At 38.9% G+C, this 128,992-nt stretch overlaps 1 protein-coding gene and 1 long non-coding RNA gene across 4 annotated transcripts; one reads left to right on the top strand and one right to left on the bottom strand.

Moving 5' to 3' along the window:
- Nucleotides 1–14,534: 14,534 nt before the first annotated feature.
- pde3a (phosphodiesterase 3A, cGMP-inhibited) lies at nt 14,535–80,434 on the bottom strand. 3 transcript variants are annotated; one of them, XM_086141933.1, is made up of 16 exons: nt 79,882–80,434; nt 37,554–37,799; nt 32,540–32,685; nt 32,370–32,464; nt 31,979–32,222; nt 31,441–31,517; nt 30,785–30,981; nt 29,668–29,805; nt 27,793–27,904; nt 26,427–26,534; nt 26,040–26,060; nt 25,370–25,569; nt 23,671–23,874; nt 23,188–23,349; nt 17,901–18,165; nt 14,535–15,102 (listed from the first exon to the last, which is right to left on the bottom strand). In XM_086141933.1, the coding sequence occupies exons 1-16, from the start codon at nt 79,951–79,953 to the stop codon at nt 14,789–14,791; spliced, it is 2,601 nt and encodes an 866-aa protein (XP_085998059.1). In that variant the 5' UTR covers nt 79,954–80,434; the 3' UTR covers nt 14,535–14,788. The 3 variants fall into 3 exon arrangements, with proteins under 3 accessions (XP_085998059.1, XP_085998078.1, XP_085998069.1); XM_086141952.1 differs by lacking the exon at nt 79,882–80,434 and adding an exon at nt 44,606–44,744; XM_086141943.1 differs by lacking the exon at nt 26,040–26,060 and having other exon boundaries at nt 79,882–80,072.
- A 33,197-nt stretch (nt 80,435–113,631) lies between these two features.
- On the top strand, nt 113,632–117,824 carry LOC147235264 (uncharacterized). Its single transcript, XR_015109180.1, has 2 exons — nt 113,632–114,186; nt 116,660–117,824. It is a non-coding gene; the product is annotated as an uncharacterized LOC147235264 (long non-coding RNA).
- The last annotated feature ends 11,168 nt before the right edge of the window (nt 117,825–128,992 follow it).

The raw sequence follows: 128,992 nt of genomic DNA, 5'->3' as shown, positions 1-128,992 counted from the left end.
GATCGGGCCGTGACGTTGCGTCTCAGTTGTCTTCTAAAAAATAAAGATGTCGGCCGATGATGTAACCTTCCTCCAGCATCCCGGACATACTTGTGTTTGCACCGCAGCGCTCTTGTTTCCGTTCCTGTCATTACCTTATTGTCACTCTGTGAGTCTTCAACACTCGTAGACTCCAGAGGTCTTTCTCTTGTGTGTTCCTTGTTGTTATGGCAGGTGTTTCAAGCATGTTGCATGTATGCAAGGGCAATTTCCGAACGGGGAACTCGCCCACGACCGTCCCGGAGTGGTCTTTCCCTCCTTCCGGCTGCCTCTCCTTCTGCTGTCGGCTGATCTTTCCCTGCAGTCTGAATCTCCAGATTCAGTAAATACAGCACAAGGTGTTTTAATCCTTAGTTTCCAACACATACAGGAGATGATGATTATAACAAACCTGACTTTGGGAGCACGTCTTTAGCAGGGGATCCATCCTGAGTGTCAAGGTTCTGTCGGCTCTGCTCTCAGCTGTTGGTCAATACTGGACTCACGACTGCGGCTCATTTTCAGGCAAGAAGTGCAAACTTAAAGAATTTGCCTGAGCACCCACTGGTTTCCCGGTGGTCCTTTTTGTCTATTTCTTGGTGTTGCAGTTTGACCCAAACCCACGCCCGTCCCACTGAGCTTGCCTCTTATGCCCGACTGTGCAGGGGAGTTTCCTTATAAAAATATTCTCAGAGACAAGATTCTGTCAGAGACCGAGAGTTGGGCTCGGTCAATCGGCTGAAATTGGCGCTGAATTGGAAACTGCGTTCACGGCCAATAAAATGCAAATCATCCGATCGCGGTTGAATGATTGAAAAATGTACCAACTCAACGGCAACTTTTTAACAGACTGGGAATAAAAATATACTGCCGGCACGATCCAAGTCTCAGCTACCACGTATGACTTGGAAAGACTTTGACAATGTCATACGATGAGCCAAGAGATCCTTTGTAGCGGCTGAGCTTCAATAATTTACAGCTGAGCACCAGTCAGATGAGAGAATGAGAATTGTTCTATGGAATTCTAATGTTGGGACCCAACTTTCTCCCTTTAATTTTTTCTTCCAGGTACGTAGCATTGCCATGACATTAACATTTAGCACGATCCGCTTACTATTGTAAATCGATTCGCTTTTACACCAGCGTCTTGTCATTACATGCATTCACCCATTCACTGGCACGCTCACACACCGATGTTATCCAGACCAATTGTGACCGACTGGGGGTTTCGGTGTCTTGTATTTGGATACTTCAGCATGCAGACGGGAGGAGCTGGAAATCTAACTTAATAGCGACGGAGCGACGCCTGCACCAGCTGAGTCGGCAACCTTTAACACCCAAAGAGCCATTTGGACCCAGTTTCCATGGAAAAGAAAACACTGGGAGCCGCAAATAATTTTTGACGTCTAAAATAAAGGTACCCCTGTGTATATTACTTTTTATTACCTTTACACTTTGTTTAAACAAGTGTATAGTGTGTTGCTTATGAAATCCACAAAGTGCTACAGAGAATATTAAATTTCATTTATGGAATGAACACATTTTGAACATTTTGTGCTTTGAGCGTAGCCTCGACCTAAATTTTCAAAATGAATTGTGAAAAAAATCACTGTGTTAGTAAACAATAAAAAATTTAAAAAAGTATTTGGGAAATATCTTCATAGATATTTATTTTATCTGGTTAATGGGACTTCTGCTCCTAAACTTCTACGCACAGCATCTGCATCCGCCAGTTATACCGGCTTCCGTGAGTGTGACGTTTATTTTGAACGGCAAAAAATAATAAATATAATTTTATCTTAATGTTTCAAGATCACAATAATCTTCCAACTTAGAACTAAAGACTTGGAATTAAAAAAAAGGAACTTACACAAATAAAATATACTTCAATTAAATATTTAGAATTTATCATATATATAAATATATAGAATTTACTCAAAGTCGGACCCCTTTCCCAGCTGAATGAGTCATGATTCTTTGGTTACACTTGGGAATGAAAATGCTGATCCAGGATGATGTGTTGGTGGAAGTTTAATGAATCAAGATAGCTATAAGTGTAAGGTATAAGTGGTCGACTTGGAAAATTAAATCAAATTGCCGGTAAAGATGATTGTTATCGGAGTGAAAGGGTGCACGGTAAGCATGTTGGCGATGCCAGTAACGAAGGAATTTTCTGATTGACTATGGCTTTTGATAATCGCACAAAAAGCAGCTCATATTTTTTCTCTGTAAATCCAAAATTAAAGTTTAGAGACCAAACTCATTCATAATGCCCACACAGTCTTGTGATATTAGGCAAGCTGAAATAAAACATATGACAAAAAAACAAAGGTGGTAATTTTAAGCACAAAGCATGATGCTTATACCAAAATGCAGAGTTGCAGTTGATATTTCACAGAAATAATGACACTACAGTGATTCAAACAGGCAGTGGTGTGACATGTCCAATGATAGGTTGATATGATTCACTCCAAAAATGTGTTTTGGAAGAAATGGTGGAGTATCTACTCTTGATATGTCTGCTGTTGGCTGCATCAGGCTTTACAGAGTGGAATAGTGGAAGATGAACCAGATTTCCTGAAATTGAAGCTGTAGCTCCAATGATCCATCTGCAGAGTCATTAGAACCATGATACATAAAATTATTTTATTTTATTTTATTTTATTTTATTTTATTTTATTTTATTTTATTTTATTTTATTTTATTTTCAATGTATCCCATTGTGCATGAAAACACCTAAAAGTAATTAAAGCACCTATGATTCATAATATATGCCCATGGATGTGTTATAGATGCTTCCGATCACATAATCTAATGCAGTAGCTTGAAATTCCAGAACTTTGCAGTTTCTGCCCGACGTGGCTTTTCATATTGTTTATATGAAAACAAGTACTGGCAGGATCTTCGTCGGCCGCTGCTATCAATTAATCCGAACCAGTTCACCATCTATTTGTTTCTTTGCAGTGCAACGTATGTCATCAATTGGGTCAGAGTGGTTACATGTGTGATCTCATGCATTAAGCTCAGTTTGCCTTTTGGTCATTTTAAAATAGCAAATATACAACAGGGTACAGGGAGTGTTGACCCATTTATTGTGGTGTTGTGTTCTGAGCACATACGTAAGCAAGACAGCTCTTTCTCTCTCTAACACACACATACGTTTGTTAAACATCTTCTTATTTCTGATAATATATCTAATTTATATTTCATAGTGAAGGCAATGAAGAGTTCATATCAAAGCAAATTTAATTAAATCGGATTTATTTATCCCAGTGACCAAAGCTAAACAACAGCCTCTGATTTTGAAGGGAGAACTATGTAAATATTCTATAGAGCTAATGCAATTAGAAACATAATAGATGTGTATGTTGCATGTTTCTCTGTTGCCATGGTGACATGTGGTTCATGAAGGGTTTGCATAACGACAGGCCTGTGTGTTGAATATCACCATGTCAGACAGTGTTGTACTAATGCAGCACTCTTTATCTGAAAAAAAATGTGATCATCATTGATTTACACTGGTAAAACCAAAACATTCCTTTATGCTGCGTTATGAATGACAGTGTATTGTTCAGGCAAGGAAGGCAGTTTTATTTTAATGCAGGTTTTATATGGAGGGTAAAAAGCAGAAAGATTAAAACACACACAAAACAAAGTAAAAAGTAAAAGTCAAATCAAAGACGGTGTGATAAGAGAGAGTAAGAAGTTACAGGGTAAAGCTTACATTTAAACATACATTTATTTTTTTTATTTTCATTATAAGGAAAGTACACAAAATATATTATTATTATTATTATCATTATTATTATTATTATTATTATTATTACTATTGTCATTATTTTCATTATTAGTATTATTATCATATTATTATCATGATTAATATTTTTATCATTACCCCCATGTTTAGCCTTTTCTTTAATTTCACAAGTTATTTGGAGGTGGGAGGGACGACTGTTTAAAAGAATGCAAGGAAATCGTCCAAGGATGATATGTTGCTCAACTCACATTGTCGGAACCCTCCAAATGTATTTCTATTCCTGCACCCCAATATTTTTTCTTTCTCTAATAGTATGAAAATTGAGGTGACGTCGGTTAAGGTATTAAGGTAAATGCTGAAGACGTGTCCTTTGGCTCAATTCTCATTTCAGAAAAAGCAAGCTTTCAGAGCTTCACCCTGGTAAGGTTTACCCCTTGTTGGAGTTTAAAAAGGTCACTGTATGTAGATTTCTCATAAAGATGTAACAGTCACTGGGTATTTTTCTGAATTTCATTGAACATGATACAAGGAGTTTTGTTTCTTACACTGTGTCTGTCATGCAAGAATTCATCTGTTTAGGAAAATCCCAGTTGAAACAACACATCTCATGTTCTACGCTATGTGTTACACATGTTCCGGAAAGAGTCAATGTGATTTTCCTGAGTTGCCGTCACAGTTCCCCTGAGGAATTCTGGTGTGTGACCATGACATTGGCCTGCATAAGCACCAATGTCATGAGATTACGGCTAATTCGCAATATCATATGACAAACAGATCTAGTGCACATTCGTGTAAAAGTTATTGTTGGGACAAAGGTTACAGTGTGCAGTGCAAATCCATACATTATTATTGAATCTACACAACTCGCATTCATTTTTCTGAATGTGGGACAAATGATTTGACCAGTTTTTGTTCAGGGTATACACTCCTAATTTCTCAAAAAAATTAAATGAAGTCTGCACTGTGTATATTTTTTTAAATTCTTGATTCTCTGTATACAAAGCACTTGAAAAGTCTTTCAAAGCCTCCAAACATCTTGGTGAGGTGAAAGCACATCAACTGATCTGCAAAGTGGACCTTTCAGAACAATTTTTGCCCACTCAAATATACATTTTATAAGACTACCATGGTTGTTAAAACGATTATATTATGCATTTTGATGTCTGAACAGTTGTTATGTCTTCTATTACTGTAACTGTATTCTTTTCTTACCACAATATTCATCTAGATCAGACTTGGGCATTTTACGGCCCGCCAAAATATTTTCTTTGAATATTTTAATAAAGTATTTTCAATCCATATTGAATTTAGAAGCCCCTATTTATTTATTTTTTTTATTTTGTATGGATGATTGTATATGAAATCATGTTGGTTCGGTTATATGGTAATGAATTATTTTAAAGTTGAAATTAAACGCCCCAAAATTCAAATATTTCAATTTTAATTTTTTCCAATATACATGATAACTTGTTGACCTGTGCATAAAAATTAAATGAGAAATGTGGCCCGCCAGTCAAAATAATTAGCCACCCCTGATCTAGAGTATAGTGGTAGTAGTAATCGACTGCAAACTTTTGTTAAAAACAACACGAGCAGCCCGCGGTCTGTTAAAACTACAAAAGAAACCCGGAAAATGAATAATTAATGGTTAATTGAATTTGTATTTTTCTTAGATTACATCAAAAGTCATGGTGTTCAAAGCGTTCTTCAACAACAGCGAGATATTTGCTACTCAGAACCATAGAAACAAAAAAAGAAAAGCTTTTGTGAATCGCTGCCCGCGGAGGATAAAGTTAGGACTCGTGGCCTGTTCGACCGGGATTCTACCGACCTCTCGGCTCAGGGAAGCGGCGACCGACAACACCTGACGGACCTTGAAGTGGAACCCTGAGAGGAAAAGGAAAGGAAGCCGCCCTCAGAACAGTTGGAAGAGCCGGACTTCCTTCGGACCAAATCTGTGGCCGCATTCCGAGGAGGAGACGCCGACACAAGTCAAGAAAGCCTGGGTTATTTTCAACAATAAAATGGTTTAGCCTTTATCTATCTATCTATCTATCTATCTATCTATCTATCTATCTATCTATCTATCTATCTATCTATCTATCTATCTATCTATACCCACACATATGTATATACACACATGAATATCTGTCTATACACACACACACACAAACACACACACACACACACACACACACACACAAATACATATCTATCCATCTATCTATCTATCTATCTATACACACACATATGTATATACACACACGAATATCTGTCTATACACACACACACACACACACACACACACACACACAAACACACACACACAAATACATATCTATCTATCTATCTTTCTATCTATCTATCTATCTATCTATCTATCTATCTATCTATCTATCTATCTATCTATCTATCTATCTATCTATCTATCTATCTATCTATCTATCTATCTATACCCACACATATGTATATACACACATGAATATCTGTCTATACACACACACACACACACACACACACACACACACACACACACAATACATATCTATCCATCTATCTATCTATCTATCTATCTATCTATACACACACATATGTATATACACACACGAATATCTGTCTATACACACACACACACACACACACACACACACACACACACAAACACACACACAAATACATATCTATCTATCTATCTATCTATCTATCTATCTATCTATCTATCTATCTATCTATCTATCTATCTATCTATCTATCTATCTATCTATCACTCAGACCGACAAACACAACTTATTTATCTTATTCAATGAAAGGCGTGGTTGATATGCAACTTTGTCGGAGTAACAGTAACTGGTGCTGCTTAGGAGTTTTTGTAGATCCGACTAACAAAGAAAATATGGTTGGCAGTGCCTGTAATTTGATATCCACTCCAAGCCAAGGATTTTCTCTTTTTTTTCCCTTCCCTTTTTTTTTCTTCTGGAAAGGGCTCATGTGATAAGTGTGTGACAAATCAGGGAGGGACATATTATTAAAACTAAGTGACTTAATCAGGAGGCCAAATTCACTGACTACTATGTCTGTGTTGCAATGTAATAACCAGAGATTTTGAACTTAGACTTTGCAAAGATCCTTGTTTTAAAGTGGTAGAGATTCATGTTAATAGTAGACAAGATATTATGAATGCAGGTAAAAATCACAAAATCACCCATAACATTAATGATTTTTGATTGTGACATTGTCTTTTTTCCTTGCATGATCTTTTTTTTTTACAGTGACAGTGCAAATAAATTATGCATGCTAAAGGTAAAGGCTCCTATTTAGCCTATGATGCCATTTTCATTATTGCAAACCAGACATTTTTATTTGTAGAAAGACAATCCCTCTCAGATTGTTCGATGAGACAAGTGCTGGTTTTCCTGTCCGTCCTTTTTTTCTCAATAACTGTAAATGTAATTAAATACAATATCAATATGAATAAATGTCAAAGACAGACGATGATGTGTTTTTAAATTTGCTTAGGCAGCTTTAAACATGACCTAAATGCAAGGGTAGAGAAGGCATATGTGTCTGGTGGTAAATCTCCTAATTTACATATTATATTGTTGTTAAGACCCTTCTAAAGTTTTATTATATAGCTGGAGTGCAAATGTAAAGTTTGTACCGAGTCCAGTGCCATCATCTAATTCAACCTTAACGGCACTTAAAATATGGAGGCCCATCTAGTGTCATAAAATCAGTGTTTAAGGGAATTTTGCGATGGCTGGACTTGTAATATTACTATGAAATGATCAGAAAAATTAAAAAAATGAAAGAATCCATAAATAATAAATGAATAACAAACTGCTTCTTTTGACTGCAAAGGACATTTGTCAAAATAATCTAATTTCAAGAGACCTTATCAAGTAAAATGGATTCATTTAAAGAATAAATTTTCAGAGTTTCATTTTTCGCGTATCTTTGTAAGAACCTTCTTGCCAAGTATTTCTGCCCGATGTCGGTTGTCATGTGTACCTATTCAGTTCTTATCAAACGACACATAAATTGCTTTATTGGCTCAACTTTACACAATGTGGAAAAACAAATGAAGGGAGAAGCCAGATGTGGAAGAATTCATTGCAACACGCACAGATACTCATGTATCCTGACCATACACTACCCGAAAAAGTACACAAAAATTCTTTAGCATTCCAGCAAAGTTCGGCTGAATAATGTGTATTTGTGAAATATGCATAATTATAGTTAACTATTGTGATGTTAGAAGGCAGTTGTTCAGCTGAAGAGTTGCGTATGGTTCTCTTAAGTACATTGAAATATACTATAACCTTCAGCCCATACTTTGATTTTTTTTTTTTATTGCTCCTGTGCAAGAATGCAAAAATACATCTAGAGAGATGCATTTGTGGCCTTTTTACTCAGAGCAGCATTTGGCCAATTTCTGATGGATTTGGATTTTTTTTTTTTTTTTTGTGGTTTCTGACATATTTAATTGTGAACATATCTTTCACCCACTTTAATTACATGGTCAAAGGCTGTACTTTGGTATCTTTCAGGAGGAACAATTTAATGGAGTGTACGTTATCATAGATTGATGATGTGGAAAAATGGGGATGGTGGATGAATGATGGGTGGGTGGATGGATGGATTGATGGAGATTGATAATGTCTTAATGTAATTATCATAATATGTGGCCTGTTTCATAAAATGATGCAGGGCCAGAAACATTAGCAGACATTTGCAATAGTGCAAGAATTAATTTCTTGAATAAGGAATTGATAAAAAAAACAAAGATTTAATGGCTCAATACAAAAAACAAAAATAAAATGGGGCTGAATTTTGATTAGCCTCCACTTTAAAAAAAAATGCTAATTTTGACGCAGATTAAATCCCTAATTTTCATTTTTTTACTAATATGAATATGTTTTGCTCAGTAATAATAGTAGTTGCCAGAGTCCCAGCGAAGACCAACGTGCCGATGGAATGGAAAAAAAAAGAAAGCGACAGACACTATGCAGGTTTATAAATCTTATTATTCGACAATATTCACATGACAACAACAACACTGCTCTGCTAGTGACAGGTTCTAATGATCCCAATATATTGTATAGTTACCTTTTTGTAATACATTATCAAGAGGCACTTCCTGTAAATCTGGCAATAGAGGAGCTACAGTATTGTGTCTAAATTACAAAACAGTAAAAATAAATATTTTTTTTTCTAAAACATTTTTGTCATAATATACTTTTGAATCTGTACAGTATATATTTTTTATACAAAGTCAAACAATAGCAAGAAATAAAATGTCATAATCCACTTTAACAAATACTGGTGAATCACACAACTTCCCCATCCTGTAGGTATTGCTACATGTGTTAAGTGCAAGATACTGGAGAGAAGGAGAGAAACGAGTCTGTGAAGTGCCCACTATATTAGATAATAAAAAAAAAGAAGATATAATAAAAAAATGCAAGTCTTCTTTGTCTTGTTTTAAATGTGATGGGGGGGAAAATGTTTTTTTTTTTTTTTTTTTTTTTGTGAAAAAAAAATAATAAAGCAAAACAATGAAAGCTTATCAATGTTGCATTCAAACAATGAATAGATATGAAACTGGTTATGGCACAGGAGCTACGCGACCCCCCCCCCCCCCCGCCCCCCGTTTTAAATGGCTGTAACAACAAACACAAGAAAAAGGAATGTTTTTGGTTCGAAACATGAAAAGAAAGAACGAGGCGTTCGTTCTGAGAACGGAAACCTTTGTCACTTCCATTGTGGTGTGACCGCTGCCGGTCGACAAAAAAAAAAAAAAGTGTGTTTTTTTTTTTGTTTTTCCACTGAAAAGCTACTGAACAGGTTATGCATATTCAGATGACCTCGTCGGTTTCCGGATGAGAAGATGCGACATATGCGCTGTTTTTTATTTATTTATTTTTTTTTTTCTTTCTTTAGGGGGTTCATTTTTGTGCGGATCACAAACAAACCACGGAGTTCAAAAAAAGTTTCTTTGGTTTGCACAAGGTGATCCATCGTGCAGCGTTCCCCGTCTTCTCGTTATTGGAAAGAAAACCCCTGACTTTTAATAATAAATGACACAGTTTTGTTGAAGACCCTGCATTTTGGCTTTTGTTTTGGCCCGGTATACAAAAGGAGAGAGTTTGAATATCAGACTCATGACAATCTGGTCGCCCAACACAAAATATTTCAATGACCGTCAGGAATTTTCCTTATATTCAAACTAAAATCACATTTCGGGCGCTTTCAATCAAAGAGCAGATAGTTGCTGTTGTCTGGAGCTGAAGAGAGAGGAGACAAATGGATATCAAGAACTTAAGACTGATTGACCAGAGGACTTTTTAAAGGATATTCTGTAATTTTTAAAAAAGCTTAAAACAGAAACATACAAAGTTATTAGAACGTATGTAACCATTTACTTCAATAGTTATAATGAAAAAAAAATGGATTTCTTGTGAAACTCTTTAACTGGTTTTTAGGGCCAAGCCCCTTTTTGGGAACGGTACCGAGCAGTTAGTATCTACTTTGATTTGCGAGTATTCATTCATTCATTGGTTTTTATCTTCTTGCTACAAACACAAAAAAAACCTTGCGTTCCCCTTGGTTATCGGCGCACTGTGACATAATAGCTGGGTGCAGCGACCATCTGTTATGATGAATGCTATTGTACTCTCGGCCAGAAAGAGCTGTGACACATTGCTGAACCAGAGCTGAGGTAGAATTCAACAGGCCCGTTCCGGTACTGGTGCCAAACGCGGTGTTCGGGAGCGTCTTGTTAACGGCCGCTGTGTGTTTTTGATGGTTCCCCAATGTTCCTTTGACACATAAAGCTGTTTTGAAGAGCACAGCTGGAAAAGAGCATCGAGGCTCTTGGCTCGGGACCATTTTTGTACAAATGAGCTGCTCTGTCCGGGAATTTGCGTATACGGCGTCTCCTTTTCGGGGGATACAGGGTTTTCCACTCAATTCTGCGTGCCATTGAAAAAAAAAAAAAAACACACCAACATTAAACCAAACTTTTCATAACTAGATCAACAGCTCACAGTAACACTTCATGCCACTCTTTATGTGACAAGGTAAAAGTTTCACCGATCACTGGGAAGAAATCCACATGTGGATTGAGGGTTCATCTCGAAAATCCATTGGTTACAATGGAACAGTGACAACAAAACAGTCTCATCGACGGCCGATCGATTTCTAAATTGGAGACGTGGATGGAACCGCCAACAGCATTTGGATCTCCAGCATTCCCTTATTGACCTGCATGTCGACATTTGGATTGTTTATGACAAGAATGTGACCAAAACTAAGGACGTGGTCATCATGTTCTCCAGCAGGCAGAGGCAACTGGCAGAGGCAATCGCCACCACACACAAGGGGAGCCAGTAGAAACGTTGAAGGAGTACAGATACCTCGGCACCGTCCTCGACGACCTCCTGAGGTTCCCCTCGAACACCGAGGAGATCATCAGGATATGTCCTTGGTCTGCTCCTTGGCCACCACCTCAGACCTCTCTCCCGCTTCCACGACAGACAAATGTTAAAAACAGCCAAAATCTTACACATCTTACACCCGGCCTTCCGGTGACTCCCAAAACCCAGAGGAAAAAGGCAACCCTGCGAACCCCTCATCGCCATACCAGCCCCACTCATGATATATTCATCATATAAATGCAGGGCGCAGCTTACCTCTCAGTCTCTCACCAACGGTACAATTTGCACGATTCAATTCTGTCATTTATTATAGTTTATTTTGATGTTCATAATTTGATACAGCTTCCCCATGATTACCCCCCCCCCCCCCCCCCCCCAATTACCCCTCAGGGGCAAATAAAGTTTATTCTGAGTCTGGTTCTGAAGATCTGAGCTCAAATCAGAGCTCCTTATGACATCGCTTTGGTCGCCCAGTCTTTGATGCAAAGGATGGGATTTTGCCGATCACATTGGATTACAGTGAATTTATTCAAAAGGAATTAATTGTTGAAAATCTCAAAGTTAGAGGCGGATTAAGGTAGTGCGAGGTTGAGGTGAAATTTCCATTGCAATACAATTCACACGGTGAATTGCAAGAAAAAAATTGCGAGAAAATTGAAATACTGTACGGTGAGCGGGGTATATACAGTGTAGACATAGTCTTTTGTCTGTTTACAAAAAGTAGTTTTTTGGAACAAGCAGTGCTTGGTGTAAAAAATATTAAAAGTGTGCGTTTAACGGTCTGCAGTAGCCAAACGACATTGCTAGATTTGTGTTTAATCTGGTTGCATGAAGAGATTAAATCTTCCAGGGCTGCCTGTATTTCTGACATGCATTGTGCTCTACATATTTCTTTCAATTTCAAAACAGCATTTTTTTCTCTCCGAAATCCAAGTAGATCAGTTTCATTCTGTGTGGCATCAAACTGCACTACAGCGGTTTTCTTCGTAGGGGAACTATAAGAAGATTGTTTATTGGATTATAATGGTCTCAGTTTTTCTTTGTACTACTTGAACAAATCAAATAAGAATAAATGGAACAAAGCAAACATAAATCAAGGTAGATCTCTGTCAGTCATCTTCGTAAAACACGCACAATTGACAACGGCAGAAAAATAAGAGCGACTCTATCTGAGAACTTCTTTCGTCCCATCTTTACTCCGTTGAGCTGCTACTTCAGCTACTGCTACAATTACTTTCTTTCATTTGTATTCCTATAAGCTGTATTTCTGTTTTGGTAATTTACAATGAAATTCTGCTACAGATCAGTAAATTAAAACAAAAAATTATTTGGTTTTTAAATCTATAAAAGACACCAAAAGCATCCGTAATTATTTGGTTTTTAAATCGATTAAATTCATCTGCTACTTTTTCACTGTTGCATTAATAGTTATTCCTGTATTGCGGTTGACTGTCTTTGGCAAAATATTATTGAAAGATACTGAATTCAACCAAAATGCTACATTTTCATACAGTGGGCACCAATAATAAAACAATAAAAATAAATCTAACGCAATATGAAAAACTAAACAAATAAAATAAAAAAAAGAAAAAAAAAGAAAAAACATTCAAAGTCTAATAGCCTAGCACCCATTTTGCCCAACAACATTTATTTTCAAAACCCCCAAACTAAGCTTCAAATTCCATGTAGCCTTGACCCATTGGTCTGGTTAATTTTAACTTAACAACAACAAAACATTTGGAAGATTCGATCTTACTTGTCTTATGAGCCAACGACCCAACTCTTAGACAATCTTTAGACACTCCTGACTAAACAAACAGACCGCTGAAAAAAGTTCGGCTAGGTCTACCAGCATGAAAGTTCATTCCACACGTCCCTCCACCATTTCATAGTTACCACTGCTATCAGATCAGATTGATGTTTGCTCACAAAACAGCAACAACTATTTCACTGGATTCTCTTCTGCCTCCAGCAATGCGGCTGAAAAACACCTGGCAACTCCGCGAAAGCCCCCCCCAAAAAAAGTAACAAAGACCATATTCACTCGGACCTGCACAGTTAAGCCTGAATATTCAACAGAAGACCAAAAAGCTGGCTCTTGCATAAACATCTCCACGTCCAAAAATTTGGAAAAAAAGTGTATATATGAATATATATAACAATGTGCTACAGTGCATGCCCTCCTCATATATGATGCAAAACTTAACTTAATGGCAGTCAGCTGAGTTTCCAAGACTACACACTTGCTTGTACTACATGAACTAGATAAGCTTTGGTTCCAAAAAAAAAAAAAAAAAAAAGCCTCTTAATTAAATTGCATTCATATTCCAAAATGTGTATAATGTTCCTTTCAAAATAAACCTGATAGTTGCATCCCTGTGTGGAGAAACTCTGGCATAATTTGGAGTTACGAGTCAACTCCTTGACAACTATGGGTATGATACCCTGCTTGCGTCACTTAAACTTTAACTACATACATGGCAATAAATTATAAAACGCACTTCTTTGACAAATTAATATTGCAAAGTTTTAGAGAAAGATCTTGTGGACATACATCCTCTAGTTCTGTGTCTTGTAAATTAACAGGCTCTTTCACCAATTGAATTGTCGTGCAGAAACCGCAGGGAACACGACATGAAATCACTTTTTATAGAAAATATACTGTGATCAATAACCTGTTTTTTTTTTTTACTTACAGAGAACAGGATATTTTGAAGGGACGTTAAGAAATCACCGGCATTTCAAACAGCACACAAATACAACCGAGGCGGTTGAAACCAAAAGGACAATAGACAACGCGAGTCCTTTTTTTTCTGCCTTCCTGAGCTGTGTGGTCTGGATCTATGTTGGTGTTCTGGGCCAATGAAGTAGTACCGGGGAGAAACTATGCAACTAAAGACAATCATTGTTCCACGCAAACAAAACATTGCTTTGTATGTTTTTCCTTGAGCGAGAATAAAGCTTTTAGAGCAACAGGGTTCTTTGCCAAACTTCCTATTTTGTTCCGTGAATGGAATGTGTTCACATTTTATGTGTATATGGGAGGCCTACGCGGGTTCATGTTTATGCGTGCAATGAGCTACATCTGGCCTTTACTTCCTTTTGAAAAGCTCCCGGCAGAGGCTCCGCAGACACGGGCCTTTCCCTCGGATTTCAAGGAGAAAGGACTTGTGACATGTGACAGTGTCATACAACACACCTGTGGAGGAGATCTGTGAATCGGCGTGATTGTGCCCACACAGTGAATGGGCGGTCGGATCCGGACTTCTTAGTATATCGATTAAATCAAATTAAAAAAAAAAAAGAAAAAAAAAAAGCCCCCCTTTTTTTTTTTTTTTTTTCATCAGCTCCTTCTTATTAACCGTTGTTTATCCCGCCCTGCTAGATGCGAGTGGGTGTACATCATCCCCATCCTTAAACCCTGGTTTTATTAGGCACATTTTACCCCCAAAACATCTCCTACAGTGTAGTGTCAAAGTGATGTGCTGGCTACCATATTGGGAGTTTAGAAAATAATATTTTTTTTTTTTTCTAGACAACGTTCTGCTTCTTTGAGAAGACCTCAATGTCCGTACGATCACTCCGGCTCCTCTTTTTCCCCCAAAGTATCTGACCGCAGAACAACCTCTTCCTCCTCTATAGACGGCACGTCCTGCCTCTCGTCCAGGCAGTCAGTCAACTCTTCCTCTTTGCTTGCCTGCTCCTCCTCCTCCTCATGGATAGCTGTGATCGGATCGCCGGGGCTGCCGACGTGGGCGGCGTCATCTTTTTGGGCCTCTTCCTGAGCTTCGGTATCAATGACTCTTTTCCACATTTCATGGTTCTCCACGAGATGTTGCGTGATCTGGCAGAGTACTTTCCTCCCGCTCTCCTTCACTATGCTCAGCCTCTCTGTAAGACATCAAGCCAGAAAAGATGCCATTGATAAAGTGGGAGTGGGAATGACACATGGGAGATACTCCAGAATGTATCGCTTGGTTTTATTACACCTTTGCAAATACGATTTGCTAAACGACGCACTGATGTGAAACGATAGAAGGTGTCGCCTAATGTATGCATGACCGATACAACTAAAACAGTGGTCCCCAACCTTTTTATCTTTTATGGGGGGGTACACATGTAGATTGTTTATATTGCTACTATAATAATAAACGTGAATCTACTGTGTACTCGTATGCAACTTTATTAGCAGCTTCCTCGTAACATTACACCAACTACATAACATGAGTAGGTTTCATTGCCTCATTGGTCCACGGGAATCACCTGTTACGATAAATCCCGCATTTCAAGTAGAACTCCTGGTGTTGTCTGTTAAAATCTTTCTTTATCTTGGAAGTTTTAGGCTCTTCTTCTGTCTCTTCACTAGACCTTTTCCCTTTCGGAAAGAAACTTTCCGTCTGATGTCTGTTTTTTACTCGTTTTGTAACCCAGAGATTCGGGTCATTTTTCTAAATGAAATATTTTTCAAAATAAAGATTGTTCAGACTCAGATAATAAATACAACGGAAATAATTGATTATTTCTTGGGCAATTGATCCACGGACCGGTACTGGCCCGCAACCTGGGGGTTTGGGACCACTGAACTAAAAGATGGCACCTACGATCAACAAATATACAAATAAATTGATTGCAATTAATTCCAGTCTCTGTCATTTTAAAATCACATAATCACATTGAAAATCAATACTGTCTCACTTAACCAGCGGCACATATCAAAAACGTACATTTTGGTAAAATGGTAAAAATGGTAAAATGGTAAAAAGGAGTAAAGCACAAGTTAGTGTTTCATTTTTCACGTGAAGTATTCATTTTTTTTTAAGTAAATAATTTATTCACACCTCAAAAAAATGTATTATTTACTCTGAGTCCCTACATGTGATTTTTTTTTTAAGTATCTTTCAATTCAGATCAAAGGGGATACAGGAAAAGGACAAACATGATACAATGTTACTTTGATTTGTAAATAACTGCAAATAATTTTTAAACAATAAACTACTTTTCAATGTACTCAAAGCCAGATTAGTGTAGTATCATTGCGCATCAATGGCCATACCTGATGGATAACAAGCAAGATTTTGGTGTGTTGCACTTTCAAAACTGTGGGATCAGCAGAATGCAACTCAACTGTGACACAACTTTGAAATGAAACAACTGAATTTTGAAGCAAGGAAGTTGAACGTGTTTCAAATCAACTGAAAAAAATTGATTGCAATCAGATATTTTAACTGCTTGTGTGTATCGCGGTGTGCTTGTGCTCCCATGCTAATTCAAAATATATTAAAAAAAATATATAAAAAAAAATGTCTGACATTAATTCCTTTTGCTTTTGAGGAAATATCATAGGCGGTTAAAATTATTGGAAAAAATATAAAAAAAAATGTCTGATATTAATTTCCTCTTGCTTTTGAGGTTCCTCAATAAATATCATGTGCGGTTAAAATTATTGGAATTCTGCTAGTGCCTAACAGCAGTGTCACAAGTTACTTTCAAATGATATAGGGGAAGCAGCACAATGTACACTCCTTATGAGAGAGTCAGTGTGACCTAAAATAGAAAATAAAATGATCAGCTGAAAATATTGCTGGTGTGATTTATGAACTGGAATCGAATCAGCGCGCTGAGATGATTTAATCGAATCTAGCGAAGCGTTGTGACGCGAGCACCTGGGAGAAGGATGACTGTTTTACTCATTATCAGCGTCGTTGAAACTTGCTTTTTGTTATATTCAGATGTAGGTGGTGTTCACCCTCTGTCTTGTAAAGATGAACATTTGAAAACCACTTTGCTGGGAGCTGCTATAGATGGGATACATGGTGTTGCTGAATTCCTATTTTTTTCCGGTGATATAGAAAAAAATGCACAAATGCAAACATACTTTCAAAAGAAACCAGCAACGGCCCAATGAATAAAAAGTGCAAAATAAACACCAAAGTCAGGCGAAGTAGAGTAGCTTCTGTTTATAACGAGACAGTCATGTTTGCTCACTACGCTATGGTTTCTGTCGGTGCTTCGGGAGGTGTGTTGAGCCGCATTTTGTAACAACAGTGCATTTTGTAAAAAACGTCCAAAATGTAATAACTTTTTCATTTCATTTTGTAATAAAGCCGCATTTTGTAATAAACTGCCCCAACGCATTTTGTAATAAATTTTGCCGCATTATGTAATAAGTTATTACATATTGAGAAGATAATTACAAAATGCACTTGCAACTTTTTTATTTTCTAGGAAATGTAATAACATGGTGCATTATGTAATAACAATTCTAAAGCATAAGTTTGTTAATTGTATTTTATTTTACTTAAAAGTATTTGTAAAAGCTAGGCCTATTATTAGTATCACTGTATTAGCCTAGTAGCAGTACTTGGCAATTACTATCAGTACACTATTCAAAGGTTGCATTAACAGAGAATATTCTATAAATTCCATGTTATTACATTTCCCAGAGAATAACAAAGTTGCAAGTGCATTTTGTAATAATCTCCTCAAAATGTAATAACTTATTACATAATGCGGCAAAATTTATTACAAAATGCGTCGGGGCAGTTTATTACAAAATGTGGCAGTTTATTACAAAATGCGGCTTTATTACAAAATGAAATGAAAAAGTTATTACATTTTGGACCTTTATTACAAAATGCACTGTTATTACAAAATGCGGCTCAACAAGGTGTGTGAGATGTTTTACATACGGGAGGTTTCATAACTTGTGGAAGCGTCTTCTATCAAATCGTCGTCCACCTCTTCTATATCCTGAACCTCCTTTCCCTCCTCGGGCTCCTCTTGTCCCTCGGGGAGGTTCACCCAGTGTCCGGGCATCAGACCCGCAGAGTCGTATGACGAGCACAGAGGTCCCACTATATGAGTGATGAAGGACTCCTGTAGTTTAGCCAGCTGTGGAGCAGATCTGTCCATGAATGGGCTGATGGGAAGACCCAGGCTCGCCTCCTCATCGCCCTGGGAGGATGCACACATAACACACGCTTCAGGTCACACACACACACACAACAGACTAGATTTAAATGTCAAAGGAAAATGTCACTATGACGCTTTGACAGATTAACTTCTTTACGTGGTTTAGATTTCTATTCGATTATTCAAATCACATTTGTTTATTCTATTATGATGGTGGTCAAAATATCAATGTCATTTGACCTTATTTAGTTATTTATTTATTTATTTATTTTTTCTATTTATTTTATTTTACTCATCTTTAAATCTGCACAATTGTACGTTTACATGTTAGGTCACATTTTGAATCATATCTGCGAAAAAAAAAAAGTGTTATTTATGTGGACATTTCCCGCTAACATCTGCTCGGATATAACAAGACCACATCACATCCAAAGGTCAAAGATCAACTTCATCTTTAATCATAATGTCCAGCTGAAACGTTTTTATAACCATTATGCAATTCTTTCAAAATCACATCAAATCCATTGGATCAGAGGAGATACAAAAGTGTGATTTTTCATTGTATCATTCTTTTCAATATTTCAATCTAACATGTTTAATCGCATTGCTGTCGACTAATTTAGATTAATCAAGATTAATAATAATTCATTATTTATTCTATTTCATTTTGTGGTGGCAAAAAGACTCATGATAGCAGGCTATGCGCGTATAAATGCGGTCAACATGTATTTTTTTTCAACTAAAGGACTGTCAAAGTGCAGTCCAGATTACAAAATAAAGAGAGATTTAATGAAACAACTGCAGTTTATTTACCTTTATTTACCTATTGACCAGTATTTACCTTTTTTTTTTCCTCAGTTTTTTTTCAATCAAAAACAAATTTCCATATTAATGTAGCCCTATTTCAGCCATCTGCTGCAACGGACCAATTTGTTTACATTATCTGAGGCTCAAACATTCATCGAGGATTCGTAGCAAGCCGTGGTTTGTGGTGGCAATGTATTTGCAGAGGGTTGCCCGACATAATTGTATGTTTGGCATTGATAAAAACAAAAGGTTAAGGTGCTCCATGAAATAGAATATTCTTCAGACTGTGCAAACTACATTCTGTCATCCATTGTCCCATACTGTTTATTCCGTACATAAACTTCACATTCGTTTGGGTACAAATACATTTAAAAAAAACATAGAAAAATGTGCAAAATTACTCTTTCGGTTACTGTTAAAAAATATAATGTATAGAGCGAGGTGCAATTTTTTTTAATATCACAGCACAAAATCTTTCACTTTTTAAAGCACAAGAAATATGTGAAAACAGTTTGCCTCTGCTAACGTTTATTGTTTTGTTTTGTATGATTATTACAGCGATGATTTACCATGGTAGGACTCAAACTTTATGAAAAATTGAGATGGATTAGATCTGCTCTTGCCAGGGTCACTGCAGCTGCAGTTTTCATAAAAATTAGGTCAACCCGCCCACCCAAAAATAAAAATCTAAATATTTACAGAAAACATTAACAAATTTAAAATAATAAAAATGCCTCAATCAATATTAACTACAGAAGACTGCTTTTTCTGACGAGCAGATAAAAACAAAATATATGCAAATACTATATACTAAATTATGGATCTATAGTTATACAGACAGTCGTCATGATGTAATGTATTACTGACACTTTACGTAACAGCTTTTCTTGTGAGGGATTTTCCATGACTAATTTAATACTACTACTTCAACTTCAACTTCTACTACTGCATTAGTTGGCTTTTGCTTTCTTATCAATATCAGATATTTGTTATAATTGTCGTTGAAGGAACTGTTTGTACTGTATAACACTGGAAATGAGGCCAGCTGAAGACGAGCCAAAGCGGAGCCAAGCTGTTCCTTCCTTATCCATGGGAAGATTGTTATTCACGCTTTTCCAATTTTTCTATTTCTGTTCACAAAGGCAAAGCTATGAGGGAGGCGAACGCGACTGAGTCTCCCGTTCTGATAGCTATACTGTTTATCACACCAACTGAAACCGCTGGTGGCAAATCCACCGACTCTCTGCCGGCTCTGTCTGTAAACACCGATGGAACAATCGTGTTTGTTTCGATATCGTTTGGCCGAAGCTCAACCTAGCTTAACAGCAATATAGTAAAAACAAAAATCAAGAAAACAATACTCAACTAGCTCAACTTTGTCATTTTGAGCCCAGTGTGCTCTTCTGAATGCGCTTGACGGTTCCTGCAATGTCTGATTTGGCACATACGGCCAGATTTCTGATTTAATTTATTCCCTAAGTTTATTAAAAATCACCATATCAATACATTAGTAACAGTGATAATTCCTACAGGTATTTTTTTGTCCAACTGCTAAAACACATTTTTGTAAACTAGGTTGGTTGTTAACAAAACACTTTCACAAATTCACACAGCCAACCTGTAAAATACTGCATTTGTCCTGCAAAATGAAGCGCTGCAACCCAAACTACATACAGAATTATCAACTTTTGGACCAAATGCCAAACATTGCATTCATACTATAGAATTTTTGTCTTACCAAGAGAATTTTTCAGATTTTTCACAAGCACAGAATATATTTGCACACACATACTATTGAAACCGTTCCTTTTTTTGTTTTTCAACAAGTCAGTGCAGCAAACTGTCAAGCAGCATTTCATTCTTAATGTAAAATTAATGCCTTTTTTGGACAATAATTAATTTTTTCACAGTTATTGTAAACAAACCCTTGGTCTCCTGTGGACTTTTCGTGCTTACTTCCTGATGAAAGCGTGTAAGCAATTGAAAAAACAAAACAAAAGTGTACTTCAGACTTTACTGAAATATATATAATATATATATCTCATTTCAGCCGTATAGACTCTCTCACACTTGCATCACAAGTATCCAAGGTGTTCCTTGTTTCCATGGTAACCCGGGGATGACGTGACGTGTATGCTGGTGATGGAACAAGGTGTTCTGAATGGATGGTGACAAAGGAAGTTCTCTCAACCAGCCACATCTCGCCGACAAGGAACGACACCGTCGACGCCATCGGGTCACCCAAACCCCGACCCCAACCGTCTCCCGTTCACTGTGTATCTTTGTAAAGTCATACAGAACTCTAGTGGCTTGAATTGATTTATTTTTTGAATAATTGTCGATGCTATCTGGATACTTCTGAGTTGATCACTGCTTTATAAAGAAAGCGGTCTGTCGGAAATGGCGGCAGACAAGGTAGTGGATGGGGAAGAGAATTGTCAATCAAAAAGTGAGCCAATGACAAACATCTTCCAGTGATGCGTTTCCTGTTACTTAACTCTTTGGGGCGTTTTGAAATATCTTTATTTTCCTTTGCTACCGGGTGTTACACATGGGAATCGAGGCGTGAGGGACACCATCACTATGACAACCTGATTGCACTTCACCACTTCACTATTTCATGTGATTGCTCCGTGTGTGTGTGAGGGAAGGGGGGGGTGTATTGATTTGCAAAGAGAATGTAGTTGTTTCATACTACCAGACACACTAATTCCAATATTGAAGCCCACTGTGATCCCAACATTGAGGCGTGTATGTGTGTGTGTTTGTGTGTGTGTGTGTGTGGGTCTGTGGGTCTGTGTTAATTCCCTTGTTCTGATGTGAATGAGGATAATATTCAATGTTCCATTGTACAATTGTGAAGGTTGTCGTGAGCGATAGCATGACTATGGTGTCAGATTATATTCTCAAGAGGAGCAAATAAACATCCCTCTCGCTCTCTCTCAACCGCCGCGGTCGCCGAGGCTACGGACCCTGATCGACATGCATAATTTGCAGCAATGAAGATATGAATTAAATACAAGAATAGTAAGAATCATTTAAAAAGAGAGAGAGAGAGCATTCCCGAAGCATTGGCACGGCAATTAGTTCCTCCTACATAATGTTCTGAATCGCGGCCTCGATACAATTAACGATAAGATAAAACACATTTTTGCCGAGAACATAAATGACCACAGTTGGAGCTAATACTAAATCCGTGAATCAAATACAACAATCTCTCAGATACAAAGTCTCACATTATTGGTTTTTCTCTTACAACCTGTTGTTGCTAGGCAAGTAATCTCAGGCTTTCCAGATTTCATCTGGGTTACCCGAGCTGACAAATCAGAGGCGTTGGTGGTTAGCGGTGGGATTTGTTGCCAGACATCAGTCTACCGTTTCCTTACATATATTGATGTACGGGTAAGTGGGTCTCCTCATCATTGTCTTTCCGTTTCAACGTAAATATTCAATTTAAAAAAAAAAGCTTTGCTTAATATATAATGAAATGTAATAATTTCACTCAATTGCATTGTTTCCTTATAGACTTCATCAGATGGTCTTATTGTGTATTTAAGCCATGCACCATTTAGTCATATATGTGAAAAAAACTCTTGTTGTCTATTAATTCTGCATTTTCATAATTTCAGTTTTGTAATTCTGTGTCACATTAACTGTGCTATTAACTGTATTTTCCCCTTTTGTTTCCAAGGAGTGTCTTTGTTTGACATTCCCTTCTGCAAAATTGCTAGATTTACTTGCTCCACCATATCATGGAGTTAGGGGCTTTCATACGGAAATAACATTATTTCTCAAAAAGCGCCAGCCAAGATTTGACGTAAAAAGCAAATAAAAAAAAAATCTGGAAAGCTTTCAACAACTATGATTCCCCGAAGCCAAATCTCAGTCTTTCTGGGTAGAAAAAAAAACAACCGAAAAACCCAAACAATTAGAATTTGAATTAATGCCACAGTAAAATATTTTCAAAACTTTTAAAATTTAATGATTTCCAAAACACAAACTATTTATGTGAAAATAAAATAAAATAAAATAAAATAAAATAAAATAAAATAAAATAAAATAAAATAACTATGTGTAGAGATTTCTTTTTCTTTACATTTCTAATTCACATATTGCTCACTACACTCCTTTAGCTGTATGGGAGAGTGTATGATGTGTGTATTTGATAATTGAATAAACAAAATGGATTTGAATGATCTTTCATTTCTATGCGTCAAAATGGTCAAAATGAAAATAAGGTAGAAGTTTACGACGTACTTGTTCGTAGAACTCGTTGACAATTCCCTCAGTCCACTGCAGGTGTAGTTCCTTACACTTAAGGGGTCCATTGACATCAGCCAGTTTAATGCACATCTGACACACCAGCAATCGGTCGTTTTCATTGGTCCAATCGATACCAGCCATTCCTTCATCACCCACCTGGGAAAACGTGCAAAAGGTGGTTGGAGCGGAAAAACAAATCGGACATGAACAACGAAAAAAGTCGTTCCATGCAAGAGTAGTTGCGCGCTTAGGGAGCCAATTCCTATAACGATATAATAATATAGAGGAGGAAATTGAGGTTAGGTGTTGATGTTTTAGACATGGTACTGTACAGCAGATAGATAGATAGGTAGATAGATGAGCGACATTGCAAGTAGACATTAAATTGTTGTAAAGATATATACAGTCGATTGTTTTAGAGATTTCTCTTACAGTTCATTAACTTAATGAACAATAAATGTCACTTTTGGATGTTACCTTTGCATTAAACTCAGCCAAGAAGTCAAAATGTTTCTTGAGGTCAGTCGCCAAGATGGCTTCGATGACGAGAAAGCGGAAACGCTTGAACTCCACATGTTCGAGATTAACCAAGAAATTGAACTCAGGACGTGACAACAAGAGATTCCAGGCTGAAGCCGCATGGTGGTTTTCCAAGACGGAACGGTCATTGTATAGAAGAGCCTACAACAGGGGGGTCGAGACGGAAATTGAGATTAAAACATGGCCTTCAGGATGGAGACTGACTTGTTTGTTCATCATTTGCAATGAGCAGAAATCGTAAAATCAAATTAAAACATGACATTTTATGGTAAAACAGTTTGGTTCCAGTGATCACCCTGACCAGAGTGCATTCTTATAATGCGGCTGTCCACGCAATTATCAATAACTTTGTTATTCATTCAGATATAATAAGAATAAGAACAGGAACAACTTTATTTATCCCGAAGGAAATTGTTGTGCCAGAGTTACAAGAAAAACGTAACAATAATAAATAATAGCAGAAAATTGTATAAACAGTAAAAAAAAAAGGGGGGAGAATAAGAAATTAAACTATAAAGTGGCTTGAGTAACAAGTGAAGACTATAAAGTGTCTTAAGGTCTTAAGTACCAAGTGAAAGATAAGGAGTGCATAAGAGTATGAAAAAAATATTGTACATGTAGCTGTTATGAAATGAAATATTGCACAGTTATGAACATATATACAGATAAATCATTACAATTTCCAGTAGGTGGGTGAGATTTTATTTATTTATTTATTTTTTTAAGATTTAAGATTTTAATATTCCCTGCAGCTGAAGGGAGAGGAATTAAAAGGTCTGATAGCCTCAGGTAGGAAAGACCTCCTGTGGCGTTCACTGGAGCTCCTCTGTGGTATCAGTCTATGTATCGTCTATGTTTTATCGTGTAAAGACGTAGTTTGAAGTACTGAAATTTTTCGCTGGTGAGAATATATAAGAAAAAACACAGTTCTGAAAGAAATTAATTTACGTAGCAATCACCTTCTACATCTGTCACACTGTGATTAAACCTAAATGGATGTGCTTTGGCTTCTATTGCATTCTAGCAGCAGCAGAAACCCAGCAAATTAGATATAATTATCATGTAACTTTGTGATAGCTGACAATACATAAAAAAAAAAACAAAAAAAACATAGGGTACGAATTGGCTGACTGAAAAAAGAAAAATTATATGTGTGTGTATGTATTTATACTCACAGACATATGGATATTTTTCACAAAAAAAAAAACAAAAACAAACACTGTCATTTAAAAAGAGGACATAATGAGCTAAGCGTAAATTACCCGAGAATCTGCAAGAAAAGGGGAATTACCCAATAATTACTTTCAAAAACGTAACAGATTACAACCTGGAGATTCTTCTTGACATTTTGAAGACGCTTTTTTCCATCTAATCAGCGCTGTCGGTGATTGATGCTTTTCATTGGGCGAGATGCCGGCCATTTCAATGCATGTTATCATAATGTTTTAACCCTCATATTATGTTAAGGGTCAATTTGACCCATTGGGTCAATGGGTGAAATGGGTCAAATTGACCCTTAACGATATGAGGGTTAAATACATATGAAATGAAACCCCCTACCAGTGCATTTAAGCCACCCCGCTATCAGTTAAGGCCAATAATTCCTCCGCAAATCCATTTCGAAGCAAGGATTTACCTGCGGTGCACTGGTTGCGACGAGAAAGGCATTGGTTCGTCCCGGATGGTCGTAATCGTGCATGGCTGCGGCGACGTACAGAGCCATCAGCTCCAGGCCAGGGATGAGGCCCGACAAGGAGCCGTAGCCCTCCTCCATCGCGGGGTTCATCTTGGACACCAGAAAGCCCGAGACGCCGGGGCTGATGCCGTTCTCCGAGACTACGGGGAAAAAAAAAAAACAAAAAACAGAGCCGATGTTTTCCATTTTCCGTCATCCGGTGCGTCTGTTAATGGGCCGTTTTTGTTGAAAAAAAAAAAAAAAAAATTTTAGCTGTCACCAAGGAACTCGTACTTGGATATTTGTTGGTCTATTGTAATTCAAAAATGATAGATTCGCTCGAAATATCCAAATAGAGAATGATAATTAATAACTGAAAGGCACTACGTAACCTGAGAATAAAATGGAAATGACTTTGAAATCCAATTAAAAACATTGACTGATATGAAACTAAATGTCCCTCACTATAGTTGATGACTTTTTCCTTTTCATTTTGTCATGAGACATGTTTTCTAATACACTTCAATCATTCAATCATCGGACCTCAATAATTTCAGGACAGTTACACAACGGCGCAGACAATAAGGGGGGGGGTCGATTTACTTATCTGCAACAATGGAGCTTCACTTACAAGTGTGGTTTCTTGTCGCCGCTGCGTGAAAATATGAAAAGCATGAAATAAGCTGCAGCGTGATAAATACACACTCCTACTGCATTTATTTGACTGTCAAAGAGCAGATATAGAATACCGAATTACACTGGAAAATAACACAATGCCATACATTCCTCGTCTTTGACTTCATTGCTTGAAGGTATTCTATATTTCTTTGATTCCTTTTGTTGCTAAGCAATTTTATCTTCATGTTTTGCAGTTTAAAATGACAGAAAAGTTCATTTCCACCAAACCGTTGTTACCCACTTTACCCAATAAGGACGGGGAAACAGTCACGTTCAGAAGTCGGGACGGAAAATCCATATTTGTGGACTTGAATCCTCAGTAAGAGGCCGTTACGCTCACCTGGGAGGATACTGTTCTCCGTCAGCAGGACGGGCAGGCCTGGTACGGGCTGTGTGGTGAGGAACCAAACGGCGTGCAGCACATCGGTGGCGTGGATCCGGTTGTGATCTGAGATACGAATATGAAAGTGTAAAACCACAGCACTAGAGGGCAGTAACACAACTCTGTGAATGAAGATACTCAGGCAGCCTCTGTGGAAATCACAAGTGAAAAAAACATCCCTTAAGGAGTCAACAGGGGCAAAAAAAAAAAAAAAATTTTTTTTTTTGTAATCTCTTTTTTTAATGTAATGTCTAAGATATAGCACTGTGTTCTGTTCTGTTTAGTATGTGGCCCCGGGGGTCGGAAGGAAGTATATACCAAGCTTGTTTGTCAATTTATGTGCTGGAGGAGGAACAGCTCTGTCATTTCTTTATGGCAGCTGCACAAATGCCCAGACACACACACACACACACACACACACACACACACACACACACACACAGACAAATATAGTGTACATCATTATAGCTCTATAGAAGTATAACTGCCAAATTAAGAAAAAAAAAAATCACATAACTGAAAGGTCCTTCACATTTACCACGCTGGAGAACCACTATTTGGTTTGAATACCAATATATTATTACTTAAAAACAATAAAAACACAAACATACAGTCTATATAAACACACATACACATATATATGTGATTCTTATATACTGGGGGTGGGCAATTATTTTGGGTGGCTGGACACATTTCTTATTTAATTTTCATGCACGAGCCACCTAAATTGAACAAAATGAAAACTGGGATTTAAATATTTAGATTTTTTTGGCGTTTTATCTCAACTTTAAAATCATTAATGATCATATAAATGTACCGATATTAATTTGCATGTAATCATCCATACAAAATTAAACAAAAAGAAAAAAAATTAGGAGTTTCTTAATTCAATATTGATTGAAAATATTCAAAGAAAATAGTTTGATGGGCCGGATGAAAAAGCAAAATGTAGCCCGTGGGCCGTAAAATGGTGTGTTATATAAGGTAATATATGTTATATATTGCTATATTGCCTCAAAGAGTTTCTACTGTTTTATAAATAAATTCAAGAATGCGTTCATATATTTCATCAATAAATGTTTCTACAATTTCACCTACTTGGCACAGATGCAGATTAATAAGACGCGTATTTAATAGATATATTTGGATTTTTAATGATGAAATGTGGGAAAGGTAGTTGCTTTAAGTCTCTGGCTTCTGAGCGCATGGCATGCTATATCAGTCATTTCTCCACAAAGGCTATACATCCACCTTGTGGCAATCGAAGGCAACGTCTGTATCGCAGTTACTGCATGTACATGTAAGATGTGACAGGTCTGCTCACAGGGGATGTCTCTGTATCCGTTCTCCAAAGCGTGGAAGTAGTTCATGAACTCTTGCACGGGAATCCTGAACGTCTCAAACAGACCCATGTCTTCGAATAGCCTGTGGGACACCTGAGAGATAAGACAACGCCTTAACAACTCATCTAAATGTGGATAACCTTCAATAGCTGGTGTCAACACACCGAACTCTCTTATTGAAACTAACACAGACATCGGTTGAATCAGCATGGCCTCTATTTTATGCAGGCATATTATTATTATTATTATTGTTATTGTTGTTGTTGTTGTTGTTGTTTTTATTATTATTATTATTATTATTATTATTATTATTATTATTATAAGTTGTAATTAAAGTATTAAAGAATATTCAGTAGCTTCAATAGCTGGTCTCAACCAACCAAACTCTCTTATTGACACTAACACAGACATAAGTTAAATCAGTATGTCTTTTTATCATTATCATTATTATTATTATTATTATTATTATTATTATTGTTAGTAGTAGTAGTAGTTGTAGTATTAGTATTATAAGTTGTAATAAGTATTAGGGAGTATTAAAGGGAGCCCCGTTTGAGAGAACTAATTGGCATAAATATGCTTTTATTTGTTTGTTTGTCTCATATTAGAATGTGTTCAAAAGCAAGACTTATTTCTTTTAAAAATTTGCAATTTTTAACATTTTTTAAGGCACAGCCATTGTTTTACTAGCGCAATGCATGCTGGTTTGATGACGTATCGAGGTTGCTCATGTTCATTCTGACTTTCCGCTGGAGTTAATTTGAGCTTGGTATCCTTCGGGACAGACGGTAGTAATGGCACATTGTGCTGTTTTTGGGTGCCATTTCCAGTCCAAAGGGAGCGATGCTAACCTACACAGCTTTCCAAAGGACAAGAAGAGAAAAAAAAGGAACGGGAAATTGCTTGTGGACGCACACAACTTCCTAAGGATCCGTGGCTGTGTTGGTTCCTTCTCTCTGGATACATTTGACGCCTTTATCTGAGCCAAGCTGCTGAAAGAGCTCACCGATGCTGCCAGTTTTAAACGAACAATAAAACCCGACGCCGTGCCTACGGTTTTCTTTCACAAGCATACAAGAGGTTCTTGGGAAATGAAGAAATGCCACAGGCAGGAGGTGCTGGATGTCCTCCTGCGAGGATGTCAGCAACCCACGACTGCAGAGGGAGCATCTGATGACGAAAGATCGGGGACGATCACAGAGGAAACTGAAGACCAGCCATTCAGTCCGTCAGTGCTGCAGTCCTTAAGCCTCCATCGAACAGCCAATGACAACAAGCGAAGCTCCTTACAACAGACGCTCTCTCTGTTAGCATAGCGACGAAGTTGCCACGAACAGATCGGCGATTTTTTTCCGACTCTTGCCTCTTTTTTCGTCTTCGTTATGAAGGTCATTTTGCCTTCTGTCTCCAGTGGTGTCCTCCTCGCTCATGTCTCTTTCGGGTACAAATAGGAAGGGTTGCAGAGATGATATGTTTTTGCAGCTTACGGTAAAATGAATGTGGACCGAGCCCAATTCAACCTTATGACGTCACCACCCAGATAGCATTGCGACGTAAACAACAACGGCAGAATGTTGAGTTTTGGTTTTTTTTTTTACATTTTTTTTAACATTTTTTTACAAAATGTTGAGAGATTTCATTATTGTTTTCAAGTATCTTGCACAAATATTGATCAAAAAGGACAATTATATCTTGGTAATCGGGGATCCCTTGAATGATCATGGCTGGATTGTATCATGGCACAACTTTATAAGGGCAAAAATATAGAAGGATGCATCAAATCCCGCAAATGAGAGCGTTTTGCACGAAGCTGTAACGTGAAGGCCGTTCTTGCCAATAACGTAACATAACATTACCTGGCTGAGAATGCAGCCCGACTTGCCGTGAGTCTTTTCCACGAGCCTGAAAATTGGAAAATTCCAGTTGTTCAATTGACTCATTTGAGGCTCGAGGTCAGGCGTTCCCACGGGCTCCGGGGCCAAAACGGGTTTGTCCTGTGGGTCACAGAGGAAGGTGAAGAAAACGGATTTAGAAAGGACAGATTCTAATCATATTAATAGAACATGCAACAAATTCTACAATGATGCTGTGAAATAAGAGGACTTTGACCATTATTACTGATCTTTATCTATCTAATTATGTATTGAGCAGATTCAAATCAGATGATATCAACATTGAAAATATTCAAGAAACATTTTGGGGAGAGTTTCTGTGTTAAAAATAGACTCAATTTTGACACGTATTTGTGGATTAATGATTTCCTCTCCTATTATTCATCGACCAAGAAAGCTCTGCTGTGCGTTGTTGTTGTTGTTGTTAATCGACACAATTTTGACCGCTGTTATTGGAAAATAAAAATGTGTGCTTAATCTCTCTTCGGATATATCCTTGGAAAAACAAGTGAAAAAAATAATTTGTGCAGGAAATGTGTCATTCTTTTTTTGAACACTTTAATATTTGCATGCCGAAATTCCAAAGTATCCTTAAATTACAAATGTTTTATAGCCGGTCATGTTTTAGATTTCGTTTTTGGACTAGTATGTGTTACTTCTCTTTAAGCATAAAGTGGTGTAGAAATAAAACATTGTTATAAGAACTTAAAATGTGTACTTAAAAACACAATTGAAAAAAAGGTTGCATGAATAAATGCTAATGTTGGTTCATTGTCCAGAGAGATATCGATATTCTGATAACAAATGAAATACACACAAGCTAATATGAAAGAACACACACACACACACACACACCACTCGAAAAAAACATACAAACCAACCAAACAAACGACAATATCTCAAGTCCTTTTTAAATGAAATTTTGTACTTTTCAAGCCTTTTCTTGATGTTTATTCAAATGATGACAGGCTTTGTAGATATGCTGTAGGAGAAAAAAAGTAAAAGATCGTACTCTTCATATCCTCATTTTCATGAGAATGTCCTGAAATAAAAGGTGTAACCGCACGAAAGAGCGCCCGACCTCAGGTGACGGCAGGAGCGGGTGCAAAACAATGCCATCTGCTGGATACTCCACGCAACCTTCCCTGGCTTCGGGCGGCTTCTTGCCTCCTTCCCCCTCTTCTTCATTCTGTGCAAAGTCACTGCTGTCACTGTGGTTGGTCTCATAGGTGCTGTCGTAGGTGCTGTCGTAATCCGATGACGCCACCGCTCGCTCATCTGAGAATGCAAAATGATAGAAAACGTGAAAAAACGGGGTATGGAATGCGCTAAAAAAAAAAAAACAACGGGTAGGACTAGCGGTGAGATGCGTTTTGAGATTTTGAGTTCAGGGTGATATTTTGCCAGGAAGAGACGACCGTTGTATGTTAATGACTTAGCTTTCTAGGAAAAAAAATTTAAATATCGCAAGACTCCTCAACTCCTATCTTGTATCTGAAGGAGTAAATCCAAAATTGAAACTATATCTGGCAACGGGGAGACAAAGTCTTATTGCCGGCCCGGGGGGCTTGCAATTTTGGGCTGAGGCCTCGAGGCTTTTCATAATTGATGGGCTCAGTTTCCGTTTTAAAAGAACCTGATGGAACCCAATTGTTGTCGTACTCCTGGACTGAGGTTATATCAAATATCAAATTTGACGCTGTGATGGTTATTTTTTTTTATTTTATTTTTTTTTACCTGGATGAGGTATTCTATCTCCTTTGTCAACAGATTCTACCCCATGGTTTAGTCGATTGTTGAACGGCCTGCCGCAGCTGGTAGCAAGAAAACAAACACACATTAGAAGCAACTAACTTCATTACGTTCAACACAAATAGTCAAACTTTATTCCACTATCTCTGAATTCACTTCTTATTTTTACAGAATAATAATACAGAATAGATTTTTTTTATCATTTGTTTATACTTGACCGCACATTTTAATGTGCTACATTTAAATATGTTTTCTATAGACATTGACAACAATGAGGTTAGTTCATGACAGTCACACATTTAAAGATGAAAATCAAGAGTAAGTATTGTAGATGTTATATTATAAGAGAAAATTTAATTCACATTAAAATGAAGTCCAGCTTTGAATTAAAAACAAAGAAAACTGGACATTAAAATTTTAATAATGGGACATTGAATAATTACAAGGCACAACATTGTCAATCAATCACATACATGTTCAGTAGCTAACTAATCGAATTCTGATGGCATTGTTTTTTTTTTACCTGCTACAGAAGGACGGGGGTCGCCAGTGCGGGGCGGTGGAACTTGGGGCGCTCTGACTGTGAGTTAAGGCCCTGTGATGGCTCTTCTGGGCCACCGAGGCGGGGGCCCGCTCCGTCAGGGGCCCGGCGAGCTCCGGAAGCTGCACCGAGCACGTCTTGATGGTCGGGCTGGACACGGGCGTCCCTTGGACGGGAGGGGAAGGACATGGAGAGCCCAGAGGTGATATGTTGGACGGGGGGAAACCTGCAGGAGAGATCCACACTGTATCTGTGTAGAAATAACTTAACGTACAGGGAACACGTGGAAATATATAAAGCGGAGTTTACCAGCGAATACTGAATATTAACAGCCGTTGCAAATTTTGACGTCTTTCTCGATTGTTTCACCCACCTGATCTTCCCAGTGGTTTGCTGTAGAGGTGGTTAGAGGCGGACATGGATCGGCTCTTTGAGATGGTCGTCATCACTGAGTTTTTCCACGGTTCGCTGGATTAAAGCGTGTGAAGAATTTGATAAATACACAAACCGTGAGGCGAGACCGTCTGCGAGTCCTGCCGTTACCTGTCTGCGTTGTGTTTGATGCTCGCGGAGCGGTCTCTACGTACAGGGCCGGGCTCCATGGTGGGCAGGCCCGTGGCCGAAGTGGTGGTGGTCCAAGTCGATGAAATCCTCCTCAGCAATCCCGGAGGGAGACTCCGTCTCAGTCGCTGCATATGATAAAAACAAAATGAGCAACGACAACAACAATAATATTCACAAATATACATAGGTCAGTATTTCAGTGTGATTATTTTGAACAGTGAAGCCCCACATGTACAGTGTTTGGATACATATTTCACAGTACAAGTACATTGTTTCCTTCTTCTGTGTGGCAGGACGACTGTATTTTGATGATTTATTTGATGTGCAAATGTTTACTCGATACATGCTTTGTCTCGATTCCGACTCAGGAAGCAGGAAGAGGAGAAACATTTCTAGACTGCTCTTCAAATACTTGCTATACCTTTATATGTACGACTTCATTAATGCCCAACTAAAAATTCTTTCTTACCATAATTGGATGATCATTTTCAGAAACATAACTTTCTTCTCTTTTTTTTGTCAGTTTAGAGGAATTCCAAATAAAATCATTTATATTCTGATATATCCCTTGGTGCCCTGACATACTAACTACTAATGCGGAGCCTTGGTATGCACAGCAGTCATATTCTACTTTTTCCATTTAAATGGTTTGATTATTTTTTGTGCAGTGGTCTGTTAATTGCAGCATACTACTACTAATAATAATAATAAAATTGATAATAATAATAATAATAATAATATGTTAAAGTAATATGATATTAGTATTATACTACTACTACCAATAATAATCATCATAATCAAAACAATCATAGTATATTATATTGTTATGATGATGATGATGATTATTATTATTATTATTATTGTGATTACTATTATGATCATTATATGTTATGGTTGTTAAGGTTATGCTTATGATTATTATTATTAATAATAATAATCACAAATGCGATATCATCTTGGCCACAATTCTGAAGACATAAATAAACCATGCTAAAAAGTAAATTAATCACATGCTGATGGTGGTCTTGGCTCAAAACATTGACTTGAAAATTAATCTTTGAATGCAATTGTTGTGATCATATCCATAGTTTAAAGGGCGAAAAAACGCCCCAATCTGTTTGAAACGCTTTCGCTGACAACTAATTGAATATGTCATCTTTTCACCTCTGTCAAATCAAATAGAAACATCGGATATACATCGGTCATACAGGCTCTTCTAGTTTTTCTTAAACATATGTCAGTTTATGTTTTTTTTGCAGTTGTATTTTCTATCTTCTGCAACCCTGCTTCTCCCCCATCACCTCTCACACATTCGGGATTTATCAATGATTGTGACCATGAAAACTCTTAAACCTCCATATAAGGCACAGGCAGCCCAACCGTGGAAATGTAGTAAAAATCACTAACACTCTGAACGATGTGTGCCTCTACTCCAAAATAGCAACTGTCATCCGAATTATTTTCTTGTGAATCGAAGCAACAGAATAGTTTTCATCTCATTTGAGAGGAGTGAAAAACACACAGACACACTGTGATGCTGAATTTAGGCGAACAATTGAAACTATAAATTTACACTTGCATGCTTTCGTTTTGGACCTTTTTCTTTGCATCTCTTAATAAATCTTCTCCTGTCGATCACTTTTCGCCGGAGCTAGTTTTCAGTTCATGGTGTAAACAAAAAGATTTTGGAAATGTACAACTAACAGGAAGTATATGTTTTATAGCTATATAAATAAATTGAAGATTACGGTATACATATGTGTATATAAAGCATGTACTGACAAAGTTTATTGTAATGTAATATAAATCCAACTATTTTAATACTGCTAAGTTGTGCTTTATAAATACCTGTTATAAAAATAATTTTGAATAATAACACAATGATAAAATGTAGGGATTTTTATATATAACTAGAAAATTAAACATGGATTACTTTTGTTCATGCTCATTGTATTCCCACAGGACTTTTGGTAAGAATTATTGTTGTTCAATTCTGGATTTGGGATTCATTTACCCAAATTCCATCCGATCTTATGCAATCTAAAACACGGGCACTGTGACATGACTAGTTTGTGACCATTGCTAGTTTCCAATGCAGTTGCTATGTTGTTATTCATTGTGTGCACTCATTCATTTGTTTGCTAAGCTAACAAGTTAATTTGAGTGGTGGGACTCGATTCTATTACTCATTTAATTAATCGGGCACTGTGTAATTAAATAATTGCAAATAATCACATTTCAATTGCATTTCAAAACTTGACAGGAGAAAAAAGATGTCTTTTTTTTTTTGTTTTTTTTGTGAAGTCTGCATGAATATGCAAGCTTAAACTACAAAATCCTGTGCATCAGTCTGATCAGTTTACTAAATATGCCAATAGATGAGTGCAAAAAAATCTGTCACTTCATCATGAACTGTTTTACTTCCCGTAAGATGACGTTATTAGCCACACTGTTATTTTCAGCAGCAAAGTTAGCATTACCAACTTGCACATTTGCTGCAAAGTGTTTAGTGTTGATGGTGGTAACAGAGGGTAGAGGTGCTCCGGCGATAAACACGACTCCTTCCCGTACAAATTGCAGAGAACATAATTTTGTTCATACCTCCAGCTGAAAGTTTAATATAAATGTAAATATATAAATATTTAAATTCCCCTTCAAGCGCTGTCGTCCCATCTGTCTTGTCTGCATGCTATCAAAATGTGCCTCGGCGTAATCTGTCCCCTTGGAACTGATGCACTGAGAAAAGTTTTGCGGTGCAAAGTAAAGTGCGATCACAATGAGTTAATTTGATTTATAAATCGAGATTAACGCATTAAGGTCCCAGGCCTGGATAATTTTATGCAGCTTTGTGGCTATTAAGTGTGGCGTGGAAGCCCAATCTTGATGCAGTGCAATATTCATAACAGAAAGCTTGTCTTACATCATATTTCCCTGCTATTAAAAGGTCTCCAATAACGATTCCTCAGCCAAACTACATTCTACCAAAAGCAGTATCCCTCTGCAGCATCCCATGAGAAGTATATAAGCTCTCTACTTTGTGTGGAAATGATAGAAAGTTTATATTTGCAAAGAAAAACCGAACGCTTACTTGGAGATAAAAGAAGCCAAAAGCCAAAGCTTCCAATCTAGATGACTAATTATTTAGGTCATTTGAATGGATAAGAGATATGGACATAACATGGCACTTGGAATGCTAGACGGGTTTAGTCCAATCCCATTAAATTCATGTTATGTTAAGTATTTCCTGACGCAAAATCAAGGTCCTGTAAATTCCTAGTATATACTGGCATTGAGAAACCACTGTGAGAATCTAGTGTAAATACTATAAACAAGAAAACTTAGGAGGTAGGAGGCTTCGGTAAAGATATTATTATCTTAACGTCTTAATAAGTCATCTTAATTCATCCTGACATCCTTAGGTCGGTATGTAGGTAAATATATACAAGCATAAGCGACGTGTTTTTGAACAGCGCAGGCAATCAAGCTGTCTCGATTCACGAATCACGATTCACGATCACGAATGCACATCGCCATTCCAGCACACTCCTTTGAAAATGTTATTTTTGTTCTGGCTTCTAAGCTATAAAACAGGTCAGCGCCAGTGCGCTGAATCGTCGACTTTAAGGCATTGCCGCATGCAGAACCACAAACTCTCAATAAGCTAAAAATGAGGCGCCGTCTTATTCAGTTCCACAACGTGGCTCAAGCATTTGAGTGCACCCAGGCAGTGTTAAACCTGCTGCTCACTCTTCTGGTTGGCGATCCTGCATGGCATCACACGCTTTACTTGGTTTCCTTGCTGCCTTAAGTGCCTGCATACATTTTGAAGCACTGGCCTTGTAAAACATTAAAAAGCCCATTGGAAGCCTGTGCATCATTGTTAGCTACATTACAGCTTCATGTGATACAGACAGAGGGGGCCAAAATAGGATCGGTGCACGCAGGGTGAGGTAAGGCCCGGGTATATGTGCAAGCAATAACGTTAATCCGTCTCCGAGTAGAATTGGTGCTCATACAGAATGGAGATTTTATTTTTGTGCCAGTCTGTTGTGTTACCCATGTTAAATATTTTACATTTGATTTTCAAAGATGCTATCCTTGCATCCTGCAAAGAATCTGTTATTATCTATCCTCTCCTGTCATCCAGATTTCAAAATAATACGCTAAACAAAACATGGCAAAAAGAATAAAATGATACATATCTTAATCTTGCAAATCTTCCACTATGTAAAACCCTATTAACACCAAATATACTTCCCATTTCAAGAATTTTCATATCTGGCATTTTTAGTATGACAGATTGAAAGTGCATTTTATTTTATTTTATTTTATTCTATTTTATTTTATTTTATTTTATTTTATTTTATTTTATTTTATTTTATTTTATTTTATTTTATTTTATTTTATTTTATTTATATAAGCTTTGTGGGACACGGTCTGCATTTCTGCATAATGGAGTTAATCCGTTTTCACCAAATGGCTAAATGGTTTCTCTCCTGACCCTCCGTTTTCAACACTCTCGGGTTGGGGGTGTCCCAGTTCTTCTTGAGATGGAGGCCAATGCCCAACTGACGTTTTTCAGGGTCAGTCTTCGCACTGTGACTCATTCTTTGAGAACCATCTGCACAAAATTGGACGACGAAGAGTTGACTATAAAAGCACCGTATTTAGATATTTCTCTCAGGAATTTAGATTTTAAGTTTGTTCTAAAAGGTGTCATTATGGAGTATATTACACGAATATATCCTGATGTTATGATGAAATAGTTTGTGCTTTGGCACACTTACAAGTGAGGAATATAGAAATAAATTTGATGAGCGGAGAATGTAAGTCATCGGATTTGGTATTAAAATAACCACCCCTTTATTCTTGATATTTCTGGTCATCCTAGTTGTCTGTGCAGGTCTTGTAAAAAAATGTTGTGTTAATTAATTGTTTTGACTTGTCTCGCACTTGCGCAAGAGCGAGGAGAAGCGGGAAAAACACAGTTGACCTTTGGAAGGGCCAGCCTCTCCGCCTTTTCCGGCCCGTCCTCAGAATCAGAGCAGGTGTGCGCCGCCGTCTGGATGTGCGGCCTGTGGAACGGCTGGAGGCTAATCTGGGTGCTGAGGAGGCTGCTGACCGCCTTCAGGGAGCTGCAGGTGTTCGGGGGCAGCGAAGGGTCTGCCAGCAGGTCCGAGATCAAACCGTGGGCTTCGCCCATCACCGCGATGTCCACGACCACGCTGGTGCCGCACGACTGCAGGAGAAGGTAGAAAACAAGAAAAAATTGAAAAGGGGTTAGTTTTTATTTGCTTTTCATGTGAAATTAATGACAGGGTGGCCAATTAAATCACACACTCATCTTCATTGCTAGGGAAATAAGAATAAGAATAAGAATAAGAATAAGAATAAGAATAAGAATAAGAATAAGTAAAACATTCAAGTAAAACATAACAATAATAGATAATAGTAGGAAGGAGGAGAATAAGAAATACAATAAAATATCATCATTATCATCATCAAACCTTTATTCATACTTGTAAGACCACTGAGGTCTCCCTCATTTTCAGGGTCGACAAGTTTACAAGCAAAGCAGAGCACAGCACAACAATAAAATAAGCTCAAATTAAAAAAACAGTAGATAAACTAAAAGCAGGTGAAGATGAGATTAAATTAAAGACAGTACGGAAGCAGTAGATAAAACTCGAAACAAGTAAAAATAAGATCAAATTAAAAAATACAAGGGGGTGGATAAAACTAAAAACAAGTGCAATTGGCTGTACAAATTAAAAAAAACGGTAGATAAACTAAAAACAGGTGCAAATGTGATTAAATTAACGCAAAGTGTCAAAGTCAAGGCTATCAAGAAATGCCAAAAGAAGACGAAGAATATAATAATTTTACAATGTACATTTGGAAATATTATTTAAAACCAATCTAATAGAGGAGGTTACAGAGAAAAGGATTAGATGGAGAAGGTTGATTCGCTGTGGCGACCCCTGAAGGGAAAAGCCGAAAAGACTCATTTTCATCGCTATATCTTTGCAAGAGATTACATTTGTGAACTTGAGAAAGCATAAATGCTACAATATGTGAGCCGTGCATTCTATCAATTTACGATGTTATTTGTAAAATGCAGCGTTGGGTAAAATATTCCTCTCATTATTTACTTGTCGTTATACTACACTGTGAAAGCGTTGTGACTTAAAGGGCAAAAAGAAAAATTTTTCATTGCAGGATAATCTCTCTATCATATCTGATGTATTTTCTATTTGTTTATGCTTAAGTTTAATGGGAGAGCTTACTTCAACACAAAAATGTTTCAATACCAACTGAAATAAAAAGAATCCCTGGAAAGAATAAGGGAATTAAATTGAATTCTATACCTCAAGTAGTAAATACTCCAGCAAATGTAGCAGTTTCCTCTGAAGGTTAGACATATACAGTAACACTTGTACACTTTTCATGAATCAAAGTAACATGTCAAACAACTTTTGAAGGGTCAACCGCGTTCAGCGGCTACTGTGAAAAAGGTCATTTGAAGAATTTCCGCGAGAGACCGTCGATTCGTCTCACACCTAAACTAACCGTCAGTTATCTGTGTCAAAGGTCAAGCATGCGTGGTTTCAATAATGGATCCTGTAAATGTCAACATTGCTAATCATCTCCTCTTTAGCTTCTGATCGCTTTCCTCAAACCCGCACAACACGCTCAGTGCATACACACACACACACACACACACACACACACACTTTGAAACATCCCCTATATCTATGAGCTGTGCAAATCCTATGTAGTATTGTCAAAACACTGAAATACATAAAATTAATTGAGATAAAGTCAAAGAAAGATTGAATCTTTTACTAACTGTAATATTATGACAGATGTAAATGTATATGGACTCGTGAGAAATCACCTCGGATCACAGTTGAATGTTAAGTGAGACCTTCATAGATCCAACAATCAATAAGAAAATGATTCATCTTCTTCAGTGCGGATCATCAGATGTTCATGAAAATGATAATAAACTGGAAAAAAAAAAATATTAATCCATTTGGAAAGTTTGACCTGATTGTAAATCTGAACAGCTGCAGAGAAGGTTTGTGTTTCCTGCTGTACTCCTAAAAAAAAACAAACAACAACAACTACAAAACAACTGTGTCTCCTGTTATATCGCCTTCTGATTTAAATTCAAATATATTGTCTTGCTTTATTGTGCAAACTCCGTCCATTGCATGAAAAAGCAACGTAGGTGTCCAGAGAGCAAAGACAGTCATCCATCAGTGAAATCATTCAGCATAATTTATCCTTCAAAAGGAATTGATCGATCAAAATCAGGAAAACTAAATAGATATGATGCTGAAAAACAGTACTTGAGGAAAACCACAGTATGTGGAGAATATCCATCTAGTCAAACCACCTCTAGCTTAAAATAACGTTTTTTAGAGGCCTCTGAGGATGTAAATGGCTTGTCATCAGAATATATACCTATAAAATATACGAATAGAAAGGGAAAAAAACATTCCTCTTTTCTCACAGGAGGTCTGTGATAGATATTTCGTCTTTCGGATCGAGGGACGCGACGATCTCGGGTGCATTTCAGTTTCCCAGATACGTCTAGACCTCCTCGGTTTCAGTCTGGCTTCCGCTGGCTTTTCCCTCCTGTGCCAGTCACAACTGGTTATCTCATTGAGGGCAGGTTAAGGGCAAGGATTGGCCAATAGCTTCTGAGGAACAGAAGATTTTTTAATTCGTCATCTGGAATTGAGGATTTTCGAGTCCCGATCCTTCTTTGAAAATGTAATACGGTATAGAAAAAAACAAAAACGGTTAGGTTTAAAAATGGCATTTTATAGTTTCGCTTTTAATAGTGCACGCTCGATGACAACCGTTTATTACATGGCGTAATAAACAAACTTGCATTACAATTGGAGCTGATACAACACTGTATCCCGTCTCCAAAACAGTACGGATGGGTCAAATGCAGAGAATGGATTTCCTTGCGCGGATTAATAAATGTGCTTAACAACTTAACAAAATAAGGCCGTAGACAATGGATTTACTGTAAAGACATCAAGCGCTTTCACAGAAGAATGTTGTGTTTCTTCCAACATCACTGGAAAAACCACCTCACGAGAAAATGCTTAATTTCTGTGTTGAAAAACACTGGAAAAGCATTAGAATACTAGATGAGCGCTCGTGGTGTCAAGTATTCATACTCTCCACTTAACTAAAACCATTCATTACACAGTATAAAAAACCTTGAACAAATTAAAAGTCCCTGTCGGTCTCGTAAATTATGCAGGAGGTTTGGATAAACATGTTTGAGGCATTAATGTATACGTTGAATTTTGCTGCCGCAGATGTTACAAGGTAAAAGCTGTTTTTCTTTTTGTATTTGCCTTGGTATAATTGAATCTACAATTCCACAGTTAGGGAGGAAAAATAATATGCAATTGTTGGTTAACAGTAGTTTAGCTAATTCCATGTGAACATTGAACAAAATTCTTTATTAGTGATTGATGAATGAAAAATATAATGTTCCACTGTCAATGACGGATCAAGAGGCTAATTAAAAAATACCAAAACATATTTCCATTATTTCAAAGCAATAATGAACCACCTTATTGCTGACAGAAAAGAATAAATAAATAAAAATATAGTTAGTATATATATATATATATTTATATATATGTGCTATATTTATATATATTCAGTATCTTAAAATGTGTATATATACTTTATTTGTATACATACATGTGTATACATAGATATGTATACAATTCTTTAATTTAATTTTCTATCTATTTATGTATATATATTCGACAGTTATTCTACATGTAGCTTTCGGACAAGTTTTGCGCCCTATGTAGGAATTATATAAACAAATATCATCAAAAAAAATGATATGTGTATGTATACATATATATAATATATAAATACGTATATATATATATACGTGTATATATATACAAATATATGCCGTATTGTTTATGGGAAAAACATCATCCTTGGAAATATAAATAAAAATAATGCAGTGTTGATTGTGGGTAATATAAATGTAATCTGGAGTCGATTCTAACAGCAAGACTTTGATAAAAAATGATTGTAGCCTCATCCTTGTACATTATTTCCTCCACAGGAGCTGCAGACAAAGAAGCCGGATCCTTCCATGGGATTTCGCCCCTCCCGAGGTTGCTATTTTTTTTATTTTTTTATTTTTTTTGTTCCCACTTAGGTACTGATGTTGTTCAAAACTTTTTTGACAAGCGTGTTGCTGTATCGCGCGCTGTCAAAAAACGAAAAGGGGAAAACGAGAAAGACGAGTGGGCGGAAGGAGGGGGGATTACAGGTAACAACGCTTCTGTGTTCAGACGAGGTGACAGACTATTCTTATAATTTGCGTTCTTAAACAGATTGTGTTAGCTCTTCAAACATGTCAGAGCTCAGGGGGTTGTGGGGTGATGCGTAAACAGAAATACACGGAGATTGTTTCCTGGAAGAGCGCCTGTCTTTATGTGTGCGCGTGGGAGTGTGCATGTGTCACCTCAACCTGAACAAAACCCATTAGACCACTCCAGAGCTTTATGACATCCTGCTATTGTGACATTCACCCATTACCTGGCAGTAATGGACTCTGTTCAGCTAATGCCAGGGAGTGGGTGAGATAGAGAGTTTTATTTTGTGTGTGTGTGTGTGTGTGAGTGCGCGTATGAGTGCGCACACACACTTTTGTATTTTTGCGTCAAACAATATTAGCAGCTTTGGAGTGAGGGCATGTGGACGGGATTTTGGTTGAATGTTTCAGGGATAATACTTTGTTTTTACAGCTCATAATTGCTTCAGCTCTATACATTGATGTTTAAAACAACTCCTTAACAAATATAAATAAATACATCCAGCCTAACACGCATGGAAATTGAGCAGATCAACTACTACAGATCACTGTGCCGGTAAAGACATGGCAGTAAGGCAATGGGAGGGAGAAGGTTATTGATTCCTCGCAGCATAAAGGCCCACGGGAGACAATGGGGCGTGGGGGAGGTCGCCAGTCAATGAGAGAATCAACAGCACACACACACACACACACACACACACACACACGTGGGCGCTGATGGGTGTATGCACACAGGCGCGTGTGTAGCAGAAGCTCCCCGGGAGATACGTCTGTTGGGCTTTCAGGGTAATACGGTACATGTTTCTCATAGAATTACGGGTCATAATCCCTGAACAAATGCAGCGCACGGTAACAGAAGACAATGTGAAGGTTCTGACCTGCGATGCTGTACACTGATAAGCAGGTGTGTGCATCAAACTCCTAAAAATAGACGCGCTGATTTAGATCAGCGGTTCGGGCGATTTTGTGAAGCAATGTTAGTTTAGGGTGCGGCTTGAAGGACGTGGTTGAATCAACAGAAATAACAGTGGTTTACAACGATAACAATAAACCCAAACATTAAATTAGCTCGGATATCGTCCCAAAACTGCTTTGTGGATGTCATTACCGGGCTACTGTACTGGATTGGATCATAAATTTTGTTTTCGCCCATCCTGGAACACACAACTGATACCTTACTGCAGGAAATCCCATTAATCATACATATTTATTTCGAATTTCCTTAGACTTTCCAAGTGATCCTCCAAAGCAGGCACCCAGCATAGGGTCACATTTGAAGATGAAACATGTACGCATGCTTGCAAGCACATGCTCATACACACACACACACACTCATTATTGATGCAGGAGAAAACATTTTAATGCAATGCATAATTTCCCTACTTTCTTCTTCCATCAAAAATGTTTTTTTTTTTTTTAAATTTCTTGGATTAATTGATAAAAGTTTCCCGTCTAGTCTAGTCCACAAAAATCTCATGTTTTTATCTGATGCTATGTTTTTAATCTCCAGCGGGGAAGCGGAAGTCAAAAATTCAGTTAGTCACTGAATTGGTTCCCACTGCACTAAATCCAATTTGTCGATAAGGGAACTTTTTCCTCCTCCTCCTCCTCCTCCTCCTCCATGAGGAGGAACTTTTTTTCTGACATCTTGTTTTTTTTATTCCACCTGCCAACATTTAAAAACTAAAAACAGAGGCAGGTGCATTGGTAAGCCACGACTGTCTCAAGTGATTTCATTCAGTTTCTCCAGTATTAGCCTGCTCCTACTTTTTCAGTTATCCTTCATCCCCCTCCTCCCGAGAGACCTCAAGGAGATGTGTAGTCAGATCAGGCATGAAGGCAGATGGTTAGAGCGGAGAAAGATAAAGAAAGAGGGCAAGAGAGAGAGAGAAAGAATGATAGAAAGAGGCGGAGGAAGAGAGGAGATGAGTCCACAGGCAAGCCATGGCCAGTCAAATGAAAACGGGAACTTGCAGGGCCAGCTGAGCTCCTCCAGAGCATGATCCACAATAAAACCCGACAAACGATGCTGCAGTAGAGCGGAGCTGCCTATTTATTCCAGTCCAGAATGCTTCATATTTAAAGACCCCCCCCCTCCTCCTTCCCCTTCCCCCCCACCCCCGCAACCCACTTTAATGCTGAAGGAGGAGGGGACTTGGTTGCATACCGGAGGGCCAAGTTCATGTGCTGGATGCAATGGAAAGACTGCACAGTTGCAGGACAGCAGGGCAGCTGCAGACGATTTTGAGACGACCGATTGTTAGAATTGTATATCGGATCATCAGAAATCATCATGTTTTCATGGCATTTTGAACTCAGTGGATAATGCGGTATCAAAATAACTGTTGAGTTTTGCGATAATGAACTTTCTGTTTCCTTCTATAATTTCGATCTGGTACGTAACGTTCAACCGAGATGAAAAAAACAACGGTGACACTGAAACCTCCGACGGCACAGATGAGCGTTCAGCTCTCCAACCCCATCATTGACCTAAAAACTAGGCTGTATCAAGAACCTTAATTTAGACAAGGCTTCAGGTTGTCCTATTTAAACCAGCTTATCATCACCGATTAAATACCTCCTCTATATAAAGGCGCAGTCACAAAAAAGTCACTTGTACTTGTGCGTGCATACACTGCCCAGACAACATTAACCCCATACCACACCTGAGGTCGTCCCATGATGCTCGCCGAGTGCCTCCTCTGCATCGTCGATGTAACGTCAGAACGCAAGCGGTGGATCTTTTTTAACCCTTACGCGAACGACGCGACTGCCTTTTTCCCCTGGATTTGCCGAGAGGCTCAGTCCTATTCAAGATACATCCAGCAATGTAGCCCACAAACACTTCCCTTCTGCTCGGCTCTTTCATGACCCTCCCTCCGTCCACTCACCCGCCCCCTGCCTCTCTACAGTATCTGCCAATCGCAAGTATTCACTGATGGGTCAGGGATCGGAGGACCCGCAGTATGGACAAATCACATTTATTGAAAATACCTGGTTGCTAGGATACATCGGGACAAAGATCAAATGAATTTTCATTGGACCATAAAATAGTTGAGGGCTCACTTGGTCACTGTTATACTACACCCGCTACTTTGTGTTTCCCGTGATATCGGGTAATGCATGACAACCGAGCACCGAGTGTATTATCAGGACTGGGCTTTCCACGTCAGTAAATGGCAGTGCGTATTGATCATTAAAGGTCTATTAAAATGGAAACATCTTTTTTTTTTTTTTTCAAGCTGGAGCTGCACATTTTTTTAGAAATATGCCGGGGTGATATCGCGATATATACGTGAATATTTTGTGAATATGTCTTTTAATCCCTTCAAAATTATGAACTAATCATGAACTAAATTTAGACTGGGGAAAAAAAATCCCAGACCTTGTCATTTGAAATCAGTAAAAATGAATAATTAGAAAAAAAGACTGCCAAGTGGCTAATAAAACTGTTTACAAAAAACAATGACAAAAACAAGATTATCCCCTAGACATAGAAATACAAATAACTTTGAGATCAAATAAGGTTAGATCTAGGAAAAAGGTGCCTGATCCCTCAAAAAATTACAGATAACAAAAATAAAACATGAAATAGGTGAAATTTAAAAAAGCGTCCAATACGTAGTTTGCAATTGAACACTACTAAATAGAACGCCACATTTTTGGCAGTTCTGTTTACAAGCACACTTAATATTTAAACTATATAAAAGGACAATATTTTAAATCAATTTATCCTTGTTTTTAATGTCATCTTTTCAAAAATGTCTACTCTACCTAAAAGGGTTTGATATTTATAAATAGAATTTTCCGTTGCTGATGTACTTGAACCTACACTGACACTACAAATATTCCACCAAAACATGTCGTAAAACTGTAAACCTAAACATAAATTCAGAATATAAGTTGCGTAGTGTTATTTTCAGTTTTAACTGATTACAGCGTTGACTCGAGTATAACTGATATGTGCCCTAAAAGAAGAGGCGAAGCTGACAAACACATTGCCTTCCTTCCCTCTCAGTGTGCTTCACTTCTTCTCAGACGTCTCCTCAAATCAAATCAAGTCAAAGTCAGTTTTTATTTATACAGCACCAAATCACAATAAAAAACATGTATCATGACACTTTAAGCTACATAAAATGAGTCACAGAAAGCCAATTTTTCAGATTCGAGCTGAATGTGGGCGGCCTTCTGCCTCGACCGGTCACGGCGGACAAAGAAAACGATAAGAGTACGACGATGATCTTTTACTAGATTATTACAATAGCGCTTGACGTTATATGGTCGTATCCCATTTGGAGATGGAGATATTTAAGCTCCAGCCGTGGATGTATATCTACAAACATGGAGGGCAGAGAAGCAAAAAGAGCAGAAAATATTCCTGATGCACCTCCCTGTGCCCAAGACATTACATCTGTGATAAAGTATACATTAATTTTGACCTTCCTGTTGCCAATGTCTGTTTTTTGTATCGTTACGGAGTCAGCTAATCCAGCAAGTGCTGAGTAAATAGCAGACAACTGCTGAAGAGTATGATTCATTGTTTCCTGAGCAGAGAGTGGGCTTTCTACTTATAATCACATCTGACAGCAGAGGTTAATTTAGGATCTGTGGCATCTCAGTTAATTTCAACAGGATTTTCATCTCTGTTGTTTCCTAACTGCTGCATTTGAGTGTACGATTTTTTTTTTTTTTTCGCATATGAATTATGTTGTAATATATCAATATGTTGGTTCAAGTGCATATTTTTATTCCAAGACTTGGAATATGAAAACAAATGTAGCACTGTCTTTGGATCAAATCAAGTTTTACAAAAACAGAACAGTTTGTATATGGAAAATATTGTGTTTTTTTAATTATTTTATTTTATTTTATTTTATTTTATTTTATTTTATCTTTTTTGGTGATTGCATTTAAGATCCCCTTGGGAGAAGGACGTGCATTTTGAATTACTTTATCAGTTATCCAAAAAAGGTGTTAAAAAAAAATTTAAATATGCATTTTGGGAAGGAGACCAAAGTTGAGCTTTTTTTCTTGCTCATTCGGTGAACGAAGGCATATCTGACACATTCAGCAAATTTTTTTATCTTCCGGCATGAAAACAAAAAAATGTAATAAAAAGTGCTCCAGAGATTCACTATAAACTTCCGCCCTTCATCCTGCGCTTTTGTTCAAATGTATCATCCGTGGATTTAAATTACATTTTCAGAAAGTCTATAAAGTTACGACTGCTATGGGATATTATGAGGTGATCCATTAAACCGAGTGCTGAGTGTCTCCTACTCAACCCAACACTCTTTCTGTTCCTCCAACTTGTACCACATAAAACAGAGAGGCTATTTGAAAAGGAGAGTACGATTTTTAGGGTTTAATTTAGGCTTTGAATTGACAGTATTTAAATATTATCTCTTGCCTGCCCTCTGCCAAGGCTTCGAGGGTAATGTCATAGATGACCAAACAGAGCAGTGTCAGTGGCTGGAGATGACTGCATTCTGAATGAGTCTTTTGAATTACTCAGCTTATTTGAGACCCTCAGGATGGGATGATCGTTGAAAAAAAGGAAAAGAAAAAAAGAAAGAAGCTGTGAATCATACACGATTATGTTTCTTTTGCAGGGAAATGTGCACTTTTTAACTATATTTTCTTGTTTGTCTGGCCAAGCAGCTACAGACTTCATTTCTGCAAAGAAAAACAAATGACTCTCTCTACAAGGAACGACACTGTCATTTCCGCTTCCACCATTCAACCAGAACTTCACATCTACTATTGCGTCCTCATGTCTCTATGTGACTTTCATAAGGTGTCAAATACACTTCTCAAGTTGATTTTTTGCGACTGTGTGTGTGTGTGTGTGTGTGTGTGTGTGTGTGTGTGTGGGGTCGGGACAAAAGTGACATATGTTTTTACTAGTATGATCTGGCTTTGACTGTTCCATCATTACTGGCCAAGACCTCCGATATACATGAACCAATTCATTCCATTGTTAAGTTATTAATGTTTATATAAGGAAATTGTGTAGATATAATCACATAAACAGACAATGGGAAAAAGAGGCAAAAATAAAAACCGGCCGAATGTGCATCAGAGGAATGAATGCGTCATGTAAGGAACCCCAGAGAGAAAAGAAAACCAATCGTGCCGCTGGAACAAGGTGATAAATGATAAATAAAATAAAATAAAATAAAATAAAATAAAATGAAATAAAATAAAATAAAATAAAATAAAATAAAATAAAATAAAATAAAATAAAATAAAATTAGGCGTATCCTTTTTTTTATTCAAATTTCGAAAAATCAATGACCCAATTTTCATCCTGGCCATCCCCTCAAGATAGACAGTGGGGTTTGGCAGCATATTGAGACACTTTTAGCTCGTCAACAGCACCCCGAGGTGTTGAACTGAGCGGCAGTGACACATTCAAGAACCACGTCTTCTGACACTGTTCTCTGACTTGGTCTCCTGCTTTGGCTTGCAAGGCTGAACAGGCGACACTCGTCTACAAAAAAGAGATGTGTTCAGTTGAGCACTAGTGATGCATTTTGAGAGCCAGATCAGACAAAGTTGTTGTGTTAGAAAGACTTCCAAGCTCAAGCGGCATTCCACCGTGCAGTCTGGTCCTCTGAACAGGAAGGGGAAAGTTGAAATCGCACTTGGCCAATAAAGTCAATGTACAGCCCAAAAAAGAACAATAACTTCAGCATACACTGTAGTGCAGCTGGTAGCGCCCATAATCTCATTGTTACTATGAGTAACTGTCATGGATGCTGCAATTACATTATTTCATTATTCATTATTTTTTCTCTGGAGGTTCTCAGTCATTCAGGTAATGGTCACTTCTTGTCAAAATCTTAACCAGACTTGATTTTCTTCCCTTGAAGACATTTCACCTCTCATCTGCGAGGCTGCCTCACTTCAGTTGAAGAACTCTCTTTAACAGAAGAAAATCAAGTCCAGTTACAAGAATAACATCATTTTCAATCCAAGGCAACATAACATACTATAATTAGCAATAGGAATCATTCTACATCATAAAAATAATCATGATAATAATCAAAGCTTTTTAATAGAAAGATGGGCCCACCATTTTTTTTTTCCAACACTACAATACTATGGTGGTGAACCTTGAGTGATAAATCTGCTCAACAAAGTGCAGGACAGAAAAGAGGACGTTCCATATTTTTTTTTTTTTTTTCAGTTTCAAAGGTAGTTTTGCAAGAGATTTGATCGTACAAATGAATAAAAGATGATTTAGTGTCATTTGGAGGGTATGAATGCTATTTCACACTGTTACTCCACTCGTATACACACTGAACTTACACAGAGTGACTAAGACACTGCTTCTATTTCCTGGAGAATCTAGAAATTCTGGCTGACCAATTCCCTGATTACTAATATAGGAGGAAAAACAAAATGTCAAAGCAAACCATATGATATCCAAGAAATTTCAGGATAAGGTGGTCCTATTTCATCATCAGGATGAACCAACGCAAGACATTGTCATGTTATGTTCCAAGATAACATTTGTGGACAGGACATTGCCTGGTGTTACCAATATACTGATTTTAAGACAGTATGATTGTTGGCGAAGTTGAATATTCTGTGAAAACAACTGAAAAAATAAAGAGAAACAAATAAATAAAGCTGTTATTTAATGGAAAGTTACATTCCCCTGTTTGCATCCATACTACATTGCTGCACATTATTATATATTATATTGTATTGCTGCGAATGTTGTGAATGGCATGTACACTAATATTTACATGCGCCTAATTTTAACATGATCGTGTCTGTATCGTAATATCTAAAGACAAATGAGTGTAAGATGATATAATATTCAGTGATAAATGGATGTTTTCCTTCCTCATGAAATGCAAATTTAAGATGGCGTTTGACTGAAATGACAGATGGTCCATAATGGATAACAGGGCATCGTGCTGTACACTTATCTGATATTAACAAAGCCCAGGCATGCGTTTTAGGAAGAGGCCAATTACAAACCGAAGCGATGAAGAACTGCAACGCTAGCCGGGTTCTAATTAGTGTTACAGTAATCAGGAACAGACCTTAAAGGAAGTGAGCTGTGAGCGTGTCCTACATTTGTCTCATTACCATTACAAGATGAGTACGTGCTACTGTTTGACCTATATTTTGTATCAACCTGCTTAAAAAATTAAAGGTACAAGTACAATGTATTTAGATTTTCAAATAAGTATTTGTATTGTTTAAAGAGGTATCAGGCTTGCAGGATCTAAAGAGGCAAAAATCCTGGGCAAATGTCTGCAAGCTGATTCATACGCTTACACAGAGGCATGACCACGGACGAATACACACGCACACACACACACACACACACACACACACACGCACACACACACACACACACACACACACACACACACACACACACACACACACACGCACGCACACACTCCTTGTCACGACTCAGACCCTCTCGTACCAAAGAACCCAGCAAGCCAGACTCAAACCCCCGCTGGATAGCAACTGTTCTTAGTGGATCCCAGCTGAGGCGGAGAAAAAAGGGGGAGTGAAAAAAGATAGTAAGAGAATAAACAAATAAAAATAAATACATAGAAAAAGAATATTAAAAAAGTCGTAATTCTCTCGTTATTTCGCGGGGCTGAGCATCAAAAATATCATTATCTTTGCCGAAGATATTGATGCTACTGCAACACTGAGATTTTATAGCACATCATTATTATGTAACTGAAGCCATAAAACGCCCTTAATAAAGCAAAAGGGCACAGTCAGAAAAATAAAGCCGATATTACTGGAAAGCACATTAGTACTGTTCATTGACACTCATAAATAACAAATAAACTTTGCTCAAAAATATTCTCATTTGTAGCATAAAACGATTACTATTACAATGTGCTGCAGTGTTGGCAAAGGATCCACATCATCTGCTCTCACCTGCTGAGATTTTAATGGTTGGGTCTTTTTCCAGAAAAAGTGCTGATTTGGCAGCAAATTTGGTGCAAATTGCACAATAAAAAAAACAAAATTCTGATCCATTCCTGGATATTTTCTTGTGCACTAGTTCAGATAAACAGTAGCACGCACATGCAGAAAGCTAAATGATACTTTTACACCTGAAATAAATGGAGCAATATCAAAACGCCTTAAGTTAATTTTACATGAACTAAAAGTACATAGCCAATGTCTCATGTGTGTCTGTCGGGGTTTGGGTTATCACCATCATGTTAAGTTTAAAATAAGTTTTTGAAAATGTCAATTCTGCATCGGAGAGATGTCGCTTTGCAACTTGCAAATAAAGAACTTGGATGAGGAATGAAAAACAGGTTGATAAAAAAAAAAAAAAAAAAAATTATAGTCAGAAAAAAAACATGATATTGACATCTAAAATTTACAGTGGGATTGTCAGGGTTGGGATCAGGCTCCCTGACCCAGGTTAACGGCAATCACGGAAGGTTTAAAAGGTGCTTTAAGTCTCACTGGATGCTGGGTCGATCGCAAATTTCCCTCTGTCTGCTGCAGCATCACTCACTATTCCTACTTTTTGTGTCTCCGATGCTTCCCTCCCCTTTCGCTCCTTTCCCTTAACATTTTACGCCAGCGCCTCTTGCCTGGCCACCTGCGACGCCACTGGGATTCTGCTTCGTTGGTGTATGCTAGCGCCTTCCATCGAGCCCAGACTTGGGCATTTTACGGCCCCAATTTGCTTTTTTAGCCGTCCCGCCAAACTATTTTCTATCAATATTGAATTTTATTTTTTTTTTCCTTTAATTTCCTTCCAAAATAATGTCAGTTGGTACATTCATATTATTATTAATGATTTTAAAATTGAAATAAAATGCCAAAAAGAAATTGAAATATCTAAATTGCAATTTTCATTTTGTTCACCTAGTTGGCCCGCGCATAAAAATTGGATAAGAAATGTAGCCCACCAGCCAAAATGATTGCCCACCCATGACCTAGACCAGAAGTGGGCAAACTTTTTTATCCGCGGGCCGCATGGAGATAGTATATTAAGACAGCGGGCCGCAATAATCAAAACTTTCGCCTTATACCATACCATTGAAATAAAAAAAAAAACCATTCATTTTTTACTTTAAATTAATTCATTTTGAATCGACAATGTTGCAACACCAAAGAAAATAATATTTTAATGATGAGAATAAAGTGCATAATGAATATTGACTAAGATAAAATTTTGCTGATATTCGTGGTAAGAGCTGGCGGGCCGCACTGGAAACTCGTGAGGGCCGAAATCGGCCCGCGGGCCGTAGTTTGCCCACCCCTGACCTAGACGCTCGTGACCCGACCGGGCTTTCTTCCTAGTCGGTGCATGCTAGCGCCTTTCGCCTAGCCGCCCGTCCCCACCCGAGCCCCCAACTCTCCAGCAGTGAATGCGAGCGTCACCCTGCCTGTTCCCGCCTTGCATTCCCCTTGCAAGTTTTTTCCTCTTCATGTTCACGTGCCTGTTTTCCCCTCCAAGTAACCTTGGTTTCAACCCCTATCAGTTTGGTGCGGAGCGCTGTGTCTGCATATGAGTCCAACCTCCCACCAGTAACAGGGATAAGAGTTTTTGACGTTTGGATTGATCAAACTTTAATTTTTCTTTTTTTATTCCCATAATTGGAATGAGTGCAGCGATTCCTGAGCTTGTAATTACTTGTCTTTTTTGTTCTATTTGTCTGCTAATTCTAACTACCTCTAAGTATTGGTCCATCCGCTCTCTAAACCACTTATCCCACACTCAGGGTCGCGGTCTTCCCAGCTGCCGTTGCCGAAAGGCTTGAGGGTTTGACCTGCACCTGCAGCCCATCAGTCACAGAGCCACATATAGAGACATCCAACCGTTCACCCAGACAGAACGAAAGGCATGCAAACGCAGCGGGGAAGACACGCAAACTCCACACATAAAGGCTTCCTATTGGAATTGGACCAGGAGCCTTGTTGCTATGAGGTGCAGGCGCTAACCGCTACACCAGCACAACGCCCAAAATGTAATGGGAATGACAATATACTGAAATCAAAGACTATACGTTCTCCAATTCTCATGAAAACAAATTCTTCGTGAAATCAATTGTTTTTTTCAATTGAAACCCAGTTGAACATTGGCGGGTTTTCATTTGATGCGACACATATTTGGGGCACTGACCTTACGGTGCCTAATATCAAAACCTATATTTGCCCTGGATCAGCTGAGGGGTGCATAGCTGGTAGTAGTTATTCAGTAAAAAAAAATAAAAAAAATAAAAATAGAGGATTTGGAATAAAGAGATAACCTCGCCTGTTCCCATGACAGAAGCCAACCATATTTCAATGAATGGGTTCGGTTTTGAGAAGTATGGAATTTTGCCTGTTAATTGTTTTTTTTTATGTATTCCCTATACATGAAGTCAATAAGCAAATGACATCATTTTTGTTCTCACATCCTTATTTTTGCAGTACAAGCACATACTGCAGTCCATACATGGTGACCCAAAGCCGTTTAGCTGTGCCAAATGGATTTGGCAAACCTGTGTGTGCATGCATGACTTGCCAGTGTGTGTTCACGGGAGTGTTTGAATCAGAGAGTTGGTACTTCTGGACTGGATAATGATGATGATGACTCACCCACCCACCCACCCCACACACACACACACACAAATTCAGACATGGATCACCGTCATCACTCAAAACCACATTAGTGCTGCTCACTGATGCTAATTGTTCCCAATGAGCGTATCAAGGGGCCTGTCAATGCCCTGTGAAACCAGACCACACCAGTCATTGCTTATTGATATCATTACCTGCTCACATCACTAAGCCAAGCAAATGTGCATCAGATGCAAAGTAAGATGTCAATTGACGGCCTGTGCTACAGCCAGGGTTAAGGGATGAACTCAAAATGGGTTGAAACTGATATTTAAAATTACCTGCTGGACAAATTGTAGACTTATTGGTCAATTTACAGAAATGAGGGTATAAGATCCTGTTAAAAATAATATAAAGTGAAATAAAAATAAACAAACCAACAAAGACACTAAGGTTTCCAATTCATATAATTTTGTCATATCATATCTGGGATATTGTTTTTTTTTGTTAGTTTAACTATTGAAAAGTCTGACAAAAATCCTGTATTTAAACACAGATCAGTGTCTTCTTGGAAACATCTTGATGACGAATTGGCAGTTAGTTACTTTTGACAACCAAAGCAAAATGTTGCCAAAAAAGGATTTAATTATGAAAAACCGGAAATGATTTACGAGTAAAAAAAAAAAAATCAGCTGAGGAATCAGCTGGAAATGTATAACAAGACATTTTAACTTAAATTCCAGGAACAGAAATGACACTTGTAAGTCAAATGGCATATCCACTTTATCATAACAAAATCTTAATGACAATGAGGCTATGTTGTTTTTTTTTTTTCTCTTAATTATTTTATTTTATTTTATTTTATTTCATTTTATTTTAGTTGCCTCAACCAGATAATGCAGGATCCCATGCATCAACTTCATTCCCAGGAGTCACAGTAAGATGACCTGTTTATAGCAACTATGAATAAGTAAAAATGGGCAATGGAGCCAGGGAGATTTTAAAATCCTCACTAAAACTGTCGGCTTTACACGTAACTGTGCCGCGGCGACAACAACTCATTGAAACAACAAAAACCACGGTTTCAGCATTAGTTGAAAATGTGGGGAAGTCACACCATTTTTTTTTTTTTTTTGCTCTACCATTTATATGTGAATCCTTTTGCATCCCCTTTGAATGGACTGTGCTGATGGCAGCCACCAACACAGCCTCAGGCAAGTGGGTGTGTGTTTGTGAGTGAGTGTGTCTCACAGTGGAGTTGCATGACTAAGGCTTTGCATGTACTGTCAAGTAAATGCTGCATGCATCTGCCAGCAATTTTAGATTTGGACATGTCTGTTCTGTAATTTCTTTAGCATGTATGAAAGATAATTGGTTGTACATTATACCGAGTTTGGAAGACTCATTAACATATTGATTGCCAGTTAAATTCAATAATAATGAAGAATAATCATGTAACATGCTCTGTAGCATAGCAACATAGCAAACTGGCTAATGACATGCTCTATTTTTATATCTAATTTAAAAGAAAATTATCAATAATTAATTGATTATTCATCAAACTGAAAATAATACCCCAGAATAGGATTAAATTGAATTATTTTAAAGTAAAATGAACCTGAAAGGGTATCCGATGACCTCGATTTGTTAGTTTTTGATCCTATTTTATCTTCCTATCTTCCCTCGCATGAGGTGACAGTCAAATGGATGATACCGTGAATATCGCTCTGCGGGAAAGATGGATATAGTGGCAGGGATTTGTTCTGATGTTCACACAGGCGCACCGGCGGGGTTGGCAAGTAGGGCGTCCGTCATTTGATGCACGTTATCCCCGATAGATCTCGGTGACAGATTCACACTGAGAAAAAAAGCGGCGGTAAAAAGTGAATACATATTTTTAGTCACAACCCTCCACAAAATGATCAACAGCTCCGATTGGATTAGTTTGGTCTGATAGCATCTTGAATGTTGTGATGAGCCATAAGATCAAATCAATAGTTACTGTTTAATGATGAGGTAATTTTTGGCTTTAACCATCCGCAAAAGGAAGTACCAAGCACGGAAGTACACCAAATTTTTGCGAGTCATGCGACTGTCACAGCTTTTTATAGACACGAATAGAGGCCGACCCTCCGACACCACATTGAGTTGCATCATGCATTCATGTCTGAAATGATGAATAGTAGTTTGTGTTCTCACTGCCCCGATATATCCCAAACGCACATAGTTTCATTGGATATTCATTTATCAGATGGATGGATAGGTGAGTGACAATACATGCAAACACAAATTTCTGGAGTGACGGTTTCTGTTCTTGCATTCCTGGTCTTGCATTTACTTGTCATCTTTACTTCACTAATACGCATCACGGGCTAACACGCCCTCATGCATGTAAAACCTCATTTGAAATTCACACACATCATTTCATCCCGGCCTCTTCGTCCCACCCCGACTTGTCTCTCTCTCTCCCCCTCCAAGGCTACACGGCTAAATGGAGTGCTTTTACCTTGTGTTGTTGTACCCATGTTAGGCCACCGATGCCAGCTTGTCACTCTCTACTCCTATTACTGTGAAAAGGCATGTGCGTCACCGGCCCCCGCGAACCAGTTTGCACTGTCGTCCCTGGTTCTGGCTGATTGACACTGACGTTACCGATAGTTAGCATTTCGGGCTGAAACTGACGGTAACGACACAATGGCACCAACTACGGCGGTCCATTTGGAGCTACATGCGCAAATGGCTTATCTCCCACCTTTAGTCTGCAACTCTAGATTTCTCCTGGAGAGGCTTCTAAACTTTATTTTTTAAAAGAATGACAAATGATAATTGTAATCTCTGATGAGGCAACATTTGTTTCTGTTCATTGACATATGTATCACTGACCTTTCTTAGAAATAGAGGTATTCCTAACAAATTGTTTGTTTCTTTCATGCAAATAGATCCAGTTGCATCGATGGAGCAAAAAGCAAATTTGCCTTGTACCTTCACATCGGCGTTATATTTGGATGTTCTTACAACCCTATTGTTCACATTTCAAGACGTGGAATATAATTGCCTCCTATTGAAGCTGAATGAGCGCGGCAAATATTTACAGTAAATGCCGCTCTCATTCAGCAGGGGTCGCCCTGCTTGAGTTTCCAGGGGTTTCACCCCATATAATAATTCACACCCCCTGAACTGCATTCGGTTACTTAGATTTTATGAGATTACTTAGATTTATGAGATAGATTACAACACACTGCAATCAAAGGTCTATTTATTATCATGTAGAGGACTCAGGTGATTCTAATACACTTGACTATGACAGGAATGTTTTGACATTGAGAGCAGATAAATTCACGATCGGTTCTGCATTAGCGGATGAAAGAGCGAGCGTTATTATTTATTTATTCATTTATTTTTTTTTTTTTTGTTCAGCGGAACATAAGAACAAGGACGAACGGGTGACATCCATTGCTGTGATGACGTGAGAATTGCAGCAGAAATGAGAAGTCTGCACAAGACAACCGGGGAATCGAGACGGAAGAAAACCAGACAATCCGACAGACTGAAAACTGACAATAAAATAAATGAATAAAAGAAATAAAATAAAAGCTGTCTTAATAACAACAATAGACGATTGATCACATGAGGTTTAATAGGAAGCTATTTGGACAGGAGCCACGAGGAGGCGAGCAGGTCTAGGGAGGACTCATTAATTAGCGAGAAAAAAGGAGGGAAAACAAATGAGAAGGAAAAGAGGAAGTAATGAACATCCTGAAATACTGGGAGATAACAATTAAAAAAAAACAAAAAACACATGCGCATAAATGAACAGAAGCAGTAACGCTACCAGATGGAGTGAAAAAGTAACACGAATATAGAGTCAGAATATTGCAATCAGAAAATGCTGTTCGAGCATAATGCAAAATTCTGTATAAAAGCATGTGGAATGTGAGTGTATAAAAAAGTAAATGAATCAAAATAGGAATCTTCTTCTTCTCCCATCAGGGAGCAACCCTCTCCATCTAAGCCTATTCTCTCTATCCAACCTCAGCATCCGTCTACCAATACATTCACTATCCCTCCTCTGTACACGTCCAAATCACCTCAGTCTGGCTTCACTGAGTTTATCTCCAAAACATCTAACACGTGCCGTCCGTGTGTTGGACTCGAACCCCTGCTAGTCACTCCGCAAGAGAACCTCAACATCTTCATCTCTGCTACCTCCAGCTCTGACTTTCCCTCAATGCAAATGTCTCCAAATAATACAGCACCACCGTCTTCTACACCTTTATTTTCATTCTGGTTGGTAGTCTTCTACTGCATACTACCCCTGACACTTTCCCTCACCCATTCCAACCTTTTTTTTTTTTTTTTTTTTAACCCCTTTTCCATGCAATGACTAAATAAAAATAGATAAAAAAATAAATAGATGTATAGATAGATACATACATACACTCTCGACGATGTGTTTCAATATATTTTCTCTTATGCTTGTCAACCTCATCAGACACCTTTATTGGTGATGCAGTCGATTATTCATTCACTATAATCTTGCTGAAATATTAGTTTTTGGCAGAGGTTATTCCACATAAAGATCCAAACACTGACTATAAGGACTCTAAGGAATGTACTTTTAGCATTGTTCAGTTTTAACACACGGAGGATAAATATAGCTAGTCACTTTTTCACTTCTCTGCCTAAAGCATTTGGACCCAGGAGAGCGGCTGCTTCTGCGTGAGTCGGGTATGATGGGAATCGATCAACAAAAAGTGCCTCGGAAAATTTGGATGAAATTTTATTTTATTTCATTTTTGTCTCTCAGCATCAAGGTAGCGTTTTAGCACAAAGACTGGCTCTATCTCGAGTCATGTAAAACGTAAAACTAGGATAAGGGTTAGCTACAGGCACTTAAATTCCGGGTTTTTGTTGTTTTTAAAGCTCAGTCTGGAAAGCGTTTGCATAGCTACAGCGAAACTGAGTGGAACATTTAAAATTGAATTTGTCAAAAATTACTACAGTAATAAAAGCTGTTTATAGACTATCAAACAATGTTTTCTCGGTGTATTATGTAAATATTAGAACCATTTCATTGGAACCCGGTGTTTTGAATAACATGTGATTTTAATATATAATGAATAAAGTGAGGAGCAAAAATATATATTTATAGTTTTTGGGAATTGCTGCCTTTTGCAAAAACCCACAGGAAATCACCATTTGAAGGCTGTTCATCAGAAATGCTTCTCATGGGAAACATTACCCTCTGCATGGGGCTTATGAGTAGCCTTGCCTTGGGGCTGAAACAAACAAACAAACAAACAAAACAAAAAAAAAAAAAACACTTAGCATGTTTCAGACCTGAACAGTTTCATCCAATAAGCGGTTACCAATTGAATTCCATGTTGAAAGTGGCTTGAACCTTCATACAGGAAAACAAAACACAAACACAAACACAAACAACAATAAATGTTGAAGAATGGAACTCATTGATATTAGGACACTGTACTGAAGCTAAAATACCAAGCAGACCTTAGTGTGTGTGAGTGTGTGTGTGTGTGTGTGTGTGTGTGTGGCTTTAAATAGACAGCGAGACAAATGGGCAGTGTGTATGTGTTGTGTGTGACGTTCGCCCAATCCTGTATACACATCATCGCCTCAGGCCAGCTCCTTCATGATGCTTTACCACTAAGAAAAAACAGGGTGCCATTTATAGAATTGATCTAATTATTGTAGAATATATAATAAACTTGTACCTGCAAGCTAAAATCTGCTAGTTTTATACCAGCAGTGATATGGAGTTAAGGGTTGTTATTGGGAATAATTTATTAATCCGTGTTTGCACTCATTGTAAAGTGCCTATTTATAGTCCCATCCAGGTCAAACATAGATTGTTTTTTTTTATGAAGACAGAAAATAAATGCAACACTATAAAGAAAAAAAAAAAACAATTATATATACATCAATAAGATTTGTTTCTATAGAGAACTAAAACATATTTTACTAGAACATTTTTTATGAACCTCAGGTAAACCATCCATGAGAATACAAAAAATATATATATGTATATATGTCCCCTTGAACTGCCACCTAAACATCGTGGAGGAGTTTGTGCATCCCAATGATCCTTGGAGCTAATTTTTTTAATGTCCCCGAAAGGGTCACACAAGGCAAACAGGTCCCAGGTGAGAGACCAGACAAAGCATGGCTCAGGAGATCCTCATGAAGAATAACAGAATTGCACTCAGATTTCCCGGGTCACTGAGCCCTCCCCGGAGCCGGGCCCAAGGGTGGGGTTCGTTGGCGAGCGCCTGGTGGCCGGGCCTGCACCCCTGGGGCTCGGCCGGGCACAGCCCAAAAGGATGACATGGGTACCACTTTCCCTGGGCTCACTACCCATAGGAAGGGCCAAGGAGGTCAGGTGCAGTTTAAACCGGACATTGAGCCGGAGCTGGTCCGACTCTTGGCTGCAGAAGCCGGCTCTTGGGACATGGAATGTCACCCCTCAGGCGGAGAAGGAGCCCAAGCTGTTTTCGGGAAGCTGAGATATTCCGTCTAGATATAGTCGGACTCACCTCAACAAATCTGGCCTCTTGAGAGGGGCTGGACTCTTTTTTACTCTGGAGTTGCCCCTGTGAGAGGCACCAAGCAGTTGTGGGCGTATTGATTGTCCTCTGCCTTGGCACCTCAGCATGTTGGGGTTCGACCCATTGGACGAGAAGGTAGCCTCCCTCCATCTTCAGGTGAGGTGATGGGGTTCTGACTGTTGTTTGCAGCTATGCACCCAACAGAAGTTAAGTTTAACCACCCTTCTTGGGGTCCATGGAGGGCCCGCTAGGGAGCGCTCTTACTGGGGACTCCCTCGTTGGAAGGGCATGATGGGGAGAAACAGCTCCCCTGATTTGAAGCCGAGCAATGTTTTGTTATTGGACTTCTGTATTCATTATGGATTGTCTGTGGTGGACAAACGTCTGGCAGAGTTCCCTGTCAGAAGGAGTTTCAACTCCCACCTCCAACGGAGCTTCAACCACATCCCGAGGGATACGGGGGACATTGAGTCCGAAAGGGCCGTGTTCTGTGCTTCCATTTTCGAAGCACCAGACCGGAGCTGTGGCCGTGATGCGGTTGGTGCCTGTCGGCGCAGCAACCCTTAAGCCGCTGGTGGACCCCAGCAGTGAGGGATGCCGTGAAACTGACAAAGGAGTCCTATCAGGCCTATTTGGCCTGTGGGGCTCTGGAGGCAGCTGGCAGGTACTGGCAGGCTGAGCTTTGGTGGTCACAAAAGCAAAAACTCGTGCATGGGAAGAGTTCAGGGAGACCAACGGCATCTGGTGGGCTTCTAGGAGATTCTGGTCAACCATCCGGAGGCCCAGGAGGGGGAAGCAGTGCTCTATCAACGCTGTGTACGGTGGGAGTAGGGCAATGCTGACCTCAACTTGACACGTTGTAAATCAGTGGAGGGGAAACTTCCGAAATCTCCTCAATCCTGGTGAAATGCCTTCCAATGAGGAAGCAGAGAGCGGGGACTCTGAAGCGGACATACCTATTTCCAGGGCTGAAATTGCTGAAGCAGTCAGAAAGCTTTACAGTAGCAGGGCCCTCCTAGATGCTTAGAGTAGAGTTGCTGCTCCTCCGCATAGAGAGGCATGTCCATCTGGGAGGAGGCCAAGAGAAACCCCCGGACACACTGGGGTCTCTAGCCTGGCTTAGGAATGCCTTGGGATCCCCCAGAAGGTCTGGACCATGTGCCTGGAGAGGGGGAATTAGCTTTATCATAGGAGCTACATATGACCTGCTACCATCTCCCCAGAACCTAAAGCAACTGTTGGGCGAGGATGCTGCCTGCCCATTGTGTTCTGAGGTGGACACACTGAGACATATATTATCGGGGTGCAAGGTTAGTCTTTTCCGGGGGCGATACACTTTGTGTCATAACCAGGTGTTGAAATGTTTGGCAGCAGCAGTGAACACTGCTGGCCCCACTTACACAAGAAAGTGTAAGTGGGGCCGGGGAGTTGATGACTGATTTGAATGAGCAGCTGGTTGTCCCAGTTAGCTCCCAGTTATGGCTGGTCTGGTCTGGGGTACAGAGGATAGTGTATTTTATTGAACTTATGGTCCCCTGGGAGGTTCAAGTTGAAGAGGCATGTGGGCGTAAAAAAGCTAGGTATGCTGAGATGGCATCAGAGGTAGAGCAGTGAGGTTGGAGGGCTCGGCTGGTGCCTGTAGAGGTGGGCTCTCGTGGGTTTTTGCCAAAATCCGTAGTCACCCTACTGACTGAGTTGGGTATGCTCGGCCTAGAGTTGCGGTCAGTAACATGTCTCAGGCAGCAAAACGAGCAAGTGAATGTGTGTGGCTAAAAAGGTAGCATGGTAGCTGGAGCGGTCGCTAAGGAAAGAATGTTTACTTGTTGATCAGCTATGGAGCATGGAGAAGGGGGGGGGGGTTGTTTCCAGGACGATGGATTTCACTTCAAGCCTTCTTGAGGTGTCCTGGGCCCAACCAAGTGGTGTTTGTTTGGTCGGGTGTAAGCCTGCTAGTAGCTTGCTTGTTTGTTGTAGATAGCTTCTCTATAGCCCAGATTGAGCTTCTAGATGTGTTTCACCCAAGATCTTAACACAAGTACCACCTTATCCTTTATATTAATGAATGATATATTTTTTTTGTTTTTTATATTATACATATCCATTATCTGCTGCTTATCCTGCAGTCAAGGTGGTGGGGATGCTACCCCACCTGTCATTGGGCAAGAGGCGACAACAATGTTGGTTCATGGTTTTTTGACTGTGGGAAGAAAACTGAGAACTGTAGAATGAAGAAAAGGACAGAGCATTTTATGTGCATGCATAGCGGATCGTCCCGCTCGGGTGCAGAACTAAATGCTTCAGACGCTGCGTGCCCACTACTATCAGACTCTACAACAGCGTTTTGGACGCCACAAAGCTCCAAATTGACCGAGCCACATCTGTACTCACTAGCCACTACCTGCAACTTGTCATTTTGTTCCTGTTCTTGTGCGGCAGTTCTTTATCTATTTTTATCTTATATTTGTTGTTGTCTTTGTCTATTTAAATGTCTGTATCAAAAATGTCTTTTGATACCTTTCCTTTTGCCCTGTGCTGCCGTTGCACTCGAATTTCCCCAGTGTGGATCAATAAGGTCTTATCTGATCTGATATGATATAAATATATCTCTCATCATCCAAAAGCGTGTAGAAGGTTAATTGGAAAACATTGGAAAACATTGTCCAGATGTGCAAATGACAGTGTGAATGGTTGTTTGTCTAAGTGGCCCTACGATCGACTGGCTACCGGTCCAACATGTACCCCGCATCTCGCACCCTGATAAGGAAAGGTGGTAGATGTGTGTGTGTGTGTGTGTGTGTGTGTGTGTGTTTGTATAGAGAGAGGTAGATAGACAGAGCTAAAGACCTATAGTAACAATTGAATATCAGCTGACGTTGTCTAATGTAGTCTCACAAACTTCCAGGGTTTTGCTGCTCCTGAAGCAGAAAACAACCTGTGTGTTTGTGGCCTGCAGGATGAATCTCCTCTTCATTCCTCATGCATTCTTTCATTTCAATCTGCTCCTTCTAGTTCCCGCCAATTTTCCAGCTTCACCAGTAAAATGTTTGGGGGGCCTGGTTACAAACCACAATCAGCCAATTACATCCAATGAAAACCAAAATGTCTGGAAACAGCCATAATAGGCAGCTATGCTTGATTTATTTGTGTGTGTCTTTACTCTGAAGAGTATAAATTTGAGCCTCTTGAGCCACATTCACTTAGAAAGAGAATCCCAAACAAACAAAAATGTGATGATTTCTTTTGAAATCGGCCCGTTAGTCCCATCCTTCCACTTTAGTCGTCATTAAAGATGAAAACAAATGTTATTAAAACTATCCTCCACCGTTGCCTGAATTTCCGGGACTTGTTTGTTTTTTCATTGCCCGATCAGCAAACTGGATTTGTTCATGTTGAAGCAGTGGAAGGCGGACAGAAATTAAATGATATAAAAATAATATTGTTCTTCACTTTGCTGTCATGGGTTTTGCTGATTGACAAGGTCAATGATCCCATTGAATTGAATAGCAGTCATGCACTAACACGGCTTTGCGGCATTGAGGCTGCGAGTTGAAAACTGGGAACTCCCAGCCAACATCACGCTGTGGTAAGTGACCATGAAATGTAGCAGTAAAAACGAAGTGATTCCTGCTGGAAGAGGAACATTGTTTTCCAGGTAGAACATAGCATCACGCTGTTTAATCGGCAAATGTAACAGGATGAGTCCGACCTGCCGGAATGAACACGTGGAAAAAGCCAAACAAGGCGGGTGTGAAAAACCTCCGCAAAACATTAATGGCGGGGAATTTTTCGAACTTGCAGAAACGGCTAATTTTGGGATTACCCCTAAAAATGAAATGACTTGACCTTTGACACGCTTATGCAAACGGGTCCAGTTTCACACAAGCTGCGGTTCCCTGATACAAAACAGCATCGAAATAACAAGAGTAAAGGGAAGGGAATGAATCATAGGGTCGCTTTCAGTATTTTCGGTGATTATGCATGCAGGGATTCCATCCTCGTCTCAGAACGGGGGGGATTCCTGCTGATTTATGAACCCGCTGAGCACCGGTGTTATGGTTTCAGATACGACAACAAATATCAGTTCCACAGTAGGTGCTAATGGCGATGTTTGTTTTGCTTTATTGTAAATTGTCATAAATTCTCGAGGGTTTTCTTTCTCCTCCCCCCCGCCTTTGCAAAATGAGATAGCGGACGCAAATCCTGAAATAACAAACATTTCGCATTCTGCCACGGCGGCAGCTGGAACCTGAATTATTAATTTTCCAATTATTCTCCTAAATCCCCCCCAAAACATCCCCGAAACACAGATTCTTAGACCAGATTAAAGGTCATTGTAAGGGATGAAACAAGATCTCAAGGTCGAAAAGCTCCAGTCGAGACGTCTTCGGAGCTCGGCTTGGATACAGTGGAGCGATTGTGAAATCAGAGAAGCCATATCAGGACACACACGCACACAAACACACACCGGCAGTGTTTTAAATAACGTAGTGAGTGATGGCAGTTGAGGACACAATAATACGGCCTTTGGCATTTGTCCCTTCAACGTTTGTACAGAGAGGAAATCGGGTGAGTGAGAAAAAACAGAGCACGACGGCGGACAAAAAGTGACAGAAAGGGGGAGGAAGTAAAAAGTCTGGGAGAAGAAGAGAGCTACTGAGACTCAACGTCTTGGGGTTTTTTTTTTTTCAACGACAGATGTCCGTGGCCTGAGGCAAAACCGCCCGAGGGAGAATATCATCCAAATTAATGGTGTAGTCCGGTTATTTTTACATTTTCCGACTTTTCTATCCCATCAAAAGACACCTTAAAGCTCGCACTCCGGCTATCCGCGACCATACATCCCTTAAACGTGACTAAAATGAACTATTCTATTATCTAAATGGTTCTCGAGGATGAAAATAAGTTTGAAAATCTTCCAAAAATACGAGATGGTAATAGCTGTTCAATGATGAATTACACCGGATTTATTTGGTCTAGACGTCGTACAAACACATAATCTTCGCAGGATATTTAAACACTGGAGTCGGCTCACTCAGGCAGAAAAGCTCCGGCAAATGACAAGATCATTTATTTTTAATCAAAGTAGACACATAGAAAAACATAAGTGGGATTTTTGGACTAAAAACTTAATTTTTGGATGTGAGGAAAGTAAACAGAGAAAAAGAGCAACACGATTATTCTCCAAACATTGGAATAAACTGTTGCCTGGAATAATGCAGTTAATAAGGTTGGATAAATACCATATAACAAATTTATAACACAGAATTTGGCATTGAAATCTTGATTATGAAGTACATGTTGATTGACACACTTTAATTAAATGTTGATAAATGTCCAATGATCCCTGTATGCTTCCATAAACGCGAGCCCAGCGAAAACACCAAATGGCCGATTTGGTAAGTGACATTTTTTGATACTGATATGTTTATAAAGAGTTAATAGATGCAGACTTCAATAAAGGTCACGGGGGGTATTTGTAATGGTTATATAACAATTCCATAGCTGAGGCTATTAGTTTACCTCTCACAACCCCGTCGTCACATCTGAGGACACGACATTTTGAGGTCACTACAAATAATACATTTAACCGTGAACTTTTCATGATGTTTATAATTCCTCAGCACAACCATGCGTGTTTTTCTTTCTTTTTTTACAAGCTATTGCTAGATTTTACAAGGTTAACATATCTTTTTCTTACAACTTAATCTCTCATCTTAAATTTAGGGCGCTGTAATACCATGTCAAATTCCTGTGTACATTGTACATTTTGCAATTAAAGAGATTCTGATCTTAAAAGAGAGATTGTTTTTGGCACCTACTAGTGGAAGACAGAGTAGTCGGCCGCAATCATGGACGGGAAACAAAGTAAAATGATAATTACAATTGCAAATAAACCTCACTGTGTGCTATTTAGGTCCTATTACATAGGTATAAAGGAGTAATAAATATATCTGGAAAAAGAAGAAATAAAAATCTCCTTGGGAATAAGAATATTCAGTCTTCGACATGGATGACTGAGTCCAGTGGGTCCAGTGACTGTCCAGCATTGAGCAAGAAAACATGTCGCAAATTGGCGTAAATTATGAGGAAAGAGCAGCTGTGCTGAACCGTGGTCAAGATTCAAAAGAAAATCGGAAAATTATTTTCCCTTCTGCTAAAAGCATTGTTTAACTTGCCTATTTTACAAGCCTGGAGGAGTTTTAGATCATCCCTTGACAAGGTTTGAGGCAAATTTGGTCTTTTATTGTTTTGGTTTTTTTTTTGACATAAGCTATATCATTTGATTTTTTTTTTTAGCTGGTGTCTTTTTCAATCTGGGTCACCGTTAATGGCAGTCGTTCAGAAGATGCAAACAGTCTTCTGTGGAGTAAAATGCACTTAAACTAGACTAGGTGGTAAATATTGACGACATTTTGATCTTGAGTGACACTGTTTACCGAAAATGTTTTATTTTCGTATACATTTGCAGGATGTTTCTCAACACGTCGTTGCCAAAAATGAGTTTAAGGCATGTTTTCCCACAGCGTATTCAAACAGTTTTGCTGCAGCAGAATATAAAACAAACTAAACTATATAATTTCCAGTGCTGGACATGCTGTAAATATCAAGACTGTTTGGTTTTCTGACCCTTTTTGGATTTAGTTGTGCAATTTCTTTTTTTTTTTTTTTTTTTCAATACGTGCTATAACATTTCTATGAAAGCAGCTCACTGATGAGGCAGTTACATGACAGTAATGTTGTTAATTTATAAGGCATAAAATGTTGTGAAAAATAAGCATTTTGGACAGTTTTGGCTCTTTTTTGACTAATTTATCTCAAGTTATATTATCCATACTAAAGGGATGCATATATATATATATAAACATATATATATATACACATATATTCACTTTGATGTGATTACATTTTTTGTATTTATTGGGTTAGAGGTTAAAATGACCTAAAACTGGAAACATAATGAATACATGGATAGATAGATAGATAGATAGATAGATAGATAGATAGATAGATAGATAGATAGATAGATAGATAGATAGATAGATAGATAGATAGATAGATAGATAGATAGATAGATAGATAGATAGATAGATAGATAGATAGATAGATAGATAGATAGATAGATAGATAGATAGATAGATAGATAGATAGATAGAACTAAAACCTCAAACTTATGTGACGAATTTCCTGACTTTCAATGAAACTGGAGCAGAGCACAAAGTTGATGGAGGAATTTTTTTGATGACTTTTTTTTTTTAAATGTATTGATTTTGATAAAGGCGCTTTCGAATATCAGCATATCCACGCGTCCCTATTGGCCTGCAATACACGGCGCGCAAAGATTATCCAGTCTTAGCCTTCAGTCAAAGGTTTGCAGGAGGAATGCTGACTCTTAGTGACGCACTCCTGCTGAAACCGTGACTCCGGGCTTAAACTGTGGCCGGACTTACGATCTCTTAGCACGGACAATCTCTGGTAATTAGCCGCTGCATGTACGTCATCAATGTGTGTCTGCAGTGTCTGCGAGTGTGACATGTATGTGAGCATTATGAGGGATAATGGAAGGGAAAAACACTCCCAGATGCATGTGATGCAATTATACCCTTGATTATCTGATTGGGTAATCTACAGGCAAGCTGGCGGCGTCCAAGACAAACACGCTGTCGGCCGAATGTTGACCGAGCTTAAACCACTAGGAAGTGCGCACACACACACACACACACACACACACAGACACACACATACTCAAATGCACACACCGACGCAAGTGTGCACACATGCGCAGACGGACACACACACACACCTGCATTTGAGCATGTGTTTGATGAATCATAGCTTTTGTAAATGCCAAGCAGCAACTGAGTACCACGGGTATCGGCCGTTGATATTTATCTAAAAAATGCGTTTTCGTGTACGTCCTGTGCCAGTACTTGAATTTCTACATTGCTGTGTAGTATAAAACCCTAAGGAATCACGTGGACACACATTCTTATGCAAACTGATTATCCAAAAGTTTGGACCATTTTTTCAAGGTAATGCTGTTCATATGATGGATTTATTTTTAATACAATTAAGAAGTTATATGTTGAATAAAATATAAATATATAACAATGCAATACATGTTTTAGAAAAGAAAAAAATATATATATAATATATATGCATATATATGTGTGTATATACATACATACATATATACATATGTGTGTGTTTGTGCATATCCATTTATACATAAACATACATACATATATATGTGTGCGTGTCTGTATATATATATATATATATATATATATATATATATAAATGTGAGCATCATTTTTTAATATTTTAATTCAATTTTAATATTATACGCATACTCTGTCATGCAGGGTGTTGGACCTGGCTCTGTCATTTCAACAGCAATCAATGACACGGCACCTTTAAACTTATTTTTCTTAAACTTCCTTTTGAATAGATCCTTTTTTTTCCAAATTTGGAAGGGGTGTATGTATGACTCCCCCTCCCCTGAGTGTCACGACCAAAGGGGAGAAAGAAAAAAATAAACAGGAAATCGGGAGGAAGACCGTGGTGAACTTGGAAGTGTCCCAATATTTTACTATTTTAAATGTTTTTAATATTTGCATATATTCTAAAACTTGTTCAGCTTCAAAGGTTATTGCTTTTTTAGTCAATGATGCCCAAACAGAGGACAAAGTACATAGGACTCCTCAACCAACCTAATTGAAACGAAATTACAAGCAACTCAGATACATGTTTGTTTATTTTAGAGGGATACTGCAAACCAGGGTTATTCAGCCAAATGAGGACCAATCTAATTTTACTTCCATTTGCTTTTCCCAAGCACTTGAAAACGCGAGGTCGAACATAGCAACACTGATCCGGACCCCTTTTTACTGCATACAATACTTAAAATAACTCAAATTTAGCTAGCATGAAAAAAAAATGTTTTTTCCAAGAGTTGCTTTCAAAATATCTTTGAATTTGTCTTTATTCATTTATGCATGTATACTTATGAATTTATGTGGTTATCAATTTATTCATTTATTCATTATTGCATTTTACTCATTACATTGTTACACACCTTTTGGCTACGTGTGTGTGAGACTGAGCTTAAGCTTGATTTGAATAATTTCCGAGAGTCATATTAAAGATCTAGGTATTTTTAATGTAACCTGGAGTTTGGGCTATTTCTTGTGTATTTTACCACAGTTTATCACAGCAATTATCTTAAAACAGAATTCTCCAAGCTATGTATTACATTCATTAAGAGTGCAATGAAGCACTTGTGCTGCTCGCTAAATATGTCAGTAAGAGTTAAAGTCTGCAAACCAAAGTCCCTGCTGCATGTAAGAGAACTAGTAGAGCAGTTAATTTGTGCCCCGTCCTGCATTAAAAATAGTGAATTATTCAATTGTTCAGCTCATGCTGTGTTAAGACAGGACCATCTTGTTTGAATTAAGTTAGGCCTATTAGGGAAACTACTATGTAATAATCCGAATCTCCACTTGTAGCAACCAGGGTGTATACAAGGTTTGACCAAGAAAGCAAAAAAATCAGGTGATTTTAAAAACAAGAAAACAAATTCAAATACAAAAACAAAGACAAATAATGAAAATTAAAATTAAAACACAAAAATAAAAATAAAAATAAAAATAAAAATAAAAATAAAAATAAAAATAAAAATAAAAAATCAGACAATGCAGAGAATTTAACAAATGACGTGCCCATTAAAAGGGATTGTCACAGTTCCATCGCAGTGAAAGAATATGGCATATATATAATGTGTTGGCTTACACAACATATGCGCTGCCAGACGTCCGATTCATGTATGATGTATATCTACATATGGTTGAGAACTGAGGAATCAGAGCATGCCTGATTCCACGACCTTGATTTTAAACCTCCTTCCAATGTTGCGATGCGAATGTGAACTGAGACAAACACAAAAATATAGCAAACGAAAATACTCAAATTGGGTGACTAGAACTGTGTCACGTAAAGTAAAATTACTGTGAGATGAATGTCAATGAATAATTAATGCATTTCTTTAAAAAACGGAAAACACTTGAATTTATTTAACGTTTTTATGTGTCAAATATGTTTACCATCCAATTTGAGCTGACCGTGAAGACTGGGAAGTTTAATTTTTTTTTTTTTTTTCAGTCATTTAGTTTGACTGACAGATGTTGTGACTGTCATAAAAAAAATAAAAATAACTCCCCATTGCAACATAACGTGAGAGGATTTATTGAACCTAGACAGACAGACAGATGTATGGCTAGATCTGCTTGTAGACGACCCCACCGCCACCACCATCCGTCCAGGCCAAGCCCTTCATTCCCAACCACCCCTCTCCTCTCACCGAGCATATTTTAGTTAAAACACACCATTGAGTCAAGCAACAAGGGGATCCTTGTCCAAGGCCACCAAACCTCCATTGGACAGCCAGCGGGGAAGCCACTTTATATGTATGTGTGAGTGTGCATGTGTGAGCACGTGTATACAGTAGTGGCCAAGCCAAGTTAAAATTATTTGCTGCTGCCTTTTAGCAACAAGCTGCAGAGGCCACATATTTTCTCTCTCTCACCCCTTTTTCTTTTTTTTTTTTTTCCCTGAGCTCTCTCCGGTCTCCTAGGGAACATATGGCGCGGGCGCGAGCACAAAAAACAAACACTTGCAATCTCCATCGCACAAACAATACGTGATCGATATAAACTTGCTCCAACAACTCCATTTGAGAGCTCGGAGCGGCGGCGGTGTGCTAACACCCGACGCGGGGACCAGATACCTGCCATTTTACCATCAACACTTCTACTGTGCTTGGCAGCCGAGCTCCCTTCCCTCCCCATTTCCTCACCCACCCCGGCAAATCTTTCAACACTCTGCCCCCCCCTTCTCCTCTCTCATGCAGCAGCTCCTACATTAGGTCCCCTCCAGCCCCCCTCCTCTCTCACACACACTTACGCTGTCCCACGCTAAGTTCGCCGCTTGCAGCCGGATGTACTTTGTGCTAACACCGGTGTTCTTTCCTTTCCACCACATCTTATTCATTAATCACCTCTTTTTTTTTTTTTTTTTTCTCTCCAGCCGCTGCCTCTAGTATACTCGTGTCGTCTTTAAGTTTCAACTTTTTCCGAGTTTCTATTTTTGAATAAAAAAAAAAAAAAAAAAAAAGATCAATCCGGGACGACAGCTGAGCCCTCTGGCAACTCAGACCTACCTGAAAAATTCTTTTTCAACTTTACCTAATTTCCGCACAGTCCTTGTCTTCTTTTCTCACTGGATATATATCATTATTTATCACACATTTTTCTTCTTTTTTTTCATTCTTCAGTTGCTTCTCTTAAGAGCAGAAGCCGATGTATTTACATATGAACGCATTTGTAATTACGTTGTACATTGATAAGTCTTCAATGTAACTTTAATTCTTAGGCGCAGTGTCTGCAAAGGTTATACATTATAAAACAAAGGACGCGTGTCGTCGTCTTACTGTCCTCGGGTACGAAAGGGATGGGAATCTGCGCGCACCGGTTTGTTCCAGTTGATGGAAGTCACACAACTGAAACAACTGACCTCAAAAAAAAAAAAAAGAAAATACATTGATCAAAAACATCGGTACTGTTTTCACACCTCCTCTCCTTCAAGTTTTCTCGTCTCGGGGGTTTCAGGCCCTCCGGTCCCAGCTGCGATTCCTTATCGGGCCTTTTTTCTATAGTTATTTGAGCGTTTCTACACACCGCTACGCCCCGTGCGATACCGGTGACGTGGTTAGCTGGCCTCTGCGAGCCAAGGATCTTTTCCCTCCACTCAGCTTTCTTCTTTCGTCATCGCGAGCTCTTTTCCTCAGTCGTCAGTTCTCCTGGTGCAAATCGGTCACTGGGTGCGTTCAGACCGAAGCCGGCTGAGATAATCGTGCGTTACCTACGGATTATATCTAGGATACACCGTCCGCCATAAACAACAGTGTAATATATTGTTTTAACCTTTAATTCGCAACACCCTCCCGGTTGCAACCGATCCACCGCCAGATGACGAGACCCATTTGCATCCCGATCCGGCAGGACTGGACCCGTCTATGATTCTCCGGCGTCGCTTTTATTGTATAAATTGGGGATCTAAAGACCTAACTATTACGTCTCATCTCTAATGTGATGTCACAGCGCGGTGAACAGGCCAATTATAGCTCGCCAAACCCCCAGATACTGCTGCTGCTGCTGCTGCTGCTGCTGCTGCTGCTGCTGCTGCTGCTGCTAGTGCTGTGAAGCCACACCGCAGTGACAATCTACGATATTTGTTTGATGGCGCTCAATACCTTTGTGCTCGATAATGATCATCTCCTTCTTAAGCTCTCTCTTTGCACCCCATCCTACAATAGCGGAAGGTGAAAAAAATATGTTTTCAAATCTAAATATGTTATTTTAAATGATTAAATCAGCAAGCAGAGGTAACAACCGCGATCATTTGTTTGGGTAAGGTGACCTGGGATCGACCGATGTTTGGAGTGAAGAGTGAACCCCTCCTTTCACCCAATATCCAGCCCTGGATATGAGCTATAGATAACAAATGGATGGATTTCACTGCTCCTCAAAAAAGTTTCGGGAGGATTAAGCTATATAAGAGACAATAAGAAACGATGATATCGTACATCGAAACTCTATGGTGGCAAAGTCCCAACAGATTACTAGCGTGCATCTTTGTCCTTGCAATTTGAAGGGCGAGTCGCACCATGATCATTCCCAAAGTAAGGCTGAGAAAATTCCAGAGAAAGATTCTCACTGGTCTCTGAACAGACTTAAAGTTGATGGAGCTGTTCAAATTGGCCACTTTAAGAAGTCGCCATCGATGTGCAGCTCCAGATTAGCACCAACAGTCTGCGTTTCATTCATTCATTCATTCATTCATTCATTCATCTTCTGCTTCTGCATGCAGGATTATGTGGGTGCTCCAGCCCATCCCAGCCGCCATTGGTCGTAACTCTAGACTCTAGGTGAGGATCTAAGGCTCCAGCCAATCACAGGGCCACAAAATGAAACAAACAACCATTCACTTGTTCATTCATCTGTGTTATTTAGGGTCTCCGATGAACCTACTGAATGTTTTTTGACCGCGGGAGGAGAACGTGGAGGAAAGCTACGCAGACACGAGGAGAACATGCAAACTGGACACCAAAAGTACCCATGCCGGAATCGAACCGGCGAACTGATGATGTAATGGTGATAATTTGAGGCCATTGTATTTGTTACTGAAGACATTTTTCTTTTACAACATCCAAATGTGAGTTACTGAGGTTTATGGCTCTGAAAGTTTTCACATTTTTATCTTTCTGGGTTATTTTAAGTTCAAAAATGCTTTTTTTTTTTTTTTTTTTCCTTTTTTTTTCTAACCAATCACAGACATCCATGCTGAAGTCACGTCGCAATGCAGTCTTTCCCATTGTTTGTGTGACATGAATGACCGGACTGTAAATACAACTGGCAAATATTCAGTTCAGTACATTTCTATCAAACCCTGCAAATGCCATATGCAAAATAAGGCACGCAATGTGGAGGGCATCCCACGATATTCTACAAAGCATGCAAAACACAAACATTTGTCAGCCTTCGGACCCAGAAGAAGGGGAGGTTAAGTAAATATTATCAGGGAAGGATTAAGATTGTCAATGTAATTGAAATTCTGGGCACATATCGGTGAGGGTGGGGTTCAGGAGAGGAACCTGGATAAGGACTGACGACACACTAACCCGTTGTAGCCAACGGTAGCCGGCACAATAGGTCACTTAATCCCAACCTTTTTTATTTTACTTTTTATTTTGATGATATCGGTAATATTTAAGGTATACCACCGACTTTAATTAACAGTTTCCTGTCTCTGCACACAAATATTCAACTTCATTCAAGACCCCACGTAAGATGTTTAACTCTTTCTGATGGCAATCTGTGTTTTCTTACGTCTCTCACTGACACCTATGGTGCTTCACATGCGTCACAAGATGCCATCCTTATTTGAAGACTTTTTTTTTTTTTTTGGCACGGGGCGACACGTTTGAAGTGAAAATGAAATCACCGGGAAATAAAATTTAGCGAGGGGAATGTGCGAAAAACATAGCCGCGTCCAAATTGTCATTGTAATTTCGAGTTAACCACTTCTGCCCTCTCCCCGTCTGCGATGGTGATTATGCATAAACAAATCATAAAAAACAATAACTGCCTTTATACACTGAATAAAAAATAAATGAACCACATGAAGTCACCCTGAAGAGCCGATGCTATTTTCCAGCTTCCAGTTCAGCAAAGTGCCTGTCTTGCCTCCGGCTTGGCAGGCTGCAGCAGACTGCTTCATAAATACTGCACAGCAGATGCTTGACGAAAAACCCCCACTTCTCGCAGGTACAACTGCACTCTGGAGAGCTTCATTATCTACAGCGCTGTACCTACAAACTGTGCGTGTTTGTGTCAGGTGGATGTCGGGAGATGGCACGATAAATAACATTTGAATGGATAAATCGACAAACCGACCGCTTGACGGATTTAATTGGAGGCAATTTACATTCTTTACCTCTGCTTGACGAATGAAAAACCGCCCGGATCGTTTTCCCGACTCAAGGCATGAACAAAGTCCCGGGTATATTGATAATCGGGCACGATCACACCGTCACCACTGACACTCAATACTTTACGCCGCGGGTTCATTTCAGAGGGTTACGAATTATCATTTTGCATCATTTTTAAACTACTGCGAGGACTTGGAATAGCCAATCAGATGATTGAAAGTAGGAACAGTGCACAGAGCAACAACACAGCGAACTACTAAATGGTGAATTGTGTCTTGAGGGCGATGTTAAAATGAATTTGGAGGTTTCAACCTGCGGAATAACAAAGCTGCTCAAGATGTGATACGACATTGATGGCTTAAGATTCAACTATTTTAACAAGCATGGTGTTTCAAAGGTCGTTTCTAGATCATCAGCGATCATCAATACCTGAAATAAAAATAAAAAAACTGCATCGCTTTGTTAAATGATGTTTACTAAAATGTTTCTGTAACAGTCACTTCCATCTATCTATCTATCTATCTATCTATCTATCTATCTATCTATAGCAAATATGGTATGGCTGAAACATATGTTCAATTACAGTAAGATATAATATAAACATTTTTTATATAAACAGATCTAGTGAGTGCTTATACATTTCTTAAAGTAAATGTTTTTCAATTAAAGATTTTTTTTTCAGTGAACATATGTCAAATCTTTGTCCATTTCTGCAGTCTTTTGGAGTAATTCTTGTGTTACTAGCTGTAACAAAATTAATTTCAATTTATTATTTTCACATATTACATTATATTATAAACTCAACTAATATTATTAAAAAATTAATCATAATAATACTAATACTAATATTACTACTATTAATAATAATAACAAGAGGAAGAAGTATCTTTATATGATAATAATAACAATGATTATTATTATCATTATTATTATTATGATTTTATTACTTTTGTCTCTCAGACAAAGACTCAATAACAATAAATACCAAAATTAAAGAAATGTTTTTATAGATTAATTATGATTGTGTAGTCAGTTATTTTTAGTATGTGGGCACTTCCTGGTTAACAAATAAAATGTATTAATTATACAAATAAAAGGTATCAATTATTAAAACAATGACACCATTTTGGAAAACTTATAATAGAAAAAAAGGAAGAAAAAAAAGGGAAATATAAAATGCGCTTTTTCTTTCTGTGTCTGATTTCTATGTTCCTCTCATTGGTCCATCACATTGGACAGACAGGCTGGGCTGACGGAGAACAAACTGTCCTCAGTGTCTGGTCAACTGAGAGGGCTTTTGGGGTTTCGTGTTTTAAAGTTCAATTTGTCATCACTTCTGTCCCGGGATACAATGGTTAATGGAGCCATTCTATTAGTACAGATAGACCACTAACTTGTGTTCCCTGGATACCAATTAGAAATGACCAACCAGCATCGAGAGCCGGACAGCTGTCGTAAGAGGTAATGAGTAAATGAGAATTTGTAGAATCAAGATAAATGTTCGCGACCCAACTTTACTTGCTACCACAGAGCATTAAAAAAACAAATAAGCAAACCTCTGCGGCGTGGAAGAACGACAGGTTTCAGATTGAAGCCTCCATAAACTTAATGAAGCTTAAAAGCTAAGGAGAGAAGTTTGTCTAAATATCGTCTACATGGAATTGCTTGAAATTCATTCAGAGTTCAACGTCAATCAGTTTATGTTGTGTCGTTCCAGATTAAAAGACTATCGGGGTAAAGATGAAATACTATCTTCTTCCACAAAAAGCAATTAATTTCCAACCCAGATGAACTGTTTACTATTATCAAGAAAAAGGACTTTGCCAATCTTGATATTGACTTTATACCATCTGAGAGAAAAGCGTACTTGCATGACCATGTAATACAACACATTAAGGAAATGTTACATTTCAACCAACAAGAAAATAAAAACAATTACGTGCACATAAACTTATATCTGCCAATCAAAAAGCCAAGAAGATAAAAATGATGCGACTGAGAAGCTGCTTTGCTTCTTGGGTGTGGCACAAAATGTCAATATGGCAATAAGATCCTGCCTCTTGAAATACCAGTGCACAGCCAAAAATCAATATTTCCATTAAAGCAGTTATTCTTAATGGATGTACGTGTCTCTCTTTTGAAACTGTTTATTTTTTACATTGTACTTGTACATGCTTGCTTAAGTGGCATGGCACAACTGCGCAATATTTCAGATCTGCGGTCAAAATTTGCGGCAGAACCACTGGATTTAGTGACTGACGACAGCAGCTAACAAACCAGAAAGTATTCAATCGTAGCCAACAAAAAGAAATAAATTTCGAGATATTTCAATGGCAAGCCAGGCATTCAATTTCAACTTGACTTTTTTTATTTTCTACTAAAATTTACCTTTTTTAGCATTTTGGTTTGGTGCAGCTGTTCAGCGGACTCATAAGTCTCTATAACAAGATAAAGTAGCCTAAAATACTGCCTCATTTATTAGCATCAGTAATTTAATTGTGGCGGTGCGATTGATGATGTGTAATACAGGATATGACGTTCGGACCACTTATCGGACGCGGGAATTTATCAATGAGATTGGAACGGACAAAGGGCTCCGAAAAGACTCATAAATGCGAGTGTAATCCGTCATCCCGCGAGTGCATCCTGTCAACTACCCCCAAATTCGTAAGAAGACGCGCGGCAAACCATTGAAACCACTCAGTTAATCTTTTCTTTCTTTGTCACGTGTACCCACTCGCTCTAATCTTAAAATCCAGAGTGAAATCCAGGCAAGAGGAAAAAGCCCAGGGTAGTCAGCTTGAATTATGCTGCTGTATTAGTTGAACCATAAGTGTGCAAGACAGACACTCTCAGTCAGAGAGTGATCACGGTGTATCTGATCTGCACGTGCACGTGTACGGATACGTCGTGTCCGAGGGGGGCTTCCTCAATTCGAACCGAAGAAACCTCTCGGACGAGAGATGAAACGTCTTCAAGGATAGAAAATCAAGTTCGTTTGCAATGAGAAGAACAAGATTTAACCAGGAACCATCCACACACACATGTGAGCTCCCATCTTCTATCAGGGAGTCTTCATAATCATAATCAATTAAAATAATCAAATAAATAACATAATAATCTAGTTCAGGTGCAATTGTTCAAAGTATTTTCTTCCACTGCATCACTTAATTATTACTATAGTTTCGTAATAATCTATTTTTACTATAATCATGATCATCATCATCATCTTCCTTCAGCTGCAGGGAATCTTCAAATTTTTGCACTTAAGACTTTAAAACACTTTATAGCCTTGACTTTGACACTAAATAGTTTTATTTTCATTTCTCACCCCCCCCCTTTTTTTTTTTTACTGTTTATAAAATTTCCTTCTATTATTCATTATTGTTATGTTTTACTTGAAACTCTGGCACAACAATTTCCTTCAGGATAAATAAAGTTGTTCTTATTCTTAGTCTTAGTCTTAGTCTTAGTCTTAAAATACCACTGATCTCCTTTGGATAGAGTTTTGATTTGATTGGACAATAAATGTGACTGGGAAATATTTCTGATAGACTTTTGAAATATTGATGGTTAAATCTGAGTAACAATCGTAGTATTTGAAAATGTGTTGAGTTTGACAGCAATGGCAACACACATCTATTGCAAACTCAATAAAAAGCTTGTAAAAGTACAGTAACTCATTGTTCATAAATGGCCTGATTAGTATTTTATTGACTCAATAATCTTTGTAAATTGAAGATTGTTAATCTGTAAATTCTTGTAAAAACTCTTGTAAAGCTGTAAATTACTGTGAAAATGTGATATTTTGGTTGAAATTGAAAATCCCAATGTGATTCTAATCCACGTTTTGTTTGTTTTTTTTTTACCTCAACTCCTTTTTTGTTTTTTTACCTCAACATTGTATGAAAATCTGGGAGGAGTCTTAATTTGGTTAGGTACCAAGATAACTTGGGGTGAAATAACGTCATATCATTTTAGTCAGTATTAAAATCAAACTAGAGTTGGAACTTCGTTCTAATATTGATTCCATAACCTAAATCCAACAAACCAACTTTTGAATGTTTACATCCAGTTATGTGTCTGCTTGAGATATGAACTCCTTGACCCTGGTATTTTAAAAATGACATTTTTATCTATAAAGATTTTCTATCTGCAAACATTTAGACCAAAAACAGTGAACAGTGGTGTCAGACAGTTAAATAACTTAATAAAATATTTCCCTGGTCCCAATTTGCTGCATGTATTATTCTTAAATTGTAACAAAAGTAATATTTCCAATTGCAAAGCTCGGGTTTCCCTTTCTATTTGAGGCTCCAGGCATAATGTTATAATCTAACTCCACTACATAAGCCGTACTTTCATAAAAATGCGTGATATGAAAATAATTTCCAAAGCACTATAATAATTCTTCATTATTTCTATTTATTTATGCATGTATTTATTGCATGTGAGCAGCTCCAGTTGTATAATAGAGATGTGTTCCCAGGTCCAACCAGTATAGTGAAATTCATTCATCGTCATTCTCCGACTACATTTCCAAAACAAAATCCACTGCACAGAACCTCACACAAGCGTGTGGAAAATAAAAATAAAAATAATTAAAAAAAAAAAAAAAAAAAGATTTCCTGTTTGAGTGAGAACACACTCCTAATCAATCTGGGATCCATTAAGTATTAAGTTTGGGAACACGTGCATGACACTTCTGGCCAGCACCCATGATAACCAGAGCCTTTCAAATATTTAAACATGACCTCACACCTTTGTGAGCGCGCACACACACACACACACACACACACACACATTGTGGCATGCTAAGTGCACCATCCTCGTGCTTATCAACTGCAGGTCTTTGAATAAGGCGCGCAGCTCAACGATGATGATGATGATGAAGATGTTGATGATGAAAATGATGAACAAATTAGTAGCAGTGCAAGAAAACACACTTTGCAGGGTGTGGATGATGATGATGCCGTTTGGAGCCAAAACACCTCCCTCACGTGTGACCAAATAGGCCGTGTGTGATGAAGGAGAATGTGAGTGGAGAAAAAAAAAAAAAAAGAAAACAAACTGATAACCTATTATTAGCATTATTACACCTCGTTATTACAGTTAATGTCTGCGGCGGTATCAAGGAATGCGTAAAGCTGTCACATGTGGGAGATAGCGGCGCCAGAAAGAAGGTCACGGTGGAAAAAAAACAACAAAAAAAAAAAAAAAAACAAAAAACAAAACGCAGGGAGCTGTGGTGTAAGGATTGAAGTTGTCCTACCTGGTCCCGCGGAATGCACGGCAGCGAAGTCCTGCGGTGGGACTTGCTGTTGCTCTGGCTGTGAGCCATCATCTCCGAGGCCGCTATGGAGCTGGACCTCCGTCTCCTTCTGAAGACAGGGATGTCCTCCTCCTTCGCCCCGGTCACAGAGCCACAGCACCCCGTCCCGCTGGTCCCTGAGGCCGGCAGGAGCCGGTCAGCATACCTCGCAAGCAAAAACCCCCAGCAGGTAGGCCAGGTAGGGTCTCCAGCTGGCCCGGACTTCGCTTGAGGAGACGGGCCGGATGGCGCGGACGGTCGCCTCCCCCCCCCAAAAAAAACCCCAGACCGGGAGAGTCCCGGCGGCCGCGCAGCCGAGGGTGACCGGAGTCGCGGGGAAGGGAGACGGGGCTGCGCTTCCGCTGCCACGGACGAGCGAGATACGAGCCGGGCCGGAGGAAGGAGCGGGCGGGCGGGCGTAAAAACGCCGGGGAGACGCGGTCAAATCCGGTGCGCGGAAGACAGAAAGCCGTGAGACAGCGCCGCGGTGATTTCCGTCACCGCTGCCCGCATCCCGGTGGAGCGATCCGAGGAGAGCCGAGACTGTGGCGATGCGGACTGCAGACGGCACCCTTCGGCGAGTCCGTGTAACGGCGTGTCTCAGCCGCGACTGGCTCCCCGTGTCCCGGCGCGGCGGCGTGACACATGTCTTCACGCAGCCGCTGCGCTTCTACGCAGCCCACGGATGGGATTCACCCGCGCGTCTCCGTGAACCCCCCTCCGCCTCAGAGGCCATCCTTGTCAGTCAAAGCACAAATAATAATCGATGAACGCCCACGCGTGATCCCCCCCCCCACACACACACACACACCTCTACCCTGCACACACACACCTCTACCCTGCCCTCCCCACTCGGTTATGACACAAAAAAAATCCTCAAAAATAATACCATGAAAGGGAAAGTCGAACATGCGTGGATAGGATTTGTTAGAAATGCAACTTTTATCACACTTTGGATGTTCACTGAATAAATAACCTCGAAATACCCCTGAACCCCCCTTTTCTTTGCCCTCCCACTATCCTCCTGCACACCCCCATTTTTTTTTGTGAGCTCTGCACAAAATGTCATGGCCCCACGATGATTGCCAATAAATGCTGAATCTGTGTGAATCATAAAAGAGGAAAGAGAAAAAAAATCCAATACTTTTTGCAAATTTGTGTGATATTACAAATGCGCAAACTTGTTTTGCCCTCATTTGTTGTTGCACACGTCCCGACACTTGCTGGGATTTCAAGTTACACTCATCACTCTGACTGGTTCTGTCAAATAATCAGACCTCATGCTATTTTATTAATCGAAATAAACGTTTTGGAAAAAAAACACGTGTGATTTTGAAAAGCTCTCCAAAAGTGTGTCATAGTGCTGCGGTGCCCAAAAAAATATTTAAAAAAGATCTTGGTGTACACAGGTGCAGCGATATGCATTACAAAATAATGGATATAACCACTGAACTGGAAAAAAAAATATATATATTGTCAACGTGCCTTAAATGCTCAAATTGATATTTCACCCCAAAATTAAAATGGTGAAAATCAAACTTTAAAGGAAAAAGTTTGCAGCGTTCCCAACTGGGACATTTGAACACTGTTTCAAATGAAACAAACAAATAAATGAATACATTAAAAAAAAAAAAAAATGCAATATCCATATAAATAAGACATATTACCGATTACGTTGAGTAAAAATTTGGCAAAGGCAGTTGGGGTTTCAGGAACCTGAGGTAAAAGCAATGAATTACCATATAATATTGGTTTGGTTTTAAGTAACAAAAGACCCGCAGATCCAATATCGCTGTAGATGATGGTGGCAGGACCCTCAAACCAAATCTGTCTGATGAAACGCACAAGTTAAAACCCAATCGGTGACCAAAGGTGCAGTGCAACGACCAGAAGAACCCTTGAACATAATCTGTGTTGCAGCAATAATGATTAATTCATCAATTCTAATAACGCAATATGTAAAAAAAAAATGACGTAAAGCCCTGGGATTTACATACCTTGCTCATCCACTCATTTAAATGAGCCAAAGATGTACAATGAATCTTTAGAAGTGACCTAAAAATGTGTTCATATCAAACAAAGAAAATCATCAATTAACATTTACCCTCTGAACAACTGGTGTTCGATTTATGGAGGGTGCATTTATATATTTTGATTTTGAGCCGTTCCTTTGCTCTTTGTTGAAAGTAGTTCGTTTTTTAAAACTCCCAAAACGGCTGAAGCTGGCCGTCATACGTGCATGCACACCTACTTACATACATGCGACATGAGACTGATTTTCCTGTTTGTTTAAACTCCAATTGCAATCTCAATTCTTCAAAAATCCACTCTCTCATAAATGTATGGTTGAATTAGCCACAGCTAAGTTAAGCCAAAGTTGTTTGTTTTATTATTTTTTGTTCGTCAGTGTGATTGAAAAAAAAAAAAAACAAGAGTCATGGCTAAACACATAGTGAAAAATGAAACCCTGGGTAAACTGAAATAATAAAGCTATAAAGCCTACAATAATAAGTCTACTTTTTTTTGTAGGTCATGACATGGACCAATACGTATGTTTGCATAGGTTTACATGTTTATATATAATCTATTTTTCAAATCAATATGTTACATTTCCGTAACCGCGTTGACTAACTGCAGTAGTTTATTTGTCTGTCTGATGCTTCTGCTCAGAGATATACGCGACTTGTTCGAACAGCGAGAGGAACTACGGTAAACCCAAAACAAACCAGAGGGATTATAAATCTTGTCGTTTCAGGGAACGCCTTGAGTGTTCGGCAGCAAGAGCAGGACTACATTGCTTGGAATAATCTGATGTTGAGGAAAGACGTGACAATTAATTGAAAGAACAACATCTGGTCCAATAAAAGTTTCATATCACCCCCCCTTATGTGGGAATATTATGGAGTCTGACTGATATATTAGCCCGGCGTGAGTTTTGAGGACGTTTATCGCAACGCATTTAAGACGCTTAAAAAACAATGTTTTTCTTGTCTCTGGCAATTTTGTATCATGGCACATATGACTATTTGTCATTTTCTGACATACCGAGCCAGAAATACGTCATTGGCCAGTTGTTTGGCTGCCAGGGGGACAACAGGCCGCCTGTTGAAGGAGGGTGCAGGCTGTGCTGCCGCCACTGTGTGTGTGTGTATGTTTATACACAAGTACATGTGTACCATGAAGTCCATGCATTTGAGTGCAAATGTGAGGAGAGAGGAGGGACTGTGTCTCTCGGGACTTTGCAGCAGCACGATGACTGTTCTCTCTCATTTCTTCCCCCCCCCTGCCTCTCGATGTTTTGCTAAACACCAGAGATGTTATTTGAAGGCCCTCTTTTGACCCTTTCCTGCTCCAAGGGTGGGGGGGCGGGGGGGCTATTGGAGCCTACAGCGCTCTGCAGTTTTTTTTTTTTTTTTTCTTTTATGTTTTGTGCAATGGCCCATTTTGACGGTTGAATTCCAAGGACACATGACTCCCTCTTCTAAACAATGCACGCCAAATTAGCGATCGCCTGCGGATGTCGCAGGAAAAGCTGAATTTGATCATACAAGAGGCACAGGAGGAAGTGGCTCTTGTGCAAGGCTTTTGAGACCTTGGAAGAAACATTCCGGACTTCTTGTCGTTTTTCGCAAGAGGGGGTTAAAAAATGCAAGTGAACTAATCTCACGAGAAAGCGTGGCTGACGAGTAGTCAATTAACAAAGTGTCACAATTGTCCAAAACACGCAGTAGGTCAACCGAAAACCCGAAATTGACCTGTGAATAAGAGAGCGGATAGTCGTATTTCTCCCCGTGATTGATTGGCGACCGGTCGGGGATGAACCCCACCTCTCGCTCAATGACATGGCCGGACCAGGTTCCAGTGACCCTGAGTGCAGGATAAGCGGTACAAATAATGAATAAAATGAATGAATAAAAAAAAAAAACACTGTAAAACATCCCAAAAAAAATGGACAGATGAAAGCATGAGCTAAAATGGGCAAAATAATACGGTGTTATCCTGTCAGTATACAAGCAGTGAATGGTTCAACTAGGCAAGAAGTGAAGTAACGCATTGTGTCATCTTCCTTTGGGCCCAACACTAAAATGTGTTGTGATTGTGGTCACTTGCTTGCAGCACCATCTGCCACCACCGAGCTGCCGAGAATGCACGGGACGCCAAAACCGACAGCAAGAAAGAAAAGCAGGTTCCGAAGAGCCAGAAATCTGTTGTTTGGTTTTTAATCTCTTTTTTTCCTGGCATTCGTTCTGTCATACGGGGCGGTGGTTGCTCAGTTGGCAGAGCGGTGGTGTCCGCCCAATCGGAAAGTCAGCTGTTCGATTTTCGTCAAAGTGGCCTTGTCAAGGCGCTGAACCCCGAGTTGTTTACCCGTTGTATGGTTAGCGCCTTGCAAGGCAGCTCTGCCACCATCGCTGCATGAGTGAATGGGTAAATGCTTTCAAGTGCAGGTTTTTGAAAGCACTAGCTCCAAAAGTGCTATTTGTTTACACTATTTTCCATGTTTTCTCAGATTCGATGCCTCGTCATGTCCGTCACACAGAAAAAACTTGTCGAATCTTGTTAATGAATTAGTCAGACGGATGAAATTAAATCGCCTCACTTGGGAATAGAATTGGAGAAAAATTATTTCCAAAACGGAACTTGATTGCAATTAGTTGAATGAAATGCCATTTTGGTAATGACTGACCGTTATCGCTTTTCTGATTCTTATTCCTTGGTTAAGACAACAAAATCAACATTTGCAGATTATAATTTCAAAATGTAAAAATTGCTTTATTAAATTTTATTTATGTTTTACCAATGCAGGTTTACCCCTTTATCTTGTGGCCTACAATGAAAAAGTGTTGCTTCAAAAAGTGTTCAGTAATTTGAAAAAATAGATGAAAAAAGAAACACACAAGAATCCCCTGGCACCCAATGTATTGCAGACAGTTTGACTGATAACTGAAATAATAATAAAAAAAAAAAAAGAATATTTATTTAAGGAATAATGACTGCTTTTTGCTTTTTTTTTTTGCATTTCATCATGTTTGGCTGGCACTAATTTGTAGAAAATTAAATCTAAAATAACGCAATATTTGATCGGACTGTGTCATGTTTTTCTCAAGGAAAGGGAAGGAAAAACCCAATTATATCAGTTCGGGGGAAAAAAAATGGCAGAGGGAATCTTTAGATCTGGTCTCAAAGCGCCGCATGCACACAAATAATCGGACACTGGACTGGAAGGTCCCTGGAGTTTGATTAGGTGATATCTGAACACACCACATTCTCCACATACAATCCTGAGGAACCATTCTAAATGTGAGCAACTGCAACAAGTATTTGCTTTTGGATGTTTGTTTTAGTATGTTGGACACACGAAGAATAGATTTGATGATATGTACGCATGTATATACTGTATGTATGTATAATATTTGTTTCATTTATTTATTTTCCACTTTTGTATGAAAGATATAACTGGAGTATGGAATCACATATTTATGTCAACTGATCCAAAATAACATTCTAACAATACACATGCTTGTCTATTATTCCTGACACTTAGGTTAAGAAAAACAAAATACTAGAAAATCTTTGCTTTGATATTTCTTATTGATCAATACAAACCAACAAGTATGATTAATAGATTTGTGGCAGAATAAGAAAATAAGAAAAAAATAAATAAATAAGAAAATAAATAAACAAATAACCAAATAAAATAAAATGAATAAATAGAAAAAAATAAATAAAAATAAAAAAATAAATAAATAAAGCGTCACTGGACCTGATACAAAATTTAGACTTAGCAACATAAGGAAGATAAAATGAAAATATTTAATTCCCTAGCAGACAGCTTACTTGAAAATGTTTTGACTGGAAGTGTGTATATGCCTGTGTGTGTTTGTGTTTGTGTGTGCAGCCATGCATACATATAGTAACTATAAATATACATATATATTTACACACACATATACGTATACATATACATATATATATACATATACATGCTATTATTACAGCTCCTTTGTGCCTACACAAGCTTTCTGTTCTATGTGGTTGAGTAAGTTCCTGCTGGTGAATCTAGAAAAATCCTCTTCACAGGGCAGCAGGATGGCAGTACGTCAGTAGTATGATAAGCAGCGTCCACAAACCCTTCAGGAATCCTTGGATAAAAAAGCTGCTTATCAGGGCTGTGACAGAAGCCCAGCCTGTGTGTGTGTGTGTGTGTGTGTGTGTGTAGTTCAAACTCAGGTGAGAGTCAAAGATCTGGAAACAAAAAGGATTAAGTGTGTCCTCCCCCATCTCTGCTGTTCTATGGGCATGTCGTATGTGTGTGAGGTCGTGTTTCTGTATGTGCTTACAGTATCACAAGACAGGACTCCCCTTACTTGATTTGTAAGAGTGGTATTTTTGACCTCACTAATGCAAAAGAAGACGGACAAAAAAAAAAGATATCTGTTATCAGAACTTGTACCTGTGTGTCACCACTGGTCTCAGTCCAATTTATTTCCACAAGGTCTCTCCATCCTGCTATGTCACACTCTTTCACAGCTGCCACCTCTGGCTGACCCTGTCTCACCGAGTGTTTGTCCAGCTAACAACCAACCACTGCAATCTGTGAACACACACACACACACACACACACACACATACACACACACACTCTTGCCATCCCACGGCGCTTTAGGAATCGCACTTAAACAGAACAAATACGGGGCCTAACTTTGTGTGAGTGTGTGTCGGTGGATTGAGATAGAAAGTCTGATACAGAAAGGCCGACCTGCTGATATTACAAAACAAAAGTGTCAGTGTAGCCCTCCCAGAAAAAAAAAAAAACCTTAATACCTGGTATACTGTGTATTAAACTGAATTTCAATAAGTTGTTATTAATAGCTGTAAAATCAACTGCCTGATTTAACAATTATCTCTTTTCTAACTATGTTATAATGGTTGCTATAGCTTTATACCACATATAGACAGTGATGGAGAACAACACAAACTTACCATAATTAACTTTTCACCGAAATGCACTGGGAGAACAATCAAAACACCATTTTTGAAGGAACCCTTCAAAGTGTGACTGCCTTGTCATGGTGGCAGTGATGCAATTGGCTTTAAAAGGCAGCCCTTGAAGGCTCCAGCCCCTGAACTGGGGCAAACAGCTTTTATATTACTATATACAGAATATGGACCCAAGGGAGGGTCAATTTTTAGGTGAATATGAGTTTTGTATATTTAATGAAAGCTTTTAGTGAAAGCTGTTTGGTGGACACTCAGACGTGACCGAATTAAAGATCCTTGATTGAAAAATTGAGAGGGAAAAATAAAGTATAGCAGTAGCAATGATGCAAAAGTAAACGTTTTCATTTCAGACACAGATACATGCTAACATATTTGTGTCTACTGAACCTGTAGGGGCTTCAGATTCCCAATTCTGCGACGTGTACCGTATACAAGGAGCACGCGTACATTCGTGTACTTGCGTGAGTGCACAAAAAAACATCACACTTGACTGTCATCAAGCCACCCGGAACAATTGTTATACTGACGTGCAGTGAGCAGGCAACCCACCGCATTTGAAATCATTAATAAAACAAATCCGTCACGAACAATGCCCCACATCCACTCTGTCATTATTATGTAAATTTCTTTTTTTTTTTTTTTTTTTGCATCTATGTGGGACATCGGTCTAAAACAACAAAATAGAAAAATAAAAAATAAATGATTTTTTTTTCTATGTTTTTCAGACAAAAAGACACAATTGAAAAGATCTAAAGGGAGAAAACGCAGAACACAAAAAATGTGCTTCAAACCTACGTTTTTATGATATAGCGATTTTACTGTATTATATTTAATGTGCATACATACTGAGCAGCAATGCAGGCCCCGTCAATAGATCTGTGCCCGGGATTTCTTCCCCGCTCATTTCTACGTCAATGCAGATTCTTTGTTGGCCCATTACCAATCACTGCAATGTCAAACTAAGCCCAGCCGTGGCCAAACGCCTCCCTGATGTTATGATTAGCGTGCACTTTTCTTCGTCCAATTATAGGTCCCACTGCTTCAACGTGATTCTTCAGTTCTGCTCTGTCCCGGATTGATTTTTGCAAAGTAGCCAAAGGGAAAAGGTCATTTGATATGTTTTTTTGTCAGCTCGATTTGAGACAGTGTAGTACTTGGTCGTGTTGTAATGCGAGCATGCCAAAGGAATTGTTTTTATCTCAACAGACAAAAAAAAAAAAACAAAAAAAACAAAAAAAAAACAAAGAACTGGCTTGAACAATAACAGAAATGATGGAAGAAAAAAGGTGCAAGGGAGTCAAATAAGGAGAGAGCCTGTGGGTTCAGAGAAGTTAAAGTAACACTGACAAGGTTGATTAATATCAAACAACCTCAGCTTCCTTCACTGCTCCCTGTATAGATATCTCCAGCTTTTACACGTATGTTTATAACTGTATTAAAATGGCTTTGCCTGCTTCTGGGTTTTCATTTCTCAATGTATCCCATAGTGCCAATTATACCAATCAAGTAAAATTTCATTTCAACAACCACACAAATCGTGTTGGATGACGTTTTCAAATGTACGACGGTCCATCGTAGTGAAATCAGCTAAATCCATTTGATCTATAAAACCTGAATTCTGAATGACAAACTAAGAGCGACTGAACTGTTCCCCTCTGCATATTTCCCCTCAGAATGAATATGCTCAATTTCAACCAAAATGTTCATGTGGAATACACATCGTAATGAATTTAAGGCATGAGGAATTTCCAGACAAAGACCAAATAATCATGAATTCGAGCAGACCGGGAAAGACTTGCGTACACGGTTGGCTGCTTGTGCCGGAATGGCAACACCGTCTCACACAACCTGAGACACGCTTATGTATATATTTTGGCAAATACGCAAGGCCAGTGAGACAATGCTGGATCAGTGCAATTACAATAACTTATTTCCTTAGGCCAGAGATATCCATAGGCTTCTATACTAAATGGCAGTGTTTCTATAAGAGTTACGTTGAGGATAAACGTCTGAACATTTCTTGCAGACAGTCTTCATTTTATGTGTCTTGGAAGTTCAGAAAGGGTATTATCCATGCAGCATTCATCCCCGCTGAAAGGACCCAGAGCCCACGTCCCTACTGATCCTACTGTAAGTGACAGAACGAGAACATTTAGTTAAAAAATATTCTCTTTACTCTATCAGCGCACCCTCCCTCCTGCTATCCCTGATGAACTCCGGCCAGTGAAAGTGTGGCTGAGCCCTCACATCTGCCTCCGTGATGCCACGCATATCCTGCATATCCCCCTTCTTTCTGGGCTCAAATTTTAAATAACCTTCTTGAATCCCAACTTTTCCCATCACGGTTGTTGACAGCACTCAACAAATCGCACTGATTATGCGATTAGACTAATGAACTCTTTTTTTGGAAAGTTGTAAACACTTAAATAAGGAAACAACATGTCGCAATGACACCTCCTTCCTTCAAGAGCTTTAGGCTCTATCGGGTTGCAGGGCTAACCGGTGTTACGTGGAGTCTCCTCCTCTGTGGAACGTTCAAAATCAATTTTTTTAAGAATATCGTTAAAACCTTCCCTCTTGAGAAAAATCACAATTGGGGTTGGGCTAGATAAGTTTTGCTGCCATGGAATCAGTCTGCAGAGGGATATCCCATGATGCACCCCATTGGTTCCTCCAACGTTTCAGTCCCAAGTCTGATCCTCTCTGCACTCATGTTCCTTTATCAACACAGGCTCCAAACCTCATCATCTCCTTGGAGAAGGACACCCTCCTCACGGTCCTTGGACCGTCTCATTTCGCAGGTCCCCATGGAACATGGCTTGATCTGCTGCACCAGTCACATCAGACATCTGTCATTTCCATTTTTATGAATATTTAAGCTATTATTACCATGTGATTGTCAGCACCAGCGCCGGTAGTAGATCACATGTGCTTGCTGATGGAGGTATATCTGGATATGGTCCTGACCTGCTCTACATATAAAAAAAAAAAATCTGGATAAAAACTCAACTACAAATGAAAACTAATCAATATGACATGCTGGTGAAGCAACACCGACTTTACCGTGCAGATTTTTGAGGTACGCGCGTATAGGGAAGCGGGTTATTGAAGTTCTGCTGTTGATTTTGAGCTCTGAGTTTCCTCTGTCTCTCCATGTAATCCCAGACTGACTCAATGAGGTCAGAGCGTTGTGGATTTCACTCTATCAACTGTTGGATTCCATGTTTTGTTCGTTGCTTAGGAGATTTCATTTTCACTTCAGCTGCATGTGCGTTGTCACGGCTGCGGCGTGTAATGAAGTGCTATATTGCTAAAAAGCTATTAACACTCGACACATTCTCACCTGCCACTTTGCACAACAAGATTTGAAAATATTATGTGAGTTTTTAAGAATTAATGTAGACTTCAACTGTTCATTCACAGTAGATACTTCTGATCCAAGAAAATAGTTCCTGCAGGAGAATAAGTTTGACTTACACAATGCAACGTTTCAGTAAGATGTCATCCCCCTGGGATGGCACAGTTATACAATGTTTGGCACTGCAAGAAAGTCTCTGGTTCAAACCCTGTGACTGACTGGGGTCTTTCTCTGTGGAGTTTACATGTGCTTTACATACACATTTTGGTTCTGGTAGTCAAGCTTCCTCCGACAGAACAAAGATGTGCACCCTCTAAATTCATGTATCTCACTTGACAGTACATATGGATAGACAGTTAGAGGTTGCACGTTTCTTTAGGAGTCCTGGTGATTGGCCCGGGGTGTTTCTGACCTTCTGTCCAATTCCAACTGGGGCTTTTTCAAGGGCGACCCTGTGTTCAGTATCATTTGGGTAGAAAATAAATGCATTGAAAATTCCAATAAATAACTGGAAGATAGCTTAAATAAAGAAAACACCAGGTTCCATGCAAGTAAAACTAAATTGAGTTAAGTATTGAAGAAGTATTAGATATTATGTCTGTATATTGTCCAGCAGCTGATATACCAAAAAGGTGCAAATGTATCTTCTACACACTTTGTAACAGGCTAACTTCTGGTGTTAATGTCTACAACAAATCTCACGATCAAAATATATCTTGGACATATACTACCGCTCAAATTTAGATTTAGAAGTCTCAACAGAATTTCTTGAATTTTTCAATTCATTGAATTACCTTCTTTTGCTGTGAGTGGTCTCTTCACATACTGTATATCCATTTAAAATGGGGGGTGCGTGTATGTGTGTGTGTGTGTGTGTGTGTGTGAGTGAGGCACAAAGAGAGAGTGAGCTCGTGATCAAAGATTCAAAGGCAGATTCACTTGCCAACCAAAAGTACTCTGGAAAAGATAAGCCTTCCTCTCTCTTCTCGCCATATGTCCTCCAATCACTTCATCCATATTCTTGACAGAGAGTGAAAAACAGAAACCATTCCAGAGAGAGAGTGTATTGGTTAAGCTTTTGCTGCACTTCCTACCGTTGACAGCCACCAATAACACTGCTGTGAAATCAGGCTATAAAAGCTTAGAGCTTTTAAACAGCTGAGCTATTAATTCTAGAAAGCCATAAAAAAAGAGACAGAACTCTCTAGAAGCAAGTGCTCTGGCCTTTTGTGGGATATATCGACTGAATATGCAGCAGATATATTGTAATGATGAATTTGTGCCCTCTGGAGCTGATGATGAGCAGCGTGGGGACTTTGCAGAGAGAATCATTTTGTTTGGTATATTCGGCGCATTTATCTTGTTTGCTGAATTGAATTTGGGTGTCCTATTCTTTCAGCATTAAGCCCCCAATAAACTGCGAAACACTTCGGTGTGGAGAACTGAGTCCCATCGCGCATCCAGTTCCTTTATTGCAGACATTTTTATACCTTGACACTTTCTACCAAAAAGTGGGAGACACATCAATTCAGAAAAACAGAATGGGTATGTTCATTTCAGCGAGCACATTCTTATTCTGGCATCATGTTGAATTAATTTGACAATAATCGCCTGATTTATAGATTTATGGCAATAGTTGATTTACAAACAATTTGCCAAATTAAAAATATTTCCTCTGGAATTTATTTATTAACTTATTGTCTTTCATCACTTCTTGGACTCAATGCAACAATCGAGATTTAGAGGTCAAAAATTTGTGGGAAGAAATCCGAGGTGTTCAGTCATTCAGTTTTGCTCTCCACCTCTTTAAGCTTTGCTTTTTACTTTCAGTTGTTAGCCCCTGGTTCACGCCATTGCTTCACCTCAAGATTATTCTTTGCCAATGTCAAAGTCCAACACTTGGCTGGTGAAGAGAAATGCGCACTACCTACAGTCCCTATGTGAGAACCCTGTATGTTCATTGTAAGAATACTCACACCCACTGGCTTTGCCACCTAAATTAATCGTTGTATCTGCCAGTCTACAATGAAGTCCTCCACTTTTTTGTTGCAAACACAGGTATCCAGAGTCGACCTTGTCGTACCAAAAGTACCAAATATCGATGAAACACCGTACTTCCAGATTCCATAGTAATAGTATTTCCGGCATTTGTTGGGGTTCAATTGCAACTCATTCCATGATATGGGCTCTTGAACCAATCAGGATAAACAACCACTACAAAACATTAAATTGTGTTTCAAACGTTAATCTATGCTCTGCAGGGGTAGATACATTTGATCCTTAAAAACCTTTATGAAATTGCACGTAACCTTTGGAAAACTTACTGGAAAAAGAACCCATGTGATTGCAGGGCACCTGTTAAATTGATAAACTGCTTTGCTAATGTAAAGTGAAAAAAATGGACATCACCACCCTCAAGACAACCCACGCTGTTGGTACCTCCTTCAATAACGCCTTAAACTAAGCTAGGTCAAATGAAACAGGTGGGGAAGATGCCAGAATAGACGGAAACAGCAACATTTAACAGAATCGTTTTTCCATTATGTGCAATGAATTTTACCACTGAGAAGATCCAGCTACAGAATGTCTCCAGGAAGCTGTCCAGTTGCTCGGTTAAGCCTTCGTTACCAGTCCATCCATCCTTGAGTACTGTGAGAAAGCACTTATTACTAGAACAGTAATAAAAACAGCAGGTCTGCAGAAAAGGGACATCCCATTGTGAGCGTTCAGTACTAAGCCACATGGTGAGTGTTTGGAATTGGAGCCAATGGCACAATATCTTGTGGTTATTAAACCTCAACAGTTTCTTTTGTCTTTACATGATTGCTGATGCTGGAGAAAAAACTAATTTCACCCTATCCTGCAGGTGTAAGCCCGAAGGAACGCCCATGCTGTGCACACGGGTATAATAATCTCAACAGCTACATGTGAGGAATGAGCCTGATATTGAAAGTTGCAGAGTAAAGCATAGACAAAAATAAAAACTTGCCTCTGCTTGAGAGGCAGCATTAGGGTCCTCTTTCTTTGGTGTATTTGGGCCATTTGTGACAGGATTACATTTCCCAACTGCCCTGGAAATCCCCGAAAATATGTTACTGGGGGATGCAGAGGATTTCCACTAAACACGTTCTTTGTATGCCCATGCCGTCGTTAAGGCCTTTTTTTTTTTTTTTTTTTTAAGTATCCGAAGCCAAAGTCGTGCAATGGTTATTGGTGTACAGCATAAAATGTATGGAGGGTCATAAAAACAAAAGCAGAAACAGGAAGTAACAAATATAATCAAATATTAACTCCTACAAATGCAAAATCTTAAAGTGTCTACATATATATCACCCATGTCTTGGCACCATACAGGGAGAATACTGACTCACACCGTTATCTACAACACTAAAATCCAGAGAGAAAGTGAGCATTAGTACTGGATGAGGGGTGGTGGTTGTATGTATGCATGTGTGTGTGTGTGTGTGTGTGTGTGTGTGTGTGTGTGTGTGTGTGTGTGTTTTGAGGGCTTGGGGGGGGAGGGGTTCTTCATCCTTATGGGCTTTCTGCACAGCAAGGGAGCCATTATTGGCCTGTTGTGCCAATGTCAAGCTGGCTCACAATACGTAAGCGAGCATATCCAGAAAGGCACGCGATTATACTCATTTGCTAAGCCGTAAACTCAGCAAGGGTCATCAAGAGACACCCTTAAGAGGTAATTTTTGCAGGGATCACGATATAGGGTGTTATAACGACATGTAGTAGGCAGTGAGCAAAGGGGGAGACCACATTGCACAATAAAGTCTAAGCCATTTGATGAATTTGGTCTCCACCTGCTCTTTGGGGAACTATCTGTCATCATCTGCTAAAATTTCCATACACATCAGAGGGCTGAAAAATTTGTCTGTTTTATTTTATTTCCTTTTTTTTTAAATACCAAGTTTTGTGGTGGGGTGTAGGGTGACATGATCTAACCATGAATCTGTGTCGAGTATCAGGCTAAAGAACTGCTTCATCACATTTGAATCTAGTATTAGATATTCCTTTATTGACAGCCCCAATTAGCAATCCATCTATCTTCTACCGCTTTTCCTGACATCCTACTGAGAAAAGTCATTGTGGCCACTTGGATTCGTGACATGTTCCTTCGGTCACGACGCACAGCTCGTGACCATAGTGAGAATAGGAACGTAAATCGACCGGAATATTGAGAGATTCGCCTTTTGGCTCAGCTCCTTCGTCGCCAAGACAGACTGGCGTGGAGTCTGCATCACAACAAATCCGCCTGTCGATGTCCCGCTCCATCCCAACCTCACTCGTGAACAAAACCCCAAGATACTCGAGGCAAGACCTCCTCCCCGACGTGGAGTGGACACTCAACTTGTTTCCAGCTGAGAACCACGGTCTCAGATTCGGAGGTGCTGATCCTCATCCCTGCCACTTCACATTCAGTGAGATCTGGAGATCGGGAACTGATGAAGCCAACAGAACCACATTATCTGCAAGAAGCAGACACCCAATCCTGAGGCCACCACAGCAGATCCCTTCAAAACCCTGGCTGTGCCTAGAAATTCTGTCCGTAAAAGTTATGAACAGAATTGGTAACCAAGGGCAGCCGTGGCAGAGTCCGGTCCTCGACAGAAACAAATCCGACTTACATACGGACCATGTTCTGACACTGATCATACAAGGAACAGGGTCTGGAAAACCCGGTGGGAAATGGTTGGATTCCTTCTCTGGTATCAAATATGTGTTTCCTAAAACAAAAACGGAGAAATAGCCCAGGATAAGTGTATTATTATGATATTAAAGCAAGTGAATGGATGGCCCGAGTCGCTCCATGGACACACAAATTATGAAAATAGCAAACAGATACAATACTTCTTTTAATACGACTACTACTATTACTACTAACAAAAGCAACAACAATTAAAAAAGATAATAATGAGAGTGATAAATGTTGAGTGGTGTGCGGTAATGAACGGTACTTGTTCTCTTTTCACCAATTCACTAATTAAAAATTTAACAAATAAATGGCCCAAAAACAAGTAAAAACAATGTCAACACATTAATTAAGCATAAGGAATTGTGTAACTGTTTAACAAATTGCTTTGAAACTAAGAACAGAAGGATTAGGTCAGCATTAGCCCTCTAGCCCTGTAGCTGTTGTTGACAGTGTAAACAAATTCAGGATCTCTCAGATACCAATACGCAAAAAAACATTTTTTGCATTTTCTAATATAACCAGCTAATAATACCCTTTTGTACCCCTGCAAATCACCAGTGTAGTATGTTGTGTTTTTAAAAATGCCTTTATAAATCATTTTGATTTTGTAAATATACATTAGTTGATTTTTGAGGTTATACAGAGCAGACCCAGCAGCAATGTCAACATTGTGGAGTCAACATTTTTCTACGACTATCGTACTACGAAACTAAACTGAAATTCAAGCAACTCGGGCAATACGGAGGTGCAGTGGTTAGAACTTGACCTTCACTCTGCCTTCACAGCACGAAGAACTGGTTCAATTCCAGTTCCAAAGGGGAACTTTCTGTGTGGAGTTTGCATGTTCTCCCCATGGCTGCATGGGTTTCCTTCAGTTTCCAAAAACATGCAGCTGGTTAATTGGAAAAATATTGGGAAAATGTCTAAATATGTGGAAATACATGGCCCTGCGATTGACTGGTGACCAGTCCAGGGTGTACCCCGCCTCTCCAGCATCCCCTGATACCCTGAGTGCAGGATAAGTGTCAGACAATGGATGGATAGATGGATGAAATTCAATTGTCTCAACCCATATCAGGTGACATTTACAGCTAAATTTCTTTTCCTATGAATAATCTATCCAAACAGTTATGTTCGCATATTTTATCTAAACCATACAGCAGTGTTTTCTGCTTGCTGGGACGGGAAGGTGGGCATGGTTTTTAGTTTAACAGCCATGGAATAAGGTGTACCACAAATGAAAATGAAAAATCTCCGGCCTCATGATGACGCTGTCGATGTAGTAAGAGATTGTGTCAAAACGCTGGGTCGCGTTCAAGTCACGGACCTCTGCGCTTTTCAACGTAAATCAATATAAATATTGGCCATTTTTTTGTTTTGACAGTCAATATAGTCAGTCTATGAAATTTCCAATATGTTAGCGTTGGGCAAAGCCGGATACGAATATGAGTCTGTGTAACTAATCCAGGATTTGTCAGAAAACATCTGTGGATCTTAAACACAGCGAGAATAAAAGCACTACATACAGCTGTAAAGTCCCGGCAGCTCCACTCCCCAGTTCCCTTCCTGCCTCTCCCTGCTTTCCAGACTGTCTGTTTCTTATCGTCCTAACACCTTCCCATAGGAGCTGTGGGCTTAAAGCAGCACAGACTAGAAGGGGTGGTGAGAAAGCAAGCAAGAAAGAAGATGGAAATGCAGATTAATTTACAATCAATTCCCAAGGGTGTCTTCTGTGATTTTCTGAAGAGTGATTTTTTTTTGTTTTGTTTTGTTACAAGTACATACGTGCTCATGGAAAATCCACATCATTATACTTCAGAACATGTTATGGTTGGAATAAGAAAGGAAGAAATTGAATATTGTTTTCCAGAATATAATATCCTAGCACATAGTTTATATGCCTTATATGAAATTTAGTTTTATCATAATGATAACGCAAACGTGGGAAAATAGAATCCCATAAATATGACTGACATAGCTGATGAGCCACATCCCAAACATCCCGAAAAAAAAATGGAAAAGCGGTCTCGTATGATGTCATATATTTCCCACAATTCCCAGGGGCGGTTCTATACTAGGTTTGCGAATTTCTGTCAGTGCTGTTTCCTGAGTCACACCGAGTCTAAAGTGGGATCTTTTTCCTTTCACTGGCTTCGGCTTGACCACATTCCCTCCATATCGTTGCAAAGCTGCAAAATGTTGTGAAGCAACAAACAAAGCAATGACCAATAACTTTATCACAGGAATATGACACAAAACCTTTATATGGCATATTGCTGTATTTCCTCTTGGATAATTTACCCCCTCTGCTTGTATGTTCCTAACAGAATGAGAGTGTTAAATGAAATACTCTGTAAACATATTCCAGCTTCTGTGTTGGTTATTCCTGGAAAGATCATTCATGACTTTTCCAACACTTCTTTAAAAAGGTCGGCAGTTAACCCCAACTGTAAGGGTCAGTCGGCTCAGGGGAGCATGAGTAAGTGAGTTTCCAAGTGTGTACTATTTTGTGTGTGTGTGTGTGTGTGTGTGTGTGTGCGCATATGTATTTATGTTTGGATCTGTGTGTGTGAACTGCTTTTACAAGAGTTCAAATAAAGAATTGAAAGATTTATCTTTATCACTCTTTGTTTCAGACAAACACACACATATATATATAAATATATACACAGGGGTTGTGCAACCATTTTGGAAGGTAAGGAGATCTCTGACAGTGGTCTTTGTTCATTTTTCCAAAAGTTCTATCATCTGCAATTCTTGGGAGTCCCAGGGTTGTGTCTTGGATGGGGCGCCATAGTTTTGTCCAGCCTGCAAGGTCTATAATTCAAAACTCAGCAGTTATGTCTCCAGACGGAGGTGAGGGACATGGAAATTGACCGGTCCACATACAGGGTCCCCAATGTGAAGGTTGTTTCTGTGAAATTTGGGCAGAACATCATCAGTTGTTGCTGTGACAACAATCCGAAAACTGCCTGGTAGACATCAGTGGTGAAGACAACGGTCAAGGCACTGGCAATAAAGGAGACCGCCAAGGAGAGGAAGGGGGTGTTTGGTTCAGGTTCACAAGAACCTGCTGGCAAGTACCAGTGGGTTGTGGGGGGAGTTTGGAGAGACCATGAAGAGGGGCATTCAAGTGGGCTTTAGGGGATTCTTGAAAACTGTCAGACAATTGAGGCAATGGAGGCAGGACCCAAACTGTTTAGAGCACTGGGCGAGACCTCTTGACTTTGACCAAGGATACCACTAGGTGGTGGAACCCTTACAGTAGATAAACTCTGTTACCCAACTGACATGCTCAGTAAAGGAGGCAGAGGCAGAGTCTCTGGTGAGCCTTTGTCTACATTTCTGGTAAGAATTACTGAGGTCGTCAAGAAGTTCCCATTGGCAAGGGAACGGATGTAATTTGTCCAAAAACTCTGAAGGCACTGGCTGAAAAGCCTCCTTAATATATGTAAGAACATCGGGCACGGTGTCAAGGGAGTTGCAGACCAGGCTGGTGGTCCACATAAGAAAAAAATCAGAGTTTCTTCCAACTAGAGGGAGTCATAGTGCGAAGCCTCCCGGGGAGAGTTCCATGCCAGGGTACTGGAAAGGGGAGAACAGCTGATTGACAAACCTTTGATTCAGGGAGAAAAATACATTTTCTGTCCCGGACTTTTGAAAAGTGGATTAACTCTTTAGTGTCATGGGCATCCTACAGGGTTTGTGGGCGTGTTCATCCCACTAAGACCCTTTCACCCACCCCAACTCCATGTTATAAGGGTTTTTCTGTAAAGGAGAAGGAGTTCCGGTGTGTGTTTTTTTTAAATAGAGATGGAATAGGAACAAGGATAGGAATTACCGTATTTTCTGCACTTAAAGGCATAATTGGATTATAAGGCACACCTTCAATGAATGGCCTGCTTTAAAACTGTTTTCATATATATAGGGCACAACGCATAATAGGCCGCACAGAATAGAAACTAAGGTAGTGGCTGGGGTTGTCTTATGCTAGATAAAGCTGCACTAAATGGAAAGTCAACTAAACAGTCAAGATAAGTCAATAAGTCAAACTTCATTATTTGAATACAAACCAACGTTCTGACAGCGCTGTTCACTCCCAAAACAAGCTGGTGCATTCACAATAAGGTACCGTGCGTACCAGTAGCTCTTACCGGTATTTGCGCCGCCTTCGTTGAAAACAATGTTTTTCCAACTCCATTTGTTACAGTACAAAGCTTTTCATAAAACGAAAGCACCAAGAAGGACCGCCTCTCCATTCATCGATGTTCATGTTCATGACGTTCAGCTAGCGCTGTAGCCTTCATTCACATAGTGACTGTAGAGACGCTTCTACCTGCTGCTCTCTGTTCAACAACCCACTGTTCCAGTTTGTCCTCCAACTGTGGCCGTCTCGCTTTGCTTCCTCAGAAACTCTGTTTAGTCTTCTTTACCTGGCGCACGTCATCTTGTCGCTTCCTCTACTTCCGTACCATTGATTCATTAATGTTGAATTCACTCGCTGCTGCTCTATTCTCGTGTTCTACTGCGTGACTGATGCTTTGAGTTTTAACTCTGCGTCGGAAGCGTGTCTCTTGAAAAGTGCCATTTTGGGGTCTTTATACACGCACAAGTGGGGTGGGACTGGAATTCCACTTTACCGATTTTTATCCATGCTACTTCGGCGACGCCCCCTGACAACGGTAGCCATAATTAACCAATATTGATCCATATATAAGGCGCATCGGATTATTAAAGGGCTTTTAGGTGCGCCTTATAGCTTGGAAAATACAGTAATCTTTTGCAGTAAAAAAAAAAAAAAATGAACTGGAAAGCAAAGATCTCAATTTACTAATCTACTTATTTTCCAGTTGTCATATATATTCATGAGCTGTGGGTTATGACCAGAAGAAAACGGTCTTGGATGCATCTGCCCTAAAATCAGTTTTGTCCTCAGAGTGGCTGTGCTGACATTTGAGGACAAGATGAGTAGCAAGGATATCAGGGAAGAAGCTTGAGGTAAAGCTACTGCTCCTTTCCACCAAAAAGAGTCATTATAATAGTCTCAATATAATAGTCTTGGGCACTTTCACCTGGTAAGGAGGCCCATGGTTGATGCAGAACTGGAGGGATTGCACATCCCTAGTGGCCTGAAAAGTTCTAGATTGGGCACTAATGTTAAACTAACCCAGGGGTGTCCAATATGTCATTCCAAAGATAATGTTTGTGATCGCATGTAAATCCTCCCTATGGCTCTTGCCAGTTGATTAAAATACACTAGTATTCTTTTATTTTATTTTTTTGTCCTTGTTATCAATCCATTCTCATCCTGTTTATTTTTATTTTTATTGTTGTCATTCTGTTATCTCTTCCCATCCTTGTTATTGTTTTCATCCCTTTAATTGTCTATTCTATTTACATTTATATTTATATTCATATAAATTGATATTGCTATTGTTGCGCTGCAGTGACAAATGAATTTCCTCTATGGCGATCAATAAAGTATTGTCTTATCTTAACTTAGTCCCTGGCTATCGCAGTTCACCTATCGCGTCACAATTTTATATTGTGGAATTTTCTCTGAAACTATGGGTTTTTGCGGTAAAAGTGTATTGTAACATCTGACCGGATGTGTTCAAGGATAGTTGTTGGCTAACAAAGCTTTCTTTTATTAGGACAGTTATGCCAAAAAAAAATCCCACAACAACAGGAGCTCAAATGAACCTCCGCTCCCTCATACTTGCACACACCCAGCCCCCTCGCTTTCTCATCCATAGCGCATTCACAGTCAGTACGAAATCACAGAGGTCTGAACATTACTATCAACATTACTGCAGGGTCGCTACAGTACTTTCATATATGTATTATTTCAGTTATTTATGGTAAGACAAGCATTTTCTGGGGTCAACGAGACGTGCAAATCACAAAACACAAAGTTCAAACTGCAATGTAGTTCAGCAAAGAGCAAATTGGGCAAAGAGGAAGCAAAAAGAGGTCAACGTAATAGATATGGGTATGGATAAACATGTCTGTATATATATATTGTATGTTTAGATGTTATTTACAGCAGCGATCTTAATCACAGTTTGTACAGTTAACAGCATATAGTGACAATGTGCAGTGACATGAGATGATAGAAAGTTTGCATTTTAATCAAGATGTAATATTTATTGATGACGTGATGATCAGGTGCAGATGTAGCTGTTAGTGTATGACATGGTATGTTAGGTGTTGTGGGGACTTATGTGTGTAGCGGAGTGATGGATCATGGGAAAAAGCTATTCCTATGTCTGGTACTGCAGACGAACAGTGATCTTGACCTCCTACTAGAGTGGAAAAGGGGAATAGGTTGTGTCTGGAGTGTGATGGATCAGGAGTGCTGTATGAGATGAGATGAGAACAACTTCATGTATTGCCTGGTTCCTGTCTCTGGAAGACGAGAGGTCCTGAACAGAAGGCAGTTTGACACCGATGATTCTCTCCACAAGGCTGATTGTTCATTCCAGTCTGTTTCTGTCCCCTCCCGACGACCGTTTCGAGCGGATTCAACTCCAGCTTGTTCCAACTCCACCAGACGACCAGCTGTTTAACCTCATGTATGTATCCAAACTCACGACTGTCTCTGATGAGGCCAATGGCTGTTGTGCAGTCTGCAAACTTCAGGAGTGTGACAGATGGTTCCCATGAAGTGTAGTCATTGGTGTAGAGTGTGAAGAGCTGTGGAAGAGTACACACCCCTGGGGGACACCAACGCTGATTGTCCGGGTGTCGGGAAATAAGTGACACTGACAGTTGAAGGCTGGGACAACTCAATGAATGTATTACTTTGGGCAGCTGTGGCTCAGTTGGTAGACCAGACATCCATCCGAACCATAGGCTGGCAGTTTGATTCCTCGCTCCTGTTGTCAACATGCTAAAGTCTCCTTGGGCAAGACAGTGAAACCCCCCCACCTCCCTCCTCCCCAGTTGCTTCCGATGGCCTTGTGAGTGCTTTGCATGACTCTGTCGCCACGGGTGTGTGTGTCCGTTGATAGGGGAATTTGAGCCACAAAACATCTCTCTGTATCACAACAACTCCTCTTACAATCAGATCAAAGCAGAATATCTGTAAGTATTAAACATAAATGACCCACTTTTCTAATATGAAGTTGTTTTTTTTTTTATATGTCCTATTCTCTTACTATTTTACAAGTATTTATTTTAATACTTATTGCAATTTGATCTGCACACAATGGCAATTCTTTTGTATTCAAAGGTACCAATACATAAATATGAAAGGACATGATAGGCTCCTGAGCGAAATGAGATGATATAGGATTGAAACAGCACATTTCCACTCTCTTTTTGGATCGGCGATGACTGGGGTATCACTTCATGCTCCCTTTGTCTGTCTTCTCATTGGAAAGCTCCCTCATGCAGGCAATTCTCATCCTATGCCAGCATTGATGTCATAAGTGGCCCCATTTCTCTGCATCCCATTGGCTCATGCAGAGTGACACTGCTCTCCTCTTTGTCGTACAGTTAACAAATTCACGTCACTGTGGTAAGTGGTCTGATCTCCCTCTCCCTCTGTCTGGCCAACCCTTTTCATCCTTTCTTTTTCCTTTTCAGTCATTTGTTTTTGTTCTGCTCGTCTTCCCTCCCGCTGCAGTAAAAGGAAACAGCCAGTGAGCCATTTACTGATTGGTTCAGACAAAACCAGTCAGTGATGCATGTAGCTGTCAGAAGCAGGAATAGACTGTGTGTGTGTATGCATGCATTTCTTCATATGACACATGCATTTATTATAGTCATCATCATGTTGGGGCCTCTAATCATATACATCATGTCACTTATACATCATCACTGTGGTTGTCTTGTTTTTGTGTGCTGTCTTGTTTATTGATCCTGCACTTCTACATGTTCGCCCTGATGATAAATCCCCATGGATTTCATGGACTGTTTTAACTTAAAAATGTGCAGAAGCACTGTTGTCTGAAATACCTCCGACTTGAATTTAATTTAGTAAAACTACAAAAATATCAACACCGACGGTCTACATGATATATTTCACCATTAAAATAAAAGTAGTTATGACTCATGCTGTAGTATATTAAATGAATAAGACAGTGTGTTTCTCTGGGTCAGCGTAATTTTCAATTAAGAATAATGGAAATGTATAATTTGATAATAGAATTTCTATTCATACTTTACATGTTCAATACACTTCATCAAACTCTTCCGCAGTTTCATTTAAAGAACATAACACTTGGGTACAGTAACTGAACACAGATTATGGATTATCGGGCTGGGGAAGAGTGTTAAATGTTTCAATGTTGTTTTATCCACACAGGTTACAAAAAGGATATGATGTAGAAGCAAGGGTCGTTTATGATTATATTTCTGGTTATATGCTATAAATTCTGTTCTATGAATCTATATTCTATAAATTCTGGTTGACTTCATAATTGGTTGCCCTTGTAAGTGCCTTTTCTTATGCTACATATTTTTTTTTGGACAAAGGCTGTTAATTAATGAATCATTTTGAATCCAATATTTGTACATTCCATGCAGGGGGTTATCCATCATTGGTTGTCTCTTCTTGATGAATTCAACTCAAAATTCACCTCTGGTTGCCATTTTCCTGATGGGATTCCTGGATTTTGGTTGCTTCCTGCTGTCCAGTCCCTGTGACATTCACCAGTCTTTGGCCTGCTTAGCGTACAGTCTTCGGATGCTGGTCTTGGCATGAAAACCATTCATAAATCATGAGGACCTTCCTAGTCTTGATATCCGTAGCCTCTTTGTCTCCTTTTCCTTTGGATGTCTGAATGTACCATTGTGGTATGATGATAACCAGGGGTACAAGTTGCCTGATTGATGCCATTCAGCCAACATCTCAGGACCTGTCTTACTCACTAGTGGTATTTTATATTGTCTGACATCTCTAAATACTTTTATTGGTTTGCATTTATGTTCATTACATTTCGTCAGTCTGAATAACATTCAGACATCATCGCTTCCCTTTCCAATGATGCACATCAGTAAGCCTTTGTCTTGCAAATGTTTAGCAAAGAGCTTGATTGCACCAATGCAATAAATGTGTGTGATGTTTGCTTCACATTTATGGGAGCATATAGGTATTTTAATACAAATTAAAGTATGTAAAGCACCCGTGTAGTGGGGGTGTGATTTTATCTCACACCGGATGGCCAAGAGAAGCCAAAAGGGGTCCTGGTCCTTACTCAATGCACCCCTTAAATCCCAAGGAACCGATGAACAAGTGGCATGTGTATGGCCCCGGTGTCTATTGTGATCACAATGGCAACCTAGGGTGTAGTTTGTACAAGTGAGGTGGCGTATCCTACCTTGTGTGCCTCCCTCTCATGCAACTCTACAGCGGTAAGTGAGGCGCCCCAACCCCAGAGTAGATACCTCGAGACAAACTCTTAGATAAGTTAATAACAGCTGTCAGCTGTCTGCCGTCTTTCTTATCCTTGTTGGTCCCGCACACATCCTGCCTATTCTTGTTTGTTTATTTTATTCTTGTCATAGCTATTGTCACTATTTATATTGTCATATAGTTCTTGTTGTGTATTTTACACCCTTACTGTTCCATTATGTTGTCAATTATAATACCCGATGTTGTAGCTGTTGTTGTTCTCCCTGCCGTCTATTTATGCGTGGATATCTTGCTATCTTCTGTCTTCTAACTGTCTCTCTATTTATATATATATTCATATTTATTTCATTTTTTTTAATTTTTGATATTGTAACTGTCACACTGCTGCGACAAAGGAATTTCCCCTATGGGGATCAATAAAGTTTATCTTAATCTTAACACATGTGAGATGTAGTTCACTTTGCCAAACAATATAGCGATTACTTATTTAGTCCCCATTTTGCAAAAGTAAATTCAAGCAACACAAATACAGTTCGTTTCAATATTTCACCCCAGAGTTGGTGCAATGGGGGGCAAACAGAAAATGGCAGACTCTTCAATTGAAAACAAACAAAACAACATCACTCTACTCCAATAAAAAATACAATAATAACCGTGTCAGTGACTCTAAGAAGTCGAAAGTATCCCGGTTCTTTCAAAATAAACAAATATGGTACCGTCACTCCTCGCATAGCACCTCCATCTGGACCTGACGATGAAGTGGGTCCGCGTGGCAGGGAGAGGCGCCGTCCCCCGGAGGATCGCCGGGCGATGATCCACGCTGTCTTCCGGCCAACCCTCCACGTCCCCGCCTTCACACACACAGCTCCCCGCTGCCGCCGCGGTCTTGACCGGCGAAGCAGCTCGACGTAGATACACTGTAGTCTAGCCTAGCTTAGCATTACATAGAAGCTTAGCTAGACCACGCCGCTACACACTCACGGGCGCGTAGCACGACACGGACCAGGCTAAACTCGCGAAGCTAACGTTAGCGAAGCGTTGCGCTAAAAACGGAGCAGGTTCAATCTCGACCCTCGACAAACAGCTCGTGTTTAACTCACAAAAAGACAACGGTCCTCCTCTTTAACATGACCTACGCCGTGTTTTAGCTACTTGTACGGAGAATACGACAAATTTCTTTCAATTTTTCCCTCCCTTTTCCGACCTCCACTCATTTTTTCTTGTTGTTGTTTTTCTCTCGCTGGGTGGGGCTCCGCTCACTGTTAGCTTGAAAATCCCAGGAAGAAAATGCTACATTTGAATCACAAGCGATTTCTTTCTCCGTCACAAATACCAGAATACATATATATATTTATTTTTATTTTTATTTTTTTTCAGAATGTGGCAACATATTTTGACAGTTAAACTAAACTGCATTTTCAATCATTCTTCCAGACTGACACTAAAAAGCAAAATGCTTTTAATATTGAATTTTCAAAGCCTGCCCTGGCAAGAAAAAAAAATTAAAAAAAAATAAATCAAATTTCAATAAGAAATGTCAGATTTGAAAATTAACATGCATGAGCAGAACACTTTTTCATTTTCAGAATTTGGCAGCATATTCTGACTGTTAACTAAAATGAGTAATAAGTAAACAAAACTGCATTTTCAATCATTCTTCCAGACTGCTCATTCTGTGACTAAAAAGGCAAATTGCATTTCAGATTGAATTTTCAAAGCATGCCCTGGTAATTTATTTTCATTTAATCAAGTTTCAATAAGAAATGTCAAATTTGAAAATTAGAATGCATGAGCAGAATACTTTTTCATTTTCAGAATGTGGCAACATATCTTGACCCATAGCTAAAAAGAATCCAATTTTATTTTCACGTGCCGACGTGCAAAAAAGTTGGATTTTGGTTCCTTTTTTTGCATGATGGGAAATGGAAATGAGAAAGTTCTTTTTGTTTTCTTATCAATTGTGTCATGAAATATGCAACCTCAAGAAGAAAATGAAAATAGAGTTTGGATTCCTTATTGCTCATTTTAGTTGTGAATCAAAATCTGCTGCCACATTCTGAAAATGAATAAACATGTCTGTTAATGCATTTTATCTTTCATATTTGACCTTTCTAATTGAAATTTGTTGACAATTTGCCCAGGTTGCTCTGAAAACTTTCTTCATTGCATTTTTCTTTTTAATTTGGATTAAGTCACAGAATGAGCAGTGTGGAAGAAGAAAGTAAGAATGCAGTTCGGATTATTTACTACTCGTTTTAGTCATGAGTCAAAATATGCTACCACATTCTGAAAATGAAAAAGCATAATTTGAATTATGATACCTATATGCTTCCGCAGAGATTGCACAGATTTCATCGCCACTTTTTGCAATAATCTGCCCAAGCCTCATGTTGGACACCAAGAGGAACAGTGCATCAGTTTGGTCTACACCGTACTCGATGAAACTGCCCAATTGGATTTGGATTGGCCTTCACAGTTGATTTCCAAAGTCCCACTGAGGCACTGAGCCACAGGCTTTCTTGTAATCTGTTGGTGTCTGGCTCCTATAGTATGTCCTATAGTTGCCTTTCTATATTCACATATTGGGTTGAATGCCAATTCTTCTTTGCAGCTGTGATATCTGAGAGGATTTTTTATTTGCACATGTAAATCAAAGTGAAAAAATCAGAAAAAAATGATCATGTCTGGCTCTCTATCATTCAATTGACTAGAATCAAACACTGCAAGCTTAAAACCCCAAACAAAGTCATAGTGTAGATCTTCTTTTTATAATTGTTGTGCAATATTTTTTTTGGTCTTAGAATTTTCTGTCTTAACAGTTGAAATGACCATATTATCTAATCACCCCACCTTGTATAAATAAAAAATTGTTTGGTTAGTCGATCCTAACTTTTTTGTGTCAGTCATGTTGCAGATGTGAGCTTCTATCATATCTACTTTCCATTTTAACCGGTCATCCTAATTTTGGCTCATTAGGGCTGAAACTGTGACGGTGTGACTAAACCGTCTCACCAAGAGATACTAATGAGCATCGCAGATCATTTCATGTGAATAATCTTAATTAAAAGACATAAATATCGGTAGCTGCCATTTATGTCAAGATGACCTTGAAAACCAAGGTGGGCTTGTCACGCGGTTTTCATGAAAGGCCGATTGCGCGACTGACTCACAGCAAAGCGAGGGCCTGCAGGCAAAAACATATTGATCATGCCAGACTTTGTGTTACACTATGGGTGATGTTTTCTCAAGAAACACAGGCCCCTTGATGGAAGTCAAGTCATGCTTGGATGCCAGGACATATGACCATTATTCTTAAACAACCTCAGCCTTCTTGTCAGTCTTGTGCGTGAGCGGTGATGAAGCTAGCATGGGTGTTTCAGAAAATACTCCTTTTAAGATGCTGATGAGAAAGACCATATTATTCTACTTGGGTGGATTTTCACATCATTTTCTATTGGTATTGAATTTGCTGGCTCTGGAGGTCCCACTCTATTTGCGTGTGTGGCTATCTTACATTAGAGGTGCATTGCATGTTGATCTCTTCATGCATATATGAGTAAATGTTTGCAAGGCACAAAATAAGGACATGCATGAAAGAATCCTGGCCTACAAACTGCAGTCCATATATGGAAACCGAGGATGATGGTTTTCATTTCTGTCACAGATCACGTTATTTAAAAATGTGCTGAATCGCAGATCGATTTCTGGGTTAGGGCACTCACAATGTCTGGGCGATATCGAAACATCCTGCACACCTTCAGGAATACATGTAAAACAGGATATGATTGCAGATCATATATCGTGCTCGAACATTCTTCCCTTCTGGTTTACACTTATGAAGGTCTGCCATGCCACCCAGAGATAGATGCCCTATAAATGAGCAGCGAGTCTGCTGCTTGACTTCTGCAGAATTCACTCAACCGAGAACAAAGTGGGCAGCTGGGCATAAAGTTGCAGGGTTTTACACAGGACAGGAGTGCATCTGAGCAACTGAACTTAAAGGGATAGGGAAATTTGCCTGTTAGCCATAAACTCTGCAGTAAGGCAAGAAGATAAATACCGCTCGCTTGTCTGGGAGCTTGACTGGGAGGCTAAATAGCAGGCAGCAATTGGCTTTGTACACAGAGGAGTAGTATCTCTGGTATCGTTTGCCTACCTACATTTAACGTCATCACATGTACATTTAAACAACCCAGACACAACTACAGTTTATTCATGCAATCACTTGTTCATCAGCCTTATAAAATAATTCTGCAATTGTTATTTAAAATAAAATAAAATAAAATAAAATAAAATAAAATAAAATAAAATAAAATAAAATAAAATAAAATAAAATGAATACATAAAAATGGTAAAACTGTTTCTCTCTCATTGAATTGTTGGGGATGGCAGGGTATTATTTTGAAAGAATCAGAACCAGAACTACACTGTTTGGGCTTCTTTTCACCATTTAATGCAATTCAATACTGTACTAAGCTGGTGTTTTCACAAGGAGCTTTCAGCAGATTAAGGCTTCTTGTGACATTAATAAATTCCGGATAATGTCAGGGAAGAAGTCACAGCTGTATTTTCTATGAAAATTACAATATTCCATAATCATAAATAATTATGTGTGCAAGATTAAACAGAGAAGTCAAAGCATAAGCTCAATAATGTGTATTTACAAGGTGTTTTGTCGAAATGGGGCTATTCTCGCCATATGCTTCATCATACTTAAAAAATAAAGGCGATGCAATTATCTCCACATCTATCTGCATCTTGGCAAACTCATAAAGTTTCCTAAAAGTGTTTTAAATTATTTTAATATTTTGTTGTTGAGGTAAATGCTAAATTAGCTTAACTTGTACAATCCTGGTGTTTATCCCTATTTGTGTGCACCAACAATCATACAGAGATGAAATCCGTCCTCTTGTTTTCACCTGTTTCTAAACAGCCCAAAGGGAAAATGGTATTATAAGTATAGTATATTTATACTTTATTTGATTGTTGCAAGCTCTATTAAGCCTCTTCCAGCTCTCCCAGACATTAAAAACAATTAATCTGCAACTGTAATTTAGACCTATTTAAACATACACATACACACACAGATATATTCATCTTATTTTTTTATTAGTTTACAAAAAGAACAATCTTTTTTTTTTTTTTTTATCAATTAGGTATGTAAATTAGAAACTCCCAGACTTGAGTCCTCATATATGGACATTCCAATCCTTAAGTTAACTTGATTTCCTCTCATATCCTACTTTTTTTGTTTTCCATTTCGTTGGTGACTTGGAGAACCGACATTAATAACTAAAAGGAACCACACTGCTGGAGATTCTATGCTGTAAAAGTATTTTTTTGCGTAAATTGTGAATATGTTTTTTTTTTTAATTGCACACAATATTTGTAGTACTATTTGTAGATTTGTCTGGATTTGAATTAGAAACAATATGACAGTCACCTTTAAATAAGAAATACCTGTAAAGGACATTTATGGGTAATTTATTCAGATAAACCTTTAATTACAGTGAATTCAAAGCATATACAACTGCTTACACTCCATATGGGATTTTTTTTTCAACAATGCAACTAAGCAATGTAGGTATCATAATCAATTAACAGCATAAACAAACAATTAATATAATTAGATAAATTGATAAATGAATAAATACATAAATAAATCCTTTGGAAATCCAGGCTATTTTGTGGCACCGTTTCAAGCATGTAATAAAGTTATTTTGTAGTATAGTTGTTGTGGCTGTTTTTTTTTTTTTTTTTTTTATGTTTGTTTGTTTGTTTGTTTTTTGTTTCTGAAAAAGGCCTAACAATGTCCAAAACTCAAAAAGAGGATGATAGACTTTCTGGAAAAAATGAAGACCTAATGTGACTACAGATAAAAGATCAGAGTAAGAAGCACATGGTGTACTATGTAATTTTTATTTATTTATCTATTTTCTCTTCAATTGCTGCTGTTTTAATTTTTTTTATTTTTGGGTTAACATATAGTCTCGCCATTACAGCCTCAGCCAGAGCTATGAGCTGCCCTGAGGCGACTCCATGTGAAAGGTGGGTAATGCTTCCCCCTTATGGCCCAGAAGCAAATATTTTCAATGTAATGTATCTATAACCCTTGTAACATATTTGTTATTATCCCTTTACTGCAGAAAAAAATAAGGCCTCATTAAAGTACTTTGTCTTGTGGATTTTTGTGGATGATATTTATTCTAGATTCTAGATTCATTCCTAAGAAATGTTTTCTTGAGTGTGAATGGATCTAACATGAGAAAATATCAGAATGTTTTCCATTCAACCTTTTTCATGATCCCCTTATTCCTTGGTTTTGGTCGCTTGTATATGGTTGATTTTTACTATGTTTTGTTTTTCACTGACCCTAAACGTAGTATGTATTATGCTAAACTTTATGGAGCCATCAAGAAAGAAAAAAAATATATATAAAAGAAAAATGTTTAAGTTGAAAAAAAATCTGCTGTGACAACATTTACCCAGCAGATGATGCTATAGGACAAAAACGCAGAATTCACCAATCATAAAGCCCACATGCAAATACCTGTCACTTTTTTCGAAATACAAAATAGCTTTTCTATCTATCTATCTATCTATCTATCTATCTATCTATCTATCTATCTATCTATCTATCTATCTATCTATCTATCTATCTATCTATATATAAATCGACTATCTAGATATCATTAAATCGACATTTCAAGAACATTGTGCCACCCCAGTCTTTTAAATGAATAAATACATTGCCAGCCTCTCACTCTACCCTGATAGGCTTGTTTTACGATTTGTATTATTTGTTTTAAGTTTTATTTATATAATGACACGTCAAATGATACATTCAATTTAAATTATATATATATATATATATATATATATATATATATATATATATATATATAAATAGTTATATATAGTTATATATATGTGTATTAATTGAAAGTTTTATTTATTTATATTTATTTATTTTTATTTATTTATTATTTATTTTATTTATTTATTTTATTTATATACAGGTCAAATTATACATTCCATTTATATTAATATAATTATATCAGCATTTTCAAAGTTCATTCTTAAAAATGTGTATGATTTTGACTAGATTCTGTTTTTTTATGTTTGTTTTTTTTCTTGCTTTTGGTGAAAAAAATTTGATAAAAAATTTGGCTAAAAGGTCACACACACAATTTTCCATCACTACATCTTTCTCTTTTTCTTTTTTTGCTGTGTGTGTAGGTGTGTTTCGTATACAGACAGCTGACCGTCATCATCAGATTCCCCGTTTCCCTCCCGGCTCGGCCAAAAGCAACAGGACGCGCCGCTCTTTTTAGCCGAATGTTTCACGCATACAGGAACCCACAAAAATATACAGTCACACCACACGCCCGAACCAACTGTCCCTTTTATTACACGACAATCAAACTCAAACCTGAGACGAACGGCGTAAACTGTGTCTAATTGCTTGTTTGGCTGCAGTTTGGATCCTCCACCCTCCTCCGACTCTCCCCCAGGTGCCTCAGATCCCCCACCGCCAGGTGCCTCTGTCCCCCCACCTGCTGTCGGTGCTACCCAGGGACACTAATCACATTTCGCCACCCATCACGCTTTTAAAAGCTACTCCCACACACACACTCACACACACATTTAATCTTTGACATGTCTTGTCTCAACAAACAGCTTGTCATTTTTCATCCCCCAGCTGATTCGGGTCTGTTTCTCTCTTTCTCCTCTGTGCCCCTCACCTTGTTTTTAAATTTTTTTTGTTTTCTTTTTGTTCCATCGTATTTTTGTTGGAGCCGGTTTACATCTGCTGCTGTGGATTTCACGCTTGTTACACAGCAGCTTAACAGAAGGGGAACTGTGTGTTCTCATGGCTTAAGGTGCTCTAATAGGCAATGTTCGTGAACAGACGCAGCCTTCACGGCTTCCTCCATCCTGGACACTCTGATAAAGACTCCAGCACTGAGAACCAGCTTGTAGATTTTCAAATATCAGACACAACTCGCTCCCACGGAAGTAGGTGTTTGCAACCACCTGCTCATACAACTTTCTTACGCCTTTGTGGAGGTGGATCCGACCATTCATATCATCAAATCCTCTGTTTTTGTCCGATCCTCCTTATGATCCCATTAAGAATAAGAATAAGATTAAGAACAACTTTATTCATCCCGAAGGAAATTGTTGTTCCAGAGTTTCAAGTAAAACATAAAAATAATAATAATAGTAGGATATTGTATAAACAGTAAAAAAAAAAGGGGGGGAGAGTAAGAAATACAAATATATATATATATATATATATATATAAAATTAAAACACTTGATAGCCTTAACTTTGACACTTTATATTTTATTGTATTTCTTATTCTCCCTCCTTCCTACTATTATCTATTATTGTTATGTTTTGCTTGAAACTCTGTGCACAACAATTTCCTTCGGGATAAATAAAGTTCTTCTTATCTTATCTTATCTTATCTTATCTTATCTTATCTTATCTTATCTTATCTTATATATATGTATATATATATATATATATACATATATATACATATTTGTCCTCAATGCCCATATTTTCCATTGCTAGTAAGTCATATTTTCCATGGCAAATTCTGCATCTGCAGTACTCTCTCTAGACATGAAAACACACTGCTGCTCAGGAACGCTAACTTCTGCTTTGCACTTTATTCACCTATAGTTATAGCAATTCTGCACATCTCCCTTATTCTTAAAAATGGACAGTGTCACACGTTTCCTCCATTACTCAGGCAACCGCTCACTCTATAAGATCCTGTTGAATAATCTAACCAGAAACATCCACTGCCGCCTCCTAGATGATATACCTCCGTAGATATATCATCAGAACCAGCTGTTTTCCCCCTCTTCATCTTCTCCAACGCTCTCCTCACCTCTTCCACATCTATACTGCATGAACACGTTCTCACTCCCAATGCGTCAGCAGCTTGACGAATGGCGAAGCTTCCCTTGGCGTCACATACTGGCGCATTAGACACCCCTTTCTGGTCCTTTTTCAATGAACCCGGAGCATCGAGGCTACCGTTGGGGAAAGACAGGTTATCCTTGTTGTCAAACATGTACTTTGCCTGTTTTTGCTGTGTTGTATGACAAATATCTGCTTTACCGGTCGCGTCGTCCAGCCTGTTTTGAAGTAAATCGATGGTATGTGTTATTGACATGACAAACCAGTGTATCTAAGAAAGAATTATTAACTAGCTGACAAATAGTCTCCTTGTCTCTATAAAAGCTTGTCTAGAACAGGTGTATCAATATGTTGATTGCGATCTACCGGTCGATTGCAAAGGTAGTGTGTGTAGATCGCGTGGCGTTAAAATGTAGACGTCAGCCTATCATCCTCAATATGAAATTTGTCACTTGACTGATAGTCGGTCTGTTCAATCTGACCTTTTCTGACACAGGCGTCACTGCAAATGTGCACATAACGGCGCGTTCTAGCAAGCTAGCGAGTTAGCCTCCAATTTACGTCTTCTAATCTCATGGGTATAAAAATGAATGGGGGAGCTGGACCAAGTAAAAAGACTAAAACGTATCACTTCCACACGAAATGAGAAGAGGACTTTTTTGTTACAATGTCATTTTCAAAGTGCGTTTGCCTCATCTGCCAGTCTGCCATACGGCAAAAGAGAAATGTGGAGTGGTATTTTCAGACTGTTCATAAAAAACGACAGCACCGTCTTCCCTCCGAAAAGTGAGTTGAGAAGGAAAAAGGAGAAGGAACTCAAATCCCGGCTGTCAGAACAGCAGTCATTTTTCTCACAGCGAACTACAACTATCCCGCTGACTCCATTCAAGTCATCAGAATAAGGTATTTACTAAAAAAGTACTCAGTTGTAGTGTGCCATAAGGGTTCATGCAATTATGCAAGATCCACAAACATTTATTGTGTAAGTCTATCAGTAGATATACAAATAAATATTCAGCATTTTTAGTGGAGGTAGATCATTTTCCCATTTGAAAAGTGGCTCAAAAGGTGAAAAAGTGTGGGCACCCCTGGTCAAGAGCATCAATCGGTGTCCAGTCTGTAAGAGGACTGAATCCAACTCGGCTAAATAGAGAAGCTTGAGCTCTGATTCCAGTTGCAGACGACAGCCGGTCGCTGCCGATCGTTGTCGACTGTTGCCGATTATTGCTGGTTGTTCCTTTAAATTCAAGCCATTGTTTCTGTAATGACTTTTCAATAAACTCAGAAGACTTATTGTTGTCTTGCTCCCTCACCCAGAGACTTCTATCACTACCTCTACATCAACATCTGTATCTATATCCAAACCTAACCTAGACTAAATAAAAGCGGAATTTGTCTTTTCCATATCTTTCTGCTCTGCGAACAGAAAGAAAGCGTTCCTTGACTGACGCCGTACCCGAAAATAGACGCTTCTCCGAGTTCGTTGAAAAATGACAAGAAAGGGGTGCTTAACTCATCGGTATCTGATACAAGCTTGGGTTGGGGGAATATCTGGGTCCGGCACGCCTCTGCGTCTGGTCTTCCAGCCACAGAAGACATGACTTGACCCCATTTAAAAGTCCAAAGATGTAGATTATAAACAAAGGTTGTCCCTTAGGTTTTCTCCAATGGACTGTCACCACAGTCTGTAGCATCACATACTGTTGCCGCCTGTGAGCCGGTTGAAAATTTTGAATATCAACCTACAATATATGAGTCTTTAAAATGTAGATATTTCTATTCAAATTTAAAACAAATTTAAAAGGAAACTTTTTTCAACAAACCAAAGAATGCACGGGGTAAATATGTGGATTTTTTTAAGAACATAATAACGCTTTCAGCAACACTTACCTTCAGCAATGATAACAGATTGTTCAATGTCAATTTTAACGCCAGTGTCAATAAGACAGGATAATATAGGATAAGATGAGATGTATATCTAAACACACACTACACTATTCTATACTGTACTGTACGGTACTATACTATACTTTCCTGCTGAAGCCTTCAGAAATGTCTCTTAATGGATGTCAGCTTGATGTTCCCATGAGTTTTTACAATCCTTCCTCCATGCTATGCCCATCACTCTGTCTAATTATAGGCCTTATCAGTTTGTTCTGAGACCCTGCAGTGAAGAGGATGTCTGGGCTATTGGTCACGGCGAATAGACCTTTTAGTGAACTATAGCCCCCTTTTCGCTTCATTACCTTGACCTCTCTTTGCTCTCCCTAACCAGAGGTTTGATTTAGCGGCAGCTTCCTTCTCCATGTCTGGACCGTTATGTCAGGTTAAAATGAGCAAATGTGGATACAGCTGCGATCTATTTTTGACTTTGAGATGACGCTCCGTCCCATTTGTAGCAGTGCTGTTGTGGATATTCCCTCCGGGCAGGGAACTGTCGGGATATTTCAGGATACCGGATACCGGAGAAGAGCTGTTTCCAAGCCCCAAAGAGGGAACGCCCCTCATGTAGCGAAGTGACAAAACGGTTGAAGCACCAGCTAAAATATGCATGGGCGGCACGTGAGGTTAGAGCTTCTGCCTCGGAGCAAGAATGTTCCTAGATCGATTCCATCGGGGGGGAGGGTGCTTCTGTGTGGAGTTTGCATGCTTTCCTTGTGTCTGCAGAGGTTTCCTCCAGGTTCTACAGTTCCACCCACAGTCCAAAAACATGCAGCTGGTTCATTAGAGATCCTAAATTGCCTAGACATGTGAATGAGCAAGTGAATGCTTGCATGTGCCTATTCTCTCAGGAAGCATTTCAAAAGTGAAGTCTCTGTAATCTGTGCCCAGTTATTGAGGTCGCCCATAGAAAGACAGAAGATCCAGCAGTCTACAGGGTAATGGACATCCAGAGAATACAGGGACACCTTTTCGATGAATCTTTGTAGGTCACAACTGTGACCGTCTGCAACCCCAACTCTGGAACACACAGTTAAAACCAGATTAAAAAGTCTGAGACAGTCAAGGTTTTGCAGATATCAGCTATAATGACATCTCATTTGTAATATGTGTTCATATGTTATTGATCGCGGGGGTTCTTACAAAGACCAAGCCGAGGGAACCCCGTCTGTGAGGACTAATTGGCATAAATATGCTTTTTTGTTTGTCTCATACCAGAATGTGTTGTTAAAAAAGAAAGAAGAATTGTTATTCCTTTAAAAATTGGAATTTATAACACATTTTAACCAACTACTGTAGATATTGTTTTCCTAGCCCAATGCATGTTGGTTGCACCGTGTTATCTTCAGCTTTCTGCTAGCATTAGCCTGCGCCGGTACGGTATGGTATATATGATAATAATCCCATGTTTTGCTGCTTTGGGTTCAATTTCCAGTCCAGGGGAAACCAAGCGACCAATGCAGCTTTCCGAGGGACAAGAAGAGAAGAACAGGGTGGGAAATCGCTTTTGGGTGTACAAAATTTCAACAGGATCCGCGTCAGTGTCCTCGCCACATATCTCAGGATGCATTTGAAGCATTTAGCCGACCTGAGCTACTGAAAGAGCTCACAGGGACTACTAGTTTTAAAGGGTCACTGAAGCCAAACACTGAGCTTACAGGTTTCTCTCCCAGGCAAACAAAAGGTCCAATTCGAAGAAACACCACAGGCAGGAGACGTTGGATGTTCTCCTGTGAGGATGTCAACAACCTGCTAATGCAGAAGTAGCATCTGATGACAAAAGACATCTGATGATGAGTCACCTGGTCAATCAGCACAGCAGTCCGAAAGTCAAGAGCAAACAAGGGATGACGTAAAGCAGAGTTCCTTCCAACAGGTGCTCTTTCTGTTAGCATAGCAACGCAGTTGTCACACGCACACACCAGTGACTCTTGCTGACTCTTGCTTCTTTGTCCATCTTCATTTTGGCTTCTGTCTTCAGCGTAAGATGACACGTTTTGCACCGAACGGTAGAATGAATGGGACCGAGCCAAACGCAAGCTCATGATGTTGCAACCCTAACAACAATGGCAGCCTACAAATGACAAGTGTTATTTTTTTTTTACAATTTTATGTCCCTTTAATAACTATAGCAGGAGAATATCAGTAATAAAACTCAGACACCAGTACCTGCGACTTGTACTGTGGGATCAATTTAAACCCATTCGCCGGGATAAAAAAAAAAAAAAAAAAATGTAATGCAACGTTGATAAGAATTTGCATTATCTTCTGGGTTTTGAAGCGTCTCTCTTTGGTGAGAAATGTATTTTCCACCAGTGGTTAACTGTTCCTTGTTGCGTGTTTCAGCAGAAGGTAGATATTTCGATATTTGTAAAACTTTGTGACACAACTGTTTGCAATTGGAATTTATGGTTAATCTCACCTGAAGTGTGTGTGTGAGTGTGTAAACTCTTGTGCGCTTACGTTTGTTTGTGCACCTGTCGGGGATGCGCCCTCTTGTTAATAAAATTAATAAATGTATGATGTATTCCTGTATTCCTGTATGAGATGTATGATCGTCGTACTTCCAGTTATTTCAATAAATGTCTATGAAAGACTCATTAAGCAGTATATATTTTAAACCCCCCTTGCCGTTGTATTTCCAAAAAGGGGGTTAGAAGACATCCGCTGACACTTTGAGTAAAAATCGTCTCTCTTGCAACCATCTCGAGCACTTTCTTTTTACCCTTTTAGGAAATGAAATGCGAGGCCTTCAAATATTTTGGCGGGGATCGTCACGCGAGAGGTTTTTAAATTCGTGAGAGGATTTGCGCGCATTCGGCAGCTTTGTCAATGACACAAACACGTTCGGCGTCGAGATTACAATTTGTTATCGCCGAGCTTAGCTTTAAGTGACGTTTTTCTCCCAGAAAATGGATTAGTTGGGTCTCAGTCGACCGTGAGCCAGCACACATGAATCACCATATGTCTCCTCGCCGTTCAGAACATAAACCCATTAATATGTCATTTCGCCAGGTGTCACTCCATCGGTAATATGGATGACTGAGTGATGTTCCAGAGCACAATGTATTTTAATGTGGTCGATTTTTGCATTCTCGCTGTCGCTCTTTTAATCCAACCGGCTTCTTCTCCATCTCATGCATGCATGCCCACACACACACACACACACACACACACACACATACACAGTGAGCTCGTCTCATTTCTATTTCCTGAAAGCTGAACTTGTCATCCAGCGCTTGCTCTTTTTTATAAACCGGACAGTGCATCTGGCAGGTATCCGGATAGCGTTGTATTTGGTCCAAATCCGATTTACCGTTATAAAGCTTCCTCACTGACAGAGTTTAGTTTTAGATGACAGCATATTGAGCTTCACCTCCGCCTCAGATAACCCCCTTACAGACAAAGTCACACTCAGCTTATTGTAATTGTGTTACGCAAGACTTGAAAGGGCTGCAACTCAGCAAGAAAAACTAGGAGTTTTGGTCCATAAATGCACACCATCCATGTTTTTTGGGTCTGTAAAGACATCCAGAATTTAGCTGGACCTTAGAAAGTAAAGAAACAAGACTCAATAATTACATCACAAAATATATGGTGAGGAAAAAAAAAGATGAAGAATAATAACCCATTAAATCATACGGACCTGGAACGGCTTTTGACAGGTTGATCAGAGACTTAATGTAATTCTTTTGCTGATGTTTACATTAATCACATTAAACATTACAATTACATTAAAAGTTACATTAACCTCCAAATATCAGTGCATATCGTTCATTAATTTATCATCATCAATTCAGTGTCTTATCTGTACAATTTATCCCAATAAAAGGCAATGTGTCCGATGAATTTTGATTTTGTACACAACCCCTCTGTGGTATTTATTTCAGTGTAAGTAGTTGTTTAATTCGATAATTTAAACCCCATTCTGTATGGAGATAAGGCATCAACAATAAATGCCTTTTTTATTTATTTAGATATTGATATTATTTTTTATTCTTGCAACATATTCAACCATCTGTTCCCTCCAGTTCATTATCTTTATTTTTTTTTGTCATTTATTTTTTATCATAATTAGTTAAACCCATGCTTGAATAATAGGCATCCTGCCATCACACAAATGACCACATATGAAAACTACAATGTTTAGCAGCGGTTGCAGCTGCTCAGCAATGCTATGTTGTTTTTTTTTTTTTTTTTTTATTATTATTTCCCACGTCCTTAATGATAGTATTAGAACAAACAAAACAACAAGAATGACATTTACTTAAAACTGACAATCTTACAATATTTCAGTGCAATTTTAGACATTTCATTGCATATTAGAAAAAATAAATAAATTTAAAAAAAAAATATATATATATATACATATATGTAAATAAATGGATTTATATATACATGTGAATAAAAAAATGACATAGAAATAAAAACGTAAGAAAATCAACAACATTAAAAGTAAATCATCATTATCAGTTATCATTATTTAGACTAATGCAGGATGTATGTGAGCTGAGAGTCAATGGTGAGGTGATCTATAGGTGTTACTACATCAGGGATCAGCTCTGAGCCCCTCCTTATTTGCAGTGGTGATGGGCAGGCGGACTGATGAGGTTAGACAGAAATCTCCATGAACCATGAGCAGGGAAAACCTGGAGGAATATCTAGAGGTGGAGGTATGCTCTGGAAAGTAGAGGAATGAAGCGTAGTTGCAGAATATATGTGTGTGAGGAGAGCGAGCCAAGTGGAATGGTGGGGCAACGAGTGGAGGATTTTAAATACTTAGAGTTACTAGTCCAGAGCAATGTAGAGTGTGGAAAAGAGGTGAAGAAACACGTCCAAGCAGGTTGGAACGGCTGGAAAAAGTTGATGTGTGATAAAAGAGTATTAGCCTGAATGAAAGGAAAGATGTACAAGACGACGGTGAGACCAACAATGCCGTATAGTTTAGCTACAAAAAAGAAGCAGAGCTGGAGGTAGCAGAGACGAAGACGTTGGGGTTCTATTTCAGGAGTGACAGGATCAGGAATGAGTCCATCAGACGGACAACACATCTTAGATGTTTTCAAAGATAAAGTCAGAGAAGCCAGACTGAGATGGTTGGGTCATGTTGGTAGAAGGATGCTGGAATTGGAAGTGCGCGTAATTCAAATGTATGGAGTTGATTGAACTAGTTTGTGTCTGTTCTGTGATACAGTGATCCCTCACTATAACGCGATTTACTTTTCACGGTTTCGCTACTTCACCGGATTTGCGTCGTGCATTCTGTTCTGCATTCTGATTGGCTAAAAAGTCGCTCCGCTTCTTCTCTACCTGTGCGTCAATAACGTTGCAGTTTAATATGTACACGTACATAAAACAGCTTGCCAAATTTACATTACGTACGTGCAAATTCTCTTGCAATTTCCAGTTTCTCTAAAACCCATAATGTTGACAAAACGCTCTGGACGTTTTTTTTTTTGTAAAAAAAAACCCAAAGGTTTCTACTTCATGGATTTTGCCTATCACGGGTTTAAAAAACAAGGGTATACTGTATTTGACTTCTAAATCTATAGACTTGTCCTGTGTAGAACATCAGGCGGTCTCTTTACACAGCAGCCGTTTCAAGACAAACGCCCATGTAATGAATGACTTCATTACGGTCCTGTTCTAGTTTGTGGCCGTTCTGATTGTGTGTGATGGCTCTGCAGAATGGGTGTGACATTTAACTTAATAGCATCATAATTGGTTCATTTACACTTGTGTTTGCCATTCAGTGACATGTAAACACGGCAGAGGCCAATTATCAGCTGATCTGTGGCAAGTCCAGAACCTGACTAAATGTCATCTCCGCCAAACAGTGGTCCTCAGGGACTCAGATTCCTTCCTCCTAAAGAAATCCATTTAATATACCAAAGACAAATCAAACAACTGATGATTATGGTGTATCTTACATGAGTTGCATCCAAAAAAAAATCGTCTTCTTCCTTATTCCAACTCATAGAATTTCAATGTTTTTGAAAATCTATTTTTATTTTTTTCAATTTTATCTAATTTATTTGTTATTTTTTTGTTGAATTTTAAATTATCTTTTTTTTTTTTAATATATTTTATCTTTTTAATTATTTGGGTTGTTTTTAATATTTTAATTGTAATTTTTATATTTTTATACATATTTTTTTCATGTTCATTTTAATTTTAATTTATTTAATTTGTTTTTTTTTAAACTAAAGGAAGAATGACAATCATGCTTCATGATTACATGAATCTACATGAATGTCAATGTAGAATAAGCGCATCATTTCTAGACAAAAAAAGAAATTACACCAAAACTACATAAAGTGTAATTTAAATGTAAATTTATTGTCTTCAAAATTACGCACGTTAACATTGATGTAGATTCTTTTCAAGTTCCACTTTATAGAATATTTTAACGGGTGAAATGAAGAGTAGTGAGCTAGTTTTTCTAAAATATCCATACATATCCATATACAGTAAAGACGGTCACGGCTTTACTGTTATACGGAAATGTGTAATCTAGATTAAATCATTCAAGAGGCTTGCTCAGCAAATGTTCTAACAAGGAAATTCAGGAACAACAACTACTTTCACCATCCAAAGGGCAAGAAGTCTTTTTTTGATTTTTTTTAGCATCGTCTAAACATTCACGCTGTCTGTCAAGACTATTGTGCAACTTTTCAACGTTTTTTTTTTTTTGTACTGTGCCATTAGCGATGTTTCCGCTCAGCTCTGAACTGGGTCAACGCTGGCATTTTGAGCCCCCGCTCAGCTGCAGAACCTGCGAACGAGGCTGCTGGGGGCTTTCAACGTTGTTTTTTCTGTCTCATATCATAGCAGGGACAAGACTGGTTTCTCTGGCTCCATTGTTGCCCGAGACCCTGTTGAGGGCCATTTTCTAAGACATCCTTCCTGTCATTCACTGTTGTTGTCATCGTTGCTATTTCAAGACTTTTTCGTAATTGTGTGAAAGAGTATGATTCTGTAAACAGGGTGTGTCGGAGGCAAATGATGTGTTGTTGAGTATTCAGGAAGAGTCACACCTCCAACTGTACCTGCTAGTGAAACCCCACATATGACTCAAAATAACCAGGATTAACATAACACAGAACCTTCAGTTTCCTCTTCTTGTTGCACCGTCTCCATCTCTGGCAACTTTAAACTCGCATAACACAATAACAGATGTTTATTTTTAGCAAAGCCTTGACTAATGTGTTACGTATCTGGTAATGACATTACGTGAACAGATAAAAAGCCTGACTGAGCTTGAAAGGACTGGAACACCAGACACGCTCATGACTTGAAATCTATACCAATAATATGGGAGAGGCTCAGAAACATAGGTGGTAATTGTCAACCGAAGGTTCGAAACGAGCCTTTTGGGTATCGTAGTTTTCCATCTGCAGTGTCTATTCCAGTTGTACCGAATCTTTTTAGTTAGACAACTTTTTTGGTGGACAAGAGGGGGGAAATTTGAAGAAAAACCTTCTATCATGCACTTTTAATAACTATTAAATGATTATCATGCTAATGTTTACTCACCATAAGAAAATGTACCTCTTCACCAAGCACTACCCTACTAGTCGCACCCCCCACGAAAAAAAAAGAAGAAATGAACGTGAGTCTGTATACGGTTCTAAGATGGTTTTTTGGTAGAGTGGTGACTTCTGAATAACGACTACTGGTACTTTGGATCTTAGGTTATTTTGCTCCAGGGAACAACTGGAGGAAAATCTACAAAGGTGGAGGTATGCTCTGGAAAGGACAGGGGTGACGGTTAGAAAGAATATATGTGTGTGAATGAGAGGGAGCCAAGTGGAACTGTGAGGCTACAGGAAATGGAGATAAAGAAGGTGCAGGTTTTTAACCCTCGTGCGATCTTAATATTGTGTTTACTCCCCTTGTCCTACAGGTCAAAAATGACCCATAAGACAATCTTTGTACCCTCGTGGTGTACAGCCCACATGGAAACATAAACAAAAAAGAAGTATCACTTTTTTTAATTATGGGGTCTCTTTAGGAAAAGTCATAAAATTTCAAGTTGGAAAAAAATAGGTTAAGGTGCTTTTTTCTACAGCTAAACATGGTAGTGGGTCACTTTTGACCCGCAAGACAACACAAGGGTTAAGTACTCAGGGTGGAGAAAATGTGAGGGGTAAAATGTGATAGAAGATCATCAGGTCTACAAGGTAGTCTTGAGACCAGCGTTGCTGTCTGGTTTGGAGACAGGCGTTAAAGAAAAGACAGGAAGGAGAGCTGGGGGTCGCGGAGATCAAGATGTTGAGGTTCTCTTGGGGAGGGACCAGGATGGATAGGATCAGGAATGAGTCCATCAGAGGGACGGCACTTGTTAGATGTTTTGGAGAGAAGGTCAGAGAAGCCAGACTGAGATGGTTGGGTCACGTACAGAGGAGGGACAGTGGATATATTGGTAGACGGATGCTGGAATTGGAGCCTCAAGGAAGACCAAAGAGAAGATTTATGGAAGTAGTGAAAGAGGGCATGAAGTTATGCGATGTGTGTGACGGGATGTTGGGAGTCGACGGTGGATTGGGCCAAAAATGGGGCAGAGGCAGGAGAGAGATCCCTGTAAAGTGTTTGATTACCAGAAACACAAGATCAAACTCTCACCCAAAAACAAAACTTGCTAAGTCTCCGTTATGAAAAGGGAACAACTATGCAGCAAGGGTAAACGCACTCGGCGAAAGCCAAGAAGTCCAAGAATGGGACTAGACTGTCATACATATAGGAGGCGACCAGCACCATGATCACAAGACCCAACATTAACAAAACACAAACAACGACATAACAGACAGCAGTGCATCATAAGGACGTTTCATGACGTTTCATCTGCAAATTGACCAAGACTTTTAAAGTGTACCTCAATACAAGAGTGCATTCAGATAGAAACAGACGCCGTCTCAGTCATCCCAGAGACGCTGCCAAGTTAGACCGGACCAATTGTGGCAGGAACCCGATAAATGTTCTCTTGTTTTCTGCCGGCACCCTTTTGCCACCGGAGGTCATTGACAACCAGGGCCTCTCCTTTGTTACGCGAGTGCTTAAAGCACAGCTAAACCTTTTCTTTTTGCACTCGTTTCCCGTCCTTGTCCACAGCAGTTGCAAGTAACACCCGAGCGACCAGGTTTGACCAGGTTGGATGGAGGATGTTGAACTGCTGTCACGATGCCAGAAGGGAAAAGCCAAAAGGAAAAGAAGAAGAGAGTGGTGCGTGAGAATCACCTTTCGTGATGACTCCAGTTCGGTAGGACTCTTTTAAGCTCTCTTCTCGCTTCTTCTTTTTTTTCCTTTCTTTTCCCATTAGAGATTCAACCTCCTCCATCTAACACTATCCTCTTGTAACTCTGTAACTTCATGGCCTCTTTCACTCCATCCATAAATCTTCTCTTTGGTCTTCTTCTAGGCCTCCTGCCTGGTGGTTCCAACCTCAGCATCCCCTCTGTATGTGAACAAACCATCTAGCATGACCTCTGACCTTATCTCCAGTTATTCCACTGGAGTTTGTAATACTTTGCAGGGCTGTATCCAAACCTATGGGGATTTTCCTGGACAGGAAGTTCCATCGCTATATGCATTAAGACATAAACAACTCAATACATCGCCAACATTTGCGTCTCCATGAAACAATGGAGGCAAGGCGCTGCAAGATTGAAGCTGGTCAGAGAATAACAGTGTACTTGCATAAAAATAGAATAGCGCAGTGAATAGTGAGGAGGGAGAACAAAGAGGGAGAGAAAAACAAGAAGAAAACATTTGATCAAAGAGAAGAAGATCTATGGAGGGAGAAAGCGGGAGGAGGAGATGAGCGGGGCGAGTGCAAAAGGAACAGAGAAGAGAGAGACTGACAGAACTGGGGCTTAGAAAATAAGAAAGAAAGGAAAAAGTTTTGATGATGAAATGGCTTAAAAGGGAAAAGAAGAAATATGTGTTTTTTGAAAAGGAAGAAGGAAAAGAATTAATTAAGAAGAAAGGGTAATGGAAAAGGAGAACTGTCGAAGTCACCGGGAAATAAGAAATAAGAATGAATAAAACAAAATCCCGAACTGATTAATTAGTAAAATGTCTTTTTACAGAAATCCAACTGTAGTTTTTGTAGCATCTTTTCACTGGAGGCATATGAATCTTTCTTTGTTTGAGGAAAGATTCACTCGTTAAAATAATAATTGAAATAAAAATTAAAATAAAAATTAATATTAATATTAATTGAAATTGAAATTAAGAATTAAATTAAAATTGAAATTAAAATTAAAATTAAAATTAAAATTAAAATTAAAATTAAAATTAAAATTAAAATTAAAATTAAAAAATTGAATATTTATTTTGGAGGAGCTGTGGTTCGTTCCTAAAAACCTGAGCCTTGTGATAGCTCAAGTAATCCTCATACAGCTCTTCTACTGTATTAACAGCTCAACAAATGAATGTTTATGTCCACTAAGTTCCACTTGAGTATAGAGAAGGTAACTGGAAGGTTCTGTGACAGATGGATCCTTATCACCTCGCTCTGTTCTAACATCTGTTGCATATCCGCGGTCAAACGCATGGTGTTTGTGTGCAAATTGATAGATGTGTAGAGTTTGGAAAGAGGAGGCCGCCCCATGTGAAAATGAAAATATACTGAAAATACGACGTTTATGGCCATGTCTGCGTGTGTTCACAATCACTTCCAAGACCACTTTGGGAATGAACGATGTGAACACAGTGAGAGATCAGCTGTGTATTTTTTTGATTGTTATTCATTCACCAGACGAAAGCGTGATGTGAAACTCGCCTCAAAGGTCACGGAAGCAGAGAGCTCTATTTTCGCCGCGGTGACTTTTGCCAAACAGGAAGCGAAGTTAGCGCCGCTATTTTCAACATGACTCAGTCACCACGATTTTCACATGTGCCACATATGGCTAAAAAAAAAAAAAAGAAAAAAACAGATACACCTGCACTTCTCAGGGCACTAGTAGAAGTAAAACGGGTTGTTGTGAGATAAAATCTAGGGCAGTCCTGGCTTTTGGATGGTTCATCTTAGGCCAAAATGCTTGCATCTCTTATCATTTCAGAGATTGTCTAAAGTGCAAAGTCAATGACGCGTGTTTGATATTTTAAGAGCATGGAGCTCAAACAGGGCCGCATGCGCACACAAACCCTCACACATGCACACGTACGTGCACACAAATGCATCAATCTCAGTGTTATATTATCCCTTTTTTTTTTTGCCCTTCTAGTTTGTGCCACTACCCCCCAAAACACATGCATCTCTGGTACATCTGTCTCTTTCAGGGCAAGCCTAAGCACCTCCAGTAATTCAAGTTTTTTTGTTTAATTTTATTTTGGGGGGGGGTTCAAATTATCAAAAGAAAAAAAAAGCCTTGTTTCTAATTAGAGCTCTCTGACCACTGATATTCAAATTGAAGTGGGCAACATCTTGTGCGCAGCATTTCAATTTGTAAGATGATTAAGAATTGCATATAAACCATGTTTTTCTTTTTTTTTTTTTTTTTTAGGCAAGCTTAATCAGAGGAGGAACAGCAGGTCCATTCAGGATAATGGAGTTCCTTATAAAGCCTGAATCTTTAAACCTTCCTGTGAAGGGAGAAAAAATGTCTTATTTTTTAAAACAAGTCCCCAAAAACCTGCCTGTCTCCACCCAATTTGCATTTAATAGATTCAAGATTGAAGATTCTGAGATGTTTCATTGTCATGCACGTAGCATAGAAAAACAGTCAAATACTATGAAATAAAATGTTTTGCTTTTCTCTTCTCCCTGCCTTCAAGGAAACAAACTGTACAAGCACAATTTACAGAAAACTCACCATACACCGTTGAAAACAAAGACTTTATACGAGAAAAATAAAGATCATAAGAACAAAATATAAAAATTTATATGGGCGGGAAAAAAATATTTCCCAAGATCAGACACAAGTTCTGAGAACTTTTGTTTCATTCATATGCAAATGAAACTTTATAATAGCCAATATCCTGGAGGATAAAATAAAGAATTCCTTGGTTTAAAAAAAATCCCAAGTGCAAGATAGATAGCGTGCCTGCGTATGTTTTATTCGTCAGCAAATGATGTGAGGTGGTGCAATGTTTAAAATTCAGTTTGGTCCTTTCCAATGAAGTCCTTTGGGAATCTTTTTCTAAGCTGTATTCTGGGATAGAAGGATCGTATTTGTTATCCCACCCGTCGAATAACGTCAAATGTTGAAGCTGAGTAAAAAGTACAATATGTCAATTTCTATTTCCTCCAAATGTTCCTGGTTTTGATCAACTTGCACTTAAAATCAGGGCCTACCATACTCAATGTGGCACCATCGGCAAAGCTTTATATGGCCCCCCTCCGTTTCCATATGGGATTTAACTTCACTTACAAAATAAACAAATAGAAATTGTTTTACCATTTTCTTTTATCTGTAACATAACATGTCAGGCAATTTGCATGCTTTGCAACAAATACAATATGAATACAATATAAAAACCCCTACTACATGCAAAAATTATGTACGCAAGTGAATAAATAATGTTAGTAATAATAAATTCTAAATACAGATGGTCCTTACTTAACGAGGTTACATTTGAAGGGGTCTGTTTTTAAGTGATGTTGCCGTCAAGCAAAACACTGTTTCTACCGCACGGTATTTGCATACAAATCGTCCATTTGTACCGTGCTATTTCACCTTTTTTAGCCTATAATATTTATATTTGCATGATTATAGGCCAATCATAAGCGCGGGTAAGTATGTACAATACACACAACTCCGCTGCCAGTGCATTCCGCGCATATTTTAATATTATCGCAAAGCCCGTGGTAAGTAAATTTGCACCTCCCCCACAATTGAGTGAGCAGGTACCGATCAGCCGAAGGAGGATGGGGGGGGGGGCACATTTGGTATTATTACTGCTTTTCCATTTTAAGAGTTTAACCAATTGTACTCTAATCATAGTGAAGGTAAATTTTGTTCTGATTTTGTGGCACCCCCCAGAGGCCACAGTGACCTTAGCAATTGGCTATATTGACTAATGAGCCAGCCAGCTCTGCTCAATATACTTTTAGTTAGGAAACAGAAAATACAAAGCTTTCATTGGCTTAAGTAAAGAGACCTGCAGAATTCAAGCGAACTGAAGCCACCTCTCACCGAGCCGATGATCCTGCATGCCCCCCTCCAGGCCGGGCCAGTTCTGTTTACTGTACATTCAGTTCTGGCACAGGCGGCACCCACTCGAGCACTAATACAGGCACAACATATACAAACAACGCAACTTCAAAGAAAAACGGTTCGGTCCATACGTTTCACAGAGACCGACTATCCATGAGAAAGATAAACAAACCTCCGTGTCTCAGCGGTAACTGGATTAGATTCAGCATATACACCTTAATGCTTTCATCCTTTTATCTGCCTTCAATGGGGAAAAAAAAGATATGCGGGAGATTAAATAAGCCTAGTGTTTACTATCCCAAATGCCATTCATACTCGAGATAAACCTTCACTTTAATCCTGCCCTGATGGATAAATTGAAATTCTGCATGATGTGTTTATTCAAGTGCCGTATGTTTGAGATGATTTTCTATTATATCGGAGAGCTGTGCTTTTAGATGAATGCTCAGGTAGGAGTTTGGGGCTTGAATCCCTGTTGCAGATCATCATCCCATTCGAGCCAACCAGCCCGTTAGGCTATATAGGCCATTGCTCAGGGCCTCCAGGGGGGCACCACTAAGTCAGGAAAACATTCACCTTCAATTTTTTTAATATTAACACCAGTCATT

The sequence above is a fragment of the Fistularia commersonii genome, chromosome 3 (genome assembly GCF_037954325.1).
Source record: "Fistularia commersonii isolate RoL2024-O1a breed Wild chromosome 3, RoL_Fcom_v1.0, whole genome shotgun sequence".
In the NCBI taxonomy this organism is placed as follows: Eukaryota; Metazoa; Chordata; class Actinopteri; order Syngnathiformes; family Fistulariidae; genus Fistularia; species Fistularia commersonii.
The sequence above is the reverse complement of the archived record's forward strand: the minus strand, read 5'-3'. Positions and strand labels throughout refer to the sequence as shown.

What these genes read in the sequence shown, in the direction of transcription:
- pde3a (XM_086141933.1), bottom strand. Translation starts at nt 79,953, where the DNA reads ATGATGGCTCACAGCCAGAGCAACAGCAAGTCCCACCGCAGGACTTCG. An exon ending in AGAGGCTGGCCCTTCCAAAG is followed by an intron (nt 32,686 to 37,553) that starts GTCAACTGTGTT and finishes TATCATATGCAG; the next exon opens with CGACTGAGACGGAGTCTCCC. An exon ending in GGAGAACAGTATCCTCCCAG is followed by an intron (nt 26,061 to 26,426) that starts GTGAGCGTAACG and finishes ATTTTCACGCAG; the next exon opens with CGGCGACAAGAAACCACACT.